We start from the raw sequence: 144179 nt of genomic DNA on the forward strand, positions 1-144179 counted from the left end.
TACGCCATTCTCCTGCCTCAGCCTCCGAGTAGCTGGAACTACAGGCGCCCGCCACCACGCCCGGCTAGTTTTTTGTATTTTTAGTAGAGACGGGGTTTCACCATGTTAGCCAGGATGGTCTGATCTCCTGACTTCGTGATCCACCCGCCTCGGCCTCCCAAAGTACTGGGATTACAGGCTTGAGCCACCGCGCCCGGCCTATGATTTTTTTTTAAAACAACCTTTCTTTGTGTTTACTTACTAATGAAGTTTTAGTTACACTTAAGAAATTAGGAGAAGAAAATACAACTTTATTATTTATAAGTTTACAGAACGTCTATATTGTGTAGTGAACTATTCGTTTCTTTCAATAAGTAATTTTTATTGAATACATAATACAGAAATAGTAATTAATTTCTAGTAATCATTTTGTATTTGATTTTAACAAATGGGTGTGAATTCATACTAAGGGCCACACACCGTGAGACAAAATAAAACTATAACATTCTGATTAGTCAGGATTTATATTATTATCCAAATTTTTCAGAAAGAAGTGAGGCTTTTCAGAATGAAATGATCTGCCAGAGGTTGCACTGCTAGAAAGTAGCATGAATAATAGAAAAACCCAGAATGTCATCAGTGATTACAGTGTGCATTGTATTATGCAGTACATTATCATCAAAATATAAGAAATTCCACAAAAAATGTAGGAAGAGAAACATGATAGGCAGCCTCTAAATGGTCATCTAAAAATCCTTGCCTCTTGGTATTCACGTCTTGTGTGATCTCTTCCTCTTAAATGTGAGATGGACATATTGCTTCTCTTATAATGACTAGAATGTGGAAGAAGTAATGGGATGTGATTTCAGATATTAGGTTATGAAAAAACTGTGGCTTCAATCTTGGGTGCTCATTCCCAAATCCCTTTCTGGCTTGTTCACTCTTAGGAAAGTCAGTTGCTATGTTGTGAGCTATTCTGAGCAAATGCTAACATGACAAGCTGCTGAGGGAGGCTCTAACCAAAGTCAGAGAGGAACTGAGGTTCTCAGTTTTCCAGGCTGTGGGACACTAAAACCTTCCAACAACTATGAGTGAGCTTGGAAGCAGATCTTCCTTTAGGTAAGCTACAAAATGTACCAATTGACAGCTTGACTAAACCTAATGAGAGACCCTAAGACAGAAGCACTCTGCTAAGGCGAACCCACATTCCTGAACCACTGAAATAGGGAGATAATGTTTGTTCCATAATGCCAATAAGTTTGGTAATAATTAATTATGTAACAATAGAAAACTAAAATTAACTTGATTCCATGTAAACTCCTTAAACTATATGTATAAGTATGTATACCTTAAAATATTAATTGCTCTACTAGTAATCAGAAAAATATGTCTTTGTATATTTTTAAAGGTTATCAAAAAGGAGACATTATTATTATATTTACAGGTAAGTCAAAATATTGCCAGTTATGTATATGTATGTGTGTGTGTGTTTGTGTGTGTGTGTCTGTGTGTGTGTGTGTGTTTGGATCTTCTTGAAAATAGTCTTATAAAGCAAATATAAGGAAGCTTAAGTCTTTCAGAATTCAAAAAACATTAACATTTTTTTCTTGCTAATAAGGACTCAATTTCATGGCCTAATATAAATGCATTCTTAACCTAACAAGGCATCCAATTTGTCTTTCTCTCACATACCAAGATTGAGAAAAAGAAAGAAAGCAAGGCTTAAGGGGAAATAAATTCTCATATTCCCGTAAACAACATAATGCTCATGAGACTTGGTTCCCAAATATGTGGTAGACAAGAGGAACAGAGAAACCCACCCATTAAAGAAATCTTGAATGGCTGAGCTAGATAAAATGTCATAGAATTTTTGAAAGCTAGATTCCTAAGAAGTAAGCAAATCTTGAAGCTTGCTGTAGCCCTAGGAACAAGAGCCCATTCTCAGGGGTCTAATAGCTAACATAAGATGGGGTCTTAATTGTAAATGTTTCACTAAAATGATGACCTCTGAAGACATTCCAGTGAAGATAAACATCTATGCAGTTTGCTGTGATTCAGGCATTCAAAACACATGGATAGGAACAATACCTACGAAGGCAGGGGAATTGCCTAGTTTAGTTAAGTACTATTGATAGCCCACAGGGGAATGATAAGAAACCAAGATGTGAAGGACAATGTGAAAACAGAGAAATGTGAGGGACAGAGGGCCTTTTGGTGACAACTCACAAGGTGGCAGTTGTCTCCTGCAGAAAGAGTGCTGTTGCAGCTCAGTTGCAGATCCAATATCTGGCGATTATAGTTGCAGATCTTCAAGTTTCAGCCTAGGGAGTCTATTAGGCTAACATGAGTGCCCTGGTGGAAAACACCTAAAATTGTAAAATCTACAATGGATATATTACAGAAGTTAAGCAAATCTATCAGATGATTATGTTCCCAAGGTGGTCCCAGAGGGCACATCATCCTCCAAGACCATCACTCATTGGCTATGAGAGGCACACCAGCATCATAAGTTCAATAGTCACTCACTCTTCAGTGGGCTGGGGATGAGGGTTGTAGACATGGTCACAGATCTGCTCATATTAATATCCAAGGAGGTATGGACCTCTAAAATCATAGAGGTCAAGCTTTGATACATTACCTCTAGAAGTCAGAGAACACAATTACTCTAACAAGCAAGGTTGGAGTGGCAGCCAAACAGCTCTAAGCTGTAAGAAATTGCAGAGATGGTTAGTAAAGCATGAGGCCCGAGAGTGCAGTTTACAAACGTGCTGCTGAACATCTAGAGGCAGAAAAAGGTAAGAATAAGGAATAAGAACACCAGGTGGTTTGCTGCCCCAAAATCATAATCTCTTGCTTGGCTCGGAAACTTAATTAAATGACATCCAGCTTTTGCCCAGCTGTATTTCAGAACTGTTCTCATGTTTCCCATTTCTGAACAGGAATAGCTATGGCTGTCTTCCTATGCCTGTTCTACTATGGTATCTGGAGAGTAGAGAGAAAACAACTTGTCTCTTTAGCTTCACAGATTTACATATCAAGAGAAACTACCCAAGGAGAGTCATCCACACTTGGATAAGATTTAGACAATGAGATTCTGGACCGTGAGCAGATGAGATAAGACTTTTGAGGATGTCGGGAGGAGATGAATGTATTTTGTGCATGGAAAGGATGTGAACAGCTAGAGGTCAGAATGTGGACTACCATGAAAGGCTCTAACATGACCCCAAATTTTACTTCTTTCTGATGGTCACAACTTGTGTAATATTCTCCACTGGAGTGTGCAAAGAACTCATAATGGTTAGCTTGTTTCTAACTAATATAATAAATACTTCAGTGATTACTTATATAAGATTATAAAGTGTCTTGCAGGCAGCCTCTTTCTTTTTTGCAGAATTTGATGAAGGCAGCTACTGTGTTTTGACCTGTCCTAGGGAGACACCAACACGGGAAGAGAATGAAGGAGGCCTCCCTTCAACAGACATCAAGAAAGAGAGATACTCAGGAATTTAAACCACAAAGAAAGAAGTTTACCAACTATCACATGTGCTTGGAGGTGGAGCCTTGCTCAACTGAGCTTTGAGATAAGACAACAGCCCAGGCTAACAACTTGTTTGCAGCTTTTTGAGACCTGAAATAAAGTACTGGTGCAGAGGACCCAGCTAAGCTATGCCCCCACCCCGACCCACAGAAAGCATGAAATTACATGTATTTTCCAAACCACTAAGTTGGTGGTAATAATGTATACAGCAATAGGAAAATAAGGCAATAGGTGTTCATATTATTTTTTTCTAATATTTACTCTTAAAATATTATACATTAAATAAAACTTTTAATATGAATGCTAGATTTTTAAGTTTTTAAGGTTTTTTAAAAATATACAAGACATTTTATCTAAGTAAAATCAGAGGATAAGTGGAAGGATATTTCTCTGTTGATCATTACCAAGAGGTTGGCATCTTGGTAAATACTTTAAATATTTGAAGTAAAAATATACAAATTGTCTTTTAGGAGAATTTGTGGTTTTGCTTGGGGTATTTTTGTTTGTTTGATTTTTTTTTTTTTTTTAAATCAGTACTCTCCAAAACAAATTCTTGTGCTTCTTAGGAAAAACTTAAATAAGTCTGACCAATTCCCCGAAAACAGTGATTTGTTCTTTGTACACCTTTAGGTGGAAAAGTCTGGAATGCCGATGTTATAAAAATGAAATTGAGATGTGCTAAAAGGATTGCATGAAACTTCCTTAAGTAAAAATGATGCAAGAAACAGCCATACTTATATTTATATTTTGGGTAGTTGTATTTGCTTACAACATTTCCTTAGTGATCCTGTTTGTATTTTAGACACACTCATCTCCATCTACCTGTGAGTCCCATCACCAGAAGCAGATATCCAGAGCCCCAGAAAAGATGGGCTTATTTCCTGCTCTGTCCCAAGGGCAATGCTTCCAAGGAGAAGAAGAGCAGCTCGTTGTGATGAAGTAGATGCTGCGCTTGATTGTTGCTAGGCAAAAATACTGTTTCAGTATTGTCCTGTTATCTAATAAACTTCTCGTGGAAAAGGAGACTGAGGTGCCAACTTTATATTTCAAAAATGTTGTAAGAAAAGCCCTGCATGGCTCTGAAGGAGTTGTGATACTCAAGACACAAGAGCTGGAATTCAATTCCACAGATTACATAAAATAAGTATTATTATTTTTTTTTTCTGTATCATCAGTACCTAAAATAACACTTGACAGAGAGAAGACACTGAATATATATTTACTGGATACAGGAGTAAACTGAAGGGACCAGAACAAATATCTAACCTCTCAGCACACACATTTACAACAGCCACACCAAGGATATTGTTCGGATGAAAATTTAGTGCCTTCAAGTCTCTACTAGGTCTCTTTTCAAAACACTCTATATAAACAAACAATCCTATCAAAAATAAATGCAGTCGGGTACACTGGCTCATGCCTGTTATCCCAGCACTTTGGGATACCAAAACAGTATGATCACCTGAGGCCAGGAGTTCAAGACCAGCCTGGGCAACATGGCAAAACCCTGTCTCTACTGAAAATACAAAATTAGCCAGGTGTGGTGGCCTGCACCTGTAGCCTCAGCTACTTGGGAGACTGAGGCATGAGAATCACTTGAACCCAGAAGGCAGAGGATGCAGTGAGCTGAGATGCTGCCACTGCACTCCAGCCTGGGCAACAGAGTGAGACTCTGTCTCAAAAAATAATAATGAAATAAATAAAAATAAATAAATAAATGCATTTACAAGACAAATCTTGTCATGTCTTCTTCCAACCAACTCCCTAAACACCTCTCATACAGAAAGACCTAACCAGCCACTCTGTCACTTTGTGGCCTTTAAGCCATGATAAGGAAGCTGATGAAACTTATTCAGAATAAGGTACTTGTGAATTAATATATTATTCCTTCCAGTACAAGAAACAATTTTACGAGAGGGTTAACCAGAGAAGTCAATGCTTAAAATATAAATAAAATTGTTGAAAGTAAAATTTCAAATATCAATAAAAGACTGAGGGAAGGGGATTTTGATACGTATCTACCCAGTCACACAATTGCATAATGTTTTGTAGAAGGAAAAGAATTGTGAAAATATAACAAAGAATATATAGTTGAAACTTCTTGAGAATTTACATTTTGAGGAAGACGTGAAATAGGTAAATAAAATCAATGGAAACATCTTTACATGACATACAAGCATATCTTGCTGTATTGTGTTTCATTTCACTGTGCTTCCCAGATATTGTGCTTTTTACAAATTGCAGGCTTGTGGCAATGCTTCATCAAGCAAGTCTGTTGGCATCATTTTTCCAATGGCATATGCATACTTCCTGCCTCTGTGTCAAATTTTCATAAATTCTTGAGATTTTTCAAGCTTTATTATATCTGTAGTAGTGATTTGTAACTAATGATCTTTAAGTTAGTATTTATAATTGCTTTAGGGGTACCATGAACTATGCCCATATAATCAATAAATGTGTGTTCTGACTCCTCCACTGACTGTTTCCCCACCTCTCTCCTTCTCATTCCCCTCTATTCCCTGAGACATAATAATATTGAACTTAGACCCACAACAGCCTCTAAGTATTTAAGTGAAAGAAAGAGTAGTATGTGTCTCATTTTAAATCAAAAGCTAAAAATGACTAAACTCATTGAGGAAGTCATATCAAAAGCCAAGACAGTAAAAGCTAGACAGCTTGCACCAAACAGCAGAGTTGTGAATGTAAATAAAAATGTATTGAAAGGAATTAAAAATGCTACTCCAGTGAACACAAGAGTGATAAGAAAGCTAAACAGCCCTATTTTTAGTATGGAGAAAGTTTTAGTGGTCTGGATAAACAATGAAACCAGCCACAACATGCCCTTAAATCATAGCATAATCCAGATCAAGATCCAAAATCTTTTCTTCTATGAAAGCTAAGAGAAGTGAGGAAGCTGCAGAAGAAAAGTTGAAAGCTAGCAGAGGTTGTTTCATGAAATTTAAGGGAAAAAAAGCCATCTTCAAAACATAAAAGTATAAAGTGAAGTGGGAAGTATTGATGTGGACACTGCCACAAGTTATCCAAAAGATATAGCTAAAATCATTGAGGAAGGTGGCAAAACACACACAAAAAAAGATTTGCAATGTAGACGAAACAGTTTTTCACTGGAAGAAGACACTATCTAGGATTTTCATAACTAGAGAGGAAAAGTCAATGACTGGCTTCAAAGCGTCAAAGGACAAGCTGACTTTTGTTAGGGACTAAAGCAGCTGATGACTTTAAGTTGAAACCACTGTTCTTACCATTCTGAAAATCCTAGGGCACATAAAAAGTATGCTACATGTACTCTGTTTGTGTTCTATAAATGAAACAAAAGTCTAGATGACAGCATATCTGTTTACGGCATGGTTTATAGCATAATTTAAGCCCACTGTTGAGTCCAACTGCTCAGAAAAAAAATATTTCTATATATTACCACTCATTGGCAATGCATCTAGTCACCCCAAGAACTCTGATGGAGATGTACAAGGAGATTAATGTTGTTTTCATGCCTGCTAACACAACATCCATTCTGAAGCTCACTGATCAAGGAGTTGTTTTGACTTTCAAATCTTATTATTTAAGAAATACATTTTGTAAGGCTAAGGCTTCAATGGATAGTGATTCCTTTGATGGATCTGGGTAACATAAATTCAAAACCTTCTGGAAAGCACTTATCATGTTAGATGTCATTAAGACCATTTGTGTTTCATTGGAGAAGGTAGAAATATCAATATTAACAAGGGTTTGGAAGAGCTTCTTTCCAACTTTCAGAGATGACTTCGAGGAATTCAAGATTTCAGTGGAGAAAGTAAATGGAGATGTGTTAGAAATAGCAAGAAAGCCAGAATCAGAAGTGAAGCCTGAAGCTGTGGCTGAATTGCAACAATCTCATGATAAAACTTGAATGAGGAGTTGCTTCTTATGCATGAGCAAAGAAAGTTATTTGAGATAAAATTCACCCTTGGTAAAGGTGCTATGAACATTTTTGAAATGACAACAAAGGATTTTGAATATTCCATAAACTTAGTTAACAAAGCAGTGGCAAGTTTTGAGAGGGTTGACTCCAATTTTGAAAGAATTCCTACTATGGGTAAAATGCTATCAAACAACATTGTGTGCTGGAAGAACTCTTTCATGAAAAAAAAAAAAAAAGTAAGTTGATGAAGCAAGTTTCATTGTTGTCTTACTTTGAGACATTTCCACAGCCACTCCAGCCTTCAGTAATCACCACCTAATCAGTCAGCAGCCACATCATCAAGGCAAGACCCTTTATGAGCAAAACAATTATGACTCTCAAGAGGTTGGATAATTATTTGTATTTTCTGCAATAAACTATTTTTTAATTAACAAATGTACATTGTTTTGTTAGATACAATGTTATTTCACATTAAATAAACTAGAGTATAGTGTAAACACAAGTTTTACATGTACTGAGAGACCAAAAAATGTGTGACTTGTTTTATTGTGATATTTGCTGTAATGTGGTACTCTGGTACTGAACTTACAGTATCTCCGGGGTATGCCTGTGGTAGCAAGAAAAAAAATTGAGATAAAAGATGGGAGATGGGTGGATGCAATGTAAAGGCAAGTTGGTGTATTATATGAAGTAGAGAGGGTAGTGGTTTTTCAGACATCAAGATATCAGATGAAAGTTCACTTGATGTTGATCTGAGCTGGAATAGTCACTGATTCAGGTTAGCAGGGAGAAAAGAGCCATAGATAATGAAGAATCACTGCTGGAAAATTGTGATAGTAATAGCTTTAAAAAAAATGTACTTTATCTAGAAAGTGAAGATGAGTAGCTAGAAATCTCATTAGATATCATTATTTCATTAAAAACTGTCATCTCCTTCGCTGATATTTTATTCTACCAATATTAAATTATGAATTATTTAATGATTTCCCTTTAATATATCTTAACACAAAAAATTTGTCTAGTTTGTGCTTTCTCCCGTTTTCATGAATATGAAGCTCAGAATTGTTTTAGCAAATAATGCTACAGCAAAAATAAATATTGCAATAATGCATAAACCATGATGTTATAAAATATTTTTATTCATGCCCATGGTTTTTATTTAAAAAAAGTAGTTACTCATATTGCCATTTTATGCACTTGCCCCCTTTTTATCTTATTCATTTGAGGTTACAGGGAACTGGCTTGGCCACTTTATATTGTTGATGAGGTCACTAACCTTCTCCCCATTGGCCAATTTGACATTACATGAAAGATTACATAAGGTCAAAAGGTAAACCTATAACCAGTAAGCAACAGGGAAGGCTCTTGAACACTGTGGTTACAAATCATATGCTACATAACATGCTTAAGATGTGTTATGCCCTGTAGAAAGGGCTTTCAGTTGGTCCTGAAAGGCAAGAAAAGAGAAGACAGAAATTTGAATGTAAGGAATATCACAAAGGATGAAAGACTAATATTATTTTTAAAATATCACTCACACTCCAGACGTGTGATATTTCAGGGAGTTTGGGATCAATTTAAATAACAAAAATTTGATTTATTAATAAAGAATCCTCAGTGACTTGTTTTTCCTCCCCTTAATATTGCCTATTTTATGTCCTGTATTTCACGTGTACTACACTGACAATAATATGATTCATAGGCTGAAATGGAGAGAATATTAGTTAATGCCTAGCGAATTCAAATGCATATGTAAACAAGAATCTTTTTTGTCATTGAAACATTAACTTTTCCACTGGAAAGGCAAGAATTAAAGAATTTGTGGAGCAAAAATATCTTACAGATGCTGTGGCTTGAGATCTTTATTTTACAAAGAAAAACATTAGAGTCCAGAGAATTTAAAGGATTTGTATTGAATAGAGGACATTGATAAACTAGATCTCAGTTCAGTGGTATTGTTTAGCAGTAATATTCTAATCAAAAGCGGATAAGCATGCTGTTAAAGGTACCAATCTTGCAAGTGTGGAAGTTGCAGAATTCTTGCTATAAATTGCCAAACGCTATTGCAGTGACAAGAATGGTCCTGTTTCCCTAGAAGAACTTCTATGTTGTGATTGGGTATTGTTGCTAGTTTTCTGCCTCTGAGGCCCTATCAGGTTTCCATAAAATATTCAATGTCATTTACCAAATCTCTGCTTTTTTTTTTTTTGTGACTAAGATCAATGAACCATATAATTATTTTTTTTTTAACTTGTACTATGAAATAACTATGCCTCACGCTGTGAAGAATAAAAGATGTAGATAATTAATGACTCTTGGGCACATAAACTCTACTAAAATATACGATACATAAATTACTAAAATTAAGAATATCATGTTAAGGGTTGTAAAAAATGACGAAAGCAAAAAATGATGCTTTAAGAATTTAAAGAAAAGAGAGTATGTTAACATGAGTAGTAGTTCTTAAAACTTAATGTGGCATTGCATTTTTCTGAAATGTTCATGGATAGTGCAGATTTCTGTGCTCCATTTACAACCAGAGATCATAATACTTTTATGTGTATTGGGTGGGACTCAGGAATTTACATTTCTATTAAGACTGCAGGTGTTTCTGATGAAGCTGGTACCTTAACTCCACCTATTAAAAACAATAAGGAGTCAGAAAAATTTTAGGAAGAATATAATTATTAGAAATCATGCTTTTCAGTTTTTTCAAAGTTTTCTTTGATGACCTTAATGTCCCATTTGCTTTTGCCTTTTCTATATGTTGTATGATTTATGTTTCCAGGTATGATATGGTATCATCGTAAATAAAACAATAAAATGATACTAGATATCTCATGGAAACCTAGCAGGGCCTTAGAGCCAAGTGTTACAAAATTAAAGGATAGCTAGAATCCCAAAGAATAGAATTATATCAACCTAGGCAATATCATATTCATATAATAACAGTCTCATTATCTATCTTTACATTTCTTTTTGCGTAAATCAATGCTAGTCCAACTCCTACTTACCGTTCGCATTAGGCCATGCTTGCATTGCTATAAAGAAATACCTGAGATTGCAAAATTTATAAAGAAAAGAAGTTTAATTTACTCACAGTTCTGCATGCTTTACAGAAAGCATGATTCCTCAGGAAGTTTCCAATCATGATGGAAGATGAAGGGGAGGAAGGCATTTCACATGGTGAAAGCAGGTGCAAGAGAGAGTGGGAGGAAGTGCCACACACTTGTAAACAACCACATCAAATGTGAAGTTACTCATCACCAGGGGATGGCACTAAGCCATTCATGAGAGATACACCTTCTTGATCCAGATCCTGGTTATGACCTTGAACCAGGCCCCACTTGAACTCTGGGGATTACATTTCAATATGGGATTTTGTGGGAACATAGTTCTAAAACATATCACCCCCCCACACACTTTATTTTGGTCTGTCAATATAGGTCAGATTATAAAGCAATGAAATCAAACACCCAAGTCTCAATGGTTTAATTCTGTAGAAGATTGATTCCTTACTCATGCTACATATCAAGTGTAAATCAAAGGAGGGTTCTGATGAATTGATGCTGATGGGGCAGCCACTTCATGAAATGGCAATGGTCTGATTCTAAATATTCTGCCCAAATGTTCCCCGCCCCCCAAAACAAGACACCTGCTACTCTGGCTTTAAATGGGCAGAAATATGGAATGTTATCACATTCTCAGAAAAAATAGAGGCAGCATATTTGTGAACAACCTGTCTAAAAGATGATTGCAAATTCTCTTAACTAATCTTTCTGACTCTAAGTTTCTCCTTTAAAATCCATTCTATAACCTATGGACACATTAATCCACTTAAAACAACACTGACTACTTTGTTCTTTCCCAGAAAACTTCAAAGCACCTCACTATCTATTTAATATGACACAATATTATTAGAATGATAGTTGAAGCCCTCTATATCATTGCTTCTTACATGACTCTAACTCATTGTCTAGCACTTACCTTACACGAAATCTGTAATTCAAGAAATTTGCACTGTTAACTATTCTTCAACAAAATTTTTGTGTGAGGAGTTGTCAACAGTACAAATATCATTTATTGTCAAACAATAAACATGGTTATTACTAACTCCACTTCTTCACTTACATTTCCTGGGAATCTGGATTTAGACTTAACTAACACTGATTAAGTAGAGAATATATTAGATAAATTTCTCCTATAGTAATTATTTTGTCCTCATACCTACTCATCAATCTACTAGCAATTCTTTAGTCTCCATTTTCTTGCTTTAAAAAGCCTTCCCAGAGGTTCAAAATTAGTTGTGATCCTAATTTTGTCATAATCTTTAAGGTCTTGGCATAAAGTTGTATTTTAATAACATGTACGCTTCCTTTTGATATAAATATTTGGCTATATATCTAATCTTCAGATGAAAAATGCAAACTTTTGTGGGTTTAGATGGAATTGCTTTTAAGTTATCTTTCATGTAGCACTGTGCAAATAATGGCACTTACTAAAAAAGTGTTTAATTGAATTGTCAAAATAATTTATATAACAGCATCTGAGCACCAACTAATGACCAATTTCACCTTGGAAATTAGTTTGTGCTTTTGAAATAATTATTTTATGATTTGGGAATTCATTAAAGCATTGTTACAGGGTGATCATTAACATTTTCCCATATAATCAAATATGTAAGCTAGTAAATACAATTCTGAGTAGAAACACACACACACACAGATGGAGATCTAATGATGTATAATTTTCATTTTTATTTAGATTTCTGAGTTTGTTAGGGAGTGATATAGAACGGAGGGTACATTTAGCATAGTTCTCTTAGGTTTGATAAGTAGGACTCTCATTTGCAGCCTATCTGAAAAATTCTTCATTTGGGTTTCAAAATAGTTATTTGCTGAGCTGCCAACAAAAGGAAAAGACAGTGCGGTCAGCCACCAGATGGTAAATTATTTCAACTCAGCGTCACATTTATTCATAACATTCAGGTTATCACATGAAGCAAAAATGGCCACAGTGGATTTTATTTTACTGCTTATAAGGAGCTCCTCTATTTTTTGAGGATTATATTTTTCCCTTGGTGTATTTTAAGCACACATTATCCCTTAAAAGGCTTTCTGCAGCTCATTCAAAGCACTTGCCATTCCCCCCTTTTCAGGCACCTATTATTGAGGTTATCACTGGTAATAGCAGTCAGATTAATGTATAATTCTCACACGTATAATAGAACAAATAAGATAGACTCAGAATTTGAGGGTCATGCTGTTCTTGAGTTTATGGTACGATTTCTTTTTTTCTCCCTAAAGCGTGATATCTATCTTTACAGAAGGAACACTACTCAGTTTTTATAGAATGGAGGAGTTTTTCTGTCAAGGAAATTTAGACATCTCAGAATTCATATGAAATTTTACATTCTCTTAAGAAATTGTATAGTAATTTTATTGTATTACCTTAAAAGAAAGTGAGTTAATAATGGCTGATTTTATGTCATATAGATGTTAATTTATATACAGAAACTGTGTACTAGTGATGAATTCCTGTTAAACCAATTATGTTATCTACAGCAGCATTCAATATAGGTGAGCAATATTCATTACCAGGCCAAGAGCAGATGTGATAGAACCATCTAGAGTTATGTTTACAGATGAGACAAAACAGAGACAAAGATACCATAAGAGATATGAAAGATGTTGACAGACCCCTCATTTTTTTTTCTCCTGCAGAAGTCTTTCTTCATCCACATTGAAGCTTTCTCTTCCTTATGCCCTGTTAGGCTGCAGTAGCCACCAATCCCAAGCAGGCCTTTCTAATTTGTTTAAACTGGAAGGAAGAAAAATATATGCAGATTTTCTCTGGGGTTGAATATTTGATAGTTCCCTGATGTTCCATCAAGTTGAATAAGCAAGTAAGCTGTGACAGAGAATAAAACTCACAAAATGAAGTAAAGATGAGAGACAAAGTGCTGGCAGCATCTTAGTTGCTGAATCCCATTTTTCCTAAGATTCAGCTGTATTCTTTCCTTCATATGGTTTGATTGCAAACTATTCTGTGGATCACATGAGCCAATTAATTTTCCTTTTGTTCAAACTACTTACAGTATTTAGAGACCAATGACTCACAATAAAGAGCTTTTGAACAAGATATAACTTAATGGGACTGGAAGAAGCTGGATGGAACTAAAAACTGAAGCAATATCACTTGATATGAGCACCAGTGCTTAAGAATTAACTAAATATCATGTTTTCATCAACCTAATCAAATAAACTGTAATGAGCAAAATAATAAAGAGAAAGGAGACTGTGATGGGTTGGATTATTTGTTAGTGATACTCCACCTCTTTTGGAGGATGAACTATATAGATCCCTACCCTACTGCTTTGGCCAATGGAATGTTCATGGCTATGTTGTGATCAGAGATTTTGACCTGTTGTCTTTTGTTCCTTAGAACCATCAAGAGAAGGTTATGTTCTCTATATCTTACTTGTCCATGAACAATGTAATAACAATTGGAACTGATTTGAAATTAACTCAAAAGCAGAAGCTGAGCTACTTCAACAAACACGCAGACCATTAGAGATAAAAATAAATATTGATTGTTGTAAGCTACCGAGTTTTGAGGTGGTTGGTTATACAATCCTTATTTTGGCAATAACTGACTAACACATGGTTAATACAATAAAGAAATTAAAAGCAAAGCAGGCACTAGTATGAGTGACAGACAACAGAAAAATGAACCAAAAGAGAGGATGAAAAACATGGGAAACCAAAAAGAATTGCAAATAAAAAGCAAATGAGGCAAGATGAAATATAATGAGCAGTAGAAAAAAAAGAAAAGATAAAATTTCAGTAAGTAAATTCAGCGGGCTGATAGTTATAGGAATAGAAGAAGCAGACTGATTATAATGTACAGAAAATAAAAAACTGTGAAATATTTGATAGAGACAGCAGGATTTTGTACCTTGAGTGAAACGTAAGAGCCCGATAAGTTAATATTTAGAGCAAAAGCTCATGGGGTGAGCTAAAAATACTTTAGAAATATTATACATTAGGTGCACAATTGAAGAAAAGTGAGAAGCACATGATATGCTGGGAAAATATGTTTTGGTTAGTATCAAATAGTTTAATTACCATTACCTAATATTCTTTCATTTCTTGGAATTCTGATCCTTCAAATTATCTTGAACTCACACCTACAATAAATACTCAAATTTTAGAGAACATCCTATTCAAACAAAATAGGTTAAACAATAATAGAATGTGTAGACTTTATTGAGAACACTCAAAACATTTGCATTGATGATGTAATGATGATGTAACTTTGAAAGTTCTAATTTCAAAATTTCATCTTGCAAATTAAATTTTCTCTATTTGAAAGAAAAGTAATTCCCTAGTATAAAAAAAGGGGGGGGGAAAGGAAGGAAGGAAGGAAGGAAGGAAGGAAGGAAGGAAGGAAGGAAGGAAGGAAGGAAGGAAGGAAGGAACTAGATCCATACTGGTCAACGGTCAGAGAGTCTATGCTGATTTATGAACTTTATGAATCCAAAGTCACTTTTGCTTTGGTCTGTAAGTCCAGACTTGATTAAAGTCTTGATTTATTAGATTTGTCTCCATAAATAGAATAGAAAAGTAAAGCTAATGGTATTTAGGTGCTCTTTTTTCTGCCCAGGTTTTAAAGGAAATAGTCTACAAAGATATGAAGTGCCCAGTTTTTGTGAAATAGATTTTAGGAGAAGAACTAGTAAGAAGCTCCTTCTGTTTTGATGAACAGGAGTGGGAATGCGTACATGGAGCTGTGGTACGGTAGTGTTTTTTAGCTCAGCTCACAATGTTGGACTACTGGGGCACATATTACAGTCACATGCATGCGGTTCTAACCAAAGGTTAATTAGTTTGGCTTTTATAGGTTAAAAAAGAGGGAATATACATAGTTAAACCAGAGTGTAGAAACAGCTAATAGCATTGCACTGACTATCTCAAGAGGAAGATCCTTCCACAGTAAGTCCAGAAGAGCCTTCCACAGTAACTCCAAGGAAGTAATTTTCATATATACCTCTTTCTTTGTTATCCATCCATCCAATACATAGGCTAGTCTTCTTAGTGCCAATTGTTTAAAGGTCTTTGTCAAGAGAACCAAGAAGATAGTCCAAAAGAATTGATTCTTTGAGAAAATAATTGCACATTTCAAACATATGGCTATTTTGTATCAAGTAGCTTAATATATAGGCATTATAAGGATATTTTTTTCTGTACTGAATTTGATAATTGTTGCATTAAATTTTTCCTCAGAAAAGAAAAAATAACCTCAAGAATAAAACTCAAAGGAGATTTAGACTGAAAATTTTAGAAAATCTATTTAGTATCAGATATTTTTTCTCTTACAGATAGTATGAATTAGAACTTTGTTGTTTTCTTAAAGAAAGTGTCATAGCCATCACTATTTCTGACATTTTAATTGAATATTTTATGAATGTATGGCATATGGTAGTCGGTTCTGCACATAGAGAGCTGCCAGTAATTATTAAACTTTATTGTAAATAATTCAAGTATCGTTCACCATATTAATATTTAAATTTGTAAAGAAAATGAGTTAAAAGAAGCTCAAAATGGGTTTAATGTAATGGCTAACACATAGTAGGCACACAATTACTTTATCTGGAGCAAAAATTGTGCCACCAACTCCTCCTCTTATTCTTTCTCAGCAAGCTCAATGTAAAGACAATGAAGATGATGATGTTTATGATGATCCATTTCCACTTATAATCTTCCTAATAACATTTTTAGCTTACTTTAAGAATACAGTATATACTATATATAACATACAAAATATATGTTGACTGTTTATGTTATTAGTAAGGCTTCTAGTCAACAGTAGGCTGCTAGTAGTTAAGTTTTAGAGGAGCCTAAAGCTATATGCAATTTTTAACTGTGCCCCTAACATCTGTATTATCCAAGAGTTGACTGTATTTCTAAGCTAGCAAACTAGTCTGCTGTGGTTTCAAGTATGCTAGCAGAAGACACACTACTCATTGATCACAAAAGGGTAAAGGACATTATTACTCACTCGCTGCACAGCAAGCAGATAGCAGCATGATCGTCATATGCATGCGGTTTCTCCCTGTTTCTTGTACCCTATAGGAGCGATATGGGTGTGCCTAAGTGGCTGCTGTGCAGGCAATAGGTTTGCATTAGTTGAAGAACTCTAAGTTTAGAGAATCCTGGCATTATGAACTGAATCGTGTCTTCCAAAATTTATATGTTGAAGCCCTAACCCCGAATGTGACTGTATTTAGAAATAAGGCCTTTGGGGTGCTAATTAAAATTAAATGCGGCCACAAGGGTGGGACTCTAATCTGATAGGCTTAATGTCCTTATGAGTAGAGAAAGAAACATCAGAAATCTTGGTCTCTGTGTAAGCACAGAGGAAATGCCATGTTGGGACAAAAGAGTGTAGCTGTCTACAAACTAGGAAGCGAGTCCTCACCAGAAGCTGAGTTTGCTGGCACCTTGCTCATGGGTTTCTAGCTTTCAAACCATGAGAAAATGAATGTCTGTTGTTTAAACCACCTAGCCTGTGCTATTTTGTTATGGTAGCCTGAGTCAACTAATAAACTCAGCCTTTAAAACTTAACTAAATTTTAATTCAATTAAAGTAATGAGCTCCAAACGATTCTGCCCCACTGTTGTCCTATAACGATAAATTATACTAGTCAATAAACAAACTTGTCCTCTGCTCTAGAGGGAGACACATCGTATTTTCTATGGGTGTTTAGTATGCAACACCTCTGCAAACACAGTCCAGAGTAAAAGTCGTCAGTGGTCATAAGAGTTGTAGAAAGAGAAGAGACCCATAAAGAGTTGCTTCCCCAGGAGATGCAGGTGCTGCATTCGGGATTTTAGTCAAGAGAGAGAGAAGAGAGGTTATATGTAAATTTAGTTCTAGAACTTTTAGGACTTGAACAAATGAGGGTCTTCTACATATGTTTATATCCCATCATTGCACTAATCTACCAAGAAAGCTATATTTTGTTGATCCCTTATTGAACACATAAACCATTCATTCTCTCACTCATCAATTCTTATATTCATTCAATAATATTTACTGAGCACCTACTCAATAGTGAATATTTCTTTCATTAGTGAAAAATAAAAAGAGAAATATGACATGGTCTCCGTTTATATAACACTATATAAACAATATGGAAGACTAGATAAAGGTAACAACTCAGAAAAAAAATTAAGATGCTAAATGTGTTATTAGAAGTCTTTTGGGCAAGTTTAAGAAAAAAAAAAAAAAAGCGGGTATTATTGGCTCATTAATTGCCTCAAGCCAGAGGGTGTATGGCCTGAAATATAAATCAATTCAGAGGCCATGGATGATGTGAGGATTCTGTATCTTTACATTTCTTTGCCTTATAATTTTTCAGAGATTGTTTTTATTCTGCAGATAGTTAAATTCATTTGAACAAGAGAAAGGGACACTAGCCGCTTCAGGCTTACCTGATTTGTGAGCCAAATAACTATATTTATTAATAGCCAAAGAAAGACATCTGTGAAAGTGAAAATGGAAAATGGGTGCTATTAATAACTATTCCAAGAAAAGATGTATAAAACAGAACATTCCTAGGAAATCTGGAGTGTATGTTTACCCTATACAGAGCCCACTACCCTAAAGGAAGAGAAACTCTTTCTGTCCCATCAACCTCTTATTAACCTTTTCGGAAGCTGGTAATGGACTAATGTGCTATCCTGGAAACAATGACTGTAACAGAGAGAATGGAGTCCCGTGATTACATCATCTGTTTCTTTCCCCCCACTTTTTTTTTTTTTTTTTTCTGAGACGCAGTCTCACTCTGTCGCCCAGGCTGGAGTGCAGTGGCGCAATCTTGGCTCACTGGGCTCACTGCAACCTCCGCCTCCCAGGTTCCAGCAATTCTCCTGCCTCAGCCTCTGGAGTAGCTGGAACTACAGGTGCCCACCACCACGCTCGGCTAATTTTTGTATTTTTAGTAGAGACGGGGATTCACTACGTTGGCAAGGATGGTTTCTATCTCTTCACCTCGTGATCCACCAGCCTTGGCCTCCCAAAGTGCTGGGATTACAGGCGTGGGTCACCACGCCCGGCCCGCTCTCTCTTTTTCTAACTATATGCTTCCTCAGAGCCTCCAACCTCTTTTCAGTTTAGAGGAATATTTTAACCTTTACTTTCTTGTTTGATAAAACCTGTTTCTGGCTCCATCTTAGAAGGACTATGGTAGATTCTTATACTTACAGTATAGCATTTATGATATATACTGCCACATGGAATAACATAGTAAGTCATTATGATGAAAAACCTCCTCCTTACCGGTGAAAATGAGACAGAATGAAAGGAATAAAGGTATCAGACCATTCCATTCTATCACACATGCACATTCATACCTGCACAAACACACACATGTGCGCACACACATTTGTATTTTGGTCTATTGATCTTAAACCGTAGTTTCAAATTATTTTATCAGGCTGATAGATAGAACCAGAACTAAGCATTGATTCTTAAATGATTTATTTTCTGGAAGCCAAAATAATGGATCTAAAATTGAGCTTGGAGATATTACCATTTTGTTAAAGATAAATGAGAGCTGTGATGATAATAATTTATCAGTTGCTATAATCATCCAAATGTGTCACTGCAAACACATTTTCATACAATTTACTTATATTCACACAATTTCCTACTCTTATCTTTATTATTAACAAGAAGTCCTCTTGTTCAAAATGTCAACTAATCACCTTCTCCCCAGTCTAAGAAGGAAAAGCGCATGCCAGTGAAACTGGAGATCAAGCCTGCCTATGACATTCTGTTCATCTTGGAAGTCTGTTATTACTAGAGAATATACATTGACACTGTGACAAATTTACTTTCAAGGTATTTGGAAAGGTGTCTGTTGGTGGAAATAGATTTCTTATAAACCTAAATCTAAACAAAATAAATATAAAGGGCTATAGAAAACTGAATTTTGAAACCCCTTCAAAAAACAAAAAACAAAACAAAAAAAAATAGCCTGCTGGGCTCAGTGGCCCACCCCTGTAATCCTAGCACTTTGGGAGGCCGAGGCAGGCAGATAACAAAGTGAGGAGATCGAGACCATCCTGACCAACATGGTGAAATCCGTCCCTACTAAAAATACAAAAATTAGCTGGGTAGGTTGGTGGGTGCCTGTAGTCCCAGCTACTTGGGAGGCTAAGGCAAGAGAATTGCTTGAACCCAGGAGGCAGAGGCTGCAGCGAGCCAAGACTGTGCCACTGCACTCCACCCTGGTGACAGACTGAGACTCCTTCTCAAAAAAAAAAAAAAAAAAAAAAAAGGCCAGGTGTGGTGAACCCCTGTAGTCCCGGCTGCTCAGGAGACTGAGGTCGGAGGATTGTTTGAGCCCAGGAGGTGGAGTTTGCAGTGAGCTGCGAGCTGAGAGCCCAGATCATGCCACTGCACTCCAGCCTGGATGACAAAGCAAGTCCATCTCTCAAAAAAAAATTTAAAAAATGAAAAAGAAAAAGAAAAGAAAAACTGAATTTTGCATTAAAAGTAGCAAAAAAAACAAAAAAATTTTGAAGCATAATGACAATACAGATATGCATTTAAAAATGTTTTATCTTCAAAAGAGGAGCAAGATGGCCGAATAGGAGCAGCTCCAGTCTCCAACTCCCAGCGCCAGCGACACAGAAGACCGGTGATTTCTGCATTTTCAACTGAGGTACTGGGTTCATCTCACTGGGGAGTGCCGGACGATCGGAGCTGGTCAGCTGCTGCAGCCCGACCAGCGAGAGCTGAAGCAGGGCGAGGCATTGCCTCACCTGGGAAGCGCAAGGGGGAAGGGAGTCCCTTTTCCTAGCCAGGGGAACTGAGACACACAACACCTGGAAAATCGGGTAACTCCCACCCCAATACTGCGCTTTAGGAAACAGGCACACCAGGAGATCATATCCCACACCTGGCCGGGAGGGTCCCACACCCACGGAGCCTCCCTCGTTGCTAGCGCAGCAGTCTGTGATCTACCGGCAAGGCAGCAGCGAGGCTGGGGGAGGGGCGCCCGCCATTGCTGAGGCTTAAGTAGGTAAACAAAGCTGCTGGGAAGCTCGAACTGGGTGGAGCTCACAGCAGCTCAAGGAAACCTGCCTGTCTCTGTAGACTCCACCTCTGGGGACAGGGCACAGTAAACTAAGACACACAGACACCTCTGCACAGACGCAAACGACTCTGTCTGACAGCTTTGAAGAGAGCAGTGGATCTCCCAACACGGAGGTTGAGATCTGAGAAGGGACAGACTCCCTGCTCAAGCGGGTCCCTGACCCCTGAGTAGCCTAACTGGGAGACATCCCCCACTAGGGGCAGTCTGACACCCCACACCTCACAGGGAGGAGTACACCCCTGAGAGGAAGCTTCCAAAGCAAGAATCAGACAGGTACACTCGCTGTTCAGAAATATTCTATCTTCTGCAGCCTCTGCTGCTGATACCCAGGCAAACAGGGTCTGGAGTGGACCTCAAGCAATCTCCAACAGACCTACAGCTGAGGGTCCTGACTGTTAGAAGGAAAACTATCAAACAGGAAGGACACCTACACCAAAACCCCATCAGTACATCACCATCATCAAAGACCAGAGGCAGATAAAACCACAAAGATGGGGAAAAAGCAGGGCAGAAAAGCTGGAAATTCAAAAAATAAGAGCGCATCTCCCCCGGCAAAGGAGCGCAGCTCATCGCCAGCAACGGATCAAAGCTGGACGGAGAATGACTTTGACGAGATGAGAGAAGAAGGCTTCAGTCCATCAAATTTCTCAGAGCTAAAGGAGGAGTTACGTACCCAGCGCAAAGAAACTAAAAATCTTGAAAAAAAAGTGGAAGAATTGATGGCTAGAGTAATTAATGCAGAGAAGGTCCTAAACGAAATGAAAGAGATGAAAACCATGACACGAGAAATACGTGACAAATGCACAAGCTTCAGTAACCGACTCGATCAACTGGAAGAAAGAGTATCAGCGATTGAGGATCAAATGAATGAAATGAAGCGAGAAGAGAAACCAAAAGAAAAAAGAAGAAAAAGAAATGAACAAAGCCTGCAAGAAGTATGGGATTATGTAAAAAGACCAAATCTACGTCTGATTGGGGTGCCTGAAAGTGAGGGGGAAAATGGAACCAAGTTGGAAAACACTCTTCAGGATATCATCCAGGAGAACTTCCCCAACCTAGTAGGGCAGGCCAACATTCAAATCCAGGAAATACAGAGAACGCCACAAAGATACTCCTCGAGAAGAGCAACTCCAAGACACATAATTGCCAGATTCACCAAAGTTGAAATGAAGGAAAAAATCTTAAGGGCAGCCAGAGAGAAAGGTCGGGTTACCCACAAAGGGAAGCCCATCAGACTAACAGCAGATCTCTCAGCAGAAACTCTACAAGCCAGAAGAGAGTGGGGGCCAATATTCAACATTCTTAAAGAAAAGAATTTTAAACCCAGAATTTCATATCCAGCCAAACTAAGTTTCATAAGTGAAGGAGAAATAAAATCCTTTACAGATAAGCAAATGCTTAGAGATTTTGTCACCACTAGGCCTGCCTTACAAGAGATCCTGAAGGAAGCACTAAACATGGAAAGGAACAACCGGTACCAGCCATTGCAAAAACATGCCAAAATGTAAAGACCATTGAGGCTAGGAAGAAACTGCATCAACTAATGAGCAAAATAACCAGTTAATATCATAATGGCAGGATCAAGTTCACACATAACAATATTAACCTTAAATGTAAATGGACTAAATGCTCCAATTAAAAGACACAGACTGGCAAACTGGATAAAGAGTCAAGACCCATCAGTCTGCTGTATTCAGGAGACCCATCTCACACGCAGAGACATACATAGGCTCAAAATAAAGGGATGGAGGAAGATTTACCAAGCAAATGGAGAACAAAAAAAAGCAGGGGTTGCAATACTAGTCTCTGATAAAACAGACTTTAAACCATCAAAGATCAAAAGAGACAAAGAAGGCCATTACATAATGGTAAAGGGATCAATTCAACAGGAAGAGCTAACTATCCTAAATATATATGCACCCAATACAGGAGCACCCAGATTCATAAAGCAAGTCCTTAGAGACTTACAAAGAGACTTAGACTCCCATACAATAATAATGGGAGACTTCAACACTCCACTGTCAACATTAGACAGATCAACGAGACAGAAAGTTAACAAGGATATCCAGGAATTGAACTCATCTCTGCAGCAAGCAGACCTAATAGACATCTATAGAACTCTCCACCCCAAATCAACAGAATATACATTCTTCTCAGCACCACATCATACTTACTCCAAAATTGACCACGTAATTGGAAGTAAAGCACTCCTCAGCAAATGTACAAGAACAGAAATTATAACAAACTGTCTCTCAGACCACAGTGCAATCAAACTAGAACTCAGGACTAAGAAACTCAATCAAAACCGCTCAACTACATGGAAACTGAACAACCTGCTCCTGAATGACTACTGGGTACATAACGAAATGAAGGCAGAAATAAAGATGTTCTTTGAAACCAATGAGAACAAAGATACAACATACCAGAATCTCTGGGACACATTTAAAGCAGTGTGTAGAGGGAAATTTATAGCACTAAATGCCCACAAGAGAAAGCAGGAAAGATGTAAAATTGACACTCTAACATCGCAATTAAAAGAACTAGAGAAGCAAGAGCAAACACATTCGAAAGCTAGCAGAAGGCAAGAAATAACTAAGATCAGAGCAGAACTGAAGGAGATAGAAACACAAAAAACCCTCCAAAAAATCAATGAATCCAGGAGTTGGTTTTTTGAAAAGATCAACAAAATTGACAGACCACTAGCCAGACTAATAAAGAAGAAAAGAGAGAAGAATCAAATCGACGCAATTAAAAATGATCAAGGGGATATCACCACCGACCCCACAGAAATACAAACTACCATCAGAGAATACTATAAACACCTCTACGCAAATAAACTGGAAAATCTAGAAGAAATGGATAATTTCCTGGACACTTACACTCTTCCAAGACTAAACCAGGAAGAAGTTGAATCCCTGAATAGACCAATAGCAGGCTCTGAAATTGAGGCAACAATTAATAGCCTACCAACCAAAAAAAGTCCAGGACCAGATGGATTCACAGCTGAATTCTACCAGAGGTACAAAGAGGAGTTGGTACCATTCCTTCTGAAACTATTCCAATCAATAGAAAAAGAGGGAATCCTCCCTAACTCATTTTATGAGGCCAATATCATCCTGATACCAAAGCCTGGCAAGGACACAACAAAAAAAGAGAATTTTAGACCAATATCCCTGATGAACATCGATGCAAAAATCCTCAATAAAATACTGGCAAACCGGATTCAGCAACACATCAAAAAGCTTATCCACCATGATCAAGTGGGCTTCATCCCTGGGATGCAAGGCTGGTTCAACATTCGCAAATCAATAAACATAATCCAGCATATAAACAGAACTAAAGACAAGAACCACATGATTATCTCAATTGATGCAGAAAAGGCTTTTGACAAAATTCAACAGCCCTTCATGCTAAAAACGCTCAATAAATTCGGTATTGATGGAACGTACCTCAAAATAATAAGAGCTATTTATGACAAACCCACAGCCAATATCATACTGAACGGGCAAAAACTGGAAAAATTCCCTTTGAAAACTGGCACAAGACAGGGATGCCCTCTCTCACCACTCCTATTCAACATAGTGTTGGAAGTTCTGGCTAGGGCAATCAGGCAAGAGAAAGAAATCAAGGGTATTCAGTTAGGAAAAGAAGAAGTCAAATTGTCCCTGTTTGCAGATGACATGATTGTATATTTAGAAAACCCCATTGTCTCAGCCCAAAATCTCCTTAAGCTGATAAGCAACTTCAGCAAAGTCTCAGGATACAAAATTAATGTGCAAAAATCACAAGCATTCTTATACACCAGTAACAGACAAACAGAGAGCCAAATCAGGAATGAACTTCCATTCACAATTGCTTCAAAGAGAATCAAATACCTAGGAATCCAACTTACAAGGGATGTAAAGGACCTCTTCAAGGAGAACTACAAACCACTGCTCAGTGAAATCAAAGAGGACACAAACAAATGGAAGAACATACCATGCTCATGGATAGGAAGAATCAATATTGTGAAAATGGCCATACTGCCCAAGATAATTTATAGATTCAATGCCATCCCCATCAAGCTACCAATGAGTTTCTTCACAGAATTGGAAAAAACTGCTTTAAAGTTCATATGGAACCAAAAAAGAGCCCGCATCTCCAAGACAATCCTAAGCCAAAAGAACAAAGCTGGAGGCATCACGCTACCTGACTTCAAACTATACTACAAGGCTACAGTAACCAAAACAGCATGGTACTGGTACCAAAACAGAGATATAGACCAATGGAACAGAACAGAGTCCTCAGAAATAATACCACACATCTACAGCCATTTGATCTTTGACAAACCTGAGAGAAACAAGAAATGGGGAAAGGATTCCCTATTTAATAAATGGTGCTGGGAAAATTGGCTAGCCATAAGTAGAAAGCTGAAACTGGATCCTTTCCTTACTCCTTATACAAAAATTAATTCAAGATGGATTAGAGACTTAAATGTTAGACCTAATACCATAAAAATCCTAGAGGAAAACCTAGGTAGTACCATTCAGGACATAGGCATGGGCAAAGATTTCATGTCTAAAACACCAAAAGCAACAGCAGCAAAAGCCAAAATTGACAAATGGGATCTCATTAAACTAAAGAGCTTCTGCACAGCAAAAGACACTACCATCAGAGTGAACAGACAACCTACAGAATGGGAGAAAATTTTTGCAATCTACTCATCTGACAAAGGGCTAATATCCAGAACCTACAAAGAACTCAAACAAATTTACAAGAAAAAAACAAACAACCCCATCAAAAAGTGGGCAAAGGACATGAACAGACATTTCTCAAAAGAAGACATTCATACAGCCAACAGACACATGAAAAAATGCTCATCATCACTGGCCATCAGAGAAATGCAAATCAAAACCACCATGAGATACCATCTCACACCAGTTAGAATGGCAATCATTAAAAAGTCAGGAAACAACAGGTGCTGGAGAGGATGTGGAGAAATAGGAACACTTTTACACTGTTGGTGGGATTGTAAACTAGTTCAACCATTATGGAAAACAGTATGGCGATTCCTCAAGGATCTAGAACTAGATGTACCATATGACCCAGCCATCCCATTACTGGGTATATACCCAAAGGATTACAAATTATGCTGCTATAAAGACACATGCACACGTATGTTTATTGCAGCACTATTCACAATAGCAAAGACTTGGAATCAACCCAAATGTCCATCAGTGACAGATTGGATTAAGAAAATGTGGCACATATACACCATGGAATACTATGCAGCCATAAAAAAGGATGAGTTTGAGTCCTTTGTAGGGACTTGGATGCAGCTGGAATCCATCATTCTTAGCAAACTATCACAAGAACAGAAAACCAAACACCGCATGTTCTCACTCATAGGTGGGAACTGAACAATGAGATCACTCGGACTCAGGAAGGGGAACATCACACACCGGGGCCTATCATGGGGAGGGGGGAGGGGGGAGGGGGGAGGGGGGAGGGGGGAGGGATTGCATTGGGAGTTATACCTGATGTAAATGACGAGTTGATGGGTGCAGCACAGCAACATGGCACAAGTATACATATGTAACAAACCTGCACGTTATGCACATGTACCCTACAACTTAAAGTATAATAATAATAAATAAATTAAAAAAAAAAAAAAAAAAAAGGAAAAAAAAAAAAAAATGCTCATCATCACTGGCCATCAGAGAAATGCAAATTAAAACCACAATGAGATATCATCTCACACCATTTAGAATGGCAATCATTAAAATGTCAGGAAACAACAAAAAAAAAAAAAAAAAAATGTTTTATCTTAAAGAAAATGATCATAATCCAGCAAATACACATATATAAGAGAAAATATCTCAAAATAAAGTATACCTCCATTGGGTACAAGGTTAGGGGAGGATGTGACTATGGTGATTGTACTTTATCTGAAATGTTCTGCTCCTGACTCTCCACTAACATAAATCCCCCATAAGAACTTCAGTTTACTAATCCATAAAACTACCATGGTCATCTAAATGATCTCCAGGATCACTCTTGCAAAACTTTATCCTAACAGTGCTAACTAATGCTACATTTTTGTCATGGTTACTCATTGAGAACCCTTACATATTCCAGACCTGAGCAGAACTGGGGCAAGGGTGAGACATCATAAGTACTTACCTCAGGCACAAAACTTAAGGCCCTGCCAAAAAGCACAATGATATGGTTTGGCTGTGTCCCCACTCAAATCTCATCTTGAATTGTAGTTTCCATAATTCCTATGTGTTGCGCGAGGGACGCAGTGAGAGATAATTGAATCATGGAGGCATTTTCCCCATGGAGTGCAATGGCATGATCTCATCTCACTGCAACCGCCGCCTCCCAGGTTCAAGCATTTCTCCTGCCTCAGCCTCCTGAGCAGCTGGTATTACAGGTGCTGCCACCACACCTGTCTGTCTAATTTTTTTTTTTGTAATTTTAGTAGAGACGGGGTTTCACCATGTTGGTCAGGCTGGTCTCGAACTTCTGAATCTGGTGCTTTTATAAGGGATTTTTCCCTTGCTTTGCTATGCCCTTCTCATTGCTGCTGCCCTGTGAAGAAGGGCGTGTTTGCTTTCCTTTCTTCCATATTGTAAGTTTCCTGAGGCCTCCTCAGCCCTGCAAACTGTGACCCAATTAAACCTCCTTCCTTTATATGTTAACCAGTTTTGGGTATGTCTTTATTAACAGCCTGAAAACAAACTAATACACCCAATAATCAAAATAAATATTATTTTCATGTAATGTTTTAAAAATTGAAGTTGATGCAATAAACCACCCCACAATGAACAAAATATGAAACTTTTAAAGACTGGAACTTACCCTGTTGTTGTACAGCCCTGTCTCACAAGCCTCACCCTGGCCCTGAGTCCTTGTCTATGTGACATTGAACAAGTCATTTAATTTCTTCAAGCTTCAGTTGCCTCACTGTAAAATGAAGATTAATAATAGTATTTTTTAAAAACTTTACGGTATGGTTGAAGGAAATAAATGTGATGATACTTTCAAAGTCCTTGTCATAACACCCAGGACATAGGGAGTGCTAGATAAATGTTAGTTATTACAATTATTAACTCAAGCATAACATTTATTATATATTTTAGTATTCAACAATGTTTTAAATAAAATATCTTTGATGAAGCAGTCACATAATTGGACACTGGAGCTACAGTTTCTGCCCTCACCGAATTAATAGTCAAATATCATTTAAATATTTATGAATATTAATTTAAGAAGCTGTGATTCCTCTGTAAATCTGCAAAACGTGATGCTTAGTTATTTGCTAACATTGAAGAAAATATATTTTAATAATTATTTGTGATACATAAGAGTTGGTTATTTATTGCATTTCACTTGAGCTCTGTGTTAAAACATTTTAAAAAGTAAGACATTTTGGCATGTGCTAATTTTATCAATATGACTTAATTACTCCACATAATTCAAAATACTCAATTATTTATAATATTTTATTATAAATTAATGACTCAAGATGTCCTCTACTTACATGTTTGGTTTATAGACCAAAGTGATATGTTTTTTCATCAGGTCAACCCTCTATTTCCAAATCTAGCTAGCTCTATTTTTCTATATTTGTTCTTGTTCTTTTCTAGGTTGTTCTCTATCCTGAATACCTATAGTTCTTGTTTCAGATCTCCAATGAACTACTCTCTGGCTAAAAACAAAATTTTTCCTGCTTAAAATCTTTTAAAGAATACCTAGTATCAAAAATGAATTCCTTGGCCGGGCGTGGTGGCTCACGCCTGTAATCCCAGCACTTTGGGAGGCCGAGGTGGGCGGATCACAAGGTCAGGAGATCGAGACCATGGTGAAACCCCGTCTCTACTAAAAATAGAAAAAAGAATTAGCCGGGCGCAGGGGCGGGCGCCTGTAGTTCCAGCTACTCGGGAGGCTGAGGCAGGAGAATGGCGTGAACCCAGGAGGCGGAGCTTGCAGTGAGCCGAGATTGCGCCACTGCACTCCAGCCTGGGCGACAGAGCGAGACTCCGTCTCAAAAAAAATAAATAAATAAATAAATAAATAAATAAATAAATTCCAACTCCTTAATCTTATCCAAAATTTTCTTTTTTAATTTGACAAACTCCCGTTTTTCAATCTTATCTCTCTTTCTTCTTCTATTTTTAACTGAGATGTAATTCATACTCGTAAAATTCACAACTTTAAAATGTACAATTTAGGGAGTTTTAATAAATTCACAGAGTTGTGCAACCATCATTATTATCTAATTCAAGAACGTTATCATCCTCAAAAACAAAAGAAATTCAAAAGTCATTAACAGACACTCTCCACTCCCCCAGCTCTCTCCCAGCCCCTGGCAACTATAGGTGGTCCCTGGCTTTCAATGGCTCCATTTACAATTTTTTGACTTTTTAATAATGTGAAGGCAATATGCATTCAGTGGAAACAAAACTTCAAGTACCCATACAACCATTTTCTTTTTCACTTTCAGTACAGTATTCAATAGATTACATTAGATATTCAACACATTATTATAAAAATAGTATTTTTGTTACATGCTTCTGCCCAGTTAGTACCTAATGTAAGGATTCTGAGCATGTTTAAGGTAGGTTTGGTTAAGGTATGAGTTCATTAGATAAGGCATATTAAATGCATTTTTGACTGAAGATATTTTCAACTTACAGTGCGTTTATCATGACATAAGCCCATTATAAGTCAAGGAGCATCTGTGTTATTCTGCTTTATGTCTCTATATACATACACTATCTCCACATTTCACATGAAAATAATAATATGGTGTGTGACTTCTTATGCCTGGTTTCTTTCCTGTAGAATATTGTTTTCAAGGTTGGTCCACACGGTGTCATGTACCAATACTTAACAACTTTATACGGCTGAATAATATCTCATTGTATCAATGTATCACATATTGTTTGGCCATTTATCAGCTAAGGAACGTTTGGATTGTATTTACTTTTTGGCTATTATGAATAACACTGCTTGTATATCAGCATTCATATACAAGTTTTTGTGTAAGCATGTGGTTTCAATTCTCTTCAGGATATGCCCAGAGTTGCAACTGCTGTTCAACTTTTTGTGGAACAGGCAAACTTTTTCACAGTAGCTGCACAATTTAATATTCTCATCAGCAGTGTAGGAGGTTTCCAATTTCTCCACATCTTTGCCAACTCTTTTCTACTTGTATGTTTTGTAATTATAGTGGTTTTATCAGGTAGAAAGTGATACTTAATGTACTTTTGTATAAAGTGATACCTTAATGATGCTGAGCACCTTTTCATGTACTTATTGTTTATTTGTATAACTGTTTTGCAGAAATGTTTGTTCTAATACTTGGTCCGTTTCCTACTTTTTTTTTTAATTTTTGAGTTTTAGGAGTTCTTTATATATTACGGTTACTATACTCTTCCCAGATATCACATTTATAATATTTCTCCCATTCTATGGAGATCGTCTTTTCACATTTTTGATAGCACCTTTGACAAATAAAATGTTTTTAATTTTAATACATTTTAATTTATCTATTTATTCTTTTGTTGCTTATCCTTGTTAAATCAGCAGGATGCCCTTAGCCTGTGGCTGTCTCTGTACCTTGAGTTTCCATGTTAAAAAACCCTGCAACCTAATTTAATACATAAACAGACTGAAATCTAATCTAGGAGGAGATATACATATATATAATGTAGATAATATGTATATACATAATACATATTATATATAATATATACATACAGTAAGATATATAACTATATTGTTATATATTATATGTTTACACTTATTATATATAGTGAATACTATACTATACTTACTTACTATAATATACATACTAATATTTTTAAAATAACCAGGTTTCAGCCAATCACAAAGAGCCAGGCTTTAACCAATTATAATCAGCCAACTAACTACACCATGCCCAAATAGTATAGATGCCTAGAAGTAGCCAATTAGGTCATTTTTCTACTATGCATCTGTGCTCAACCCATAAAATATTAGTGCTCTCACTGCTGGTCAGAGTTTCTGAAAATCTTCTGGCTCTGTATGATGCCCAAATTCGTGAATTGTTATTTGCCCAAATAAATTATTTTAATTTTAATTTGTCTAAAGTTATATTTTACAGTTTAATATCATAAAAGAGATCCAAAGTAGGCCTCCAGCAACCCCTGGGAGCACAATCCAAACGAAAGCACCCACTGGATCCATTGTGCTCATTGCTCTCTCATAGCAACTGCAGGTCATGGGTAATTCCTCTCACATTCAAACTTTGCAAACTGAGGTATTTGAATTTTTTGACTTTATTTGAGCATTTTCTTTTTGGAATGGGTTCAGAATCATAACACAAATTGAACTGGGTCCAGTGGAATGTCTTAGGTAAGTATGGTTTCACAAAGACAGGAAATCATGGGCTTATATGGATCTAAGGAGTCTAGAACTCCTCCGTCGGAAACTTCAACCAATTTCACATATAAGACTTATGAACTCAGAACTTGTGCTTTTCTGGAGAAAGGGGTAAACCTTACCAAAAATAACTTATGATTACAATGACAATAGTGGATAAACTGCTCGGAGAAAGCAAACAGTTCCATGTCTTTATAGCTAGAACAGCTACAGACCTTCTTAAATATATTTTAAGTAAAGACTGAGGAGTCCAAAACTAAAGAACCCTGTGCACTGACATGTCTACCTTTACTTTAAACTGCCAGGTTATTAGAAAATAAATTATTCACTTTTATACCAGCCTTCTGATGAACCTACTCCCTTTGGCCTGGACTATTTCTGCAACAGAGGAAACCTTCAAGGGCTTCATTTCGGCAATAATAATCAACCAATCTCTTTGAGAATAAAGAATATTTCTGCGGTGGGAATTTCAAATCCAGTATAAAAGTCCGTGTCCAAACCTGTCTCATAGACTTGGAAGAATTTCAGAAAATAAATAAATATATAAATAAAACAATTATGAGGATTAGTCCTGTCTTCTTCCTCCATTTGATTTTGCTTCTCTCATGGAACCTCTAGGTTAACTGAAACTCCTCTTTTCAAACTCTCAGAGGCATGTGAACCAGAGCAACTCCATCTTGAATAGGAGCTAGGTAAAACGAGGCTGGGACTTGCTGGGATTCATTCCCAGATGGTTAAGACATTCTAAGTCTCAGGATGCAATAGGAGGTCTGCACAAGATACAGGTCATAAACTCCTTGCTGAAAAAACAGGTTGCAATAGAGAAGCTGGCTAAAACCCACCCAAACCAAGATGGCCATGAGAGTTAACTCCGGTCGTCCTCACTGCTACCCTCCCACGAGCACCATGACAGTTTACAAATCCTATAGCAATATCAGGAAGTTGCTCTATATGGTCTAGTGAGGGGAGATATGAATAACCCATCCCTTGTTTATCATATAGTCAAGAAACAACCATAAAAATAGGCCACCAGAAATCCTCGGTGCTGCTCTGTGGGGTGACTATTCTTTTATTTCTCTATTTTCTTAATAAACTTGCTTTACTTTGCCCTGTGGACTCATCCTGAATTATTTCTTGCTTGGGATCCAAGAACCCTATCTTAGGGTCTGGATGAGGACGTATTTCCAGTAATAAAATCTTTGTCAACTACATTATCTGCCAATTCTTAAAGAAAAAAAAAAAAAAAAGAGAAGAAAAAGACTGGTTATTCAAGCCTGGAAAAAAAAAGTGGCAGGAGGGAAAGATGAACCACTTATCTGACTATAAGGCGAGATTAGAAATATCCATGCAAATGCTTTTTCTGGGTCTATTGAGATAATTGTGTTGTTTCTTGACTTGTTATTCTATTAATATGCTATATTAAATAGAATGAGTTTTACATTTTAAACCAGGTTTGCTTTCCTGGAATAAATTTCACTTGGTTCCGTTGTATAATCTTTTTGAAGCAAGCTTTGGAAAATTATGACAGTAAGAGAAATCTGACACACCTGACTCCCTCTTGCTTTTAGCTGACCCTCTAGCTGACCTCGAAGCTGTCCTTGTTCGTTCCTAAGTATAGGCCAAGCTGACTTTGAGAGAAATTTAGTTTATAATTTAACCTTACAGTAAGGATGATAATAGCCTTTCCCAAAACTATCTCCTTCAGAGACCAAAGCCACCTTTGTAAAACTAATGAAAGTCTTCAAGGTTAGGATTATGAGAGGGGCCTTAATTCTGCCAAGACATAGATGTAGTTAATGATAACTACCATTATTCTGGGGGTCACAAGATGTATAAGTTCCCTAATTATTACTATCGAGAACGTCATTATTGTAGAAACTAAAATTGCTCTTTTGAGGTGTTTTTCGGACTTTTGCATTTCTGGGAACTGACTGTCTCTAACCCGGACCTGTGATTCTTGACCCAACTGGTCCTGTGGCCCCACCCAGAAGCTCACTCAGTGCACAAGGACCACTTTCCACACCTTTGCTATTTTTATCCTCAACCAATTAGCAGCACCTATTCCCTAAACTCCTGCCCACCAAATTAAACTTTAAAAAAAAAAAAAGTCTCCAAATTTTGAGGGGCGACTAATTTGAGTAATAAACTCCAGTCTTCTGCTTAGCTGACTCTATATATATTAAACTCTTTCTCTACTGCAATATTGCTGTCTCAGTAAATCAGTTCTATCTGTGCAGTGGGCAACAATAATATTATAGATAAGTTACTTCTCTCTTGCTCCATTCAAGGTTATCTTCTTGTGGCCAGCCGTGGTGACTCATGCCTATAATCCCACCTCTTTGGGAGGCTGAGGCGGGCAGATCCCTTGAGGTCAAGAGTTCAAGACCTCTCTGCTAAAAGTAAAAAGATTAGACCAGCATGGTGGTGGGCAGCTCTACTGAAAATACAAAAATTAGCCAGGCCTGGTGGAGGATGCTTATAATCTCATCTATTCAGGAGGCTGAGGCAGGAAGATCACTTGAACCTGGGAGGCTGAGGTTGCAGTGAGCTGAGATGGTGCCATTGCACTCCAGCCTGGGCGACAGAGCAAGACTGCCTCAAAAAATAAAAATAATAAAATAAAATAGCCGATATAAAGTCTTTGTTTAGTAAGTCCAATATCTGGGCTTCCTCAAAGATATTTTCTGTCATTGCTTCTTTTTCAAAGTGTATGGGCCAAACTTCCTTGCTTTTTCACATATCATTAATTTTTATTGAAATATAGACATTTAAAAAATATGACAGCTCAAAAAATCAAATCCTCCTCTTCTCACTGAAGCAGGATTTGTTGTTGTTGCTCCTTGTCGTAGTCATTAATTTTTCAGTAGCTTTTCTGAAATAATTCTGTTAAGTCTGTTTTTAATTATATATCATTATTATTATTATCATTTGTGGCTACTGAAGTCACTATACAATTGGTTTAGCTGCCAGGTTGGACAGAAAATTTCATAAAGACTTTCTTGCATAAATCTCAGTCTTTGCTGAAGAGACCCTGTGTGTTTGTGTTGGAACATGCTTCCAATACTCAGATAGGCAGTTTCTAACTCTTCCTTAGCCCTTACTTTATGTTTGCACAGAGTCTGCAGTTCAAAGATGAGCGCTTAGAGCCTTCACAGATATTTCTTGAGCATGCACACAACTGACAAATGTACATACCTTCTATATTGCAGAGAGCATGTCTGAGAATTTCAAAGTCCCTGTGGACATCTCTTTCCCCATCTTTTTATTTTTATTTATTTATTTTTTTAGCTTTTTGGTTAGTCTGTTTTTGACCTTAATTGTTATCCATTTCTTCAGGCAGCTGTGGCATTAAAATATTTGCCTCTAAATGTTTGCGACAAATGTTCCCTAGGAAGAGGCTTTTAGCCTTGAATGCAGTTCAAATAAAGATAAGTCTTTTCAGTGGAGTCTCCCTGGGAGCCATCAAGCAGGTCAAATAAGGACAATTAGGGGGAATGAGGTCACGTTCCTTCTTTTTTTTTTTTTTTTTCTTGACAAGGAGGGAATCTCACTCTATCACCCAGGCTGGAGTGCAGTGTAATGATCGCGGCTCATTGCAACCTCCACCTCCTAGGTTCAAGCAATTCTCCTGCCTCAGTCTCCTAAGTAGATGAGATTACAGACTTGCACCACCAGGCCTGGCTAACGTTTTGTATTTTTAGTAGAGAGGGCGTTTCACTATGTTGCCCAGACTGGTCTCGAACTCCTGACCTCAGAAGATCAGCCCTCCTTGGCCTGCCAAAGTGCTGGGATTGTAATTTTAAGCCACCGCATTTAAGAATGAGGTTCCATTCTCCTCCCTACAACACTAGGAAGATTAGCTGCTATTTGTCAAGGTTCTCTGGGGAGTAGGAGATGGGCCTAAGTCAAGTTAAAATGCCACAACAATCACAGTTGTTACCAACCAAGACTGAGGCATTTTTCTTGAATAAATGCTTCTACATGGATGTTTATTTTCAGGGTCAGAAATAATTGATTCTGATCATTTCTTCTCATTTTGTTTTCTTGCCTATTTTTAATTAATATATAATAATTGGACATAGTTATGGGAGACATAGTGATGTTTTGATGCATATAATGTATAGTAAGCAGATCTGGGTAGTGAACATATTTATTATATCAAACATTTATCATTTCTTTCTGTTGAGGAAATTTAGTATCCTCCTTCTAGCTATTTGAACTTATACGATGAATTACTGTTAACTATAATCATTTTACAGTGGCATAGAACACATAATTTATTCCTACTATCTAGCTGTAATTTTGTATTGTAACAAAGCTCTCCTATCCCCCCTTCATCCTACCTTCCCCAGCCTCTAGTACTCTCTGTTCAACTTTTAACTTCCATGAGATCAACATTCTTAGCTTCCACATGAGTAAGAACATACAACGTTTATCTTCCCGTCTTATTTCATCTAACATAATGTCCTCAAGTTTCATGTATGTTGCTGCAGGTGACAGGATTTCATTCTATTTTTAATGGTTGAATAGTATTCCATTGTGTATATAAGCGATATTTTCTTTATTCATTCATCTGATGTTGGACACTTAGGTTGATTTTATAGCTTGTCTTTTGTGAATATTGCTGCAATAAATACAGGTCACAGATGTTTCTTCAATATACTGATTTCCTTTCCTCTATATAAATATCCAATAAGATTGCTGAGAAATTGATTTATTTAGTTTCAGCCAACTCATTTTTGACAGACACCAAGAAAACTCACTAGGGAAGGAGAGTCTCTTCAGCAAATGGTACTTAGAAAATTGAATATCCAGATGCAGAAGAATAAAACTAGGCATCTACCTCTCACTGTATATAAAAATCAACTCAAATTGGACCAAAAACTAAATGTAAGATCCAAAACTACTAAAAAAAAAAATAAGAAAATGCTTCAGGACATTGGTTGAATGTGCACATTTTATAATAAAATGCATTTCTTTTACAAACAAAAGGAAGAATATAATAAACCTAAAACAATTTCATTTTTTTAATTTAGAAAATTAAGAGTAATATAATTTTATAAACAAAGAAACTAGTTGATAGAATATTGTTAACAAATGATAGGAAAAACAAAACACTTACATCACATGTGCATTTTATTTTCTAAAAAATTTACAATTTAAAACAAAGAAAGTAAAATTCCTAAATAAAAACTAGCATACCCAGATACATTGAATTAGCCATAAGGCCAAGGATGTTTATTTCCACTTATATATAAAACTTAAGCTCTTTCTATTAGATCACATTAATATATAAAACATTCTTACTACATTATAATTTTTATTATAGACATTGGAGACATGCTAGTGTATCCTATCAATGAAGTGTTTCATTTACATGATCTAGTAAGGAAGATAACACAGGGATTTAAAAATATGTATTCAAGAAATATGGTGTCTAAAATGAGACAAAGTTTGGGCTTAAAGAAAATTTTTGCCAGAAAAAGAGATCATACATAAATGAATTTTAAGGCAAAAACATTATGGTAGAAAGAACATTTGCTTTTGAACCTGAAGATCCTAGGTTTCATAGATGTAGTTGATAGGTTTCAGAAAATGCTACCCCAAAACATGGCTCATTGGCATTTGAGTAAAGAGCAGATGTAGAAAAGTCTCTCTGATCCTCTGCACTTTTTCCCTAAAGCAAGCCATACAATATTTATCTGACCTACTTCTAAAGTTGATTATAAGACTGTCATGTCACAGATACCATTCCTATACTCAAAAGAGAAAAAATGCCCTTATCTCTGAAGACTCAGGGACACAGAGTAAATTTTGTACAAACAGGTAAACTTCCTCTAGTTTATTAGATTATATCACATCCTTTTTGTTTAATCATATTTCCTCACAATTATACAATTCTTTATGAAATAGCATAAAAATACACAGATTTTGTTGTTTATTTGAGTCTGTGAAGGTTTCCAAGTCACATAAAACTTATATTAAACAAAAATGCATGTTACCCTCTTATTAATTTTTCTTTTGTTATAAGAACATCAGTCATGAATCAGCCAAAGGGTGAGAAAAAAAAAATCACTTTTTATCCCTTACATAGTGGTATTATATTATTTTAAAGTAAATTCACCTAAATAATTACTGCCTACCTTCTATTGTTTGTGTTAAGAAGTCAGCTGTCAGTCTTTGAAGTCAGTATACCTTTTTGACTAAATGCTTTTAAAGTTTTCTCTTTGCCTTTGGTTTTTAGACTTATAAGTATATTATTTTAATTTTATTTTTAATTTTTTCTGACTTTTTGTTTTGTATTTGTTCTACTTGAAGATCAAAGTGTCTCTTGAATCTGTGGCTAGATATTAGCAGTTTTAAAAATATCTCAATCATTATCATTTTAAATATTTGTTCTTCTCTACTTATTCTTATTCTCCTTGGGCACCAATTAATCACCCGTTTTTCCTTTTCAGCCTATTGATATATCTTATTCTTCTAATTTTCTATTATTTTATATATTTGCTTCAGTCAGGCAATTTTCTTCAAACCCATATTACAGGTTAGCAATTACTCCTTCAGCTTCCTCTTATCCACTATTAAACCCTTTATTTCCATTTAATTTTTTTTTTTGCTTATGTGCCATTTTTTATCTTATTAATCACACCTTTTTAAAAGTCAAGTGTGTGATTACTATTTGATCTCTTATATACCTGTCTTCATTGTTTCTTTTATTTTTTCCATTAATATTTCATCAGTCCTTGCTTTTTTGTATGTTTCATTACTTTTTAACATTGCATTATAGACATTGAGATAGAAACACCATAACGAAAATTTCATTCTCGGATGGTGTTAACTTCCCCCAAAAGTATGTATCTTTTTGTCCCGTAAGACAGATAGACTTGGTTTGGATCACATTAATTCAGTCATGAATTGACAAGATTCAAAGTGACTTCTTTACTCTTAGGACTTCTTTACTCTTCTTTACTCTGTGTTGCCTTTCAGGTACCTATGCAAATATATGACATTATTAACATGGCTTCTTCTCCTGGTCAAACTCTAAATTCCAAGCTTCTCCACTCAGTCAAGTGAAATTGTCAAAGTGTTTCTTAACTTCTCAGCCATTTAGCACCACAATCAAAATGCAAATTCCACAAGTGAAAAATTGTGTCAGATATCAGGCTCAGTTCCTTTGTTTTTCTTCTCTCCTAGTCTTAACCCCAAAGGTTCTTGTTTTGTTAGTTGTTTGACAATGGTTTTAAACAAATTTTGAAAAACATTTTTTATGATTTCCTGTTTGTTCTCAGTGGAAGATTTCATTAAAAGAAGTTATTGGTCGAGTCTGGTGGCTCACGCCTATAATCCCAGAATGTTGGGAGACCAAGCCAGGTGGATCACAAGGTCAGGAGTTCTAGACCAACGTGGCCAACATAGTGAAACCCCGTGTCTACTAAAAATACAAAAATTAGCTGGGCATGGTAGAGTGTGCCTGTAATCCCAGCCGCTCAGGAGGCCAAAGCAGGAGAATCACTTGAACCCAGGAGGTGGAGGTTGCAGTGAACCGACATCTCACCACTGCATATCAGCCTAAGTGACAGAGCAAGACTCCGTCTCAACAACAAAAACAACAACAACAAAAAGAAGTTATTGCACCATTACTGAAAGTAACGTTATTGTTGTATTTAAATATACAGAAGAGCTATACATTCTTCATTCACTAACTTACACATTGGGGCTTCACATAAGTAGGTAAACTTCCTAAAGGCATTTGAGTTTATTATCCTTGAAACAGCAAAATCATTAAATTAAATATGTTGGACACTTAGACAGGGCTCTGTGAAATAGCTATACAAGAGCTAATCTTGGGGTAAGAAGAAACTAGAATAATTATTGAGGAAGCAGAACACTGCAATGGCTAAGTTATGATTTAAAGTTTTCTTAATAATGTACAATGTCTAATGGATTAAAAAATAAGACACTTTCATCAAGGTAAGAACAGGGCAGTAATACACTTTCTAGGATACAGTAAAGCCAGGGGCAGCTCACCAGTGTACATGGGGGACAGAATGCTTCAAGTTATGGTGAATAAACTCAGGTATGATTCTGAAAAGTTTAATCATGAATGTATTTGTGAAAGTTGTCAGGATCAAAACCAGAGTCACTTTTGTTAAAAACAAACAAACAAAGAACCCTTCAATAGAGCTGGGGAAGTCCATAAAGAGAAGAGTTCTCATTTATAAATAACTGATAACAAAAAGCACCACAAAAGACTGCAAAAAGCACTACTTTGTATAAAGGCCATTTCAACTTTACACAAAAATACTACTGTAAGAACATCTGCCCGGCAACTGCTTGTGCAACTTTAGACTGACTTTACTTTTGTTATTAACCTTTGTAGCCAAAGATAATAATCTCAGACAATTATGTAATCTTCTTCATTTTTTTCTTTAAAAAATTATTTGTCTTCTTTTATTCTCCTGAATATGCATATTATTTTCTATGGAACATTTATTCACACTGCAATGTCCTATTCCTAAATATTATTTTCTTTTAGAGATACTCTTTCTGGTTATTTAGGTTGACACATTTGATGAGCAAGAAGAGATGTGAGATATTCTAGGCAATAATTCAATTTAAAATCAAGTTAGCTGCAACAGAAAGATAAATTCTTCCATGACAGAGGGGAGTAACAAGCACAGAAATCAGGTCAAGTGCTGGAAATTTATTTACAATAGAGAGCTAGAGAACATCACTAGTTCTAACAAAGAGAATTTGAATAATGGGAGAGAGAGAAAGAGTGATAGCATTAAACCTCAACACTGATAACCAATATTTTTTAAAAAGGTAAAGACAATAAAACAATAAAAGCTATACTAAGATGATAGTTTCTCTTGGACTGAAGCAGAGTCAAGTGGAAAAATATGCAGCACTGACTAAGCAGTAGGTAAATGTGTTGATATGAAGTAGTCACTGTTTAACAGAGAAGCTGCTGGAAACAGAGACAGAGACTAAAAACCTGAGATCCACGTTTTAGTATGACAGGAACTGAGCTCTTTGTTATGGTTATAATAGTTTTTAGTTTTTACTCTGTGTTTTGACTGTTCTTTAACGTTTTAAACTCTATATCTGCATCATGTTCATATCAATCTCACATTAAAATGGCTTTAGTAAACTGTATTGTTTATAAGTAAAACCAGCCTCCGAATCGGGACAATGTTCTGGGCTAGCTCACTTCTGCTTTCCTATTTCTTCTACAACCTGCTGTTTATGGACATAGTACTGATTACATTCCTAACAGAAGGCAGTGACTCTGTCATCTTCATTTCTGCATACCCATATCCCCTTTCACAGCACTGGATGTGGAGGCAGTGTTCAAGAGTTGTTTATTGATACAAAATTCAGTAACCATCTGTCAATTCAATGTGGGCAGGCTTAAGCAGATTTTTATCTCATGATAGAAAGAGCATTAGTACATACCATCACCCCAAACAGAAAATAATTAAATGTAGCAATTAATTATGAGCTTCTAATAAAAGAAGCAGTGTTATAGTATACTCCTGTCCCAAGAATGATCCTCTTCTATTGATGAAAATTCTTCTTTATCCCCATCTAGTAACCCAGACCACGCAAATGAATACTGGCAAATAATGGGCAACAGATGTTGCAGCCAGATGGTCCCTAACTTGAAAGTAGTTAACTTGTACTCAGGTGGTTATATTTCTTTAAAAGTGTTATGTAGTCTGTCCCTTTTTCTTATACTCAGTAATTAGTGGGCAGTTAAATATTTTATGCTATTAATTTAATTAAAGTTGTTTTAATGAAAAGTAAAAAGATAAATGATTGGATTTCTGATGCCCTGGTGTAATTCAAACAATTTGATCCACGCCTTCACACATTAAGTTCTACGATTGACTTTGCAAAGCCAAATTTATAAAGAGCAAATATTAATTACCAAATATCTTCAAAAGATATTTGATACATTCTCTGATCCAGAAAATAGAGAAGAAAACTTAATTTTTCAAATGGACAGGTAAACTTGGAAGTGAAAGTTTTATGGTTATTACATAAAAAGAGAAATTGAAGTGATAGGAAGAATGAATGCTACAACATAAACCCTCTAAGTTTACTTTTCCCCTAAGACACATGGAAGAAATACTGCGAGAGCACCCTCAATCACTATTTTAACAAGTGTAACATTATCATTAGAAAGAAACAATAGCAGGGCAGAAAGATATTACAATTGAATATGGTCTCTGATTTTGAAGAAAACAGCAGGTTGAATACAAGGCTAAGAGGTAAGATAGCCCTGCTGGCTATAGCCACTGACTCTTCGAAATAACTGTCACTCACACATTAGTGAGATCTTCATAAACATGTGAAGTAATGTCTCAAACAATGTAACCTGGCAGGGCATGGTGACTCACATTTATAATTCCAGCACTTTGGGAGGCTGGCGTGTGAGGATCACTTAAGGCAAGAAGTTTGAGATCAACTGGGGCAACAGAGTGAGACTCCATCTTTATGAAAAAAAATAAGAAGAAGAAAAAGTCAGTCATTTTTTTTTTTTAAGAGCCAGATGTAGTGGCACGTACCTGTAGTCCCAGCTACTTGGGAGGTGGAGGTGAGAGAATCACTTGAGAATAGGAGTTTGAGGCTGCAGTGAGCCATAATTGTGCCACTGCACTTCAGCCTGCATGACAGAGCAAGACCCTGTCTATAAACAAAAATAAATTTCAAAAAAAGAAATACTAACACCTTTGAATACAAAAACAACATTTCACTGGTTTATTAATCTATAAAGTAATCTAAATGATGGTTTATAACATTTTGCTGTTCAAATACATTATTTTATTATCACTTCCAAGAAATATAAATTTAAGTAAATGTTTTCCAAAGGATAGCAGGCACATTTTAATTTTTAATTCCTTTATTTGGCACAGGGTTTCACCTTTTCTCTTGTAAAATATAAATAATAGCACAATAGTTTGGTGGAAGAGTAGTGGTCTTCAAATTAAGTTTCCAGACAAGAGTCTACAACTGCCAACCAGGTAACTTTATGCCCATTTTATTAATAAAGAAAAGTATTTCACTGTCCTTTCCTGAAAAAAAGAAAGGAAGGAAGGAAGAAAGGAAGGAAAGAAAGAAAAAGAGAGGAAGGAAGGAAGAAAGAAAGAAAGAAAGAAAGAAAGAAAGAAAGAAAGAAAGAAAGAAAGAAAGAAAGAAGGAAGGAAGGAAGGAAGGAAGGAAGGAAGGAAGGAAGGAAGGAAGGAAGGAGAGAGAGAGAAAGAAAGAAAGAAAGGAGGAAAGAAAGGAAAGAAAGAAAGGAAGGAAGGAAGGAAGGAAGGAAGGAAGGAAGGAAGAAAGAAAGAAAGAAAGAAAGAAAGAAAGAAAGAAAGAAAGAAAGAAAGAAAGAAAGAAAGAAAGAAAGAAAGAAAGAAAGGAAGGAAGGAAGGAAGGAAGAAAAGAAAGAAAGAAAAAGAAAAGAAAGAAAGAAAGGGAGAGAGAAAGAAAAAGGAAGGAAGGAAGGAAGGAAGGAAGGAAGGAAGGAAGGGAGGAAGTGGGAATAAGAGTGAGTTGGAACAAGATGGTTCTTCAATTTCTCAGTATTTCAAATTGTCTTACATCAATCAGTGGTGTATTGATATCCCATTGCATAACAACAGATACTCTGCATACTCTACCATTTTCACTTACCAATCCTAATCAACTATACTTGCCAAGATCACAAACAAGCTTTTTACTACTAAATCAAACTGATTCATTTTGTCCTTACCTTTCATGATCTCCTGGTGTTTTATTCACATCTATCCCTTACTAATTTTTTTTTAATGATATCTTACTAATGGTTTTCTGGAATCTCACACTCAGATTTTTTTTTTTTCCTTTTCCCCTAACTGCTTTTTCTCAGGTGAGTTGCTGTATGGTTGTCAAGATAGGCTTCATTGATAAGATAAAAATTGAGCAAAGTCATTAACAAGGTGAGGATGCTAGTTAAGCAGGTCTGAAAGGAAGATAATTCTAGGAAGAGGAAGTAATTTTTTCACAGCAATGCCCCTAAGATGGGAGTGTGTTCATATTTTCAATGGACAGCAAATATGCAAGTGTTGCTGGGGCTGAGTTAAGGAGGGGAAGAATTTTTGATGAAGACAGGAACGTACTAAAATTACCAAAATTTGTAGAACTTTACTTGCTATGTAAGGTCTTTCACTTTATTCTGAGTTAAATAAGGAGCTATTGAAGAGTTTTGATCAGAGGAGTTAGGATTGAATTTTGTTGTTAAGGTTTACTTTTGCTTCTATGTAAGAACAAATTTTACAGGAGCAAAATGAAAACAGGAATTCCAGTTGGGATATCATTACAATAACACAGATGAAAAATGATGATCTTTCTACCACATATGCAGCAATAGACGGAGTGAAAAAAATAAAATTCTAGAAATACCATGAGTGTAGAAAGGATTATCTGATGACTTGGATATGAGGTGTGAGAGCCAAAAGGATTCAAGAATGGCTTTATACCTTTTCAGTATGGAAAACTGAAAAGTTTAATTAATTTCAACTGAAATGGGATGGGCTATAATTGAAGTAGATTGCAGTCGTAGTGGATGTTGAGGGGAGGGAACCGATCGGAAGTTACATTTTGGATATGTTGAATTCACAATGGCTATTAGAAATCCATGTGAAGATGTGGAAGAAGCAGTTGACTATATGTCTGAAATTCAGAAAAGAAGTTTGGATTGAAAATTTTAATTAGAAGTAAGTATCATGTGAATGATACTTAAAACCATGAGCCTGGATGAAGTAATTAGGAATGTGAATATAAACTGAGAAGAGAAAAGGCTCAAAAACAGAGCCTTTAGCAACACCAATATTACAAGGTTGAAGAAAATAATAAAAGAAATGAGAATGAATAATCAACGATATAAGAAAAAACGAGAGAACATGGATTTCTGGAAGCCAAATGAAAAAATGGTAATAATCAACTATGTCAAATGCTGCTGATTGGCCAAGTAAAATAAATAGTGAAATTTAGTCAATCAATTTAGTAACTTGGAAGTCATCAGTTACGTTGATGAGAGTAGTTTCAGTGGAGTTGTATCATGATTGTTCGATGGGAGGAAAGAAAATTGGAGACAGAAAGCACAGACCATTCTTTTCAGAAGTTTCCATGCAAGGGTGGGGAAGAAAAAAGTGGTATCTAGTTGATGAACTGCTGGACAAGTTTTGTGTTTGCAATGTGAGAGAGATTAACATCCATACAACAATGTTGTCATATCACAGATTGACTCCACCCTGTTATGTTGTACTTGCCTACCTCCTCACCACTTTACAGATCCTATCAATTACTAAGCCCTCGTGCTTCTACTTCCTTAATATCATGCAAATCAAATAACTTCTCTCAAGCCCTCTAGTCCACTATGGTTTGCTTGTTGCCATTTCTCTAACAGGCCAGAAATGTAATTCCTCCCTACATTGTCCACTATTGCCTTCCCCTGATTTAATCTCTAAACTACCTTGGGGTAAATTATTTTGCAATAAATATGTGATTATGTTAACCTCTTATTCAAAATACCTAAATGACTGTTCATCACCTTCCACCTAGTTATAAAATTAGATTTTTTAAAGGAAAATTTATATTACTTCTTGTGAAAAAGCCTGCAATGATTATTCATCATCTGCTACATAAAATCTAATCTCTTTAAGTAAACACGATAGGTCTTTTTAAATCTGGCCTCTGTTCATCACTCAGATCACCTTCTACTTCATCTTTTTTTTTGTAAGCAATTTGAGGGCAGGGACTTTACTATTTTGTTCAGAACTGTACCTTGAGAATTTTAAATAGTATCTGGTTTGAATTAATGAGTTAAAAATAAATACAAGAGTGTTTGGATGAATGAACACATGCGTTTTGCAATATCTAATGGAAAGTGAGTGTACAATTGTGACTAACTTTAATGAAATGGAAAGGACTTCTTCTTATATGTCCAAGAGTTCTTCAGTGTTCTATGAAATAATTGCACTAGTTTTTGTCTCTACATCTTATCTTATCCAACACCCACACACACAAATCTGAGCGATTGTCTTTATGTTCACTTTTATTAGATGTATCACCTCTATTGGATTATAGAATATTCTTTAAGCAAGAGATGGAAATGAGTTGTAGTGATTCTGCCTTCTATACCACTAGCTGTAAGTATAAATATGCACTGCTTGTATATTTTTTGACATTGAAGATAAAGTCAAGTTTATTGGCCTTAAACTTTTGAAATCGCATGAGTTAAAAAATCTGTACAATATAAATCAGGACTGAGATCAACCTCAGTTTCATAGCTGTATTAGTTTGTTCTCATGTTGCTAATACAGACACATCAAAGACGGGGTAATGTATAAAGAAAAAGAGGTTTAATGGACTCACAGTTCCACGTGGCTGGGGAGGCCTCATAATCATGGTGGAAGGTGAAAGACACATCTTACATGGTGGCAGACAAGAGATAATGAAAGCCAGCAACAGGGGAAACTCCTTATAGAACCATCAGTTCTCATAAGACTTATTCATTACCATGAGAACAGTATGGGGGAAACTGGCCCCATGATTCAATTATTTCCCACTGGGTCCCTCTCACAACATGTGAGAATTATAGGAGCTACTACTCAAAATGAGATTTGGGTTGAGACACAGCCAAACCATATCCATAGTCTAGTAAACAATTTGTAGTAGCACAAAACTGCATCATCACCAGGTACTTTATCAACTTTAGTTTTACAGAGTGAATTTTTCTTTTCTTTTCTTTTCTTTTTTTTTTTTTTAAGATGGAGTTTTACTCTTATTGCCCAAGCTGTAGTGCAATGGCTGGATCTCAGCTCACTGCAACCTCCGCCTCCTAGGTTCAAGTGACTCCCCTGCCTCAACCTCCTGAGTAGCTGGGATTATAGGCATGTGCCACCACGCTCAGCTAATGTTTTGTATTTTTAGTAGAAACAGGGTTTCATCGTGATAGCCAGGCTAGTCTTGAACTCCTGACCTCAGTTGATCCGCCAGCCTCAGCCTCCCAAAGTGCTGGCATTGCAGGCATGAACCACTGCACCCAGCTCCTGGGTGAAAATTTCATATGGTATTATATTGCAAATGAATTTTATTATTATATTATTTTAAGAATACGGAAATTATAAAGAAAGAAGCAAGTGCTACTGTCACAATGCCTCAGGAGTTACAGGTCTGCAGATAAGGAAGAGGATGTGGGGCTTAAACACTGAGGATGCCTGACAATAGCTATCTATTTCCATAAAAGATTAAGTCAGCTGAAGAATACACACTACTTTGACTAACATATGAGGTAAACACTGGTGGATGTAAAAGCAAGAGGACATTTTTTATATAGTAAATACATTCAATCTTTTTCCAAAGCACATTTTCATAGTCATATGGCAACCTGAAAATCACTGGCTTTTTCCCTCTCAAATAATGCACCCTTTGTTAAGGGATAATTGCAAAGATTTCTCAATACTTTTCAAATTTCAGGTCCCTGAGGACAGAAGTATACATTTACCACTGGATTATATTAAGAAAGGTTGTCAATGGCATTTTATAATGATATTCTCAATAGCCAATTGTGAAAATCAATCCCAAAAAATATATAAAACCTCTCTTGTATAACTTAAGAATTAATCACTTGTGGTTTAGCTGACATAGAGTTATAACTTTCAACTAGAGCAAATGGCTCTATTACACTTTCAGCACAGTGGTGGTTCAGCTTGCTACTAAGGCAGAATCGCAGCAGGCAATTAATTGAGATTTCATGGAATTGAAAAGATTTGCTTTATCAGATTTAAAAACCAGTAACATAAATAAAGTTTTAGGACTACAAAGTATTTTATTGAATAAAACTTGTTTATAAAAAGGAAAGCCTATAGGGGCATATATGTGCAACATTGTTTTTTATATTTAATGGAAATGAGATTTCTGTGGCTAAAAGCAGCAAAAACAAAACTACTTACAATTTTTTAGTAACCTAGATAGTTGATATAGCTGTAATCATTTGAATTTTGTTTTTATTGCATTGAGTATAATATTTTCAGACTTTTTAAAAGAAATAAATAAGATTGTGTTTTGCAAATAATACTGAGTAAGTGAATGTAAGCAAATAAAGTAGTATTCTTACATGTCAAAGTTTTACAATAATTCAGACTTATGACAGAAAATGCCCATTCGTTAAGGCTGAAACTTTTGGTGTAAAGCCATCAAAAACAGAAATGTATGGTACATATTATGTTCTTGTAGAATTATTTTTATTTTTAAATGAGGTAGTGCTTTATCTTCTTAGTATCTCTGTCAAAACTTAATAAATATTAGGTGGATGGATAAATGAATGAAAAGATGGATAAAAGACAAACTGTCTTGTAGAATTTAGATATTTTGAGAACAATATTCTATTTGCATCTGAAATATTCAGGTCCCAATATTATCATCTTTTATAGTGGCCATTAGTTCGTACTTTTTACTAAAATGTTAATTTGTCTTTTGAAATGACACTGAATCTCGCTTTAGAAAGTTATTATACTATTTCCCAGTCCTTCTTTAAAGTTCTTCAATGTATCCTAACATCAGTTTCTATAAAATTGTTCCCTTTGTATTTTCATATGCATTTTATCAGCATATCTCCACAGATTACAGGCATATTAAAATGTATTTAGGTTATTTTATTATATTACTGACAAACTACCATTTTTAATGAGCGATATCCAGAAATATCTAATATAAAGTATGCCTCCGGTATGTAATTTTTGAATAAATAAATAAATGAATAAAGGCAAAGTATTTTTATTCCAGTTAAAATATGGACACTGCAATAATTTTCTCAAGTAAAATCCTTTAAATAGAATCCAGACCACAAATGATACAACCCAAACCAAACTAAAATTATGACTTACTTATTTTGGAGCAGAAAGAGTTCTTAAGTAGCATTTAAATCAACCTCTTTATTTATAACTGATGAAACTGAGCCCCACATTTACTAAATTATCAGTTCTGAGTCACATGACCTGACACAGTAAGGATTATAATTGATTTCCTCTCACTCGCACTTTTGTGCTTCTTCCATCCAGTCATGCGAACTCTTACTCAGATTACAAACTCAAATCTGATTGTTGGCTGCCCTGCCTCCTTATCCCTCTCTAGAAATTAAGATTGCAATTAACATGTTTATACATCTAGGAAATAAACACAAAGAATCCCACTGAATAAGCAGACATTAAGCAGATTTCTAGTACAAGTCATCAGCATTTTTGGTAAGGAAGTTGTTTTCTGAGTGACAATAGATGAAGAGATACATTTTAGGATAAATGGGAAATTTGGTAGGCTGGAGACATAACTGATCTAAGGCAAAACATACGAAGCAAGCTAGACTGTACATCTATTGGATACAGCAAACAGAATAATATTTTAAACAACTGAGAAATTGAAAAAAGAATACAAGATAAGTGTCTTACTTTTGGTTTCAGACCTTTGTGTAAAAGTAAAGTTGAAAAGAGGAATCATGAGACAAAAACTCAAGGTCTTGTTCACTTGGTTAAAAGCTGCTAATTGAGGATTTGACTTATTAGGCTTAGGGGAAAGATGGTAAGCGAAAGAAAGACATTAGAATCCAACTTATAAAGCAGAGACTTGAGCTAATTTAATTCATTGTTCATAATATGCTTAGTAATGGCACTAAATTGAGACAACAAAGTACAGCATGAGCCAAATCTCACCCATGTCCTGTTTTTGCAATTTAAAAGTTTGATGAAAAAAAGTAGACACACCAGTTCATCCACTATGTCTACAGCTGCTTCATATACATTGCAATACAGATTATATGACTCTCAAAGCCGAAAATATTTGCTAACTGCATGTTTACAGAAAAGTTTTCCAATCTCTGAACAAAATAATGCTTTGTATTCTTTTACTAATTTAATTTTTTCAAGTTCTTAAAATGATAAAATATTCACTGTTATATTCTCCATTTATAGAGGAATATCTGGCACTTAATAAATATTCAAAAAACAATAGACATATGAGGGAATGAATCGAGTTGCTGCTATTATTATCAACATTTTCAGGTGGACTATTGGGGGGAATGGCCTCATGGCAGAAAATTTTGGCTTCATTTTTCATTTCATTGATTCTCAGGTATTTATGCCTTTGATTACTCAATGTGGTATTCTTCACTTTTCTCTAATTATCCATATCTTTCCCCTATTTGTGCTTTTTCTATTATCATTCTTCCCTAAAAGACAATAATACATGTTGGATAAATAAGTCATTTTGGTTCAAATAATTTTTATGTTTTTAATATTTATGTTAAAAATATAAATCAAGCCTATTTTTTTATGTTTTCCAAAACCTAAACACATATTTACTGATATATAGCACTTACATATTTTTCTCTTTTTATTAAGGAACATTGATCGTAAAAGAAGAAAACATGCCTGATTTATAATATTCTATGGAAATTCTGATATTTTATTCTTTTAACTCTCTGCCATTGACAACAACCCTGGAGGCTTACATTCTCTAACATTATTTATCTCAAAACAGATCAAAATGCAGATGTTTATTGTACTGCTAGATGCTGTTTTGTATCTTGAGATTTCACCTATGATGAGAAAAGTGAGTGTTAAGTGTATCTTAAAACAAATAATAATTGTCATATACTCGGTAGTATTATGAAAAATTCCCTATAGATTATTACAAAGCAACTTTTAAAAAATACGGCATTAATAGTTTTTTCCAAAGACAGAACAAATTGAGTTATATTACGAGGTTTCAAGTAATACTCATAAGTAAGTTTACACATGTTTGTGTATACATAAATACAAAGAGAGCAACATCCGTTTTTATTTGCAAAAATACATCTCAGAAATAATAATAACAATACCATAAACTGTCAAGGCTAAATTAATGTTGATTTTCAATGGATTTTCCCAGGTAAAGGTTAAGAAACTTTATTGCTTTGTTTGGCTATTTTACCACAACATATTGTTTTCTGTATTTGTGCTATATTATAGTGGCTCATAACAACATACAACACATACGTATCATTTACTAAAAAAAATTCCGAGAGCAGATTCTAGTAGTTTAGCAGAAAGCAAAATGGAACTGTTAATAATCATGAACTTAGACTGTTGAAGGCATCTGAACTTAGAGTAAAACGTGAAGTGCTTGTCTTTGCCAGCAGCTCTCTGAATGTCATGTTCTCAAGGCAACTTGTCTCTTCTAGCTTATATATGGTAGCCACTCCAAAATCCTAGAACAACTTACACATTTCCCAAGATGAAGCTTCAAGAATTATTTTTCTGTCTTATTTCCATTCCATTTAGCCAATGAATGAAGAGTAAATCATACATGAATTTTCTTAGTAAAGAATGAAAATGTGAGAACTAATGGGAAATAATAGTAAAACACACAGAGAATCAGTTTTCTGTAAGTATACACTATACTTACTGAAATCATAAAAATGTATTGGTATTTATCTACTAAATTACTTATTATTATACCATTCAGTATTTAATTTTATAGTGAATTTTTCTCCATTTATAATCATGTCCTTTCAATTTGAGCACAAGTTCCTGAAAAATAAGATTTAAATTGTATACCTCCTTTGTGTTTTCTATTGGCGCCAAACACACTAATAGAGTGGCCAGTTTATTATCTCTGATTGCCTCTTATGCACAAAGCCTTATGAGGTTATTAACATATAAATTCTAAGAATGTATAATAAAATTATAGAGTCAGCTAATCATACAAAAGACTATTAATGTAAAAAAAAAGCATAAACTATAAGGTCTCATGAAAGGTGCAGATAAAACATTCCTAAAGGGATACAGTTGATATGAAAAAGTACATAAAGACACTTAAAAAATAAGAGTACATTATGGTAATAATCCAAAGGTGATCTGGTTCACGGTTTTCATTTCATAGGTGAGGAAAATAAATTAAATATGGTGTAATATTAGCACAATTTGCACAGCCAAAAATGGTAAGCTGGGGCTACAATTCAATTTGGCAAATTGTATTCACTGCATTCATTAACAATATCTATTGGGCTTCCCTGAAACATCACTGTAATAATGTTCCAGTTATCTATCAATGTGTAATAACCACCCACAACCCAAATTGGTGACACGAAACAGCAATCATTGTATTATGATCTTGGATTCTGTGAGTCAGACTCCAAGAAGGTACAGTGGGTATGAATTATTTCCATTCTACATCTGAAAACATTGTTGGAAAAACTTGAATGCTGGAGTGACTTAAAGAGCTGGATGGTGGAATCATCTAAAGGTTTCTTTATACACGTGAGACACAAGGGTAAAGATATGATTGCTGATTTCCATCTGGCTTGTGCATCTTCACAGCATGGCAAACTTGAGGTAACTGGAATTCTTACAAGTAACTCAGGGCTCCAAGAGTGCATGTGCCATTGCATAAAGCAGTATGATATTTGGTGACCTTGCTTTGGAAGTCACGTAGCATCACTTCTACCATACTCTATGGTCGAAACAGTTACAAGCTACCCAGATTCAAGGGAAATAATTCTTTACAGGGGAAGTTCCAAAATCCATGTTTTAAATTCTATATTTTAAAGATAGCATACTTTATTTTTCCTTTCCTGGATAGACCTTTATAGAAAATAATTTTCTTCATTATTTGAATGTGAGTGTTCTGATAGTGGCAGCCAGTCTCTGTAGAACTGTTGTTACTTGCATGCTATAGTTAAAAGAATTATTTAAAAAATTGTCACATAGAATTTTTTCTACAGAATTCAACTTAAAAATGGCTCTATACCTGATAGAAGTATGGATACCATAGCGTGGTTGTCCTAAAAAACAACATTAAATGTCTCACCTTCCTTCATTTTCACTTATTCCAATACTTTAAGTAAATAAATAGAACTCGAGAGTAGCTCAGGAAGATTATACATTTAATTAGTGTGCAACGGGATGTTATCTACGTTGAAGATGTATGATATGGCACTATATCATTTATCATTTCAGTGGATAGAAAGGTGGCTTCATTAAGAAAGAACATACGTAAGTGTAGGATCACTGTATTAGATAGGAAAAAAGAAAAACAACCTGTTTGGGTTCTTTCATACCAACACAGAACACTTCTGACCCCGGATAGTTTAGAGGGTTTTCCCCATACACAAAACAATTCTTCAGTGGACACAAACTGAATGTCTTACAATTTAACTCAATTCTGACACTCTTTACCAGGAGATAGCGTCAGATCCCATAGGCTAAGGACTTAATCCTATAAGACCAGCCCCAAATTCAAGTGTCAGTTGCAAGCCCTAGGTTGCTCATCTTCCTAACCCTACCTAACCAGCTATAAAACAGCATTCCGATGACCTTTTCCTCGGGTTTGATGAATCTGCTAGAGCAACTCACAGATCTCAGGAAAATACCTGGATTTACCAGTTTATTATATTAATAAAGGACATGACAAGGGATACAGATGAACATCCACATGAAGAAATGCATAGGCTGACGTAAATGGGAATGGGCATGGATTTTCCATGACCTCTCCAGGTGTGCCATTCTTCTAGCACCTCCACCTGTTTGACAACCAAGAAACTCTCTGAAGCCTGTAGTTCAGGCATTTTTTTCTTTATGGAGGCTTCATCAGATAGTCATGATTAATTACTAACTCCATCTCCAACCCCACCCCCCTTCCCACAGGTTGAGGAGTGAGGATGAATGAAAGTTCTAAGCCTGTAATTATAGCTTGGTCTTTCTGGTGACCAGTCCCATCCTGGAACCCAACAAAAGTCATTAGAACAAAAGACACGCCTATCACCCAGGAAATTTCAAGAGATTCACAGTCTGTGCCAGAACCTGGAGTCAAAGACCAAATATTTGAACAAAAGATGCCTCTAACACCATGATAACCAAGAAATTACAAGCATTTTACCAGGGACAGAGACAAAATATGATCTTCTTATTATATTACAATATAACAGTCATGTTATTCAATTGATGGTGCAATTGCTTGAAATACTAAAGAATCTTGAGATAAAACCTTCAAAAACTGAAAGTAAAACTTACATGAATAGTCTCAGACTTTTATTGCCTAAGGCAGAAGAGCTTTCCATTTTCATCTTCATTTTAAACTTTCCTCAGAAAAAATCCTTAGGAACTTTTCACATAATGTTTTCTCAATATGGAATACACCTCCACTTCTTTGTAATTTAATCTAACTTTTCTTTCAGTAAAATCAATCAGAATGTCCCTGCTTCATTCTTCCTAACTTTCCATTTCAAAATAGGCCCCCAACAAATCAAGGGCTGTTTTTTTTGTTTCTTTGTTTTTTTCTCACTACTGGTATACAATATCTAACATAATGTCAGATATTTTTCTATTAATTAAATATTTATTATGTAAGGAATATGTGGATGATTACTCCATTTGGTGATATACCAAAATCAGAACATGTAGTTATCTGACTCTCAATTTCAGATACTAATAATTGAAATCCACAATACGATCCTAATGCATTAAATATAACTTTTGTTTGTTGTCTCACTCATGATTCATTTAGTGGAAAAAAGTAATTTTTGTAGAGATTTTATTTTGGTGCCAATAAATCAAAATTTTCAGCATTCTTTCTTTCTTTTTTTTTTTTTTTTTTCTTTTTTCTCTGAGATGGAGTCTTGAGCTATTGCCCAGGCTGGAATGCAGTGGTGTGATCTCAGCTCACTGCAACCTCTGTCTCCCAGGTTCAAGCAATTCTCCTGCCTCAGCCTCCTGAGTAGCTGGGATTACAGGCGTGTGCCACAATGACTGGCTAATTTTTGTATTTTCAATAGAGATGGGTTTTCACCATGTTGCTCTGGCTGATCTCAAACTCCTGACCTCATGATCTGCCTGCCTCGCCTCCCAAAGTGTTAGGATTACAGGTGTGAGCATTATTTCTTAAAATTTAACTCAAAAACAAGTAAACCAAGCATAAAACATGAGAAACAGAATTCAAATCTTGTGTTTGCCTTAAATTATGAATAACTTTTAGTGTAATATAAGGGCACATTTGATTTAGAATTTTCATTTCAACAGGATAAAAGAAGAAATACTTATGTTTTGACAAAGAAACATTTTAAAATACCGGATATTAGACAAAGGAATTCTTGAATTCTTCAGGGAAACATTTTTATCCAGATAACATACTTTTTTATTGTATCTTGAAACTGTAATATGAACAGGTGGCTCTGGAGACGATGTTCACATCAGAAAATAAGACTTTTCAAAGAATAATGACCTCTTCATAGCTGCCACAAAGAGCCACAGATGAGATATCAATGAATAGAGAAGTCAAAAATGTCATAGACATCTCAATTGCCAGACTCTCCTATGCCCAGCACGCCTGACTCTCTTTGAAACATGGGGCTTGTCAATCAAATTTAAGAGTTGAAAATAGCTACATTAGGTCAAAAAGAAAAAGACTTTTTTTTAATGTAGGAAATTTACACCACAGTTAAAGAATCACTTTTATTGTATTCTTCTTCTATTTTGATAACATTCAGCAATTTTTTTAAAAAGTAAAAATTTTTTACTTGTTTGAGGTTTTCTCCCAGTGTCAAGGAACTAGAATTGTTTTATTGTGGGGGAAAGAAAGATAAGTAAAAAGACATAGAACACTGCTTGACCATGTATAAGTGATCAACATAAGTCTCAATTCCTATTTTATTTTACCTTTGCATTTCTTTTTCTCCAAATATAAATTTTGAGATGTTTAGTGGCAATTAATCAAATGTAATTTTACAGGAATTACACGCATTAGTCCCTCTCACACTGCTATAAAGAACTGCCCAAGACTGGGTAATTTATAAAGAAACAAAGTTTAATTGACTCAAGTTTCTACAGGGCTGGGGAGGCCTCAGGAAACTTATAATCATGGCAAGAGAGAAAGCAAACATTTCCTTCTTCACATAGTAGCAGGAAGGAGAAGTGCTGAGTGAAGCAAGGAGAAAGCCCCTTATAAAACCATCAGATCTCATGAGAACTCATTCACTATCATGCAAACAGCATGAGGGTAACCACCCACATGATTCAATTACCTCCCACAGGGCCCTTCCCAGGACATGTGGGGATTGTGGAAACGACAATTCAAGATAAGATTTGGGTGGGGACACAGCCAAACCATATCATTATCTAAATTTGAAAATAATAAAATAAGTTATGTTTGTTAAATGTAAGTGTTGTAAGCTGCAGTCATTCTGAGTAATATTGTTAAGCACAGAAACCAAGACATAGTACAGTGAAATTAATGGAAATACTTTATAAGGGCTTTAAAGTTAGATACCTCAAACATTCATTAATGTTTTCCTTAAGTTATTTTATTTTTTTCTCTGTGAATAAAAACAAGTAATTTATTTGTTCTACCTACAAAAAAATTGAATCATTTTAATACTCGTACTCTATATCCCAGTATCTGATATCTCCTTATTTTACATTCTTTGGTTCTCGGAGAAGTGGAAATGGTTATGAAAGTATCTATTTTATCCTTTGCATGGCCCTAAAAATTGTGACCACCAAAAATCTGAGACAGGTCTCAGTCAATTCAGAATGTTTGTTTTGCCAAAGTTTAGGATGCATGACAGTGACACAGCCTCAGGAGGTCCCAATGACGTGTGCCCAAGGTGGTCAGAGCACACCTTGGTTTTATACGTTTTAGGGAGACATGAGACATTAATTAATACATGTAAGATGAACATTGGTTCGGTCTGGAGAGGCAAGACAACTCAAAATGGGCAGAGAACTTCAAGGCCATAGGTAGAAAAGAGACAATGGTTGTATTCTTTTGAGTTTCTGATTAGCCTTTTCAAAGGAGACAATCAAATATGCGTTTATCTCAGTGAGCAGAGGGATGACTTTGAATAGAATGTTAAGCAGGTTTGCCCAAGCAGTTCCCAGCTTGACTTTTCCCTTTAACTGATTTGGGGGCCCCAATATTTATTTTCCTTTCACAAATCTTAAAATGTGATCAAAATTTAAAACGTAGATTTCCTGTAGTCTACCACTGTACACTACAACTGGGGAAACTGGAATTTCTAGGGTACAATAGTGGAGGGCAGAACAGTGCAAACAGCAGGTTGTCACCATTGCTGAGACCGTAGGCATTTACAAAGCACAGTGAAAGTAGGCATCCGCCTTTCCTGTTCTGGTTTCCTATGTTTCATAACAGTCAGTGAGATCAGAAACAGGACCAGATAGGCAAATCTGGTGTAGGTTGTAGTTTTCTACACTTATGTGGCAGAATGAACAAATCTGCGGTACTCAGAGCTCTGACACAGGAGTTATTATTTCTCTCAATAATCTTTTGTTTGTCTTTCCATATGTCTTTATAGATTTTCCTTGATGATAGTCAGAATATGACAAAGTAACCCAAGTGAGGTCCCCACTGTATTTTGTTTCCCTGTGGTTTTCTCATGATAATATAATTAACTTGAAGAAGAAATGTATTTCCCATAGTATACATAGTTTGCTTCACCCTTTATACAGTCTCACTTCATCCATTGTTCTAAGCATCCTCAATGGGGGCAATGAGAATGAGAATTTCTGCAGCATTTCCCTTTGCATGTTGGCTGTAGCTCCATGATGATTTTTTGACCTGTGGAGACACACCTCTGAATCATTGACTTTATGACATTTATCTCTTCCAAGTAACCTAGATAAATTTTGACCTTGTAATAAAAATTATTATTTTTCTGATCAACATTGCTGAGTAAAGGTATTTAATCATAAGATTATATAAGTTCATATCTATCTTAATTTGCTGAATATGTCATATTTTACATAAAATTATGTTATGTAATACTCTAAGTATATGTATATATATTATCTAATTATATAACACATATAATTTTATTCTATGTGTAATTATATGTGTAGATCTATGTATTATCTAATTATATTACACATATAATTGTATTCTATTTTTTTCTATAAAGCTAGACATTTGTGCAGATATTTATGGCTTAGAAAGCTTTCAGCATATATGAGAGTACTTTATTTTTACAACATTTTGAAGAATTGAGATCAAGCCCCTAAAGAACTGAATTTAAGATGGGCTTTATAAGTTTCTGATTTCTCAAAATTATTTAAGCAGTAGATTCACAGCTTTCACTACTGTTTCCTGTGATTTGTTGTTGTTGCTGTTGTTGCTGCTGTTGTTGTTGAGATGAAGACTAGTTCTGTCACCCAGGCTGAAGTGCAGTGGCTAGATCTCGACTCACTGCAGCCTCCGCCTCCTGGGTTCAAGCGATTCTCCTGCTTCAGTCTCCTGAGTAGCTGAGACTACAGGTGCACACTAAAATGCCCAGCTAATTTTTGTACTTTTAGTAGAGATGGGGTTTCACTGTGTTTGTCAGGCTGGTCTCGAACTCCTGACCTCGTGATCTGCCCCCCTTGGCCTCCCAAAGTTCTGAGATTACAAGCGTGAGCCACTGTGCCCAGCTGGTATACTTCATTGTTTTCTACTGTACCATATTAGAGCATTTTTGATGATTGAAGAGCAATGGGAAGTGAGGATCATACATTATTGTTAACTTTGCTTACCTCATGTGTGACAGTGTGATACCTAGATTTTACATAAAATTTTATTATAAATTGAAGAAGAATTATGATATTTTTTCCTACAGCAATATTTTAATACTCTTAAATATATTAGGTCTAGTAGACTAATTAGAAATTCAGTCTCCTTTATAGTTAATTGCAATATTAAATTAAAAGCATGTCTTCTGTTCTCATTAAATATGTTAAATTGAACTATTATTATTGTCATAATTTCTTTTTATTAATATTATTACAATGACAAACCATAAATTATATACATTTGTGGGGTACAAGGTAATATTTTGATCTATATATGAAATGTGGACTAAGTCTAACTGATTAACATAGCCATCATTTTGCTTACCTATTATTTTCATGTTGAGATATTAAAATATGCTCTTTTAGTTATTTTGGAATGTACAATACATTATTGTTGACTATAGTCACTCTGCTGTGCAACATATCTCAACACTTATGCCTCCTGTCTATCAGAAATTCTGTACTCTTTGATCAACAGTCCTCCATTCCCTCCCTTCCCATTACACTCCCAGCCTCTGGCATACATACAGTGACACTGATAAATGGAAAATGATAGAAAGCCCGGATATAAGCCTACACCTTGCAATCAATTGATTGTCAACAAAGGTGCCAAAAACACAATGGGAAAAAGATACTTTCTTCAATAAACAGTGTTGGAAAAGTTGACTACTCACATACAGAAGAATGAAATTTGATCTTTATGTCACAATATACATGCAACTCAACTCAAAATGGATTAAAAAGTTAAATATAAAACCTGAAACTACACAACTATTCTAAAAAGACATAGAAGAAAATCTCTGCAACATTGGTTTGGGCAATGATTTTTTGGATATGACTCTAAAAGCACAGACAACAAAAGTCAAAATAGACAAATGAGATGATATTAAGCTAAAAAGCCTCTGCACAGCAAGAGAAACACAGAATGGATGAAAATATTTGCAAACCATACATGTGATAAGGGGTTCATATCAAAAATATATAAAGAATTCAAATGATTCAATTTTGAAACATCTGCAATTAATATTAACTGGCAAAAAATAATGAATATAGACAGCTCTACGTTTAATTGGAATCATAGAAAAATACAAAGTACAGATTCTCATTTTAATGTATTTTTTCTATTCTAATCTTTCTTAAAATGGTAGAATAACAATAATAAGAACTATAATTTCATGAATGGCTACTGTATCAGGCAGAGTTAAAGTCAGTCAGAGAGACTGACTCAGTCTAATTTCAACAGCAAAACAAAAAACGTGGTAAAGGACACCAAGATTCACATAATTAGATTTCTTTAATAAATCATCAGTCACTAATATGTTACATATATGTTTATTTCTGTATCATATTTATTGCCCACTAGAAAATAGTGTCTCAGGCAAGAATTTTCATGTGTTAGTGCTTTACCCTCTGTTTCCACAACTGTGTCTAAGGCATAATAGGAACCCAATAAGTATTTATTGAACAAATAAATGAATGAACAAATCTAACTGATGGCTGGAGAATCACACCTGGCAAGGGATCATAATAAAGTGGCTTTGGAAGCTGGGTAGATGGAACAGTCAAATCATGACGTCACCAGTAGGAAGAATGTTTTTCCAAATGTTAATAGAGTCCTTGTCCCTCTGTTCAATATTCAAATTTCAAGAAGAAAAAATTCAGCCTGGAATGGCTGTGTGAAGAATTTGGTAAACCCACTGTTCATCAAACAAACATGTAACTACTGAAATTTGTAAAACAAAACCATTTGAATTCTCTGGAAATTGACGTAAGTTCACAAAGCAAATCAAGAAGCACTTACTCAATAATATATTCTGAATATTCACAAGAACAATGGAAGTCTAAGACATTTGAGTAAGAACCTGATATTACCACCCACCACCCTCCAGTTACATGTTTCAGAAACTTTACTCCAAAAGTTTGCATCCAAGAAGATGGAGGCTGTCTTTCCTTTCAGTTCACAGTTGTGGGATTATACCACCTACGACGGGCAGACTGCTGGATTTTCTCATTTTCACCCCCGTAACAGCCGTGTGTTCTGGGTTGGTGTGTTTAAGGAAGCTAGTGCTCTTCTCCCACCTTGCTCCCATTCACAGGGAAGAATCTTTATCCAGGCAGGGTGGTTGAGAGAGAACACTGCGATCTCAATTGCCCGTACTCCCCAGCTCTTGTTGGGCAGTGGTTCTCTTACAGAAAAGGGGTCCTGATCCAGACCCCAAGAGAGGGTTCTTGGATCTCGTACGAAAAGGAATTCAGGGCTAGTCCGCAGTGCAAAGTGAAAGCAAGTTTATTAAGAAAGTAAAGAAATAAAAGAATGGCTACTCCATAGACAGAGCAGCCCCAAGGACTGTTGGTTGCCCATTTTTGTGGTTATTTCTTGATGATATGCTAAACAAGAGGTGGACTATCTATGCCTCTTCTTTTTAGATCATATAGAGTAACTTCCTGATGTTGCTATGCATTTGTAAACTGTCATGGTTCTGGTGGGAGTGTAGCAGTGAGGACGACCAGAGGTCACTCTCGTGGCCATTTTGGTTTTGGTGGGTTTTAGCCAGCTTCTTCACTGCAACCAGTTTTGCCAGCAAGGTTTCTATGACCTGTATTTTGTGCCAACTTCCTATCTCATTGTGTGACTTAGAATGCCCTAACTGTCTGGGAATGCAGCCCAGTAGGTTTTTACGCAGCTCCTAGTCAAGATAGAGTTGTTCTGGTTCACATGTCTCTGACAGTTCTATGGCGAGAGAGGTGAAAATTCAGGGCTTTTCCTCCTCATTTCTCCTTAGCTTCTGCTTATAGGACAGAGATGTAATTCCAGAGAAACAGGCTGCCGCCCCTTCCTCCAGTGGGGTACAACAGAGGTTCTGCCTAGGTGAGAGGCAACACAGAAAGACAGGCAGCCGTGTTCCTCTGTTGAAGGGGGTGACTTTATTTGGAAAAGAGGATGGAAATCATATGCCTTAAGATTTTCTCAACAAATATAGTTCTAGTAGTAAGCAATTAATAATAGAAGAATAGAGGATTAAGAGTAGAAGGCTAAGAGTTCCATGAATATAGCTGTAACAAGAAATAACACATAATAACTTTTGACTAGCCACTAGATGAACAGTAAAATATGTTGACCCAGGAGTGACTACTAGACAAGCAAGCTTATAATTTAAAACTGAGGGGGGAAAAAGCATCATCCGAGACTTCACATTACAAGGGAAATAGATTTCATGAATTAATTTAGCCAAGTCATTAAGCAAATAACACTAAACACCAAAATCAACCCCTCGTGGGTAGTGGGGGAATGGTTGCTAACTTATACTCTCTAAAATGTCCCATTTTTGACAAAAAAATTATGAAAGTCAAAGAAATAAGGTAATGTGTACCTTACTCAAGGAGGATTTTTAAAAGCAAGGAATATAAACTGTTTTTGAGGGTACCCAGATATTAGAATTAGCAGACTTCAACAGAGCTATTATAAATATGTTCAACAAACTAAAGAAAATTGATGAGAATGACAAGCAGATTATAAATAAAGAGGTAGATATTAAAAAATAACACATATTCTGGAGTTGAAAATTACCATAATTAAAAATAAAAATTATCTAAAGGGATTTAGCAGTAGTTTTGAACTGGCAGAGGAAGAATCAGCAAACTTCAAAACAGGTTATTAGAGAGTATGGAATCTGAAGAACAGGAGAAAAAATGCTGGAAAATGAACAAAGCCTCAGAGATCTGTAGGATACTATTAAGGGCACAAACATATGCCCAGTGGAATGTAAAGGAAAAAAGAGAAAAGGGCATACAATATACAAAGATATGATGCCTGAAAACTTCCCAGACTTAATGAAAAACATTAACCTACATGTACATGAAGTTCAACAAATTCCTAGTAAACTTTAACAATCTATATCTAGATATAGTCAAAATGTTGAAAGCTAATGAAAAAGAACAAATTTTTAAAGCGGCAAGAGAAAAATAACTTACCATATACCAGCAAACACAAATAAGATAAACAGCTGATTTCTCCTTAGAAACTATAATAGAGTCCAGAAAGCAGTGAGGTGACTTATTCAAGGTGCTTAAAGAAAAGAGCTATCAACCAAGAATCCTATATGCAACACAGCTATATAAAATGAAGGCATAATAAAACATTGAAAACCAAGATTGAAATAATGTGTTGCTAGCAGATGTACTTTGTCAGAAATACTAAAGAAATTTATCCAGGCTAAAATAAAGTAACACCAGACAGTATTTCTAACTGACATAAAAAATGCCAGTTAAGATAACAAACTAGTAACTACAAAAGACACTATTATTACATATTTATTTTCTTTTCTTAGTTGATTTAAAATAATACTATAAATAATATCTACAAAATTGAAATGTTGGTACTATACCATATAAACATATAATATATTTGACAAAAACAGCCCAAAGCAGTGAGGGAAAGAAGATTACAGTGGAGTAAGAAAGTGACATTCAGTTATTAACTCCACGCCACAGGAAGACTATCAGGAGTGATAAATAAGTTTAATTAAAAACACTATAAACATATTTTTATCCTTTCTTCAATGACCTAACTTTATACAAAGCAATGATTATAACACTGCATTGTTGTGTTTGTAAGATATACAGATATATTTGACAATAATAGCACAAAGAAGGGGGTAGTTAAGGAAACTACAATAGTATTCCCTTTTCTGCATGGGATATATTCCAAGACCCCCAATGAGTGCCTGAAACCAGAGCATAGTAACAATACCTACATACACTATGGTTTTCCTATGCATACATACTTATAATAAAGTTTGGGATGTGACAACAAAAGTAGTATAAATTTCCTTTTCCTTCTTCACAACTTCAAGGATGAAAGATGTGCTCTTACCCTAGATCTTAGCAGCCAAACTATATGATTTTTTTTCTTTTCTTATTAAGTTTTGACCTTTTGCCTTTTAGTGTAAAGAAAATATTTTATGACTTCATTTTGGCATGTCCAGATTGTCATCTCCAATACTATTGTGTTTGGGCCATTATTAAGTAAAATAAGGGTTACTTTTGCACAAGTACTGTAATGCCATGACAGACAATCTGATAAATGAGATGGCTGCTAAGTGACAAAAGGGCAGGTAGCATATACAGTATGGATGTGCTGAACCAACAGATGATTCATGTCTAGGGCAGTATGCAGTAGAATGGCATGAGGTTTCATCACACTACTCAGAATGACACAATTTAAAATTTATAAATTGTTTGTTTCTGGTAGTTTCATTTCATGCTTTCAGGTTGTGGTTGACCACAGGTAACTGAAACCATGAAAAATAAAACAGTGTGATATAATTTGGCTGTGTCTCCACCCAAATCTCATCTTGGATTGTAACTTCCCACAATTCCCTTGTGTTGTGGGAGGAACCCAGTGGGAGATAATTGAATTATGGGGGCGTTTTCTCCCATACTGTTCTCATGGTAGTCAATATGTCTCACGAGATCTGATAGTTTTATAAGGGGAAACCCCTTTCTCTTGACTCTCATTCTCTTCTCTTGTCTGCCACCATGTGAGACATGTCTTTCACCTTCTGCCATGATCCTGAGGCCTCCCCAGCCACATGGAACATGTGAGTCCATTAAACCTATTTCTTTTGTAAATTCCCCATTCTTGGGTATGTCTTTATCAGCAGCATGAAAACGGAATAATACACAATGAATAACGATGACCATACAGTGAATCAAATTGTATACGTATCACTGCAATTAAGTTGGTATAAATTTGAGACAGATTTGGCTAATTTGAGATGCATGCTGTAATCCCAAGATTAACTACTAAGAAAATAAATCCAAAAAAAACCATAAAATTAAAAAGAAAATAGTATTCACTTGATCAACACTGGGTCTCGTGCTGATATCTGATCTAATAGATGCTCAATGTCTTTAGCTAGCATAACTAATTATTGTGAATCTTTATTTTTCATTTCCATAGTATATAAAATTTTAGGTAAGAAATAACTATCTGAGACCTCTATTCCTCAGCGGCCCTTTGCTCTCAGGTGTGACAATATGACAAGTAACGGTCAATAGACTACATTCAGAAAGCTCATCTCTCTGGAAGTAGATATAATTCCTCCATGTTCTATTAATCCTTCAGCTTGCTAAATATAGATATTCAACAAGCCCTAGAGGTTGATACAGTCAGAAAATAAGAAAAAAGTGTGAATTTCCAAATCACTATGGAAGCAAAATTCCCATCATCTTGCATTATCTACCCTTGATTTATGTGTAATTAATAGATGCACTTTTAGTGAATTGGAGCTATTGATATTTTAGTGGTTTTCATACAAGTTTAGAAAGTCTTAACTGATATAACTCTGAACTGTAGTCAACCATAATCTCAACAGATTGTATGAGGTAAAATGATTCATCCTCCAAAAGAAAATTTGGATTTAATTTTATAAGAAAACTGAATGCTGGCTGTGTTCACGTTCTGGATCTTAAGTATTGTGATAAGTTATATGTATGTATATATATGTGTGTACGAATATATGTGTATGTCTTACACATAGTTATAAGCAACCTTACTGAAATTATTTTCATAGTCATCATATACCAAATCCTATAAGGTGATGATTATTATTCCATTTGTTGAGAAGAAAGAAACTAAGAGTAGCTAAGTATATTAAATAGTTGAGTTTTAACCAAAATCTTTCTACCTCCAAAAAAAAAGTTTTTAACCAATACTTTACCCACTATGGGCCTAAAATTTCTTTGATAATCTGAAAGATTCTTGTTTTAGTATTAATTGACTTTAAAGGTTACCAATTATTATTTGATATTCTGTTTCACTCATTTGATAGAATACTTTTTATTATATTAAAATTACCTCCTTAACATTTTATTCTCGTGGCAAGCAATTCACTTTTTCCAATACATTTAATGCCTCCCTTAATACCTATCCATGTAATGAAAAGCTAAGTATCAAGATTAATATTGAAAAAAATGATCCTTTTCTCTTAAATTCATGTGGCAGAATTTCATTCAATATGAGCTATCTATACTTTGTTCTAAGTATGTCTAAAGACATTGGTCTCCCTAAGCTTTTCATTGTAGGTTTATTAATAGTCTATGACACCAGAAATGCAATGCTGCAACATAGGCCAAACTGAATTATGAAAACTGTGATGACTTCTTACCTAAGTTAATACAGATACATCTGTCTTCTATGTTATACTTTTATTCAATAAGGAAAAGGGTATATGACTTGGGTAGATTGTTTTATCAAAACTGAGTTTCTCATTCCACCCCCTCTCATCAAAGAAAGAAAGAAACTGTTCCTCCTGTGGATTTCCCCATGTTTATAGCAGCTCATTCTTTCTGTCACTCATGGGGGAAAATAAAATCGTGGGTCATCTGTGTCGCCTCACTTTCTCTCATACCAGATATACAACCCATCAGGAAATCTTACTGGTTCTTCTTTCAGAATGAAATCTGAGGCTGACCCCTTGCCCACCACCCACTCTGTTGGCACTGTCTTGGGAACCACGGCCTTCTCTCCCTCTCATCACTGCAACAGCCTTCTCGCTGTTCTCCCCACTTCCATCCTTGTCTTGTTTACGCTCAACATGGTAGCCAGAGTGTTCCTTTCAAAATATGAACCAAAACAAGTCAGTTTACCTCACAAATTCCACCCATGGCTCTTGCTAATCCAGAGTGTAATTAAAATTTTTAAAAATAGCCTTATTTGCCTTACACAATCACCCTCCTTCCCCCATGTCCTACCATTCTCTCCTTGCTTACTTTGCTTGCAGGAAACTGTGCTCCTTAACCACTTGATGGACACTCCTATTCTCAGGCTTCCACACTGCCACTGCCTTGACTTCAAAAGTTTTCCCTGCTTATGCACAGCACTCACTCTCTCACTTCCAAGTCTTGGTTCATGTGTTACAGGTTCACCGATGCATTCCCTCCCAATTTATGTGAAATTAAACCCACATGCAAGGGATACCCTCCACTGCTGATCCACCTAACCCTGCTCTGCACTTTCTTTTTTTCTGTAGTACTTCCCACTATTATATACTTATTCATTCTTTTTTTTTTTTTTTAAATTTCCTGTCTCTCAACTCTGAACATGAGCTTCATGAGCACAAGAGTGTTTCATTTATTCTTGATGGAAATAGTGCCTAGTACATAGTTGATTCTCAGTACCAATTTGATAAAGAATGAATGCGGTGATTTAATTAAATTCATGCCTATATATGGCACTGTAAGAATTTATGGATTTTTTTGTAATACTTTTTGACTTGTTTGGAGAAGACTCTACAATAACATTCTAATATAATAGCATCTAATTCCCATACAACCCACAATTTCCTCGTGGATTGTATGTGGGATACGAGAGGAAGTAAGGAGTTATACATGTTATTCCCCGTATGTTTGTTACTTTGGGATAGTTAATAAAAATATCTTAATTTAAACATTCATTGTTTTGATAATTTTCAGTTTTTCATGGAGATTAGAAGGAAGAAAATTCAATCAGATGCTTTAACTCTAAATGAATACTAAGCACTTATACATACATCATGTTATTTCCTTCTTGTAAAAACTTGCGTTGTGGATTTATTAATTCCTTTTTTGAATACATTTACCCCAGGACACATAGCTGACACCTTCATGAAGCTTCTGTGATTCACAATTCTATATTCTTTTCAAAACTCCTTTTTATAAGAAAATAAAATAAAATTTCCATGTAAAGTAAGTTCATCAGACTTCTATTGCATAAAATAACTATAAACCAAAATTTTGAAATAGGATAGTAATAAAAAAGCACTAAATGTTGTAAATATATCAAAAAGATGAATAGTCACAAAATAAGAAGGCTCACATATTATTTTAGAAATCAGGTTAGTTAAAATGTTCAGGTAGTATTCTCATTTCTTTTTGCAATATCTAGCCTCACCAGGATATCCTCTAGAAGAGAGGAAGCTTTGAAGTTCACAAAATTTGATTCAACATTGGCATATCAACTTGACTTCAAAGGGATTTACACTGCTGAAGAATTTCACTGAGTTCAAGAAAGAAAGGAGAATCTAAACTTCCTGTGAAATCTAACTTCAGAGTACCTGGTAACTTCAACAAAATCAGATACATTTGGGTATAAAAAACTGTTCAATTCACACAAAACATTTCTTTTTAATTGTCTGTTTAATATTTATTGCAATGTGACAATAGAAAAACAAAAAGTTAGGAGTTTAGTGTTTGCGGGATAAAGCTTTCCTGAACATGTATTTAATTTTAGGTAAGAAGTAATATTGATATAAATGTTTTCCTTCTTGCCCATTCATATGTGCAGCACTGGCTTATCAATGTCATTTTTACTTTCCCTACAAAACTTTCCCTAAAATTCCACTTACTTTTTATGAGCAGGCTTGATTTCATTTAGCATTTATTGCATTTAACGTTTATTTCATTTCTTTAACTTAAGTTTAAGACTTACATTTGCAGACTCAAAATTACTTTCAGATGTTTCCACCAGTGTGTCCTGCACTTTTATTCTACTGTTTTTTGTGGTCATGGCATTCTCTTCCCATTCCTACTTCCTTCCTCCAACCCAACCCATCATAGTATTTTCAAAATTTATAGCGATGAAAGTGCTACTTATTCTATAAGGCCTATTTGAATATTTCGTCTGTTTTCAGTGTCTCTTGCTATGTCCAAGACTACATGTTTTATCACTTTCACATTTATCTGTGTGAATGAATGACTCTAATTCATTTCAACCTCTCGTCACTTCTTCTCTCTGGTTTAATTGAAGAAAAAAATTATTTAATTATTTTGAGTAAAACTATTAAATTGAATAATTGCAACCCAGCGCCCCCCCCCATTATATGTAACATATACCCAGGATGAGTAGAAATTGATGAGACTAAATTTATAATTACTAAGTCAAGCCTCTTAAAGGGTTAACAATATACAATTAATAACAGTGCATATACTTTATAAACTCTCATGACAATTCTATTGATTTTCAGATTTGAATAAATGAGGTATTTGAAAAGATATTACTCTGTGGGAAGTTTAAGAGATTGATAGCCAGTAACAGATATTTTAATGATAACTACATTTTATTCAGCTATTTTTATAGGTGAAGATGTGTGCTAACCTATAAAGAATGGTATTATTATCCCCATCTTGTTAATGAGTACATGAAGCTTTGGAGAGATTAAATCACTCACCCATGATCACATAGAGTCTAGGTCTTCTTTCTCCAGAGCAAAAGCCAATCTAATACAATTATTAGAATTTAGAACCAAAAGGTAACTTAGAAATCATTTCCTCCTTACCTCTCATCTTACAAATGAAAAAACAGAGACAAAAATAGTTTCCAGCCCGAAGTTACCAAGCTCTTGGACAAAACTCACTCTACCCTTGCCACCTCAACCTGCAGTAACTGCAATGAGCAAGTGGAGCTAAGAATTTCTGTTAAGTATAAAAACCAGAATGCACAGATCGATTTATTTCACTTCCCTAGTAGAGAACAATACTAAACTGGAAAAAGATATGCAACATATCACCCCTGGCACCCTTTTTTACCATCAGGAGAGATCCAGAGTGTATACCTCCTTTTAACCCTTTAAGGTTCACAGCCTGCTGGCTGCTTATTTCTGGCAGCTGATATATCCACCTTCACTGAGAGTGGAACTCCAGATTCCTTTTTGACCCTAACTTAACCAGGGAAAAGGCAAGATCTTAGAAACTGTGGGCTGGATTATTCTTGATTTGGAGAGGAACAAACATGCTGCCTGTGTTGATTCTTCACCTTTGTTGATGAAGTTTAAAAGTTTTAGTGAAGCCATTTGTGACTCCTGAGAGTCAAGACTGCCTCACATAAAGGGCAGTGTATAAGACCTAGAGGAAATATTATATTAATTCTGGTCCTGGGTTTGACTTTGTCTGAAAAAGAACAAGTTGCTTACAAGTGCACTCACACCTCTTTCTGTCTTCCATGGCTGTTTCTGACACTTCCTAACATCATACTGTTCTTTACTCTCTCTCTCTCTCTCTGTATATATATATAGATACATTTATATCATAAACAATTTTGAACCTCCTTAATAAAAGGCAGAAATTAGAAAATTAAAACATTTACTTCATTGTAGATGGTCATTTTTTAATAGGTTAAATGGTTTTATTATGTGCTTTTGATGGTAAGAAAGCAAAAGATAAAAAAGATACAGTCCCTGCCCATGATGGCTTAAATTTCAATGGGAGAGATAAATAAATGTACAAAGTATTTCTATATAATGTGGTAACTTGCACAAAAATCTCTTTACTTTGGAACATAAATAAAAATTAATACACAGTGCTACATTTTAAAATAAAATCTAGACATCTAAATAAAAGCGTTAAAGGAAAAAGGATAAAAATCAATTAAATAAATAAGGTCATAACTTAGATATGCTTTTGGGAAAACACGCACACACAATAGGGCTAATTAAGCTGCTTATCTCAGAAATTTTACACTCTAAAATGTTTACATAAAACTAGCAGTAGCAGAGATGGTTAACTGATTACCAAACATGTTTCTTTTCTATTGGGAGCAGAGCTCAACTAATTTTTTTTTCCTTCCTTTCTGTTAGGCTTGACAGTGATTGAGTTTCATCCAGTAGAATGTGAGTGGAAATAATAAATACCTCTTTTGCATATAACCATCAAAACCTCCAATGTATACATTTTACATGTGCTTTCCCCTCTCAGCTTGGTGCAGATGAGCATAGTGACTGGGGGAACAGGGGAGCCATTGCTGGGAAGGCTTGTGTCCCTAAGTCAGTAAGTACAGGATAATCCCTCAATGACCAGGGACACATTTTCATGCTGTTAAGTGAGCAAAAATAACCTTCAATATTGGTTGGGTCATTATAATTTGGGGGTTCAGGTGACATTCTTCTAATATGCCAGCCCTTCAGAAGAACTGAAATACAAACACTACTCTCACCTTTTTTCAATCACACAGGGGTTAATTGAGCATGATTTATGAAGTCACAGAATTTTAGAGCACAGATTGTAGAGAATAATAGCCATAGAATATTAGGCATAATTTAGTCAAACAGCCTCATTTTAATGATGAGGAAATTGATTTAAATTACCAAGAGTAATTTGAATCCCTTCTCTTTGTTCCCGCATCTCTATGATTGATAACTGCTCCTATGGTAGCTACTTTTCCTTTCTCTTCTTACATTTCAGTTGTCTCATTATCAATTTTGTCCCTAGTTAATAATTGTTCATATTAAAATTTCATTGTTCAAATAACTGGTATGGGTTCTTTCTTCTTATTGAACGCTGGTGTGGACATAGGAGGTTTATATCCTTTGCTGGTGAATTAAATAAGCAAAAATATGAAGCAAATTATTACTTATCCCGATAGTTTCCCCTAAAATTGGCTGACCAGGAGGGGACACATGTTGCAGCGATCTTAAGTGTTGCCTTCAACACCAGATCATGGATCAGACATAAATGCATAAGGGAAATCCCAGGATGGCTTTGACTTTCTCAATTAACTTTGTTTTATGTTGGGACATACATGGGTGCTTTAGTGAAAATGAGAATGACCAACTCATGCTATTGTCATTTTATGATTAACTTCATTAAACACAAAAATCTCATAGAAACTGCAGATTAAAACCAAAATTATTGTGCTCTATCTTCAATTTCTTTTGCCTATGAATTTTTGAAAAATTTTAGCTAGATAAACTTGAAGAATATCTCTACTTACTAAATCTTAATTTTTTATTTTATATTGTTAAGATATTCTAGATCTCTTTTTTCAGCTTAATAATTTTTAAATACTTCCAGTTAGATGAACTTGAAGAATATATTTATTAAATCTTATTTTTTTATTTTATATTGTCAAGATATTTTGGATCTCTTTTCTTCAGCTTAATATTATTCTGTACTAGGAAAGTGGAAAAAAGCATATCTGTGCATTCTGGTTTTCATATTTAACTGAAAATTCTTAGTCCCACTTAACTGCTTGTTCAAAGTAGAGTCAGACTATTTGTTACTTTTATTTTCAGAGAAATTCACTCACTCTACATCCACTATAACATGTATTGCCTATTTCTTTTTATCCAGAATTGGCTTTTCTCCATGTGATTGATTCTCAAGAATCCTTTCCTATGTCCCTCATACAGAGCCTCTGATTTTTCTTCCCACAGTAGTAATAACAAAGATCTTACTCTGCTTACTTTTTGATTAGAAGAATGCCACAAACTGGTTCAGAAATTCAAACTCTTCCCACATTGCAGAAAACAGATAATATTACACTTCTTAAAATAAAAAAAATAAATAAACATATGTCCTTGCTCAGGAGTTTTACTCCCTAATTGTTCCAATCTCAGTAGCTGCCTTCACTCCCCTGTAGACTTCTCCATTTTGCCCACACACTCTGAAGGATCTTATGTGAGGGTTAAGGCCAACATAGCTGCCTCTCACAGTTCTCCCTCCTATGCAGCCCTGTTTAGCTGTCCCAGAACTATGAGACAATTTTCTGATGCTCTGCCTATTTACATCTGGCATACAGCCTGGCAAATTCCCAAGGATTTATAAAAACCACCTTGCATTTCACGCTGGATGTAAATGTCCAGAAGCTAAGATGTAATTCTACAGGTCCAGAAGACTGAGTCACTCTTTGCAGCCCAGGAGATGTTCTCTGGGGCCCACGCTATCAAAAGCAGACATTTGTTAATAGCCTCAGCCAATGTGAGGTGCCTGTTAATAAAAATGTACAGTTAGTGGCACTAAATGGAAGTGAAATTTGAATCCCCTTAATAGAAGAGTTTCTCAGTCTGGTGGCAGAAGAAGTCAGAGAGAATCAAAGCATGAGAAAGACTCAATGAGCCACTGCTACTTTGAAGATTGAAGAAGCCATGTGAGATGAAAGGGAGGTGCCTTTCAGAGGTATGGTGGAGCCTGGCTGACAGCTAACCATGGAATGAGTCCTCAGTTCTATACCACAATAAAATGACTTCTGCCAATGACCCGTATAAGCTTAGAAGTATATAAGCTTCGAACTGAGGTCTCCAGATAATGCCCCACTCTAGTGGACACTTTGATTTCAGTCTTACAGCACTTAGAAAAGAGAACCCAGGTAAGCCCACTTGTACTTCTGACCAACAAAAAAGTGTGATAATAACTGGGTATTCTTTTAAACTGCTAAGTTTTAGTGATTTGTTATATAACATTAGAAAAATAGTATTATTTTAAGTTCTATTGGTATGAAAAACACAATAAATGAGATCCTATCTTTGTGTTTACATTGACTCATGCTAATTTTTGGGAAGATTCATTAATTTTTAAGAACACTACTTATAAATTATAGTTCCATCTTATAACTTTTAGTTTGAAAATTAATCTTTTATAATTGACATTTCTTTCCATTTTATATTTTTGATGATTTTCTTCCTCAATACAACTTGCCATAATGACAACAAACTCAGCAAAGCTGACATAACCCAAACCTTCTGATTGTGTTTTATTTTATTTTTTATTTAACCAGAGAATTTTACCTTTTAGAATTTTCTTGGGTACATAGTAGGTATATATATATACGTGTAGGGTATATGAGATGTTTGATACAGTCATGCAATGTGAAATAATTGCATCATGGATAATGGGGTATTCATCACCTCAAGCATTTATCTTCTATGTTCAAAATAATCCAATTAAACACTTTTAGTTATTTAAAAATGTATAATTAAGTTATTATTGACTATAGTCACCCTGTTATGTAATCAAATACTAGATATTATTCATTTTTTTCTAATTGTTAGCACCCACTAGCTATTCCCTCTTCCCCCAACAGTCTCCCACTATCATTCGCAACCTCTGGTAATTATCCTTTGACACTCTATGTCCATTATTTCAATTGTTTTGATTTTTAGATCTCACAAATAAGTGAGAACATGTGATGTTTGTCTTGCTGTGCCTGGCTTATTTCACTTAACATGATGATCTCTAGTTCCATCCATGTTGTTGCAAATGACTGGTTCTCATTCTTTTATATGGTTGAATTATACTTCATACCACATTTTTTTATCCATTCATCTGTTGATAGACACTTAGGCTGCTTCCAAATCTTGACTAATATTAATAGTGCTGCAACAAACATGGGAGTGCAGAAATCTCTTCAATTTTCTGATTTCCTTCCTTTTGGGTATGTACCCAACAGTAGGATTGCTGAATTGTATGATAGCTCTATTTCTAGATTTTTGAGGAAGCTCCAAACTGTTCTTCATAGCAATTGTACTAATTTGCATTTCCACCAACAGCATACGAGAGTTCCCTTTTCTTGTCAGCATTTGTTACTGCCTGTCTTTTGGATAAAGCTATTTTAAGTGGGATAAGATGATATCTCATTGAACTTTTGATATGCACTTCTCTGATAATCAATGATGTTGAGCACCTTTTCATATGCCTGTTTGCCATTTGTATGTCTTCTTTATAGAAACGTCTATTCAAATCTTTTGCCCATTATTTGGATTGGATTATTAGATTTTTTCCTTTCAAGTTGTTTGAGTTCCTTGTATATTCTGGTTATTAATCCCTTGTCAGATGGGTTGTATGCAAATATTTTCTCCCATTCTGCTTGTTGTTTCTTCACTTTGTTAATTGCTTCCTTTGCTGCACAGAAGTTTTTAAGTTGATGTGATCCCATTTGTCCATTTTTGCTTTGATTGCCTGTGCTTCTGGGATATTACTCAATAAATTTTTCTCCACACCAACGGAGATTTTCCCCAATGATTTCTTGTAATAGTTTCATAATTTGAGGTGTGGAGACATTAGATTTTTCCAAATATAAGATCATATCATCTGCAAACAAGGGAAATGTTACTTCTTTTATTCCAGTTTGGATGCCCTTTATTTATTTATCTTGTCTGTTTACTCTAGCTAGGACTTCCAGTAATATGTTGAATAACAGTGGTACAAGTGGGCATGCTTGTTGTGTTTCAGATCTCAGAGGAAAGGCTTTCATTTTGTCCTCATTCAGTCTGATACTAACTGAGGGTCTGTCATATATAGCTTTTATTATGTTGAAGTATGTCCTTCTATCTCAAGTTTTTATGATTTTTATCATAAAGTGATGTTGAATTTGATCAAATGCTTGTTCAGCATCAATTGAAATAATCACATGGTTTTTATCCTTCATTCTATTTATATGATGTATCACTTTGAATGATTTGCATTTGGTGAAGCATCCTTGCATCACAGGGATAAGTCCATTTGGCCATGATGAATCATCTTTCTAATATACTGTTGAATTCAGTTTGTTGAGAATTTTTGTATCAATAGTCATCAGAGATACTGGCCTGTAGTTTTCTTTTTTCTTTTCTTTTCTTTTTTTTTTTTTTTTTGATGTCTTTCTCTGGTTTTGGTTTCAGGGTAATACTAGCTATATAGAATGAATTTGGAAGTATTCTCTCTCTCTCTCTCGGAATAGTTTAAATAGAATTGTTATTCTTTTGTAAATGTTTGGTAGAATTCAGCAGTGAAGCCATCAGGTCCAGAAATATATATATATATATATATATATATATATATATATATATATATATATATATATAAATTTTTTTTTTTTTTTTTTTCTGGGAGACATTTTATTATGGCTTCAATCTCATTACTTGTTATTGGTCTGTTCAGGGTTTGGATTTCTTCCTGCTTTAATATTAGTAGATTGCATGTGTCTAGGAACTTGTCAGTTTCTTCTAGGTTTTCCAATTTATTGGCATATAGTTGCCCATAGTAGCCACTAATAATTCTTTGAATTTCTGCAGTCATTGGATGACATGTTCTATAAATATCTACTAGATCCATTTGGTCTATAATGTAGATTAAGACAAACATTTCTTTGTTGATTTTCTGTCTGGAAAAAATAGCCTCCAACTATTATTGTATTGGGGCCTCTGTCTCTCCTTAGCTCTAATAATATTTCCTTTATATATCCTGGTGCTCCAGTATTGTTATATCTTCTTGTTGAATTAAACCCTTTTTCACTGGGATAGATAGAAGGATATACTTCACATAATAAAAGCTATATATCACAGACCCTCAACTAGTGTCAGACTAAATGAGGACAAACTGAAAGTCTTTACTCTGATTTCTGAAATGCAACAAGGATGCCCACTTGTACCACTGTTATTCAACATATGACTGGAAGTCCTAGCTAGAGTGATCAGACAAGATAAATAAATAAAGGGCATTCAAACTGGAAAAAAAGAAGTAAAATTTCCCTTGTTTGCAGATGATATGATCTTATATGGGGGGGGGGGTGGAAATAAAGCAAACCTATAGTGACCTTTTTGGTTTCTTTTTATAGTTTTTTTCTTGTAATCTATTTGTCTGATATAAGTCTAGATAGGCCTATTTTTTTTTTCTTTCCATTGGCATGGAATATCTCTTTCCATCTCTTTATTTTCAGTCTATGTGTGTATCTTTGCAGGTGAGGTGTGTTTCTTATAGCATATCAATGGGTCTTTATTTTATTAATCCATTTAGCTACTCTGTCTTTTGATTGGAGAGTTTAATCCATTGATAATCAATATTATTATTAACAAATAAGGATGTACTCCTACTATTTTGTTATTTGTTTTCTGGAAGTTTTTTGGTTCTTTCTTTTCTTTCTTCTTTCTCTCTCTCTCTCTCTCTTTCTTTCTCTCTCTCTTTCTTTCTTTCTTTCTTTCCTTTGTCTTCTTTTAGTTCAGGTAATTTTCTCTGGTAATATAATTTAGTTTCCTGTTTTTCCAATTTTTTGTGTATCTGTTGTGTTTTTTGGTTTGAAGTTATCATGAGGTTTTCAAATACTATCTTACAACTCATTATTTTAACCTGATAGCAACTTAACACTGTGTAAACAACAACAACAACAAATCAAAAATGAAACTAATAAAATAATATGCCTTAACTTTGTACCTCTTCTTTTTAACTTATTTATATCTTATTATTCTTATCTTATTGTACTCTCTCTGTCTTGAAAAGTTGTTGTAGTTATTATTTTGGATTGGCTCATCACTTAGTCTTTCTACTTAGGATAAAAGTAGTTTACACACCTAATTATAGTATTACAACATCCTGTGTTTCTCTCCTTATTTAATGTTACCAGTGAGTTTTGTACTTTTAAGTGACTACTTATTGCTCATCAATATCCTTTTCTTTCTGCTTGAAGTATTTACTTCAGCATTTCTTGTATGACAAGTCTGGTGTTGATGAAATTCCTCAGCTTTTGTTTGTCTGGGAAAGTTTTTATTTCTTCTTCACCTTTGAAGGATATTTTTGCTGGATATACTATTCTAGGTTATTTTTCTTTCTTTCTTTCAACAATTGAAATATGTCATGCCACTCTCTCCAGGCCTGTAAGGTTTCTACTGAAAAGTCAGCTGTCAGGCATATTAGAGTTCTGTTGTATGTTATTTCTTTCTTTTATCTTGCTGCTTTTAGGATCTTTTCTTTATCTTTGACCATTCGGAGTTGGATTATTAAATACCTAGAGATAATTTTCTTGGGGTTAAATCTTTTTGGTGTTCTATAGTCTTCTTGTTTTATTGATATCTTTTTCTAGCTTTGGGAAGTTCTCTGTACATCCATTTGGATAAACTTTTTTCCCTATCTCTTTATCTATCTCCTCTTTAAGGTCAATGACTCTTATATTTGCCCTTATGAGGTTACTTTCTAGATCCTGTAGGTCTTTTTTTTTAATTTTGTCTACTCTGACTGTATTTTCAAATAGCCTGTCTTCAAGCTTACTAATTCTTATTTCTGCTTGATCAATTCTGCTATTAAAGGACTCTGATACATTCTTTAGTATGCCAATTGTATTGTTCAGTTGCAGAATTTCTGCTTAATTCTTATTATTTCTATCTCTTTGTTAAATTTATCTGATAGAATTCTGAATTCCTTCTCTGTGTTATCTTGAATTTCTTTGAATTTCCTCAAGACAACTATTTTGAATTATCTGTCTGAATGGTCACATATGTCTATTTCTCCAGGACTGGTCCCTGGGACCTTATTTATTTCATTTAGTGAGGTCATATTTTCCTGCATAGCACTGATAGTAACACATGTTCTTCAGTTTCTGGGCATTGAAGAGTTATCTACTTATTGTAGCCTTCACTGTCGGGGCTTATTGGTAGCCTTCCTTCTTAGGAAGTAATGCTGTGATCCTTGCAGACTTGTAGGTAGCAGACTTAAACTTCCCTTGCAGACTTAAATGTCTTGGGGAAGATTCAGGAGAATTCTCTGGATTACTGTATTGAGACTCTTTTGATCACCTGCCATTCAAGACTGTCTTTTCTACACGTTCAGTGCCTCTTTTGATGATATGTAGTTAAAACCAAGTACTATGATTGTTAATCTGATTTTGGTTCTTATAAAGGTGTTTTTCTTCTTGTATAGATAGTTGTTAAATTAGTGTCCTTGTTGTGGGAACAATTAGTGAATCCTTATATTCTGCCATCTTGCTCCACCTCTGTCTTTGATTCTGTTTTAAACACAAAGCTTATATCTATACTACAGAAGAATGCAATATGAAAGTCCTTAAATAGAGCAATACATTGATTTAATATACTGAGTCTCACAAAATGTTAAAAATACATTAACATATTGAAAGAAAAACTACCACAAAAATACTTATAAGAATATGAAGAACCAATTTATGACATCCCGAGCTAATAAAAAATCATATGTTGATGAGTACAAGCATAAATCCACTAATAATATTCCCATTGTTTAGTAAGTAAGTAATAGAGACACATGTATAATTTAGAAAGTAGAGAAAATGGGAAGCCAGAACAACTTTCATATATGACACTTAGATAAATGAGCTAATGGTGAAACCATTCACAAAACAAGGATTATTGGAAAATAAGCAGGATGATAAAAGGGAAGATTATTTGGGTCATGTTGACTTTGAGGATTCTATAAGTGGAGGAATATTGTAAGCAGTAGACTTATATGAGATTACCGCTCAGAAAAGTGTAAACTACTGGTGACACTTGAATTACAAGCACTGGAAACGCAGAGTGTGGAAAAAAATTAATCAGATGAGTGCAGAGTGAGATCTAAAAAGAATAAAAAAGACAAGAACAGAATCTTAGGAAATAATAATAGTTTCAGAATATGAAGAGGAGGAGAAGAATGCTGAGAGGAAATCACCAAAGACATTGAAGGGAATTTGTTAAAAGTAATGTAATGAAAATCAGGGAGAGTGATAGAAATTGTCAAACACAAGAAAGATCAAGCAAGATTCATGGAATTGAAAATGATCTTTATAATAATTAATTGAAGACTGGGTGCGGTGGCTCACACCTGCATTCTCAGCACTTTGGAAGGCTGAAACGGGCAGATCATGAGGTCAGGAGATCAAGACCATCCTGGCTAACACGGTGAAACACCATCTCTACTAAAAATACAAAAAATTAGCTGGGTGTGGTGGCGGGCACCTCTAATCCCAGCTACTTGAGAGGCTGAGGCAGGAGAATCACTTGAACCTGGGAGGCAGAGGTTGCAGTGAGCTGAGATTGAGCCACTGCTCTCCAGCCTGGGCGACAGAGCGAGATTTCATCTCAAAAAACAATAATAATAATAATAATAATAATAATAAATTGATAATTATTGACTTCAGCTAAACCAGTTATTGCTTAAGATCAGAATTTGAGATGGGAATAGCAGTGGTAGGAAAGCAGCTGATTGTTATCAGTTGATAATAGAGTAAACGTATAGAAGTGGTAACAGTTAATGGAAACTGAGAATATTTCCTGTGAACAGAAGGAGAGGCATGCAGGATCTAAGAAGGTAAATTTTAAACATGGAAATGACTGAAACACTTATACACAGATTGTGGGAAAATAGCTATTAAAGAAAAAGAAGGGACAACTATAAGAGACAGAGAGGCAAAATTACCAATAGAGTATGTCTGTGTCCCTAAATACATAAAAGTGAATATAATCACATTTATATGTTTACTATGCTTACATTTCTGGATATGAAGTTATAAAGATATACCGCTGACTTTAATTTACTTTTCCAATGTCCTATTACTCATATAAGACTTCAGATGTGAAATGTAATTCAAAATAATTACACAATTGATGGAATTAATGGACTATTGACTATAGTGAAGCATAATTTATTTAGCTCGACACTTTTAAACCTCATCATCAATGTGACAGCATATACTTGTTCTTTTCAAATAATATTTGATTAAGGCATTTTACAATCCCAGTCATCATCACTGTGCGACATCGAATGGCCAGGAGTGTGTTATATTGTATTAATTCACACATGGATGCACTGATAGTACTCAGCTCCCAATGTGAATGAATATTGCGCGTTTCATGCTTTGTCATGTCTCATTGCATTAATAGCCATGTGTGTGATGAGGTCTGCAATCTATAGCTATTTTACAACATTTTCAAATGCACTTGTCATGAGTGGAGTAGCCAAGTACTTCATTAAGTAATCTAGTTTTCATGAAGCATGTGTCTCCAAGAGCAGGTTGGCATTTAAGGTAATGTAAGTTGCTTTCATCTACATCAGACAAAAAAGGAGGGCATGTATAACTCTTAATTCACGGCTGGGCGCGGTGGCTCAAGCCTGTAATCCCAGCACTTTGGGAGGTCGAGACGGGCGAATCACGAGGTCAGGAGATCGAGACCATCCTGGCTAACACGGTGAAACCCCATCTCTACTAAAAAATACAAAAAACTAGCCGGGCAAGGTGGCGGGTGCCTGTAGTCCCACCTACTCGGGAGGCTGAGGCAGGAGAATGGCATAAACCCGGGAGGCGGAGCTTGCAGTGAGCTGAGATCTGGCCACTGCACTCCAGCCTGGATGACAGAGCCAGACTCCGTCTCAAAAAAAAAAAAAAAAATTTACATCAGATCTATCTCATAATTCAAACAATGTGCTGATAAGACTTCTCATTTACCATTGTCACATGTCTTCTTTTGGGTATATATATTTAACTTTACACCAACTACTAAGGAGTTCTTCTGAAACCTTTTATTACAATACTTACTAGAATATATTGTGAGGGAGAGTGCAACCTATAGTAAGAGCCCTGACCATGAATACTTTGCATCCATCTTATTTTTTTAATATTATTAATTAAAAAATTGACTGGCAAAGATTGTATATATTCAAGATCTACAACAAGATGATATATGTATACATTGCATAATGATTACCACCTTCGTATTAATGAACATATCCATAGTTAAATGTTTTTGTGTATTTATTCCTATGATGAGAACTTTTTCTTTCTTTTCCTTTTTTTTTTTTTTTTCTTTGAGATGGAGTCTCACTCTGTTGCCCAGGCTGGAGTGCAGTGGCACCATCTTGGGTCACTGAAACCTCCACCTCCCAGGTTCAAGTGATTCTCCTGTCTCAGCCTCCTGAGTAGCTGGGACTGAAGGCGTGCACTTCCAGGCCCGGCTAACTTTTTGTATTTTTAGTAGAGATAGGGTTTCACCATGTTGGCCAGGCTGGTCTCGAACTCCTGACCTCAGGTGATCTGCCTGCCTCAGCCTCCCAAAGTGCTGGGATTACAGGCTAGAGTGACTGCACATGGCCAGTGAGGACTCTTAAAATATGCTCTATTATCAAATTTCAATTAAAAAATACAGTAGAACTTACTCATCTTATAACTGAGAGTTTGTACCTTCTGACCAATATTGCCCCATTCCACTATGACCCACCATTCTCTCTGCTTTGATGAGTTTGAATTTTTAGATTCTACATACAAAAAGTTCAATGCAATATTTGTCATTCTGTGTTTGACTTATTTCACTTGGCATAATATTCTCCAGATTCATTAATGTTGCTTGCAAATGGCAGCAAGATTTCCTTTTTTATTTTTATTTATTTATTTACTTATTTATTTATTTATTTATTTTTTTTTTGACAAGGTTTCTATCTCTCTGTTTCCCAGTCTGGAGGGCAGTGACATAATCTCAGCTCACTGCAGCCTCGATCTCCTGTGCTTAAGCAATCTTCCCACTTGAGTCCCAATCTCCGATCCTCAGTAGCTGGGACTACAGGTCCATACCATCATGCCTGGCTAATTTTTGTACTGTTTTGTAGAGACAGAGTTTCACCACATTGCCCAGGCTGATCTTGGACTCCTGGGCTCACGGGATCTACCAACGTTAGCCTCCCAAAGTGCTGAGATTTCAAGTGTGAGCCACTGTGCCTGGCTAAGATTTCCCATTATTTTTTTTAAGGCTGAATAAGAATCTACTGTGTATATATACCACATTTTCTTTATCCATTCACTCATTAACAGACCCTTTTTCCCATATCAATATATCATTTATTAGTGGCTTTAAAATTTCTTTTCTAAGGATATGAAACTATACGTTCATTAAAATCACATGTGGAAAATCACTTTATCAATAGAATCCAGTTAATACAAATTATTCTGATTATACATGCATTGAGGCAAAAATACTAAAGCTTTAAATTGTTAGTTTTGAAGACATAGGGGACTAACTTCTGGATATTTTAGGTAGACATTTTTCAAATGAGGCCAGGAACTCTATTGGGGTTTCAACAAACAGTGAAAGAAAGAAGTGGCACTGAACTTTCTTCCCTGGAGACTGGCCAAGTATTGAGAACACAGAGAGCAGTGTCAACACCAAGGAAGAAGGGATACGACATATTTGAATTGTGGAAAATCTTGGCAGAGATTAGGGGATTCACCAAGAAAAGGTTGATTTCAGCTTCCACATAAGTGGGCTTGCTATCATTGTCCCCCAAAATGTCAACAGGAAGCTGAATAAGTGGCCACAGCTTTCCTGCTCTGGAGGCTTGGTAAGTTCAGGGGGTTGAAGAATTTGAAGGTTTTCCCCAAGTGCTTTATCATGACTGACAGCCTCTTTATATTATACAACACAAATCCATTTACGGGATTGTTTTGTTTGTTTGCTTGTTTTAACCTCCAACAACTAGACTTGAGACAAATAAAGTGAAAGCAGTAACAAACGTAATAGCTCTTCTAAGGGACTCAGCAGCCAAATCAAAAAAGAGTTGGCAGGACAATAATACAACATATCCAGAGAAGCAGAAGTGCTAAAGAATGTGGCTACCAGAAGAGAAGAGTTTAAAGATATTCAAGTACATCACATATACACACGTACATATAAGATATTTGGTGATTGAGAAACCTATGATTTTTTTTTTTTTTCCACATAAAGTCAGGAAATACATTTAAGGAGAGGATAGTCACTGGTGAAAGAGACTAGTGACCCAGAAGATCCAGTGTAAGAAATATCGACCGGGCGCGGTGACTAAAGCCTTTGTAATCCCAGCACTTCGGGAGACTGAGGTGGGTTGATTACCTGAGGTCAGGAGTTCGAGACCAGGCTGGCCAACATGGTGAAACCTCGTCTCTATTAAAAATACAAAATTAGCTCGGCCTGGTGGTGTGTGCCAGTAATCCCAGCTACTCGGAAATTGCTGAGAAAGGAGAATTGCTTGAACCCGGGAGGCAGAAGTCACTGCACTGCAGCCTGGGTGACAGAGCGAGAGACTGTCTCAAAAAAGAAATATACTGGCAGCCCATTTGGAGGGCCCAGAGATCTGTGTCTTGCTTCAACATTGTTTAGACGGAACAGATCCAGGGACTCTTTCTTCCAGCCTCCGACCACCCTGGGATCTCCTCTCCACTTGCAACCTCTGGGACCATCTTCTTGCTCATCTGCTGCTTCTGGGGCCAGCCAACACCGTTTTTGTGGTTAGCTCCTTCTTGCCAACCAACCATGAGCTCCCAGATTCGTCAAAATTATTCCACAGAGGTTGAGGCAACCATCAACAGCCTGGTTAATTTGTACCTGCGGGCCTCCTACATCTACCTCTGTCTGGGCTTCTATTCCCACCACGATAATGTGGCTCTGGAAGGCGTATTGTCTCTGGAAGGCATATTCACTTTGGCGAATTGGCCGAGGAGAAGCCCGAGGGCACAGAACATCTCCTGAAAATGCAAAGCCAACATGGCGGCCGCGCTCTCTTCCATGACATCCAGATACCGGCTCAACATGAGTGGGATAAAACCCTGGATGCGAAGGAAGCCACCATAGCCTGGAGAAAAAACGGAATCAGGCCCTTTCAGATCTTCATACCCTCGGTTCTACGCACACAGAATCCCATCTCTCTTGCTTCCTGGAGAGTCACTTCCTACATAAGGAAGCAAAACTCCTCAAGAAGATGAGTGACCACCCTACCCATCTCCATAGGCTGGCCAGCCCAGAGGCTGGGCTGGGTGACCATCTCTTTGAAAGGCTGACTCTCAAGCACGACTAGGGGCCTACTGTGCCCAGCGACTTCTGAAGTGCCCCTCATAAAGCAACAGGACTTCTGCCTAAGCGTCCTAGGAGCCACTAGGCAGCTTTTTGAACTACCCTGGAGCACTCTCTCAATCCTTGGAACAAGTGGAAATAAAGCTTTATGAAGCAGAAAAAAAAAAAAAAAAAAAAAAGAAAGAAAAGAAAAAAAAGAAAAGAAAAGAAAGAAAGAAAAGAAAAACATAGTGCAAAAATAGAAAAATCATAATACAAAAATCAAGAGACTTGGACTGGAGTATAGATTCAGGAGCCCTAAAACATGAACTATAAAAGTTTCAGAAGCAGCACAAATGAAAAAAATATATATATACTAATAAAAATGGCGAGACAATAGTTAAACAAATAGTAGAAATAAAAATTGATCGATGATGCATCAGTTTGTAAATCAAAAATCTCCCTAAGTTCTAGGCTAGATACACAATAATGAAAATCATAAAAACATGTGTTAGATTGAAAGGAAATATCATAAGCTTCTAGAGAGAGAGAAAAAAAAAAAGAAACTTACCTAGGAAATATATATAGATTCAGACTGGCAAAGTGCATCTCCTTTTGCAGCACTGGAAGCTAGAGAACAGCTGAGCAGTATTGATATATTACTGGCAGAGAAAGATTTCAACCCAAATATATTATTTATCTGCCAGAGAAAAAGAAAAATATTTGAAGGCATGAAAGAATTTCTGGAGTATATATTGCCATCATACTCCAAACTTGAGACAAACATCTGAATAAAGATTCTAAGCAAATATCAAATGAAAAATAATGAGGATTTTAAGATGAGGAAATAATTAGAGGAAAGAAGTGAGCCATAAACCTTGTGAGATATGCTGATGGGCAAGTGTAGACTGCATAGAAATGAGAAGTAGAAAAGCTGAATAAATGCATAGAAATGAGAAGTAGAAAAGCTAAAGAAGAACGTTTAAAATAGAAAGGAGCTATCGTTAAGAGAAATTAGTGCTAGACTATCTTCACAAAAGCAAAACAATGAGAATAAGAAAGTGAAGAAAGGAAGGGAAAAATAAATTACTACAATGTTATCTACAAAATGAAGAAAGAGTGGGGGATGAGAGTACTGGAAATTAGAATACTGGAAAGATCCATCTTATTTGTGTTTGGGGGAATTTGAACATCTGTCATGGGAAAACATTTGGGGCATAGTTCTTGATTATAAGATCAGGGAAAGTGACTATATCTGTTAATAAATGGAAATGTGCAGTATTTCCATTTACCAAGGAAAAGAAAGAGTAATGAAGAAGACTTTGAACACAGAAGCAAGCATGAATGAAGTGAAAAAAAGAAAACTATAAAATAAGTAATAAATATTAAGTAAAATAAAAATCTAGTATATCATTAATTACATATAATGTTAACAGATTAAAACCTTCCATTAAAACACAGAAATCAGTTTAGGGTTAAAACACATCCTAAATGATCTTTACCATAAACACACCCTAAGCATGGTAATAATTAAAGGTTAAAATTAAGAGATGAACAAATAGATAACAAGTGTATGCAAACAAAATGCAAGCAAGTAGAGTGATATTAATATAAGACAAGGTGTAATTTAAGGTTAAAAGCAATTAACAGGATAAAGGACATTGGAAAATAAGTAGGCATTCTTATTAAGGAAATATGAGTTATAAATGTATGTAACAAAATTAAAAAATAGAAAACCAACATCTTAACTACAAGTAAAAGAACTTGATAAAATACAGTTATATTTGGAAACATCACTGTAACTCCTTCAAACTGGGTATGTGCAATAAAACTCAAGGGGAATCCTCCTTGAGGGGATAGTCATTGGTTATAATCATTGATGGTTATATATCAATTCTAGAACTTGAATGTTCCCTATTTTAAAGAGAAGGTAAAATATAACATAAGAGGGTACAGCACAATTAGCTGAAGGAAACATGTGATTTGCTTTTGTTTATATCCTTGCATTATGTTACTCCAGAAAGGCTGATATTTGTCTCCTTTGAAACATGCAATAATTAAATTTAGAAATTATTTATTTCAAAATCCAGATTATTTCTCGCTTATATTTAAGCAAGCCATAAACCAAAAGAAGCAAGCAAATATAAGAATGTGCCTATTGCAATTACATACTTACAACATTCATGTCATTGATTTAGTGTGAATAATGAAGGGTACTATAAGAAGAGCATAGTGTGGTCATATTTTTTAATGAAGGAAAGAAACCAGGAGAAGAAAGTTAGAAAGTTGTTTACTGCTCTTTTGACTTTGCCTTTAGTTTGTAGGGGATACATTTCCCCTGTTGAGAGAAAACTTGCAAAAGCTCCAGTGTTTTGATGTATGGTATCTGAACTCCAAAGAGAATGTAATCTTTGTGGTAAGCTATCCAAAAGAAGTCCTCATGGAATTTGAGCAACCTCTGAAAAAGATAACCACAGCAGCAGGATGCTTCTCTAGAAATGAAACACTTCTAAGAACAAACAGTAAAGCATGCAGTTCTAGTGTATTCAGTTTTTATGTGTGGTATCTACTTATAATTTCTATGTTTCTAACCATCTCAGGATCATCAGAGTGATTTTCTCGAAGAATATGTAAAAACACAATTAGACAAACTCCAACTCCTGGAATCAAATTGTAATCTTTACATATTTAAATGTATCAGATCTGATATCCAAGGGATTCTTTATTATTTCTATAAGAAAAGGAAAAACATTCATAATAGAAAAATATATGCTTAGTATAAACACATGGACATACTTTTAATAACTAGCAATAAAATTACAATAATAATGCTGACATCACTGTTAAATAAATATATTCAAATATAATGTTCTACAGCAAATTTTTTCTAATGATATTTATCGAAAGGAATGAGTATTAATAGACTAGGTATTTATTATAACACATGTTTAGATTAATGTGAAATATTCCGTATATTGAAAACTACACTTAATTACGTATTTGGTTACTAGAAATTAAATGCTTGAATAATTAAAAGAATAATTAGTTTTATATGGCTGAATATGGTCCAATTAAAAGAAAATGAAATAAAAAACAATGACAGGAAATACTGAGTCATTTTTCTTCTCACAAATCAATTCTTAATTCAATTCAAATATAAAATAGTAAATATCAAAGATAATTAAATTACCTTGATAATCCTTCACACATCATCCAGGAATTCATATACATTTTATTAATTTTGAAACAATTTATATTTTCACAATAGATTCCCTTGTTTTAAGTTGCATTCCCTCAGAAGCTGATGTTGAGACATGGACTTGAATACACATAGTATTTCTGGGAGAGGATCTGATCCCAGGGAGCACCGATGGAGCAGAGGAAAAGTGCAACAAAGAAAGATAAAATAATGGAATGCTAATTAGTGTTTACAAATAATTTATTACTGTTTTTATCTAGGGCTCAATCACCCCGGAGAGATTTTAAAGAGCACCCTTCCCTGTTTTCACACCTGAAGCGCAAGAACTCCAGTAGTTGAAGGATGCTCCCAAAGAAGTTAATTCCTTGGAATTTTGAATTGTGTAAGGACCTTTGAGACATAGAGAAAGTTCCCAGGCAATGAATGAATCAGTGGAGCTTGCAGTAGAAAGGCTTTGGGATGGCATCCATGAAATAGCATATGGCAGGGACATGTAGATAGTTCTACACATTTTTAGGGCATAATGGAGTTCACAATATCTATTTTCTCCCAGAGACAATTTAAGAAATAGTAAATTAAAACCCCAAGATTATGTGAGCTGATTAAAGTTTTAAAGACATTTATTATAATCAGTGTGAATGTACTATAGTAAAAAGAACACACTTTTTATTTATAACAAATTTGTTATAATCCAGTTCTACACATAAATTCTTATAGCTGTGTGACTTTCAGAAAAGTTCTTAATCTTTCTTTTTTATTCAACTTTTATGTTAGATTCAGGGAGTACATGTCCTGGATTGTTACCTAGGTACATATTCCCCGATGCAGAGGTTTTGGGTCTGAATGCTCCCATCACCCAGGTATTAAGCATCATACTCAGGAGTTTTTTCACCCCTTTACCCCCTTCCCACCTCCCCCCTCTAGTAGTCCCTAGTGTCGATTGCTGCCATCTTTATGTCCATTAGTACGTAGTGTTTAGCTCCCAATTATAAGTGAGAACATGTGGTATTTGGTTTTCTGTTCCTCCATTAATGTACTAAAGATAATGGCCTCTAGCTATATCTATGTTGCTGCGAAGGACATTATTTCTTTCTTTTGTATGACTGTGCACTATCCTTTTGTGTATATGTACCACATTTTCTTTATTTACTCTACCATAGATGGGCATCTTGGTTGATTTTGTCTTTGGTATTGTGAATAGCACTAAGATGAACATGCAAGTAAATGTGTCTTTTTGGTAGAACAATTTGTTTTCTTTTGGAGATATACCCAGCAATGGGATTTCTGGGTTGAATGGTAGTTCTAAGTTCTTTGATAAATCTCCAAACTGCTTTCCACAGTAGCTGAACTAATTTACATTCCCAAAAGTATGTAAGCATTCTATTTTCTCAGCAGCCTTTCCAGCTTCAGCATCTGTTGTTTTATGACTTTTTAATAATGGCCATTTGGACTGGTATGAGATAATATCTCATTGTAGTTTTAACTGGCATTTGTCTGATGGTTAGTGATGATGAGCATTTTCTCATGTTTGTTTCTTGCTTGTATGTCTTCTACTGAGAAGTGTCTGTTCAGGTCTCTTGCCCATTTTTTAAATGGGTTATTTGTGGGAATATTTAATGGGGTTATTTGTTTTTTGCTTGTTTGATTAATTTCCTTATAGATTCTGAATATTAGACCTGTGCCAGATGCATAGCTTGCTAATATTTTATCTCATTCCATAGGTCCATAGGTTGTCTATTACTATGTTGATAGATTTTTTTTTTGCTATTCGAAAGCTCTTGTTTAATTTGGTCCCACTTGTCACTTTTTTTTGTTGTTATTATTGTGGGACTCTCTCTGTTCTATGCCCAGGCAAATCTCCAGGCTACTTGCCTGGTGCAACAGCCCGGGTCACCCAACCTGTCCTGTGTGGAGATCTTTGTGCAAGGGAACCTTCTTTGCCCCACACCCCGGCAGATTTCAAGGCATCTGGAGAACCCGCTCTCCCAGATTAGGAGCTTAGACTGCCCTCCATCCCTGAGCAGATAATTTAGAACTGAGGAAGCACTAGGTATTTGGTACTTGCCACAGAGGACCTTCAGTTGGACCTGCCCTTCCTGGCTCCCCTGTCCTCCAACACCACAACTAAGCAGGGAGCCCAGAGCACAGTGCATTCCATGAATCAGCCCATTGTCCGAGGTAACAGAGAGCTTCTGCTAGTAAACAAGGATCAGGTAAATAATTTGGACTGGTATGAGATAGTATTGGCCACAACCGGCTCTTACTTATATATGCTATCTAAGGGCTTGTACAATGAATGACACAGTCCAATATAAAAACTGGCAAAAGAAGTGCGTAGTGTTATAGAAGCAAAGCCAAAAGACCCTATCCAGAATTCTCTACAATCCTTACCTTTCTGAACCTCAGTTTTGTTGGTAAGAGACAAAGAACTGCATTCGGGTAAATCATGTTACTATTAAAATAGATTAAATAACTTAAAACATTTATGAAACCTAATGTAGCCCAGATATACTTCAGGTACTCAAATAATTAATTTCCTTTTTAGTAAGATCTAAAATTCTGACTGCTATTAAATCATTCTCTTACTATTTGTTATTTTAAGCTCTGGATGATTCCCTCACATTTAGTTAGATTATATTTCTTTGTGTATTTCTTTGGTACCAGGTTTTATTCTATTTATCCATCTATTAGGAAACTGATTTGTCATTATTGACTATTAACCAATTAGGTACTTTTTTTTATTTTACGTACAAAAAAACTTAGGTATTGAGTAGCTGAGTAAGTGATGAGAAAGGGTGTTAAATCAGAAAGCATAAATAATTTTTAAAAGGTTAAAACCTGAGACAATATTTACTTTCAAAGATGAATAAGATGGAAAATAAAAGAAACTGAGAGCCATAAGGAAAGGGAAGGATAAACTGAAAGTAGAATTATTAAAAGGATCTGGATCAAATAAAATTAAAATATGTTGAACAAAGCAAAATTATTAGGAAAACAAAATTTGCTTGTTAATAAATTAGTGAGATATATAAGACAGTAAGGGACAAGATTTTTGATATAGAAAGTAGAAACACTTACAAAAAAGATGACAGAAAATTTCCTAGAAGACAGCGTAAGAGTACAATAATGAAAATTATAAGAAAAACATTAAAAAAATCAAAAACAAGTTTTTACATTTTAACATAATTAATCTCAAAGGAGAGCTTTAAAAGTGGATAAAGAAAGCATAATTCAATTTCACATATTGCACTTCATCTTCACAATAATCATATAAATAGAAAACACATACTTGATTTTGATTTCAAATGATACTAAACTGAGGACAACAATATGATGTCAAAAAATGCTAAATCTTACATAACCACACAAAGACTTGCACATGAGTGTTCTTAGCAGCATTTTTTCATAAGCCAAAAATTGAAAACAACTTAATTGTCCAACTGGTGAACTGATAGACATATCAATGGAATACCATTACAATGAATTATTATTCAATGGTAAAAAGAATGAACTATTGATACACGCTAAGTACAAAAAAAAAAACAGATAAAAGACACTACATATTTCATGATTCTAATTTATAGAAAATATTCTGAAAAGACAAATCTATAGACACAGATAGATTAATGGTTTTCTATGGTGGGGAGATGGGGACAGATGGCAAGGTGAAGATTAACAGTTAGTGGACATTAATGATCTTAATGGGTTGCTGAAAATGTTCTAAAACTGACTTCTAGTATTTTGCACAAGTTGATAAATCCACTAAGAAACCATTGACTATTCACATAATTCACATTGAGTATTCACATGTAAAATCTACTCCAAATTATAAAAGTGTTACATTTTGTACAAACAGAAAAATACTAAAGCTCCACAAAATAAAAGTGATCTAATGGCACACAATTCAATAAAGAGATGAATCTGAAAGAATGTATAACTTTTAACTACATTAATTATGACAAATGCAAATAAAAATTGCTTGCAGAAGATTCTCTATCTTCCAGAGACCTTGTTAGGAAAGGGAAAGATGGCTAGTCAAGGAGGAGAAAAAAGACTTTGGTTTTCATACTCCTGACAAATACATATTTGAGAAGGAGCTGGGCTGTCCTCTCTTGACCAGAGGAGGAATAGCAGTTCCTCCTGTGTATTGTAAAGTCTACTTGTCAAAATACCAGAGATATCCTTGGGCTTCCCCTTCTCAGAATGCCAACTGAGTAAGAATGTGATTTAATGGGAGCAGTCAAACAAACACAGGCCATGTAACCTGCCATATCAAGACTGAGCAGTGCTTTCATAATTGATCTGCTGAAACATTTAAAAGATGAAAAGACATTTTAAAACAAATAACTGTAACTAAATCCTTATTGCATATTTACATTTGACACATGCTACATATACATACTTTCAGAATCAAGTTTATAGGCAAGTGTCAGGAGCAGCTTTATATCCAAGGCATAGAGGCTTAAATCATTGTACAGGAGTTTCTGATGACAAAAGGAAAACATCGTCACACAAAGTCATTTGTGTATTAAAGTGTCTTAGCCTCAGGACTGATATTGTCTCAGGGACTTCTTAATCAGCAGAAAAGCATCTTGAACATATCCTTATCATAGCACTTAAAAGCTTATAATGAAATGTGCTGCTTGTGTATCAGTTTTCAACACTAAAGTCACTAAAAGATAAGATCAATTCTTTAGGGCAACTGTGCCTTTTATTCAATTTTGTGGTTTAGCAACTAGCCCAGTGACATAGTAGGCACTCAATAAACATTTGATAAAATAAATTAATCCTTAACTTACAAGTGTGGTTATAAAACACACAATTTTCCTGTGAATGTGCATATTGGGATTGGAATAAACAGCCTGAACTCCTTTTTGTGTTTCCTTCTCTCACAGAGTTATCTATCCTTTGCCAGCTACCCAATTACCAATTACAATAAAGCATGGTTACACAGCTTGCTCCCAGGCAACTATTTGTATGCTAAATCAGTTAACCAGACCATATTTAGCCTTTGCCAGCATGTGATAAATCTTTTAAACAAGGGAGATATAAATGTGATTAGGCATTCTCACCAAATATTTATAAATTTAAGTGCTTTAAAGCGCATCCAAATAATGTAATTTCCATCAATTTATAAAGGTAAGATGATTTGTGTTGGCACTCAAATTTTTATATATGTATATATTTATATATATATTTATATATATTTATATATATTTTTATATATATTTTTATATATTTTTATATATATTTATATATATTTTTATACACAGACACACACACACAGAGAGAGCATCTTTTTAAATATTTTTCTCGAACCATTCCATGATTGACTTTTTTCTCAAAGCTTTTCAAGACACACAAGAAGTTTTCCTTATTATAAACAGAAGTTACCTATTTATTCATCTATATTTTAGTCTAAAAATAATTTTTATTGCTATCAAAACTGAAAGCCTGGTTCTGTGGCTTACGTCTGTCATCCTAACACTTTGAGAGGCCAAGGCAAGAGAATTATTTCACACTAGGAGTTCAAGACCAGCCTGGGCAACACAAAAAGACCCCATCTCTATAAAAAAATTTAAAAATTAGCTGGGCATGATGGCACACCCCTGCAGTCCCGGCCACTCAGAAGGTTGAGACAGGAGGATCACTTGGGCCCAGGAGGTCAGGCTGCAGTGAGCCATGTTTGCACTACTGCATGCACTCCAGCCTGGGTAACAGAGCAAGGCTCTGTCTCTAAATACATATATATATATATATATATACACACACACACACATAAATATATATGTGTACAAGTTAAAGTTAAAAATCTATTGTAACATAATATCCTAAATGCTAGGTAGTTTGGAAATAAGTATTACTGGGATCTTACTAATATTATATGATATATGATATAAAGTAATTGTAATGTTCCATTTATAATATTATTTAAATTTTGAAAAATATTATTAAGCACAGATATACATTAATTTATTTGAAAGTTCTGATATGTTAATTTTGTTATACTGTTAAGAATATTTTTTCTTTGATTTTATTGGGTTGTTCTATCAATAGGCCTGAATTTCTTAGAATTTTAGGAGCTGTAGTAATTCTTTCAGTGAATCTTTCCGCATTTTATACATTGTTCAAAAATAATGTGATAAAACTAAGTTTTGCAACTTAAAAACTGAAACAGGAGGCTGTATTTAACTTGTGAAGTCACGGTTAAAATTAAAGAGATCCTTTTTACTAGAATAATGAGACTCAAAACAAGATGATAGTGATTGGTTGAGAATGGGACGAGAAAGAACACAGACTTTTAAAAAATGTCTAAAAGTGAAAGGAAGGAAAATGATGAACGTGTGACATGAGGAAAATTAGGCAGTGTTTAGGCAGATAGTTTAGGTTAGAAAGCGGGAACCAGTGTAAAGAAAGAAAAAAAATATAGATAAACAATGAATAATTAATCACATAATATCCTACAGGTTGAAAAGAAAAAGGAAAGGAGGGAAGGGACAATATAACCAAAATGAAGACTAACATTTGAAGGTGCAGGAGAACAACTGGCACTGAGAGTTATACTGGAGCAGAACGAGAAGGCACCGTCACAGGTTGTGGGCCTGGCGTGGGTTGGGCGTCCAGCACAAGTGCTGCGAAGAGGCTGTTCATGCAGATGGGCAACCTGATGTGGGCTATCAGAATCTGAGTGGAGTAAGTATGACACCAACATGAGGGTAGCGCCTGGGGTGAGCTATATACATACAGGTATAAAAACACACATGTACACACACATATGTATACATATATGTGTGCATATATACATACATATGTGTGTGTGTATATATGGATGTATGTGTTATATGTCTATTTGCTAAGAGAATCTGGGCACAATAAAACCCCAATAGTAATGAGCGCACCTAGTATTCACATGCTGAATTGTAAATATCATTATCCACTAAAAGAAACCAAGACTCCTTGGAGAAATGGCTGAATCTGGAGGTGGAGCAGGGCAATTAGAAGATGAGCCTGGAACATTTATTGTGACAGATAGCAAGGAAGTGCTTAAAGAAGAATGGGGACATGTCCAGAGGACATAGAAGCCAGCTTGAAGGCACATTCTCTCTGATTGGCCAACTCTAAGAAAAGATCAATATCAAAATAAAAATTAACAATAAGTTGTTATCCATTAAATGATAATACATGCATCCACACTGAAATAATACATAAATATACTAATATATTGAAAATTGAATATTATACTGAGTTATTCCAAAGTACTGCACCTCTACACAAATTATTTAATAATTATAAAGGGCAAAAGAATCCCTTCATAGGGGAGAAAGCTGTTAATACATGACTTTGGTGAAAGAATCAAAGTAAACAACACAGTAATAAGAAAGGTAACCTGAACCTGTACACAACTGGCAGAAAGCAATGAGGAGAATACATATTACTTGTCTAATACTCTTGCCAATGAAACATAATCTAAATCTAGTTATGAGAAAATATCAGTCAAAAAACAATTGAGGGCATTCTGCAAAATAATGGATCTGTTATCTTTAAATTTCAGTCATAGAAGTGAAAATAAAACTGCAGAAATGTTCTGACTGGAAGAGATTTATAAAGACCAGTGAAGTAAATATAATGCATTATTTTGAACAATATTATTTTGCCATAAGGTACATTACTGAAAAATAAAGAAAAATTTGAGTGAGGTCTGAAGATTATATGTAGTAATGTATGACTGTCAATTTCTTTATTTTGATAGTCGTAATTGTGGTTATATAAGGAGACAGGTTTGTTTTTAAGAATCATCCAAATTATATTCAGGGTGATGGAGCATCGATTTGACAACTTATTTTCAAATGGTTTAGGAAAAATGTCATTTGTGCTACAATTTTTCTATAACTTTAAAATGGTTTCTAAAATTATAGAAACAAGAAAATGAACACAAAGAAACTTGATATGGTAATGGAGCTGTTATATACCTTTATTATATCCCTTGATTGTGCATACATTGGTCAACACCCAATGAAGCATGCCTTTAAAATGAGTACATTTCATTGTACACAAACTACAGTTGTACACAAGTGCACTTCAGTCCTGTTGGTTAAAAATATGTATGCATATTTGAAAATAAGAAAGAAATATCTTGATTAAAAATAAAAATTAATCTCATGATGGTGAGAAGGTACTGAATTTTGTGATTTGATGTGAGACAAATGGCATGCGAGTTTGAAGGCCACCTGAGAAAAGAAGACAAGTATCTCGCATTTGGCAGAAAATTACAATCAGGATCCACTCATTAAGTCTAAAGCTGGAACTGTGTTATCCATTTATTTTTTAAAAAATTAAAAGCTCATTTATTAGAAAAAGAGCTTCAGTGGGCTTCCCAAGTTGCTGCTGTGAACACATGGGATCAGAACCTAAAGGTTCAGCACCTATAGTCACAAGGAAGACTTTGAACTAAAGACCAATCCATTCTGAGGGACCAGGATTTAAGCAAACAGGAAGTTACCATAAAGGGAGGAACTTGGTCAGGAGATTAGCTCTTAAACGTAAAATACCAAATTTAAAAGAGCATATACTTCCAAGAAAGACAATCAACACACTGAACAAAATGCCAAAAGAAAAGGAAAAGATATTAGAGTAATCCAAAATAACTATAAAGCAACTATATTTATAGATATTATATAAAGTGATGAAATAATATATGTAAAAATAATAATTTCTTAAATAAGAAAGGACAGTTATGAAGCTAAACACAAAGCAAATTTCTACAGGAACTCTGGGGATTAAAAAATCAGTAAAAATGTCAACATAAATAGTTACAACTAAAAGCGAATTTAGCAATTGGATATAGCTGAAGAAAAATTAATTGATTACAATAATGCAGAAAATCTTTAAGAATGTAGCACAGAAAGGTTAAATAATCAATGATACTAAAGAAAAACTAAGAAACACAGAAAATGGAGCAAGAAGTTTCAACATATCTAATAAAGAAGGAGCAACAAGTGATATTTGAGAGATAAAGACACTGTGTGTGTGTGTGTGTGTGTGTGTGTGTGTGTGTGTGTGTGTGTGTGTATGTGTGTGTGTGTGTAAAGAGAGAGATATTCCCAGAATCTACCAGAAAAATCTAACAGAAAAAATTTCTGTTACTGGCCTTGAATCCATATGGGTCTGCAGCAACCTCAATTCCTGCCTCCTCGGAAGAAGGAATTTGACTAAGGGGCATAAGCCAGAAGGAGATACTGAGGTAAGTAACTCCACAGGTGCTCAGAGAAAGGAAAATTCAAGAGGGGAAGTCAGAAGTTGATTCTGGAGGGGCAGAGAATCCATAAATGCTAAAGGTCTCAGGTAAATGTGAAAGGACTCATTCCCTACACCAGGAATTGAGCCCTGGCCACCATTATAAAATGGTGAAGACTTAGCTGCTGAGCTACAGAATTGGGCAGTTTTCATTACTCTTTCCAGAAGGTTCCTGGAGGCAGCCAATTTTGAGCTGTCAGTGGCTTTTAATTCACTCAAAATAATTTTTAGTGTGGCCAGGCATGGTGACTCATGTAATTCCAACACTTTGGGAGGCTGAGGCGGGCAGATCACCTGAAGTTGAAAGTTCGAGACCAGCCTGGCCAACAGGATGAAACCCTGTCTCTACAAAAAGAAAAAGAAAAAAAAAAGGAAAGAAGTACAAAAATTTGCTGGGCGTGGTGGCCTGTGCCTGTAATCCCAGCTACTCAGGGGGATGAGGCAGGAGAATGGCTTGAACCTGGGAGTTAGAGATTGTGGTAAGCTGGGATAGAGCCACTGCACTCCAGCCTGGGAGACCAGAGTGAAACTCCATTTCAAAAAAAAAAAAAAAACAGTGCTAACTATAACATAAACTCAAAAATTCCTGTCCTCCAGACAGCAGAGAACAAAAGAAAGTATTGCCACATGGTTACAAGATCAAGCTCCCAAGGAGGTAAAACAAGACAAGAGGGAAACTTCATCTAGCTTTTTGGTTGGTTGGTTTCGAGGACCTGCAGTAAAGTTTGTAACTGAAGTTTTCCAGGCTGCCTTGACCAGTGGGCTATGAGATCCTAAGCCCATGTTCTGTCCTGAGGTATCACTCTCCAATATAGCACAACACAGAAAGACAAATGTATAGCACAAAGTACACCAGATTCGCTACAATCTGAAACTAGCTTCACAAATCCTTTTTCTTACTAATGCAAATGTTGCAGAGGAGACAGTGATTTTTACCATTGCTACAGTAGATTTGCATAGAGAAAGAGGCTGTAATTCTGACTGATAAGAATTTACCCTTTTGTCAGCATGCCAGGTTTCTGGGTTCCCTTTTCCTGAGCAGCCCTAGCAACCTTGCTCTCTGTATTGTAGCCCTGGGGGCCAAGCTGCAAAACAAAGAAAAATTACTATTATCTTTTTATTTCATGAAACCACAGACCAAAAATCCTCTTAATATTGTAAGATGCTGCCCAAGTGGTTTCATGGAGTAGCCAAATTAATATTTTCCACTTTGGCCAGAGCAAACTATGCCTGACAAAACATAGACATTAGTCACTTCTCTTAGCAACCAATACAGAACTGGAAAGTTTCAAACTTGCCCCCTGATAAAACGTGTCTACTTTGTCTCTACCAGAAAATGAAAGGAATTGAAATTAACAGAAGGGAGAGATTGAAGGGTGGTGCCAAGATCGAAAGGAGAAAGGTAGAGAGATAGTGAAAGAGGTTGGAGAAGAGAGTAAAAAGGGGCCGCTTACCCGATTTAAAATTGGGGGGATGTTCCTTGGGCTAGTTGGTCTGAGGACTAGAGGTCATAGGTGGATCTTTCTCACGGAGCAAAGAGCAGGAGGACAGGGGATTGATCTCCCAAGGGAGGTGCCCTGATCCGAGTCATGGCATCAAAATGTCATTCATGTCGATGTGAAGAGACCACCAAACAGGCTTTGTGTGAGCAACATGGCTGTTTATTTCACCTGGGTGCAGGCAGGCTGAGTCCAAAAAGAGAGTCAGCAAAGGGAGATAAGGGTGGGGCCGTTTTATAGGATTTGAGTAGGTAAAGGAAAATTACAGTTGAAGGTGGGTTATTCTCTGGTGGGCAGGAGTGGGGGTCACAAGGTGCTCAGTGGGGGAGCTTTTTGAGCCAGGATGAGCCAGGAAAAGGAATTTCACAAGATAATATCATCGCTTAAGGCAAGGACCGGCCATTTTCACTTCTTTTGTGGTGGAATGTCATTGGTTAAGGCAGGCCGGGCATTTGCACTTCTTTTGTGATTCTTCAGTTACTTCAGGCCATCTGGGCGTATACCTGCAAGTCGCAGGGGATGCGATGGCTTCGCTTGGGCTCAGAGGCCTGACACCCCCAGTTGTCCATTTTAGAATACACACAGAGAAAACAGGAGAATAGGAATGCATGTTCTAACACAAAAGATAGGAAAGGGAAAGGAGAGAAAGAGGGAGAGAAAAGCATTGACTGCAGTGGGTTGGGGAAAGCAAGGAGCTCAGTGAAGTCAGAGAAAGACCCACCCATTGCAGCAACAGTGAATCAGAATTTCAGGCAAACACTTGTTAGTAGCAAAGGGATCTTTTCTAGCTGTCCCATCTGATCTTAAGTTTTTCTCTGTGGGGAGGAAAAAGCTCCCTATGTTCTATGATCCTACACATGCCACCCATAACTGTAATTAGACAAAAGTCATTTTCCTTCTGTTAGGAAGTTATGGTTTGTACTGCATGTTACTGTGCACATCCTGTGAGTGGAGAGCAGATAAAGAAGTTATCTGCATACTGTAGAAGTTATCCCCCCTCAAGAGATTGCTCAGTTAGATTTTTTCTAGGGCTTGTCTGAATAAGTGTGGGCTATTTCTAAACCCCAGAGGTAGGACTGTTCAGGTTGAAGTTATTGGTTAACAATTTAATTAGCTTGTCTGGGAGAAATAGGGATATTAGAGAGAAAAATGAATTCAGAGGTTGAGTAAATATTAAGTGAGCACAAATTGTGGAAAGCGTATTTTTGCCCTACAGAAGTCTAGGGTATTTCAACTTTACCAGGGACTGGTGGGAGAATAGTAATTGATCCCTTAAGTATTATAAAGGAGTATGAATCTTTCCTTTTGAAGAAAGGGGATATCATTCGCCCTGATTGTGCAACATTATTTGGAGGAGAGTTGCTTAGAGAAAGAGATTAGCACAGAGTAGGCAGCTTTTGAATGCAAAAGGAGCATTTATAATTTTACTTGCCACCTCCAGAGTTGCCCTTGGCTTTGTTCTGTTGATTTCTGAGCTGTTAGCTGCTGTAGCAGAGAGCCCCTTCCACTAAAGGCCATTAAGAGTTGGAATTCTGTCCTGGCCCCTTCCACTAAAGGCCATTAAGAGTTGGAATTCTGTCCTGGGGGCCCTTGTGGTAGAGAAGGCAAGCCACACAGGGCTTTTCCCTATGTTTATGCCATTGGGGCAGTTTGCCTTCCAGTGGCCTGGCTTCCTGCACCAATGGCAGTTCCTGGAAGTCTATCCTTAGGGCAACTTGGAGGGTGCTGGAGCGCTTGTAAAGCAGCCCCTAGTTGAGTCTGCCTCCTGTCTCTGCATTCTTCCTTTTTCTGAGCCCAGTCCTCTTTATTCTACTCTCAGTTATACAAGACTGAGAAGGTGAATTTGAGGATGTCCTGCACGGGGTCATTGGGTTCCAAGGCTGACTTTTGTAATTGCCACCCAGTTTTTTGTTTGTTTGTTTGTTTGTTTAGATGGAGTCTCGCTCTGTCACCCAGGCTGGAGTACAGTGACACGATCTCAGCTCACTGCAACCTCCATCTCCCGGGTTAAAGCAATTCTCGTGCCTCAGCCTCCAGAGTAGCTGGGATTACAGGTGCTTGCCACCACACACAGCTAATTTTTGTATTTTTAGTAGAGACGGGGTTTCATCATGTTGGCCAGGCTAGTTTTGAACTCCTGACCTCAGGTGATCTGCCCTCTTCGGCCTCCCAAAGTGTTGGGGTTACAGGCATGAGTCACAGCACCTGCCCCTCCCAGTTCATTTTTAAGCCAAAAAGTAATACAAAGAAAAACTAGTTGTTTGTTTTAAGGTTTGAGAGAATCAAACTTTTCCTAGTTTGCGGGGATGCATCTGAGGGACATTTCCTGTGGGATGAAGATGCAGTTACCCACCTGTGAAGAGAAAACAGAGGTGAAAAAAAGGAAAAGGAAAAAGGAAGGTGCCCCCTCTACTTTTCTATGATCCTGAGTGGGGTGTCCCACGTTGTTATTTGGGTTCCAGAATGAACTAGTCTTGCCATGTACCATTGGTACCATTTTGCCACAATGATGTACTTGAGAACAAGGATACTGGAGTGAACAGTGAACCCCTTATTTATCCTTGGGATTCTGGAATAACTAGTCTTACTTTATACCCCTAACCTTTCATCTGTGTTCTAATAGCAACCTGTTAGCCTGGGACTAACCTTCATCTCTGCTCTATGTGCCTCTTGTGCCTGTGGCCTTGGGCCAGCCTATATCCTTGACTCCAGGATCTTATAGTGACTCTTGCTCAGAGCATTCCAGAAAAAAAGAAAATAAATAAATAAATAAAAGATTATCTTTTCCTCAGACTCCCATTTCCTACATTATTTAAGTAGACAAGAAGCCTGTTTTGCAGGGGCTGCACTTCCTTGCTTCCCCCCTTGGAATATGGCCTTGGAGGTCTTGATGCATGTTGAGAAGGATGTGGATGTAATTAGAGAAATGGGGGCTACGGGAGGAAGTGAGAGGATGCATGAGGAATACTTATGTAAGGGCCTTTATATGCTCACAAAAACGGCAGCCTTTGGATTTGAAAGGGCAATGTTTATTTGCCCTCTTGACATAAAGTGGTAAACTCCAGAGGACTTGGAGTTCTTGGGGTAAGAACTCACAGATGGCAAAGGAGGAATTTCCCCTTCTTTCAAAGGGGTGCTAGCTCATAAAAGCCAATAGGTGGGATTCTTAAAGGGCCACAAAGTGAGGTCCTATGTAGGTAGACAGTCTGCTTCAAAAGCCACCAGAAAACTTGGCCCTGGAGCATAACAGGAACAAAAACCATGTGATAAGTCATAAGGAGCTGACAGAGCCAAAGTTCCAATTAGTGTCATTCCCAGACCTTTTGACTTGGGGATTTCTATGTTGGCTTACTTCTGGGGTCTTGCATCTCTTCTGCCCTGATTCTTCCCATCGGGTGGTCTATCCACATGTACAGTGGCCTAATGTGCTTGGGAAGGGAGCATGTACAGTGTGTTTACTGGAGTTGAATGCATACTCACTTGAGGCATTCTTCCCTTCAGCCAAATGCCCCTGGAAGGTCACATAACAGTTATACTCAGCCATTTTGCCTCTTAATGTGCACGCATGAGCATACTTGCCCAACTCCTAAGATCTTATTAGGAAGTTGCTGATCACCAGTTTTAGTTTTTTTCTATCTATAGGGAGACTGCTTTTCCCTGGCACTGGCTGTGACCAACTATTATTTTGGAGAGGTAATTAACAACTCCCTGACCATCGCTAATGGTTGCCTGACATTCCTGGTTGCAGGGGGAGCCCTCTCCTGCCCTGCTGATGTCTGCCTGATGGCCTACTGTAACAATTCCACAGGTTGAAAAATTTCATAGGGTGAACAATCATAGATTGTAGAATAAACTTTTTTTGAACTAATATCTCATCACCTCATAGAGATACTGCTCAACATGAAGAATGAAGAAAAGAAAATATCCCAAATTACCAACAAACAAAGGTAGATGCTAAGAGAAAAGTGTTGAGAGGATAGAACTGTAAATATAAAAAGTTTATGCACTGCAAAATTTTCAGTGAGTGCAATCAAAACTTAAGACATTAAGAACCACAAATCATTATTTCTACAAAAGGAAAAATGAAGCCAAAGGAAGTAGGGTTCAAGAGCAACAGTGAAAAGGATGTATTACAACATGATGAGGAACAAAATGATAACGTAAAATCACACATTAAGGGGAGAAGAAAAACATAGTTTTTGAAAGGACAAAATTGGCAAACTACTTACTAGACTAAAATTTAAGACAGAGAGAATGCTTAATGAAAGAATATTAGTAATGAAAAAAGATGTAACTACAGATAGAAATTTAAAATGAGTTGTATAGATTTAAATATTTAAAGATATAGATTAATGAAAGATTCTTCTTCAAAAAATAATATTGCAATATCCACAAGGAGAAATAGTAAATCTGGATAGGTTAAAAGCCATTAAAGAAACTGTAACACTATTGAAACATACTACCAAATAGGGCATAGGAATAAAACAATGGTATTTAATTTTTTACTTATTATTAATTATATTGTACTTTCTTTTACCCTTTGGTGAATGTGAGAAAAGAGATCAGGGAAATGTGTTTTTGGTTTATAAAATGAGAAAAATAAAATCTAAATCTTTTTTACCTTTTGAATCTTTAAATGTAATCCAATTATTAGAAATTTGAAATGCCACTAAGCTGAAGCAGAAGTAAAAATATCTTTGAATTACACAATTAAATTCATAAGGGAAAATTATTAGTGCCTATCTCAAATTGTTTCAAAATTAAGCTGCATTCTAGAGTGTTATAAATAATTTGTCTTTTATAATTCATGAATAAATAACTGTTATCCTTGGGGAATTATTCATTTCATCAATTAATATCTAGATTTCATCTAATATTTTTCTAGATAAAAATAGAAAATGTGTCACTGTTAGTAATCATTTAGTTGCACTTAAAAATAAAAGAAAATATAACTCAAAAGCAATGACTTATGGTTTTTTTTTTTTAAACTATATATATTTAATTTTACAGAGACAGGATTTCACTATGATGCCTAGGCTGGTTTCAAATTCCTGTGTTCAGGCAATCCTCCTCCCTTGGACTCCCAGTGTACTGGGATTATAGGCATGAGCCACTGTTAGCCTAAAAATATATATTTATAATTTAAAAGCTTTTTAAACTTTAGAGAATGTTTTCTATATAAAACCATATACCTGTAAGATTAAATGTTTAGTAGGGTTAATCTGACTTATAATTTTTAAAGTATTGATATTCTAAGATTTCAATTATTAAGCACATTTTATAAAATGGTATTCTAAACACCTGGGGAAAAAATGAGCAGATCAGACATGATGTTTGGTTTTGTTCTGTTTTTATGTTTCTCACATTTCTATTTAAACATGTTTCTACCAGAGGTACAATGTTAGCTGGTTTATTTTTGATAGTGGATGTCAGCATAAATCTCTTTTGTCTAAGAGAGGGCATCTAATCCAGTTGGTCCTTTGAATGAATTGACCGTATGCTTATCCCAAATTTTTCTCTAATCCAGTGCTTTAAGGAATTGAGTACTTTCCAATTCCCTTTTTTTTTCTCTCTCTCTCTCTTAAAATAAGCAGCCTTTTTCAGACCACAGGTTCCAACTATCTTCTGTGGACTGTGGTTCCATTGTCACTTCAGCCTTCAAAGTCTTTGCTGGGCTGTTTGATTGCCTCCCATGGGAACTCTACTCATTGACCAGCAGATGGCCTGTTAGTCCACTTCTCAAAGTCTTTGGCATTCTGATGAGAATCATATCTACGCATGTGCAGCTCAGCAGAGAGGCGAAGAGCACATAAGCTAATTCATAGGTTGTTGTGCTTTTCTCTAGCAATCCTCTCTGGACAATATTCTCCCACACTTTCTGATTTTCTAATGTCCTCCCCTTTATTCTTCTAATTAGAAAGGTGTGGCTTTACTTACTGCACTTTGCCCTGCATTTCTATGATTGCATTGGGGGCCAAGTAGTAGAAGAAAAACACCAGCAGAGAAGAAAATCACCAACCCTATCCTTTAAGAAAGTGCAGTTCAACTGATCAGAGAGGAAGTTTCTCCCTCTCGGAATTTTGGCTCCTCAAGACTCCTGTTGAAAGGTCTGGAGCTGCCACAACGGCATGGCTTGGAACCTGTGATAGAAGAAATTGGAAAAAAAGAGAGAATAGAAAATGGAATTTCCCATGCTCCTTGAGCTAGTGCTAGAGTGCTTCTTTGGCTCTCTTCCTCTCTATGTCCCAGGGGCCCCTTCTGTTCTTCAAATTACAATGATTTGAGGTAAGGGGATAAAAGCATGAAAATAAAACAAAGGCAAACTCCCCGTAGGTTCTAAATTCTGGTCTTCTTCCCCAAACTACCTGCTACTATTCACTTTACAGAATATCAGGTAGTTGCTTTATACATTCTGTCCAGCTTTCATAGTTGCATTCAATAGTATAGACAGGTAAACTGGACTTATTTCAACTCATCTAGAACATGAACCACTGGGGAAACTAAGAAAATAAGTTGTAAAAACTACAGCCCCTACCACGGTAGCCTACTCTTAAGACCACAGATAACATTCTTTCTCTTCCTCTCATAATACCCATTCTAGATATCCGTCACCCTCAGCTAGCACCAGTTCTAGTCTCAGTTGTTTTCCTGGTAGTTTGCGGTAGAGAATCTAAGCACAAAATCTCTGCTTTTTTTCAGAGCGTAATTCCTAAACTTGTCTATTTCCCATTAAATTGGGCAAGGGGAAGCCAAGAAATGCTCACTTGGATCATGTGGGTATCAAACAAATTCCTCCCAAAGCGTGATAGTATTCCTACCTCTTCCCCATATGAAGATCAGTTATACCTTTCTTACGATGATGTTACTAATTTTTTTTGAGGATAGTATTTTGAGAGATTCTTTGTCAACAATTCAGAATGAAAGGGCAATAATTGCAATAGTGAGGTGAATGACTTGAAAATCAGAAAGGCCAGTGTTTGAATGTAGTTTACTAATTTGTCACTTTCAGAAAGTTTTTAACCTATTTAACCTTGATTTTACCATCTGTAAACTGGGCAGTAAGAATTGAACCTAACTGTGTGGGGTGGTATCTCGATTATGTGAAATGATCTATGAAAAAGACTTTCCACAGTGCCTGATACATATATGCCCTTGTGAATTTTTTTTTTATTACTATTCTCCATGACACATCATTGTGGTTGCCATAGTTCCCAGTTTTCCTCAGGACACCCACTTCACATGTGCTTACCCAGTGCAGTGAAAATAGTGGCCTTTTTCACTTTGAAAGTTATCCATTTACACACTAATATTTTATGCTCACCATGCCCCTTGCTATCCTGTTGGACACTTGTGTTGATTTCCTCATATTTCTAAAATCCATCAACTTCTCTACTCTCCTTTCTTTGCTTCTGTGAAATGCTCAGAATGTTCTGCCTGGATTACTTCTACAGCCTTTTAGCTAGTCTCATTGCCTTCAGTATTGCTCCTTTGATCCTATTTCAACACTGACAGCAGAATAACCTTTCTAAGTTCAAATAAATTCGTATCACTGAGATCAGTCAAAGACTTTCCAGAGATGTCTTTATACAAATTATTTATCATGGTAGATATGATTCACCATGATCCAGAGCCTGCTTCCATCTTCTCTCAACAGGTCACTGTCTTGGAATCTGTCTTCGGGGCATGATGAAGCAAAGGCATTGCCTTTTCCAGGTAACATCAGTAATCCATTCCCCAAAATTAGACACTGCATGAGAACATCAACTAGGACTTCATTTCCCAGTGAATAAAATTACCAAGGGCTACTTATCAAGCTAAAGCCCTCCAGTAATGTCTGAACAATGGAGCTACAACATTTGAAATAAAAAATTAGATTCATTACAATTGATAGGGTCAGAGTGCATGATGTGTAAACATACCTTCATCTCATTACTAAACGATCAATATTTTTGTTAATAAGCCATTGATTTTTATTCAATAATGTGTAGTGTTTGCATCCCAGGCCATAAATGTTGACATTCACAATATAGCAAGGCAAAAAATCCACAAATAAATACATTTTTGTTAGAACAAAGAAAATAAAAAATGTTTAATTAAAAAAAGCAAGGTGATTTCATTAAAAATTTTTTTTACTCTCAAGTGAGAAGAAGAATAAAAACTTTAAAAGGTGGAAGACAGAGAAGGGAGTAGGTTTGAAGCAGGCACAGTATGTCACTGGTTATGAAATATTATGGTGCTGAATAGATGGGTGTTGAAGAGTAAATTTCAGATAATTACCAGACTCAGAGGAACTGACAGTTTCCACTATTTTGGTGCATCAAAGGACTCTATGATAAGAAGGCTCAGTAACTCTGCAGGGCATGTGGTCAATGCTCTAATATGCACGAATTGCAAAATGCATCTTTGCTCATATTCTTGCTAGTCATTTTCTTTGCATATACTTACAGTGCTTCAAATGTAATCACTCTCATCAAACCCCTTGTTACCTTTTGTGTGAGTTTTCTTTCCTTATTTTTGTTTGTTTTAATTTTTGTTGCTCATTACATGACTGTAGGCAAGAACAAAAGCTAAAAATGAAAAAAAAAAAGTCAGGATGATGACAAAGTATACAGAGAGAGGAACAAATAGGGTATGAGAATGTGAATCTTCTAACAGCACCAGTAGCAATGGAGATGCATGTCCCTATTGCTGATAGTCAATGTGAGTTTTCAAACATCTACACATGAATCTGACATTTTACCAATTGTTTTGGAAAATAATGAGATTTCCAATATATTATTTTGCATTTGAGGGCATAAGTATAAATTTTGACCCAAATTCTTTCACTAACAGATAAATTTGTTCTATGAAGTATAGACATAAAAGTATTTCACTAGGAAATCATTATTAGGAAGAAGCTCTGAAGGAGAAGCCTCTATGGGTACTGCCCCAATTCTATCCTAATTTTCTTTGTGCCTATTCCTGAGATTTATCTTCCCTCTCTCCATGCCATATCTTTTATACCTGGAAATTTATTTCCATTTTTAAGATATATTTTGCCTTTCATACATATCCAGAATTAAATTTGTGAAAATTATAAACATCTGCCTTAATGTGGCTTATATTCATGTCCTATATTCTCCTCTTCTTACCTCTGTCTAGACTATGACATGGTAACATTTAGTTTTCTGTTGTCTTTATTCCATATACTGTGTTTCTCAAAGTCCCTGAAAGCAGCAACTATATGTAGCTCATTTCTGAATCCTCATGTCTAGCACAGTGTCTAGCACATGGTAGCACTTAAAAAACATTCAATGAGTGAAAGGAGAAAAGAAGGAATCCAAACTGGCAATTATATATAACAGGAGAAGGCTCAGGAGACAAGCTAGAGCTGCTGGTACATATTTATAAATCTTCTGTGTAAAGTAGGTAGTTGAAGTTTTATGAGTGGATGAGATCACTCTAGGAGAATGTAAATAGTAGTGGTTCTCAAATCTGTCTTCAGTTTGAAGCTACCTAGGATGCTTTTTTAAAAAAAATAAAAAATAAAATGCACAGGAATCACCCCACAAACAACATTTCTGTGGCTGGGGCCGGCTGTTGCTGTGTTAGAAAAGGTCACCTCGTGATTGCTATGTGAAGTTACAATTAAAAAACACTAATAAATATTTTAAAAATCAGCAAATGCAAAAGCTTTAGAATAAAAGCATAGAAGGATCAGGATAAGAAAGAGTAGCCAAAAATGAATGAATGAAAGAAAGAATGAATGAATGAATGAGTGAATGAATTAATGAATAAATAAATAAGAAAGACAGATAGGAAGGAAAGGAGGGAGAAAGGAAGGTAGGGATGGAAGATGACTCAGAAAAGTAGGAAAACCTGAAGCTGCAGTGTCGCAAAAGCCAGGTAAGGAGAGAGTCTTGAGAAGGATGAGTTGTGTAGTAAAGTGTAAAATGCCAGACAGATTTTCTGAACAGTAAAAACTAAAATAAAATCAGAGAAAAAAAGAGACTCTTGAGATAATTGGCAACTTTATTAAAAGCTATTTAGGTAGTGGGATGCCAAGAAATAAATTGAAATTATAATGAGTTAAACAATAAATTAAGTGCAGAAACAACTAATTTTCCTGTAAACTATAAGAAATACTTGTTATAAGGTATTGCCAAGAAAATAAGTCAATGTTTACATTATTTCTTTATGACATAGTCGTTTCTTTATTATTCCATATACCTACAGTATATGTTTTTACAATAAAATGTAATAATTTGTAATCCTGAAAACGTAATATCCCAAATGACATGAATAACCTTCAGTGTAATCAGAAAGTAATCTGATTTTCATCATGAATAGGTAAACAAATATAAGACTGCAGAAAACAGAGAAGGGAATTAATCTATTTCTTATTTTTCTACTGGTTAAGACAAAAGCTGATTTGCATATATTTTTATCAAATAAGGAATGTTTGTCACCTTATTTCACCACTACCTCAATAGTAAATATCAGGATTTTTCTGATCAAAATATCTTGTTGCTATTATTCACCATAAAAGTAAGATAATGCAGGTCAGAAGGTATGGTAAATTGTCCACCTCTCTAAACTGTTGAAAAAGTAATTCCTCTGTAAGTCAAGATAAGGTATGAACTAATTTGTCTCCTGCAGAAAGTAGATATGATTGGATCCCAATAAAACTCCATTCAAATATCAATGACAACACAGTTAAGACACAAAATGTACATTCTAATTGTTGGTTAATACATTTGTATTTGTGTGCATTGCTTTGTACAAAATTGAAACCCAAAGAGTATGGTTGAATCAGTTTACAAATTAATCAGTCACCTGGAATTGGAAAAATGTGCATTTTTGATGGCTCTGATTTGTGTTTCCAGTCTTCCCATTTTGGAGGATATTTTTGTATTTGTACCTATGACATACATTAAAATACTATACATTCATTAACTGGTCTGCAGACAATGGAATGCTATATTTGATTTTGCGAACCTCTTACCAAAACACTCCGGTCTGGTAGCTCACAGATTGGGAAATTGTACTAGAAGTTCATAGAGTTTGTTTCTTCCTCTAATTATTGGTCTCTGAAAGAACAGTCTTATTTGACAAATACAGAAATGAAACTTTGAAACATTAAGACTTGTATTTTAATTGAAAAGAAAACCCAACCAATTGCCACAAAGTTCTGAGCTTTCTGAGTATAGCTGCAGATTTCTTGTATCAATAATTTCAATCTTCATCTTACTTATCTCTATCTCAGCTTCTTAAAATAAAAATTCACACATGTGAAAACTATCCTTCAATGAAAAGCAAGAAAGTGTAAAGTAAGTAGTAAAGTAGGAGTCACAACTCCACACACTAATGTACTGGGCACTTCTACATGGCCTTTGGGTTTAAAGATTCTTCCTTTTGGAAAAAAAGATATATGCCTCTTTTGACCCTACATCCCTCTACAGACACCACTGTGTTCACTATCATTGATTAACTCATTTTATTTTCTGTTCATCTCTTCCCATTCTGTTTGATCTCAGGTCAATAGGATTTCAGTCTCTGTACTTTTCTGAAAGAAAGCTTGTCAAGCTCATGAATGACACCAATGTGACTGAATCCAATGGTTGCTGTTCAGTTCTCATGGGACTCAGCCCATCAGCGCCATCCGATCATTGGTGGTTTTGACTCACTTTCTACAACTGGCTTCTAAAACACCACCTGTCTGAATTCTTCTACTTGACATAATACTTGTTCTCAGTCTCCTTTGTAATTCTTCATCCTTTCCTAAACCTCAAAACTTCAGAAAGCTCAGGTTTGGTATATCAAATTGCCTAATCAACATCTCCATCTATGTTTAGTTTACCATCAAAACTTAACCAGGTCCAGAGCCAATTTCTTGGTTCTCCCTACCACTGGTAAAAGAAAAACAATCCTCCTAAAATCTTACTCAATTTCAGGAGCTTAGGCCAAACTACTAATCTCATCCACACATTATATTTCTCTCATACCTCACATACAATTTGGAAGCAAATTATGCTGACTCTATCATCAAAATATATCCCATATCTAACTCCTCCTCACCAACTTCAAAATTTTATTACAGTTTAAGTAGCCATCACTTCTTGCCTTGATTATTGCATTGACCTCTTATTCTGCATCTCTGCATATAACCCTTATCCCCTAAAACAATTTTAAAAATCTACATTTACTCAAATCCCTCTCAGATAAAAGTAAAATTCAACCTTGCCTATAAACCCTACATAATCTTACCTGACATCCCTGTTGGCTGTTTTATCCTGCAACACTTTCTTGTCCACTCTGCTTCAATCTCATACTCTTTTCTCTACTTGAATTTCCCCAATATACACATATTCCTTGAGGGATAGGTAAACTGTCAGGCTCACCACCTGGTCCTAAACATACATCATGTTTTTAATATTCAGCATATTTATATATTTTCCTGCCTTTAGGCATTGGCATCTTAGTAATAGGCTTAGCCTGCTATCCAGATAACTGAACAGCATCAACTTCTCATCCTCATTCTTACCATGAATTTGCTTGATACTACTTTCGGAATATGATCATATAGAATTACCAACAATGCTGATATTACTCAGTTTTAAGATATGAAACAAGCTAGCCTCTTCCCAAAGTAGACTGAAAGCCAGGAATTAATAGTGATGTTAATTAAACAATCTCAGAGTATTATTTGGTACTATTGGGTTAATAAAATAAACCCCTATTGAATATTCTATGATTAAAATTGAGTAGCCAAAATTGAAACATAAGTAATGAAATAGACTCTACTCTTCTTTATATCATTGTTGCTTTATGTGATCAATAAATATGACAGAAGTGATGACATGTTTATGAGGCTAAGTTATAACAAAAATTGTGGCTTCTGCTTGTCTTCCTCCCTCTTACATTACTCATGCTGGAGAAGCTAGCTGCTACATCAGCACAAACGTAGTCCTACAAAGAGGCCCATGTGGCAGGAAACTGGTGCCTCCTGCCAATGGCCATGTGAGTGGGTCACCGTGTAAGCGTATTCCCCAGCTGCTGTCAAGACAACAGATGTCTGCAGCCCCTACAAAGTCCTTCATGAAAGACCTGGAGCTAGAACCACTCAGTTAAGCTCTCAATACATTCCTGACAGAGAAACTGCAAGATGCTAAATATTTTTTGTTTTAGCCATTCGCATTTGTGATTAACTTATCGTAATGTAATAGGTAACTAATATACATGTTAGTTTACTGTACATTTGAATGATCTTGTACGATGACTCTCCAGCATAAGTCTAGCTGATTGCCTTCCAGTATAAAAGCCAAAAAGGACAGACGGTCATTTTCTAGCACCTTCCAACACTCAATACTGCAGACTACAGCAACTTGAAGTACTCCGGTATGCTAATGTCAGTAGAAACAGAAGCAGTTCCAGGGTCCAATGCCAGTGGAAATCAAATTTGCAATTTCCAGTGTTCAGCTGTGAAAATAGACGTGTCTTCACTCCACTTGTTTACTGGTGTGATTTGGCTGTCATTTCGACTTTTACTTTTCCATGGTTACTGCCAGTTTTCCAGTTTGATCAGGATTCCAGTAAACCTGTGAATTTATCAGTTAAGGTAACTATGGCAGTTGTTGTAATAAATCAGCACAATTTCAGTAGCTTAAAGCATGAAAGTTCCTTTCTTACCAATTCAACAACCTTAGAGGGTGTTTTGGTAGTGGATGACTCAGGCTGTTTTCATTCTAAACCTCTGGGACTTCTTCAACATTTATGGTTAGAGCAAGAGAAAGGAGGGCATAGAAAGTTACTCTACTAAAAAAAAAAAAAAAAAAAAAAAAAAAAATCCTGTCTCTTGTGCATTCTCTTTGGTGACACCCAGACACCAAACACACATGAACTCACAGGTGAAGGGAAATATAGTTGTAGTCCATAGGTTCCAGCAATTCCTCAGCAACAATCCTATTTGATACAATAAAAGTACAACATCTTTTCAAAAGTTATTCACCTCTGTCACACCATGCCATAAATACGTAAACATAAGTTTGTTTGTTTTACTTAAATCAGCCTGAGTTAGTTTGCTTGCAATTGGGAATTCCAATATAGTTTTATTCTAACTTACTTGATCCAAATTAACATAATTTGACTAGTTAGTACAAATTAAGTTGAAATAATTCTTTTTCTGCATTATTAAATATTTTTGATAAATATAGGCTGCTTATCAATAAGTAGTTTATGAAACCTAAGCTTATGCATAATGGTTACTATGAAAAACTTGGAGGTCTCTGTATCCTTTGTATATATTTAACTACATGGAAGAGCTCATTGCTGTAAAATATTTGCTAATTATAGACACCATTATATCTAATAAAACCTGGAAGCATCTCATTTCTTTCAACTCCATTAACAGCACAAATAGCCAACACTACCACTAAACACATATTTTTCAGAAATTTCAAATTATAGATGATAATTTTCCAGGAATATTTGAGATTTATTTAATATTATGTTGTTTATTAAATTTTATTGGTCATCTAAAATAATTATGATCACACAATGTTTTGCTGCTGTGGAAAATCTCTACTAATTATGAATACAGCTTAACGTTGTTGTATTGTATATCTTCAACTTCATTATCTTGAAAAATAAACATTTGTGAAAAGACTAAAAAGACAAACAACGGACTGGGAGAAAGTATTTGCAACACACACACCTGATAAAGTGCTGGTATTCAACATATACAAAAAAACTTTAAAACTCAACCATAAAACAAAACAAACAACCTGGTTAAAAAATGGGTAGAGTATCTGAAAAGATATCTCACCCAAGAAAACACACAGATGGAAAATAAGCATATGAAGAGATATTCAACATCATATTGCAGCAGGGAAATATAAATTAAAACAATGATGTATCATTATACACCTGTTATAATGGCTAAATTCCAAAACACTGATGACATCAATGCTGACAAGGATGTGGAACAACAGGAACCCTCATTTATTGCTGGTGGTACTTCAAAATGGTACAATCACTTTGGAAGACAGTTTGGCAGTTTCTTACAAAAGCTAGGCATACTGTTACCATATGATCCAGTGATCACACTCCTTGATATTTAGTGAAATGAGTTGAATATGTACGTCCACACACACAAAAAAACCTGTGCCCAAATATTTGTAGCAACTTCATTTATCACTGTCAAAATTTGAAGGCAACCAAGATATCCTTTCAATGAGTAAATGGATGAACAAACTTCAATACATTCATTCAATGTAATGTTACTCAGTCCTAAAGAGAAATGAGCTATCAAGCTATGAAAACACTTGGAGGTAACTTAAATGCGCATTGCTAAGTGAAAGAAGCCAATCTTTGATAATTTGGCTTCTTTCTTTGTTCAAATCTTTGTATTTGAACAATGCAATGTTAAGTTGTATTCATAATTAGAGAAAGCTAATATTGTATTATTCCAACTATATGACATTCTGGAAAAGGCAAAAGTATGTAGAGAGAAAAAAGATTCATGATTGCCAGGGGCTTAGAGAGGGAACAAGAGATGAAGAGGCAGAGCATGGGGGATTTTCAGGGTAGAGAAACTATTATGTCTGATATGGTAATGGTGGGTATATGTCATTATATATGTCAAAACCTATAGAATGTACACCACAAAGAGTGAACCTCAGTGTAAAAAATGTCACTTAATAATAATGTATTGATATTAGTTCATATATTATAATAAATGCAAGCCCCACAGTTTGTCCTATTATTAATATTTTGCCACACAAATGCAAAATATTAATAATAGGACAAACTGTGGGGCTTGGGAAATGAAGGGATATATGGGAACTCTGTACTTTCGGCTTCCTTTATTTGTAAACCTAAAATTTCTTAGAAAAAAGTTTAGTAATTTAGAAAAATAAATCACTATATTTAAGTGACAGAAGACTACAGATTTTAGGAAGGATGTTTGTTACGATTTATTTTTATGAGATTCTTTTATCTAAGAGGAAAAAGAAAAGCTGTTACATTCACTCTAAATGCAACTAGATGGTTCTCAATATTCCTTAAAGATCAGAGGTAATAGGATAAAAAGCCCCTCAAGCAGTTCAAATGGGAGCTATTTCTGTCCATCAACAATTCATGTAAGTTGCTTCCTAACCTCCAACTGGCCTACACTTTCTGTATTTTTACACAACTTCTTGCTTCTTGGTTCACCTATTAGGCTCAATTTCTAGCCTCCCCATATCCTCTCATAGTTTGGCTTTACTAGCATTAACTAACAACCAGAACAACATTGAAGTTGTTCTACAATTCCACTGTCAGGTCTTCCTTAGGATTTTAGTTGCTGCTGCCCAGAAATAAATAAATAAATAAATAAATAAATTCTTAGCTCAATGTGAACTTTGTATTGCCATCTCCCAAAAGTACCATGGCTTATTCATCTGCCTCCCTTGCTTAACTTCAAAGTTTTTTTTCTTTATTTTTTTTTAATATGACACAGGGACTCGCTGTGTCACCCCCCAGACTGGAGTGCAGTGGTGTGATTGTAGCTCATTACAGCCTTAAACTCCTGGGTTCAGGCAATCCTCTCGCCTTAGACTCCTGAGTAGCTGGGATTACAGGCATATGCCACCTTGCCCCTCTAATTTTTTACTTTTTGTGGAAACGAGGTCTAGCTATGTTGCCCAGGCTGGTCTCAAACTCCTAGCCTCAAGGGATCCTCCTACCTCTGCCTCCCAAAGTGCTGAGATTACAGGCATGAGCCACCAGACGTGTCCCAAAGTTTTCAATGACACCGATTCCTTAATTAACTTATGGACAATAAAACAGTATGCATTTCATACAGTAAAATGCATACCAAAAGAATAAGATAACAAATTAATTAATGATAAATGTTTCTTCTAGTTTTATTTTCTGCTGCTGCTTCTAAGACCCTAATACAAAACAGAGCAAGATCTATCTGAAATCTTCCCATACCTGCCTAACCTAATAATTCCTCAGGTGCCAATATTGAGAACCATCTCTGTAATGAATATAACAAAATCTTACCAATTTTTAAGAAGCTGAATATTTAATAACCCTAGATGATCTGGACTTTTATAATAGCATTATATTAAGCCATAAAGTCAGATATATGTTATTATTAGCTTAGAGATCATGAGGGATATTCACTATATGTGCTGAAGATCATTCAGTCAGAATAAAGGGCAAACAATTAATCAAGAAATAGGTTGTAGAAACTTGGCAAGCCTAAAGTAAAGTTCATGTGTGGGAATAATTAAAAAGCAGGTATAATTTCTGATTAATTTTTGAAATTTCTTTTGATTTCTGAAAAATTCATTACCCTTTTGTTTGTTTGTTTTTTCTGAGTAAGGATGACCATTTCGAAAAGAATATTTCAATTTAAAATAAGCTATGCCTACAGACTTCATAACTCATTTATACATTTATTTGGCAAATATTTATTAGCCTTCTAATATGTATGAGGCCCTGTATTAGTCACTAGAAAGTTAATATAAAGCAAAGATAAACATGATGCCTGCCCTTGTAGAATTTGAAGCCTGGTTAAAGGAGTAACAGCTCCTCCTTCCAAATTACACATGAAATTTGTATCCATCATTAGAAATGAATCAAGCTTTAAGTAACATAGAGCCAAGATATAGTGACACAAATATATAGGGCTAATTTTTCTCATATACATATATTCTAGATGGAGACAATTGCTGTTGTTTATTTGGCAGCTCATTGAATGTGGACCTATAACCTTGCTATTGTCTTCCGCTCTCCCTTGAGAATACCTGTCATGATCCTAAGACGCCTGCTGCACAACCCATTATAAATGAGTAATAATGTATTTGTTTCAGTGGAAGATAAAGGAAAGGAAAAAAGACAGCATCTATAGAAAAACAGCAAAAGTCTGCAGGAAGTCCACAGCATACTGCTACTTTCAGTTAATTGGTCTAAACCTGGATTATATTGTCACTTTTGACTGAAAGATAACTAAGAACGACACGGTGAGTCAAATAAAAAAGTTTTGTAATACTAATAAATACTACATAATTACTAAATGTTGTTTTCCAGTGAAACTGACCCCAAATCAGTCTTTAAAAAGCAAATTTAAAAATAATTCTCAGTTCTCGCAAAAAACAGAGCATTAAACAGTATATATATATTATATATTATATATATAAAGAATTCAGCAAGCATTATTTGAAAACATATATATAGTGTGTATATATATGCATATATATGTGTTTGTATATATATACACATACACACACATACACATACACACACATACTGAAAAAATATATTGGTTGTAGCATGGTACGCTCTTACCATGAATATAGGAATAAATCAAGATACTAGGTACTCTAAGTACCTCACAGTATAGTGGAAGAGACAGAGATAAATAATTATAAGACAATGTGATTTCTAAAATGTTCAGTCTTCTAGCATAAGATACCATCGTTAAGATTTTCATGTATCTCCAAATAGTATCAGAATATTGTAATAACTTTGGTTAAGACACCACTGGTAGTGATTCTTAAACTGGAAATCTGAACCAAACTAAAAATAAAAAAAAAAAAAAATCCTGCCAAATACAAAAGGGTTCTATTGTCATCTAGTGGCCAAACACATGTCCTTGAAATGATTTAGTTACTTTGGATATCATCTATCTGAAATAACTTATTTTTAGGGGGGAAGCAATTAACGACAATTTCACAAGTTTTCAGATCCTAATACATGAAGAGAATTAATGCTCTAAAAATTATGATAATATCACATGCCTTTTCAGGGACAATTTTTTTTTACTCTTTCATCACAGATAGAAATGTCTTCAATTTAAAGAACTGTCCCAGCTTAAAGGAAGCTAGACAGGCATGAAAACTAAGTGCAATATGTGATCTTGGATTGGATCCTGGAACAATTAATGATTTTCAAATAGGCCTGAAGATTATCTAATAGTATTGTAGCAGTAATCATTTTATGAGAGATATTAACATTTTGGGAAGCTGGATGTCAGATATATAAGAATCCAATGATAATTTTTGCAACTCTTTTTATAACTCTGAATTTATTTTAGAATAAATATCTAAAATAAACTGAATGATAAAAATTTAATGTAACTTACAAAACTGGTTTAATAATGTATTTTCTGTTCCCCTAAGCTGATAATATATTATATAAATATTATAATTCACTTACTCATATATTTTTTCTAAATTCTATATTTTAAATTTCAGGACCAATGTGAAAGATTAACATCACTGATCAGAATATGAAATATGTCTTCATTAAATTGCTCTTATATGCATTTAGTTATGACATTGCTGTCTCTCTGAATCTTGGCCCAAAACTCTGGCTACTCCAGGTAAACAAAACTAGTATCTGAATAGGTGCATTATTTTTCTTTCACTGCCCATACTAAGTGTATTAAGAAAACTATTTTACTACATCCCATAAGAGACTTGATTTTAAAAACTCAGTGAGATATATAATATTTTATATTTAATACTCTTTCAGCACTTTCAAAAAAGTAATATTTTATAAGATCTAAGTCAATGCTTCAGATGTTTTATTTCATTGGCAATAAATGAACACATTAATCATCATTTATTTATCATTTATCTACTTATTTTAAAAATATGAATTGCCTACTCCTACCTATTAACATTTAGGTGAAATTAACATACTTGCAAACACACAAATTTTTAGGTTGCAAGCACACAACTTCTTAGGTTGTCTGAATCCTGCAAAAAATATATTCATAAAACTATTAGATAACATGTTTCATATAGGTTTATTCTTTAATTCAATACACATTTACTGAATATTTATTTGCCAAAAAATAGTGGTAAATACTGAAGATATAAAGATGAGTAAGTTCTTGTACTCAAGAAGCTTATGGTCTAGTAAAAAAAAAATGCAGTCATTCAAACAAATAGAGACAAAATGATATCAAATGTGCAACAGTACATACAGAGCTTTACACAAAAATAGGTGGTCATTACAAGGAGAGCTGGAAAATGCTTTAAAACAAGGTAATAGGTGATCTGAGTTTTGAAAGCTGAGCATGTCTTTGGCAAGAAAACAAGCATAATAGTTGACTCAAAAGCCAAAATGTGACTATCAGAGTGACTTGGATTGCTGTTATAAGATACGTAGAATTTAAAAATTGTGTGTATGTGTGTCTAAAATATGTCTCTGTGTTGCACGGGGTGTCAGGTTATCCTCCGTATTTTTTTTTTTTTTTTTTTTGAGATGGAGTCTTGCTCTGTCGCCCAGGCGCGATCTCAGCTCACTGCAAGCTCCGCCTCCCGGGTTCAAGCCATTCTCCTGCCTCAGCCTCCCCAGAAGCTGGGACTACAGGCGTCCGCCACCACGCCCGGCTAATTTTTTTTTTTTTTGTATTTTTAGTAGAAACGGGGTTTCACCGTGTTTGCCAGGATGGTCTCGATCTCTTGACCTCGTGATCCGCCTGCCTCGGCCTCCAAAAGTGCTGCGATTACAAGCGTGAGCCACTGCGCCCGGCCTATCTTCCGTATTTTAATACAAACCAGAAGATGCTGATTTTCTTATTTGTGGTTTGTGTTGTCTCTTGCCTCTGTCCTTATCTCTTATTAGAACACCAGTAATATTGAATTAAGGTTGAACCTAATGAACCTGTTTTAACATCCTTACATCTTTAAATACCTATCTCTAAATAGAGTCACATTCTAAGGTAATGTGGGTTAGGATTTTAATATATGAATTTTTTTTGTGGGGGAGAACAATTCAGTCCGTAATCCTCATCTTAGGAAGTGGGTTGAGCATCCAAATGTCCAAATGTTAATCCTAACAATTTGCCTTGCTTTAAAAAGCTCTCCCAGTGGTTCTATTTTCAGTCACGTTGTAGATCAAAATTTAGGAAGATAATAATGCAAAGATTCACCTACTGTGATTGAAAATTGAAGCCAATGTCACTTGATGTCTTTTCTACTCATAATATTTGATGATTTTATGTCACTCTGATTAGTACAACCTTACAGATTCAACATAGATAAAGAAACTAGATTTTTGGTCATGTGCCAACTTTAGTTGGCAAGTGCCTTCTGAAGCACTGTAACGAGGAGAGTTGTGAGACCATGTTCAGGCTTTAGGTTGAAAAGGGTCCTAATACATTATCCATGTTTGCCATAGAAAAGAGAGTAAGAACAGCTCCGCATGTGCTACACATGGGTCTTTCTTGTAATGGACAGTCATCTAAACAGAGACTAAACTAACAGTTGCTGAAGAAAGTGTAGTTTCAAACCATATAAACCTTTGAAGGACTCTATTTGGCTTCAGGTAGAAATATTTGATTTCATCATCCTAGCTAGAATAATGCCTACGTCAAAAATGTGACCATTTTGAATAAATGTGACCACTTATTCTCAGGTCCTTCCCCTACTTTATTTTGTGTAACCTCACTTTAGCAACAATTTCTGTGTTTTTCCCACTCTTCTCCAGACCCAAATCTGTCCCATTGGGTCTTTGAATTCTTCCCGTCCTTATTGTCCTGGCTTTTCTCATAATGTTCACTACACCTTTTTCTTTGGATCAATTCACTCTGCCTTCTTACATCTTCTCTCATTCTCCCTCTCTGATTTTTTTTTTAATACGTGTGTTTAGCTTTATACAACAATACACCATCTATCCACCAGTTTTGTTATCAGATCCTCTATGGAATCAGTTTGTAAATTCATTCCCTTAAGAAAATAAATTACTATATCCTCTCTCCACGGGATCTTGAACTAGAAAATATTTTAACCTTACACTCCCATAAGTAAGCTCTCCATCATCAATGATAGTGTAAAACCTCACTATTATTATTTATAAAACTAAAAATACTTAAGCTAGTATTTTTGTAATGCACCACTAAAACTCACTTTATCCCATGTCTGTTCACTATTTGATTAGCAATAATTTAGAGGTGTAGTGGAACATTAAATATGATTTTTCAGACTGTCTTTTTTTACTGAAATAATCACCCAGATTTTAAAGAGAGTGATTTGGGACATTACAGAAATTAGAAATGATGATTATGTATCTGTGTTTTTTAAATTATTGCATTGTTTATCAAACTATATCAAAACTGTCTACTTTTGGGCAAATATTGTGTTGGAAAATAGCAGAAGCATTTATAAAATTGTGAAGTAAATAGTTGCTGCTTATACATATATCCCACAGTTTAACAATGGATTTGAAAGATGAATAATATGTTTTTCAAGGTATTCTGATTTAATGTGTTCTTGTGCCCCTATGGAATGTGTGTGTGTGTGTGTGTGTGTGTGTGTGTATATGTAATAAGAGGAAATTTGACTAAATATTTTTATTTCAATTCATGAAAAAAGATATCATTTTAAAAAAATTAATGTGCTACATTTTATATTTTGTGGAAGATGTTCAGTGTGAAATGTGAAAAGGAAAATTAAAGTGAGAGTTTGGGTATCATTTACATCACAGATATTAATTAATTAATATAATTAGAAAAGAATACTTCTTAAATTATCCTCAAATCTTATGGTGACTATATTTCCTGCACTTTTTAGAAAAATGTATTTTTCCAGTATTTTGTTGATTTATAAAAATCATTAAAATTCCATAAATTGTAATATTTTATTATCTATAGTCTAATTCATTTTCTGCCTTTTGTAGAGAGAAACATCACAGAACATTTTTTATTGGACCAAATATCTAAGGTTTTGGTTTAGAAAAAATGCTTGCTGTACATAAAATTTATGTTTACATACAAAAGCAACCATTGATCACCACCATTAGGACTTTAGTTTGTTATATTTCACTCCAGAGTTGTAATATAGTGGTGCTGATCATGTATTTTAACCCAAGACCCCTTGTGAGTGTGTATATTTACAAGAGAGTTGGTTAGGGTTATGGATGAAGTCAATAGTGAAGGAATAAAGCAAATCAAACAGTTTCACTTCAAGACCAAATTCCTCATTCAGAATGCTAATCAACTAATCTAATCAACATAGGCAAATGAATTACAGAATTTTGAAATATTTAATCAGATTAATATAGTTATTTATAATTGAATGTTGCACAAATAGTTTAAACCCAATATATCATAAAATAATTTAGTATTTCTCTCCAAAATCCATTTCACCTTCTGTTCTTTTGCTCTCTGTAAATAATTCCAAAGGAAATATTCATGGTATACACACATCACCCAACATTCTGTTTACCACTTATGTTCCCCTACAGTCTCCTCTGATGTTGATGCTCTCTTATATCCACTTGACTTTTAGGTTCCAACTTTATTTGCACAGAATATTTCCTAACACCACACACACACACACACACACACATACACACACACACGTTTCTATGCATAAAATAATGGATTCTTATCTTTTACATTACTGCCTAAGGTTAGACTATGTTTAGTTTTTACACAGAGTTCTCCTTCTCTAAGACCAACATCTGTCTTTTGTGGAACTTTAACCAACTCTAGTGAGGGATGATAATTATAGAATAACGTTTCCTGAACACTGTGGATTTGTCAAAGGGTAGACATGTAGTCCAAGCCATGTGAAGAAGTCCATCTTCATAATTTTGTCGACTTCACTGAATAAAGATGTTCGGGCCCTATTTAATGACTAAGCTATGCTACATAAAGCATGGGGCCTACCAGAAATTACGTTCCCAAAATGAAGGGATTTGAAAACTGCATTCAACAACACAGAAAGAGTCCATGATGTTAGATACAGAAAAAGTTCTGGGAGTATTCATACTCCTAGTTCCATTTGTCCCTGAGGCCCATACCGCCCATGGATACATGAACTTTTAAATAAAAGCCATTCTCCTTTTATTTGCTTAATGAATTTTTTCATTTATTTATCTCACTTGGTTTTTCTCAATTGCTAAAATATCAATAAACAAGAATCTCCTGCCCTGATTCTCTCAGGATGAGAAAAGCTTTATCTAATCTGTGACTCTTTACAACAGTGTATTTGTGTCATACAAACTTCACTTTAGACAAAGTCATCCACATATGCTAATCCAGAAACTAAAAATGTTCACATTTGAAATAATGCAAACATAGAAATAACAAAATAATGTCTTTCACAGCACCTTGGATGAAACTAGAGGATATTATTCCAAGTGAAGTAATTCAGAAATGAAAAACCAAATACTGTATGTCCCCAGTTACAAGTGGGAGCTAAGTCATGGGTACACAAAGTCATAACAGAGTCGTATAAGGGACACCGAAGACTCAAAAGGGGGAAGGGACAAAGGGAGAAGAGGGATAAAAAACTACATATTAAGTACAATATACATCCCACAAGAATGACAGGTGCATTAAAATTGCAAAGTTTATCATTATAGAACTCATCCGTGTAACCAAAAACCACTTGTACCCTAAAGCTATTGAAATAAAAAATAAAAACAATAATAAATAAAATAAATGCAGACAATCACACTTAGTGAATACACATCTTAACGTGTATATAAAATCTGAATCTTCCTTTGTTTTCGTTCTGGTGTACACCTCAGAGAGATTTATCTTCTTTCGCTGAGGATAATTCCTCCCTTTAAAAATATGACACAATTTTAAAATTCAAAATAGTTTTAAAAACACACCTACACCTGAATTTTGGTTTCTAAATATCATTTACCAGTACATTAACTGGGGGCTTTTTGGAGAGGTGATTAATTGCAGGATTGGGGCAGAGAAAATATGAGTATCCTGGTTCCAGAAAGTAAAACAATGCTCAACGAAAAATGGGGGCTCGCCAAACAACACAAGCGCCAACCTGAAGGTGCTCCTGATGGCCAAAGCTGGAACATTTGAGCATCAAAATACAAAATTATTCTATGGGCTGGATTTTAGCCCATAGAATAAAAGAAATATTCATAAGTCCATACTGACATAAATAAGCACTCAACTAAGATTGGTGAAATAGCTCTTCTTTATAATAGAGTCTCAAATAATAAATGAGGAAAGAAAGAGGAAAATAGAAATCATCATTAAGCAAATGCCACAGGAACGATTTTTGAAGACAAGATCCGTTGATGGATGCAAGTGGTAGCTGGTGAAAAACTGAGGAGAAATTAGACTTCATCATCTCAAAGTATCTCTTCCAAAATATCTATTAACTAAAAAGTGGTAGTAATGTTACAACAGAGGAAGCTCACAGAAGACACGTTAACTAAGTGTCAATGATAACAACACTATTAGTAATATATCATCATTATGAACCTTATGATATAATGCTCTAAGATTGACAGAGCATTATACCTGTGGTATTCTGTTCAAAAAAAACCATTATCACAGTTTAATCATGTGAAAACATAAGACAAACCCAAATTGAGAAATTTGAAAAAAAAAAAAAAAAAAAAAACCTATTAGTATTCTTCAAACTATCAAGATACTGAAAGATAAGGAAAGCCAGAGGAGCTATTGTAAACTAGAGGTGACTATAAAGAAAAATACACTTAAGTTAAATATTGGATTGTGGATAGGATTCTAGAAGAGAGAAGTACATTGAAGGTCAAATAATTTAGTTAATGGTATTGTGTCAACGTTAATCTCCTGGCTTTGAGAACTGTACTATGTGTATGTGACATTACTAGAAGACAGGTGAGAAATAAATGACTCAGAGCCCAGATGGGATTGTTGGTTAATTCCATCAAAAATTTAATGAAGAAGAGCTGGGCACAAAGGTTCATGCCTATAATCCCAGCACTTTGGGAGGCCAAGGCAGGCAGATCATCTGAGGTCAGGAGTTCAAGACAAGCCTGGCAAACATGCCAAAACTCTGTCTCTACTAAAAATACAAAAATTATCTGGGAATGGTGGTGGACACCTGTAATCCCAGCTAGTCCAGAGGCTGAGGCAGCAAAATTGCTTGAACCTGGAAGGTAGAAGTAACAAGAGCAAAACTCCATCCACAAAAAAAAAAAAAAAAAAAAAAAAAAACAAAAACGAGAAATTTTATACCAATTCTTTACAATAATTTCCAGAAGATGGAAGCAGAAGGGACACTTCTAATTCACTCTATGAGGTCAGCATAACCAAACACCAAAATCAGACAAAAATGTTACAAAAAGACCGATATTTCTCATGAACATAGGTGTAAGAAAATCCTCAATAAAATATTAACAAATTAAACATAAAAATGCATTCAAAGAATTATATATCACTCCCAAATAGGATATATGCCAAGAATGCAAGGCTGGTTCAACATTTGAGAACTAATTATTGTATTCCCTCACACCAACAGACTTAAAAAAAAAAGTATATGGTTATATCAAAAAATGGAGAAACAGCATTCAATAAAACCCAACACCCATTCTTAATAAAAATTCTCAGAAAACTAGCAATAGAGGGGAACTTTCGTGACTTGATTAAGAACGTTACAAATAAACTATAGTTAATGTTATATTAAATGGTGAGAAACTAAATGCTTTCAACCAACATAAAGAACAGGCCAAGGATGTCCCCTTTCACCATTTCTATTCAACATAATATTGGAAGCCCTAAATAATGCACTAAAAACTAAAGGAAATAAAAGTATACATAACTAGTAGGAATACTATTGTCTTTGTTTGACATGACCTGAATGTCTATGTGGAAAATTCCCTCAAATCAACAAAAAGGCTGCTGGAACTAATAAAGGATTATAGGAAGTATGCATGCAAGATTAATATACAAGTAAGTCATTTACTTAATGTATACCAGCAATGAACGTTTGAAATTTGATATTAAAAATACAATATTATTTACATTCACATCCTCACTCCAACATGAAATACTTAGCTAGAAATCTAACAAAATATTTAAGACATCTACGTCAGGAAAACTACAAATGTCTAATGAAAGCAATCAAAGAATGTCTAAAAAAATGGGGAACTCTTTCATATTCATTGATAGGAAGACTCAATTTTATCCCTGAAAACTGAAAGCTATCAGTTTTCATAAACTTCTCTGCAGATTTAATATAATCTCAAACAAAATCCAAAAGGTATTTTGTCAATATCAACAAATTCATTCTAAAGTTTATATTGAAAAGCAAAACTCAGAATAGCTAAAACAATATTGAAGGAGAAAACAAACTTGAAGAAATACCATCCAACTTCAAAACCTACTATAAAGCTATAATATTCAACAGTGGTCGTATTGGCAAAAGGACAGATGAATAAATTAATGGAACAGCATAGAGAGACCAGAAGTAGACCCACATAAAAGTAGTCAAGTGACCATTGACAATAAATAAATAAATAAATAAATAAATAAATAAATAAAGGCAATAAAATGGAGAAAATATTGTCTTTGCAACAAATATTGCTGGAACATCTCTAGACATCCAATTTAAAAAATAATAATTTTAACAGTTTTTAAACCCTTCTCAGACATTAACTCACAATGAAACAGACTTACATGTAAAAGGTGAAACTACAAAACTAGAAGATAATATAGGAGAAAGTCGATGGCCTTGAGTTTGTCAATAACTATTTAATTGCCACAAAGGTGTCATTCATGAAAGGAATAATTAATAATATGTACTTCGTTAAAATTAAAAATGCATGTTCTGCAAAAGAATATTTCATCAAGATAATGAAAAGACAGTCCACAGGTTAAAGAAAATATTTGCAAAATATACCTTATAAAGTACTGGTAACCAAAATATACAAAGAACTTTTAAAATTCAGCAATAAGAAAACAGACATCCCAGCCAAAAACACAGGGAATATATCTGAACAGATATCTTACCAAAAAAGGTGTAGAGATGGCAAATAAACATATGAAAAGATGCTCACCATCATATGACAGAGAATTGTGAATTAAAACAATGAGGTATCATTACACACCTATTATAATGGCTAAAATCCAAAATACTGACAATGTCAAATGCTAGTGTTGTTTCAACAATGAAATGCAACAGGAATTCTCATTTGTTGCTTATGGAAATACAAAATGATGCAGCTACTTTTGAAGAATGACAGTTTCCTACCAAACTAAACATACTCTTACTATATGATTCAGCTATTACACCCTTTGGTGGTTGCCCAAAGGATCTGAAAATTTACGCCCACATAAAAACCTGTATGTATGTTTATAGCACCTTTATTCATAATTGTCAAAACTTGGAAATAATGGAGGTGTCTGTGTTAGTCCATTCTTACACAGCTATGAAGAAATACCCGAGACTGGGTAATTTACAAAGAAAAGAGATTTAATTGACTCTTAGTTCTGCATTACTGAAGAGGCCTCAGAAAACTTACTGTATTAGTCTGTTTTCACGCTGACATACTCAAGACTGCGCAATTTACAAAAGACAGAGGTTTATTGGGCTTTCAGTTCCCCAACGCTGGGGAGGCCTTACCATCATGGTGGAAGGCAAGTAGGAACAAGTCACAACTTATGTGGATGGTGGCAGGCAAAAAGAGCTTGTGCGGGGGAACTCCTCTTGTTAAAACTATCAGATCCCATGAGACTTATTCACAATCATGAGAACAACACAGGAAAGACCTGCCTCCATGATTAAATTACCTCCCACTGGGTCCCTCCCACAACATGCGGTGATTCAAGATGAGATTTGGGTGAGGACACAGCCAAACTATATTACTTAGAATCATGTGGAAAGGCAAAGGAGAAGCAGGCACCTTCTTCTTCACAGGGTGGCAAGATGGAATGAGAGCAATCAAGAGAAATGCCAGACACTTACAAAACCATCAGATCTTGAGTGAGACTAACTCACTATCACCAGACAGCATTGGGGAAACCACCCCTATGATACAATTACCTCCACCTGGTCCCCTCCTTAACACATGCGGATTATGGCGATTACAATTCAAGATGAGATTTTGGGTGAGAACACAGTCAAACCATATCAGTATCCTTCAGTAAGGGAATGGATAAATAAACTGTGATACATACAGACTGTGGAATGTTACACAGTGATAAAAAGAAATGAGCTATCAAGCCATGACAAGACATGAAGGAAATTTAAATGCATACAACTAAAAAAATGAAGCCTGTCTGAAAGGCTGCATACTGTATGATTCCAACTATATGATATTCCAGAAAAGCCAAAACTATGGAGACAGTAAAAGAAAGCCATAGTTGCCAGGAGTTCAGAGACAGAGAGAGGAATAAATAAGCAGAACACAGAATTATTAGCATGAAAAAAAAACCTCTATATAATAATGTAATGGTGAATTCATGTAATTATCCATTTGATCAAACTCAGAATGGACACCAAGAGTGAACCTTAGTGTAAACTATGAACTCTGAATGATAAAGATGTGTCAATGTGGGTTCATCATTGTAACAAATGTACCACCCTGGTAGGGAATATTGATATTCAGGGAGGCTATGCATGGGTGTGGGCAGGGGTTATTATAAATGGAAAATCTATTATATTCCTCTGAATTTTGCCTGTGTGTGTTCTTTCCAAATTATTAGATCCTCTTCTCCTATAAACTAATCTGAATCAAACACTTACCTCCTTGATTCCAACAAAACTGTTCTTAATGTCAGTCGCTTACACATTGAACGATCTTATTATTATTATTATTTTTACTGAAAGACCATAGGGAATAATCTTAATGTAGCTTCAAAGATGACTTAATTATGAACTAAGAAACAGTTTATGAATTTTAATTTTTCAGGTGCTTGTGTATTTCTTTTAATAATTTTTAATAAGAAAAAAGACAGAGGTAAATGAAAAGATGAATATTAAAAGATATGCTAAATAGTTTTCTCTGTGTGTTTGTGTTTGTGTGTGTGTGTGTGTGTGTGTTTGTGTGTTTTGAGACAAGAGCCTCGCCAGGCTCTGTCACCCAGGCTGGAGGGCAATAGCGTGATCTCAGCTCACTGCAACTTCCGTCTCCCAGATTCAAGTGATTCTCCTACCTCAGTCTCTGGAGTAGCTGGTATTCCAGGTGTGCACCACCATGCCCAACTAATTTGGGCATTTTTAGTAGAGATAGTTTCACCATATTGGCCAGGCTGCTCTCAAACTCCTGACCTTCTGCCCACCTCAGCCTTCCAAAATACTGAGATTACAGGAGTGTGCCACTGCTCCCGGGTCTCTGTGTATTGTTAAAAAATAAAATGACCAAATCAAAAACAAAACAAAGTTTCTATGGAACATCGTAACAATGTTCATAGAATAATATCTATTGATTATACATATTAAAATTTTAACATTAAAATAAGCATTTTTGCTGGCCTACAGTTCAGATTCATTCAGAACTAGAATTACTAGCTATAAGTTAAAGTCATTTTGTTTATTTCAGCTCCTTCAAATCAAATGTTATTTTATGCACAAAAAACCTGAAATTACTTATGGTATGATTGACCTCCCACAGGTTTTATTTATTTATTTATTTTACAATTGGTAGATTCCTAAACTAACTCTAGGTGTTGCAGATGGGAGAAAAAGCAGCAGGATGGGGAAATGCAAAAGACAAAATAATACAACTTATTTATGGATAGTGATTTTCCTCAGTAGCAATAAACTATGTAATAATTTGTTTCAGAGAATATGGAGTTAATTCTGATGTGGATGTAATATTGGATGGAAATTTTCTATTTCTATTAACGTAGAAGTCTAGATATCTTTAAAAATGTTGTATAGTAAAAAACACTCAAAAATATATAGTGTTATATGTGGTGAATATTCTTTGTAATTCATAGATGAACACATAAAAGATAAGGGCAAAGGAAGAACCCATGGGTTTATAAACAAACCGAACTTTAAAAACCAAAGTGGAAAAGTAGTATAGATATTTAACCACAGTGGGTACATTTACCAGTCTTCAAGTAACATAACCGTTTTAGTGAGAGTCTTTTAGTGGAAAACTCCCTTTTAGGGAGTTGAAACTAAAGTACATACCTCCTTCTCTACCACCATTTTAAAAATGAGAAGATTGAATACTCTAACGATAAAATCTTCAGTGAAAGGGTAAAACAGAAAAAAAGAAATCTGCTCAAATCACATAGGAGTGCCATGAATACATTATCAGCTTAGGCTGAATATTATCTCCTAAAAGTTTACAAAGAAATTTACATGAAAAGAGGTTTTGCCATATAGCTCTTACTCGGGTGCCTGACAGAAGCAAATCCAAATATTTTCTGAAGGGATTCATTCTTCAATCCAGGGAGCAACGGAATAAACAACAGCAGCCACAAAATTAGATGCCTCAATATTAAGACAAGGTACTATCAGATATAGACTGTGTCTTAGTCCATTTTATGCTGCTATAACAGAATCCCGCAGAGTAGGTAATTTATAGTGAAAAGAAATTTATTGGCTTACAGTTCTGGAAGCTGGGAAGTGCAATATCAAGGTGCTGGAATCTGACTAGAGCCTTCTTGCTGTGTCATCGCATGACGAGATGCATCACATGGTGAAAAGGCAAAGAGAGAGAGCAAGAGGGGGCTAAATGTGCCATTTTATAATGACACCCATCCCACTCATGAGGGTGGAGCACTCGTGGATAAATTATCTTTTAAAGATGCCATCTCTTAATACTGTTATAACAGCAATTAAATTTTAATATAAATTTGGGAAGAGCCAAACATTCACACCATAGTTGACTGAAAAATAAAATAAATGAAGTGATTAAAGAATTAACAGTTGGAATGAAACACATGGGAAATGAATGTGATACTACAATAAATAAAAGAAAAAAATGAGGAAGAAAACAGTGAGAGAAATTTAAAAAATGAAAACAGAAGTTAAGGTAAAACAGAAGAGAGTTATTACACCAAAATAGAAAACTAAATAATTACTTGGAATTTAGCATAGAGAGAGAAAAATTAAATATAGAAAATAATTGCCTAAAAGCACAAAGTATAGAATGAGTAGATCCAGAAATTAATTAATGGTATTATGGGAAAGGAAACAGAATGTTAAGAAGATTATATTTGAGGAGGAATATCTGAGAATTTTCCAGAACCAATGAAAGATATAAAGCCTCAGAATCAGAAAACCCCATGCAAGATAAAGAAAAGAGATTCATACATAAAAACAACATAGTGAAAGAGCAGAATATCCAAGAAAAAAAAAAAAGTTAAAAGCAGACATGAGGAAAATATATTATCTACAATGCAAAAATTTAAATGCAGTATCACCAAAAATAGAATCTAGATACAAAATTATTTCTCAAGATGATAAGAGAAAATATCACTATACCATAACACAGAATTGATGTAGAGCTGAGTTTTTTCTTCAGAATAATGAAGAAATAAAATAATTGTAAGACAAATGAAACCTGAAAGGATTGAACCACGGTAGACATTTACAGAAGGAACCTCTAAAGGATAAACTTTGAGAATAAAATATTTAACACAGAAAGAAGTAGTGAAGAGCGAAAATGAAAGTGACAGAGGAGAATGATAAGCATATATAAATATCGAGAGAGAGATTGATAAACACATGTAAAATGCAATTCTGATCAAAATCTCAATGTAGACTTTTAGGAAACTTAATAGAATGATTCTAAAAGTTCTTGAAAGCATAAAATGTCAGGAATATTCAGAACACGTATAAGCTGTAGTAATTAAGCAGTGATATATTGAAAGGAATAGACTAATGAAATAAAATACAGCACCCACAAACCAACCTATGCATATATGCAACTTGCAATAAGCCAGAAATGACAGATCAAATCATTGTTAAGTCAGAAAAAATAATTAACTGAAATAGATAAAATTGTATTTGTACTTCATATAAACACAAGAATATCCTTCCATAGCAATACTATCTGCAGCAGTAAAAACCTAGAGTAAATCCAAATAGGAATAGATAACTACATAGACGGGAAGAATAAATTTACTCACATGCACTATATTATAAAGCAACTCACAACTATTATAAAGCAGTCAAAGCAAATGGACAGGAACCACATGACTTTGTGATTCCTGTGAAAGGCACATTATATGAATAAATGTTAACATTAACAGAAGTTTTAAAAAAGTCCAAAAGAATACATGAAGTATATATTTATATAAATTAAAATAATTATAATTCAAAAATATACTCTATAGTTATACAAATATGTGCAATAAAACTGTGGTATAAAGAAAGAAAGGAGTTAACAGATTTAGATTCAGGATGGCGATTACTTCAGATGAACTAGAAATAATCTGCATCTAATTATAGGACACTTTCACCATCCTTTTGCCCTATCTCATTAGTGGATATAGCATGTTTTATTTGACTAGTTTATTTTGAATCCCTTTGCCAATTTGTTACTTAATATTCTGCTGGTTAAGCAAAATGAAAATCTTTTTATCTACCAGGAGTGTTAAGTTCACTTTTTCTTACAGATATAATTGATAAAATTGTCCTCTCTTCTGTGTTAATCATTTTATATAGTCTTTCATTATGTAGTTTGTTTACTTAATCTTTATTTTTATATTTAGGAAGGTTTTTATTTTTATTCAAAAATTTACTTTTCTATACATAATTATATGAAGTCAAAGGTTTTCTCTTTTGTTTCTCATTATCTATTGATACCCTATTATGAACAACAAGGAAATTAGCTATTCACCAATTATTTCCCCTCTTCTTCCTTTCCCATGCCATCTTATTTTGTTAAAAATTTCCTGTTAATTAAAATCATAAGGAATTAAGACATTTATTCTACCTTGCATATGATCCCACCACCCCTTCTTCTTATTTTTGATGGCTATATTCTGTCTACCTTATTAGAGTATATAGCCATGTCATACTTTTCTTTATAACCATTGTTATAACCACTTCTCTCTTTTTTGTAATCATTGTTTAGTGTTGGTTCTGAAAGAAAATGAATTTTTATGTTTATCACCAGTATTTATGTTGATGTCCATTCTGGCATTTGGTCATTTAATCTTATTCTTTAACAGACTTTTAAAGAAAGTGCTTATAAAAATATTTCCCAAGGAAGTGACTGTAGGAATACCCTTGCCTGAGTCCTTGTATATTTATCACAGTGTACACATCTTTATATTTGAAAAGTAAGTTGGCAGTATATAAAATTGTTGGCTTACATTTTTCTCTCCTAGAGTACCGAATGGGCTAGTCCATTGTCTTCTGGCCTAAGATTATTGTTATCAAAAAATCTAATAATAATCTGATTTCCTTCACCTACAAGAGGCTTTTCTTAGAGGACTCCAAAATATTTTTCTCTTCTTATAATCTAGTAGTTTTATCAGAATGTCTGTGTTTATTATTCCATTTAAGTTATCCTAAATATGTAGTATACTGTTTCAAAATTTCATTCAAGACCTATTTTTATAAAAAAAAAATAGTTTAGATTTAAAACTTGAACATTTTTAGGAATTTACTTTAATGTACTTTTATTTTAAATATATTTTTAAATTGAAATTTAAAATTTTAATAATTTTTCTGATATTGATTTTTACTTCTTTGAGGACTCCAAACACAGCTAATTTTTCCATTTCTAATTGTAAATGAGTTTAAATCAATCCAGGAAGTAATATTAAATATTAAATGAATAAAATATTAAGGTATTTTGCCTACCTAATAAACTTCTCTTTCAGCCATCTATAGAAACTTTTGCAAAACTCCCTAAACACTTGCTCATCTTCCCATCTAGTGGCTTCTTTTGTACTATCTTTCTATGTTATTTCATTTCTAATGACTTTGGTTCTGTTGACTACTTGTTTCTCGAGGCTCTGTTTTTATTTAGATTATTCCAGTGTTTTCTCCTGATTCATGTTCTGTATTTCTCGATTGTTCTTTTTACTCTCTCTAGCTCTTAAGTGACTGACTCCTTAGAGTTCAGTCTCATTTACTTTTCTTTTTTGTTACATATATCCCATTGGGATAATATCTTATCTGCTCCTAATTTTTTAGCTATGTTCTGTCTGTTGAAGATTTTCTAATTTATTTCATATTCCAAAATGTACTTTCAACTGCTTATTAAGTATTGCTATTCTAATAACATCCCAAAATAATATATTCTTAATACGTTTGATTACATCCCTCAAATTACAAATATCCTTTGTAAATTTTATTTGCATCAAAGATAATTTTGCATTTATCTAAAAAGTAATGTTTGACTACACTTTCTCACTTTAATTCATATCCAATTTGTCCTTCATTACTTTAAAAATACTTCCTGAACGTATTTATTAAAATCTGCACTTCCGCTACATTTAATTGAGACTTTCCAAATTGCCTACTTCCTAACTGATCTCTCTGCTTCACATGTGTACTTCAAATGACATATTCTTCATGAAATCATAATATAAAAGGTGTAACTCAGCATAGCATTCTCCAGCTTTCAAACACCTGGTGGCTATTCATTGCATATAACAATTATGATCCATTTATTTAAAAATCATTTATAACAATGCCTCTATATAATTTGCTCTATAATGATGTCTCCAGAAAAAGAAAGAGTTTCTCTGGCCTAAGAAGGAATGAGCTTATTAGACTGGGGGAGGGTTCAGAGATGTGCCCACTGAATCTTCCTATGCCCTACCTCCTGGGGTACCACTGATAAATATTAATAATTCAAGATAGAGGATCTGAAAACTCTTGGCCAAAAGCCTCAGGCTTTTTAGCATGTTATTGAAGATGCTATTCAAACTGATTCTCCTTATCTCCTTTTTTTTTTTTTTTTTTTTTTTTTTTTTTTTTTTTTTTTTTAGCATCCCCACATCACTGATTCTAAACATTTGAAATCCCAATCTACTCACATTTTACCAAATACATTGTGTATTTTCCTGACTGTGTTATTATACTTATTCTTCTGCCTTTCTCCCTTTCTATGCTTAATAATGTATATTCATCTTTTAAAGGCCAATTTAAATATCCCCTCTTTTTTGAAGTCTTCCCACAAAACAATTTAAATTTTCCTTCTGTATACTATTCTCTGAGAGCACTTTGCACAAACATTTCCCACGACTGATCATCTTGTATTATCATGTGTACATCTGTTTAGCAGAATATAAAATCAAGTATAGAGTCTATGTCAGACTGAATATTATCTACATTTGCAGTGTGTCACACAGCCTGCAAAATTTAGCTGTTTAATATAAGAACTAACAATGAAGTATAGAATAAAATAAAAATTATTAGTAAGTATTCATGATCTACTTACCTGACATTGTGTTGCTTTTTCACTCTATTTTACACACTCTCATATCTAGCCACAGTGGTCATCTTGTCACATGCCTGGAGGTTTCTTTCATGTTCATTTTGTGGCATACTGTGTTTTCTAATGATGGCTACAATATCTTTCATCTCATAAATTCTTCTAGAACAGAAGTCAACAAACTACAGCCTACAGACTAAATCCACCTAGATTTGAATTGCCTGTTTGCTTTTTTCTTTTTTTTCCTACCCACAAACCAAGATTTTTGTTTTCTATTGAAAAATAATATGTGAAAGGGATTGTATGTGGCCTGCAAAGTCTAAAATATGTACTCTTTGATCTTTTGCAGAGGGTTTGCCAGCTTTTGTTCTAGAAACTTGAGACTCCCTTCAAGGGTGGAGTCTAATTCCTTTGCCTTGAGTCTGGTGACTTTATTACTTCTTTGTAACCATAGAATGTGACTGACACGACACTGCCTAATCCCTAAGACTAAGTAAGAAAAGGCTATGAGATGCTCCCCTTGCTCACTGAAGCACTGCCCTGAGGCTGCCACATTCGGAGGAAAACAAAATATGAGAAAATAGCTACCACAAGGTAGTGCTTTCTTTTGGATTGTGTATTTAACAATGCAGTTAGGCATTAATTATCAATCTGTGCCTTGTTAATTAAAATATTACATATTTGTTGTTTTAAACATTCCTGTTAAAATTTTATAACTATAATGCTGAGTGAAGAAAGTCACATGGAAAACAAAAAAAAATGCTATATGCTTCCATTTCTATAAAGTTCAAGAACAGGCAAAAATAATTTCTCTTGTAGGTAAGATGAGCGATTACCCTGGGAAAAGGTAGTAACTCAAAGGGTGAGTTACAACCCTATGAGAGGAACATCTGGGTGGCTAGTAATGTTCTATTTCTTGATCCCAGTAATGGTTACATGATTGTGAACTTGTGGAAATTCATTGAGCTGTCTATATGTGACCTGTAAACTGTGTGATATTATACTTCAATTTTGAAAGTGTCTATTTTTAAGCATCAATTACCTACTATTATATATTAATGTTAAATGAAATATGCTTCTGTATCAAACTGTAAAGAAATTAAAGCATACAAAAAGATTAGGAAGAAAAAGGATGTAAAAGATCATATAACAAAAACAACCATAATTTTATATAAATGAATATTTTGATATCTCAAGATACTAACCATTATTACAAAGTCATGGAGCAATTTAGGAGTGGACTTAGGTTGTTGTATTATCCATAGTATATATTGCTACCCATAAAAACATGTTGCTTGTTCTCATATATGCTGCTTTATGAAAATAATCTATGAAGATTAATTTCTACTTCTCAGCCACAAACTTTTGGTTCTGAACATACATATAATTAATACTTATGCTTCCAGTTCTTGCAGAAACAGCCTGGGTTTGTGTGTGTGTGTGTGTGTGTGTGTGTGTGTTTAACTTTTATTTTAAGTTCAGTGGTACACACGCAGGTTTGTTACATAAGTAAAGGTGTGTTATGGGAATTTGTTGTACAGACCATCTCATCACCCAGGTATTAAGCCTGGTACCCATTAGTTATTTTTCCTAATCTTCTCCCTCCTCCCACTCTCAAACCTCCAATAGAGCCCAGTATGTGTTGTTCCCCTCTGTGTGTCCATGTGTTCTCATCATTTAGCTCCCACTCGTAAGTGAGAACATGTGGTTTTTGGTTTTCTGTTCTTGTGCTGTTGCTAAGGATAATGGCCTTTTTTTTTTTTTTTTTTTTTTTTTTTTTTTTTTTTTTTTAATTCACTGCTGACCCAGCAAGTTTACAACAGCTTTGACCTCAGAAAACCCTTTTGATTTTACAGGAGACCTTGTAAGTACCAATAGTTAAGAGCTCCTCTAACTCCGCTAAAAAGTCACCGTCTACTGGTTATTTCCCATTAAAGAGGTGTGAAAGCTGAGATATCAGCCTGTTTTCTCTCTGCAGGCATACCTTCATTAGGTATTTTTCCTGGCACATAAGCCAGGACTTCATCAAACTACATCCCACTGGGTGCAAAGAATGTTCTTAAGTTTCCAGAGCGAACTATCTTTTCCAATGACTCCTCTGTCCTTTTTCTCATCTCTGGGTCACTTTCAACATATTCCTTACAATACACGGAGATTAATCAGCCAGCTTCTCTGACAACCATGCACCGTTAGTCAGAATGGCTCCAGCATGCTTCTGCTTTGTAGCTGTCTGCTGTCTGCTCACTACGCCTTTTGACTAGGTACCATTACCTCTCATCAATAAGTCATTTAACATGCTATTTTTTATATTAGAAATTGGCAATTTAAGTTTTCTACCTTACTGATTTTGATTTTTTTGTTTGACTAAAAAAGTAACATTCCCATTGAAAAAAAATTGGAAAAACAGAATAATTTTATAACAATATTGAAATAATCATAATAGCTAGCATTTATCTAGAGATTACTCTGACGTATTTTGCTAATTCATTTACACATATTATTACTGATTCATTTGCACTTATATACTCATATCTTACCTAATCTCACAATGACCCACCAAGGCACAAAGATGCCGTTAAAAATGAAGAATCTGAGGCAGAGAAGTTAAATTGCTCCCCTCAAAATCACATGGCTAGTGAGTGGCTGAACAGCAAATTGAATCTAGATCTTCTGAATACAAAGCCCTAAATCTCTCTTCAGTCTGCCATCCAAAAATAACCATTGTTGATGCTGCACTATTTTTTTCTCATATAATGAACACATACAGCTCTAAAAATTTTCTTCTATATAATCAGGATTATTTTGTACACAACCCTTCCAGCCCTGCTATTATCACCCAACATTATATTACAACCATTTTATTATTTCATTAAAATTAAAAATCCCTGCAATCTGAATTTCCTGGGCTATACATTATTAAAACAATTTTTATAAATCTCAATATTTAAAAATGATTTATTTGTCATATATGTTACATAAGGATTTCAGGTGAATTGTGGCTGTTTTGGGCTTTGCTTTGGTTGACCTAGACTTGGCTTTATATACATTCTCAATCCAGAATCTAGGCTGCAGCAGGTGCTTCTACCCCAGAAAAGTACTCATGAGGGAGTGCTAGAGCAAGAGGACCCCAGTAAAGCCATTTCAGTTACAATTAAACCTTCGGATCAGATTTGACAAAAGTCCCAAGTGTTCACATTGAATTGGCAAATGTATGCCACATGACCAATCCCAAATTCAGTGGTACCAGGAAGCATGACAAGTGTGAAGAGGAAACATATAATTTTAAACTAATAATACAATCTAATATATTTATTTCCATACATCAGGCAAAATATATACTTATTCCATCCCCAAGCCACTTAATGCCTCATCTAAAAGTCTGAAAAGGCTTAAAAACCAATACTTTTGGCTGGGCCCGGTGGCTCATGCCTGTAATCCCAGCACTTTGGGAGGCCAATGCGGGCAGATCACAAGGTCAGGAGATCGAGACCATCCTGGCGAACACGGTGAAACCCCGTCTCTATTGAAAATACAAAAAAAATTAGCTGGGCGTGGTGGCGGACGCCTGTAGTCCCAGCTTCTAGGGAGGCTGAGGCAGGAGAATGGCATTAACTCAGGAGGCAGCAGAGCTTGCAGTGAGCTGAGATGGTGCCACTGCACTCCAGCCTGGGCAATAGAGCGAGACTCTGTCTCAAAAGAAAAAGAAAAAAAAAAAAGACTTTTAATCAAAATTAGATGCTGTTAGGATTTTCCTTGAATCAAAGAACTTCTAATTAAAAACAACAACAACAAAAAAAGCTATCTGATCCCATATATGTCCAAAATACAGTGAGGGAACAGGGACAAGACAATTACAATGAATATTCACATAGAAGCAAGGAAAATGAACATTTACAGTAATCACCAGTTTTTTGAAATTCTGAAATCACATTGGGCAAATATGAGATTGCCCCTAACCTTGTATAGGTTATGCTTCCTGATGAGCCTCCAATTCTGTTCCACAGAATTAACTTTCTATTCTTTGTTCTCCAGAGAACTTGGCTTTTCCTTTGAGGATATTCTCTTTGGTCATAGCTTCAAAAGGCATTGAGGATGTGCCTACCTTATTACTGAATAAATTTCTCAGTCTTTTTCTACACATAGAGGGCTGGGAGACTAAGGGACATTTTATGTCAAAAATATTTAGTCCTTTTCATCAAGTTACACAGCACTTTTGACAATACAATGCTCAAAAATGTTGCTAGCATTTATTTTTATTTTTTTATTCCAGTCGCTTTATGTGCCAATAGCCACATTTGCAATTCTTTCTGAGACAGGGGCTCTCTCACACTCTTTTTAGATTTAATCGTAAATTATTTCTGTTTATCAGATGCTATAGACTAAATTGTGCCCCATTCCCAAACATTTCTATGCTGAAACTCCAATGTGATGGTATTTGGAGGCATGGCTTCTGAAGGTGATTAGGTTTAGATGAGACCGTGAGAGTAGGGCTCTCATGATGAGATCAGTATATTTTTCTTGTTTTTTATTTTTGTTGTTGTTGTTGTTGTTGTTTTGAGACGGAGTCTCGCTCTGTCGCCCAGGCAGAAGTGCAGTGGTGCTATCTTGGCTCACTGCAAGCTCCGCCTCCCGGGTTCACGCCATTCTCCTGCCTCAGCCTCCGGAGTAGCTGGGACTACAGGCGCCCGCCACCACGCCTGGCTAATTTTTTGTATTTTTAGTAGAGATGAGGTTTCACCGTCTTAGCCAGGATGGTCTGAGATCAGTATTTTTAAGAAATCCTCTTCTCTTAGGATCACTCTCTTTGTTATGTGAGGAAACGGTGAGAAGGTGGTCATCTGCAAGCAAGCAAGAACCTTCACCAGAACCTGGCTGTGCTGACACCTAATCTTGGACTTCCAGCTTCCGAAACTGTGAGAAATAATCTGTTTTTAAACCACCCAGTTTGATATTTTGTTATGGCAGCCTGAGCTGACTAATACATCAAGCTTCCACGAAACCACAAAGGTGTACTCCCATCTGTAAGAAATTTTGTCCAATGGAATTTATTTTTCAGGGTTACTTAACACAATCAGACTTAAGAAAAGTTTTGACACTTGTGCTTTTTATTTAGTCTTTGTCTCCAGGTTATGTGTCTGTGGGCACACCTTGATTTGGATTTTATCTTTAGCTTTGACCTTCATTTGAGAATCTTTTACCAACTTGAGATGAAGGATAAATGCATTTATCAGCCCTGAAAAATCTCTATATATGTTCCCTTCTTTCCCTACTTGAAAACCTTTTTTTTTTTTTCCTGAGCTTATTTCTTACTTGATTTACCTTAAGTAGAACAAATAATGGCCAACTCAAACTGCCAACATTTTGCTCCAAAACTTTTCCTCTAAACCTCAAAGTGTATACAGCACATCTTCTCACTTGTAAGTGATCATTTTACCAAGTATTTCACTACAGCATCCTGTGGTCTGTTTTCCCAGCACACTGTTTTAGTGTCCTCACTGCCTTCCTCCAGTTTGCAGCAAATGCCACATACATTGGTGTTTTGTTTTAGCAGCACCCCATAGCTTGGATACCAAATTCTATATTCAGGTTTCTCTAGGTTAAACTGGAAAAGGGGTACTAAAAATATTTGTGGTTCAAAACAACAAATAATTATTTCTTATTAACGTTGAATGAGGGTTAGTGGGAGACTCAAGTTCATCTGGGCTCTGCTGGATGAAGGAGAAAGGGGAACAGTTGCTTCAGGTTGTGCCTGAAATGAGCTACTTTCCTAGATTTTTATCGTGTGAACGAATACATCCTCTCATAGCTTAAGCTAGTTTGGGCTACTTTTTGTGTCACGTGTTCCTAAAAGTACCTATCGGCTTTATTAAGGAATTTGACCTTTATCCTAAGAGTATAGCAGACACTGAAAGCTTTTTCTTTAGAGAGATAACATATAAACTGCACTTTGAAAAAGTCATTCTGTCAGCAGAACAGAGAAAGAATGAGGGAGAGCCGAAGTTGCTAGGCCAATGGCAGAATCCAAATCGTAGAAATTTTAGCTTTGAATAGAGTGGCAGGACTTGGGAAGGAGATATGCTCAGATTTAAGATACTTAGAAGTTAAATGAGACAAGAATTGGTGTAAATTGGATGTATGGGTGAGGAAGAAAGATTCAAAGGAACACAGGACTTGTGTTTTCTTGTAACGGGATTTATGGTAGGATCAGTTGATAAGATAGAAAACATTGAAACAGGAGCTAGTTTTTTGTTAGAAGATAATGAATTAGTTTTTAAACATGTTAAATAGTATGTGCCCTTGAAACATGAAAGTGGAAGTATTGAGTATATATTTGAATACTTGAAACTTTAAAAAAGAAGTTGGAAATATAAATCTGTGAGACTTTACCTAAGTTTGGACATAAATACATTCTCATAGGCACTTAACCTGCTCTGTGAGCATTTTAGAATCTTTCTTTTGATAATAAAAAAATTAGAGTTGGCAGCTATATCATATGTTTAAAACTTCTCTCTCCTCAACAAGTTTGTACACTCCTAGAGGACAGGAAATTTACTTTCAGCATCTAATATCATTCTTGCACTTTGTAAGAATTTAGTAAGATTTATTTCCTGAGTATGTAAACCAAAAATAAAATTCTAAGCCCCTCACCCATCTGAATGGACCCCTCCTCTGGTCCAAGGAAATTCCAAAGTTATTAACCTGGAAAACTAGTTCAAGCCATAATGGGAAGGGGGAGTCAGACATGCCTCATTATACCCACTTTCCTTTTGAAGTTTGGGCACAACTGACCAGCATTAACATCAACATAAAGACCTTCAGGTTGATGGAACAGATTCTTTTTGTCTGATAAGAAGTATTTAGATGATAACTCTTTTAACCAATTGCCAATTAGAAAATCTTTGAAATGCCTGTGACCTGGAAGTCCCTGATTCGAGTTGTCCTGCATTTCCAGATGGAACCAACGTACATCTTACATGTATTGATTGAAACCTTATGCCTCCCTAAAATGTGTAAAGCCAAGCTGTAATCTGGCCACCTTGGGTACATGTTCTTAGGATCTCTTGGGGCTGTGTAGTAGTCCATTGGTTACACATATTTGGCTCAAAATAAATCTCCTCGAATGTTTTACAGAGTTTGACTCTTTTTGTCAACAAGTATATGATTATTAAACAGTATCATCTAACCAGAAGTTCAGCTTATTTATTACTTTCCTGTGATTTTAAATGTGGCTTTTAAAGTTTCTTTATTGCAACTCTCACCGAAGTCTCAATGTATTTTGCTTTGTCTTTTTCTTGTTCATCTAGTCACACATACCTTCCTAGACACCTAATGAAAGACCAAGAGAATGTTTTTAAATAAATCTTTTCCACATAATTTTTGTTCCATGTGATTACTTTGAAGCTGTGAAACAAAAATAAAATTCTAAGTTTACCAACCAACGTGATGGACGCCTCCTTTTGGCCAAGGGCATTCTAAAGTAAACTTGAAACATTAGTGCAGGCCATCATGGGAATAAGTGGTCACACAGGACTCATTATACCTTTCTCCCATTGAAATTCAGACACAGCTGATCAGTATTAATGTTAAAACAGAGACCTTAAACCTGATAGGACAGACTCTTTAAGCCTGATAAGAAACATTTACAACCTATTCTCTCTCAAGCCTGCTACATGAGGGTTTCATCTGCATAACGAGAACCTTAGTCTCTACAACCTTTTATCATAACCCACTCACTTCTACTGATTCCACCTCTTTAAATAAATTCTTTCAACCAATTGCCAGTCAGAAAAATCGTTGACTCCACCTACTCCCACCAACTCCTGGCTTCAAGTTGTCCTGCATTCCCATATCAAACCAAAGTACATCTTACATGTATTGACTGACATCTTATGTCTCCCTCAAATGTATAAAAGCAAACTGTAACTTGACCACCTTGGACACATGTTGTCAGAACTTCCTGAGGATGTTTTGCAGGCACATCCTTAGCCAATTGATTGAGACTTGTCTCAGATACTTTTTTGGTTTACAAAGCAAAGTAATAGTTTAGAAGTGGGACATGGGGAAGAGTCCTCTTGTCTACCTGATTTATAAATAACATTTCTCTTAACTACATATTTTATTCCTCAACTTACAGTTCAGACTTTTGGGGAAAAAACCCCACAAGTATTAGGGTCGGATTACATATTTGCAAAACTTAATCCATTTTATGAGGAGTTACATTTCAATTTTCATAAATACTTGAAATGAACTGGAGGAATGTTAAGATGTGTCATCACTTATCCACTTTACATTTTTTCACAAATAGAGAGTCTGTTCCATTTATACAACAGACGCATCTGCTGGATGACTAACAAAAAAACTGATTAACTCAAAGAGTAGCAACAACTACTTTGCTTGCCATTTATTGCCACAGCTGCAATGTGAACTGATACATCCAGGGAGTTTACCTCACAGACACACAACGAAATCCAAAAGAAGCTAGCCAACCAAATAAGAGTTACCTTAAACTGGCCTCAGCTGCAGGTCCCTTTCTGCATATCTTCCCACAGCAGAATGGCCCTTTACTGCCAAAACCAATGCAATCATTTGTCATGCAAATGTTACATTTCTGGATGCCAAAGAATGAAAGACAATGACACCTGGAACCACAATATACTCACCAAAAGCTCATTATAAAACGAAATCATGTTGGAAAATATGCAGGTGTTCATATCCAACAGCTTTATCCCAGGACATAAAATGATTGGGCATTGAACCATAGGTGCTTATTTTAGCTCTTTCTTCTTTTTTTTTTTTTTTTTTTTTTTTTTTTGAAACTACCTAGTGGCATATCAGATACAGATAGATTGTGTTTTCAGGATTTCATTGCCATATAAATCCTTTTGTTGTGGAACTAGAAATTGCAACAGAAGAGATTTCTGACCATGCTAATATTATAGAAGGATGGCACTTACAAATGACTCATTTATTCACTACGATGCGGTTAAAATAAATCCTCATATGGTCAACTCAGCTGTACTGATCTCCCTACTTCTTCAGGAGATTTGGAAAATTCAATCTAACCTTAAATAAATGAACTTATTCTCTGTTAATAGCATTCCTTCATTTCTCACCCCTTCTGTAGGGTATAAGTCTACTTTAATCAAGGTATGCATATTATGCCAGTTCCTTCAAAAATCTGGTGACTTCAGCCTGCTGCCAAGTCCCCAATAATTCTTCAAGCCATGCTTATACTCAACATTGCACTTACCAAATGAAATGATCTGATGGTCACTGAATACCCAGTCAGGCCCAAAGGAAGCTTCTCTGTTTTTTCCTCTGATGCACAGTTTCCAGGGGCATGGGTGTTCATTCAGTTGGACCTGTCAGTGCAGCTGTTCAACAAGGCCAGTATCTTTCTTTGAGGGGTTTCTCGGACCCTTTGAACTGCCAAAGCTTCCTATAGGTCTATGTCATCCCAGATCAAGGCAAGAAGAGAGAAAAGGATATGGTCAGGGAGAATAGGTCTCTCTTTGGTACTATTCCAATGCATTTTAGAGCTATTAAGACTTTTCTTTCAGTCTCCTTTATCCCTGGGACCCAGATATAGATCCAGGATAGCTAGTATGGACTCTGATAGCAGCCAACACCTCAAGATTCTTGCCTGAGGTTTTTGGTTTTATTATAAGTTTAACATCATCACCCCTGGCTCCTTCTTCCTTAGGACAAGTTCCTTAGTGGGATGCTCCTGAACCCCCTGCTGTAAGTTTTCCAGTTCTATCTAAAATCTGACATCAATTTATAAATTCACTACATATTTATTGAATCCCTATCATTTTCTAGACATTTCCGATAAGTCTTTGTATACTCATAATAATTTATGTATGGATTTTTGTATGATAAAAGAGTATTGTCTTATGTGGCTGTTAGAAACAGAAGCCTGAAGAAGAATTTACTTAATTACCTTTTAGCAAAAAACCTAGACATAAAAATGAAATAAGAAATTAACTCCCAATATTGTGTTTTAGCTCACATGTAATTTGTGTGTGTAGCATGGGATGTTGAAAGTTTCTGAGTGTAGCTCATGCCAAAACTTCCCTGACTTTCCCACTCCAACCAGATTTCCTTTCCCAAAGGAACATAAAAGCACACTGCACACTGACTATTCTTTCTAAACAGATTCTCAACAGCCTCATCAAACCTTCAATATATTCCATGCCATCATCTTTATTGCAAGTGGTGAGTGATGAGTCTCAGCTTGTAAAACTGGCTTCAAAATGTATTTGAATATAATTCATAGGTCATCTGGCATTTCACTGTCGTATATAAGGCTGTTTTGCAATTACTAAATTGACTTTTGGAGCATCTGCTAAAAATCTGAGGCAAAAGTGAAAATTTGTGTTACATGATATCACAATCTTTTTTTTTTTTTTCTTTTGCCATCCTCCACTTTACTAATATAACACAGTTGAGGCAGTTGTCCAGGAGAGCTAACCTAATGTGGGGTAAATTTGGGCCTTATTTTTGTAGTACGAACACTTAGAATTCACTGAAGAAAGAGCAGTGATTGACTTCGCCTCTCACTAGGTTCTTTCTTACCACTTCTCTGTCACTATTTCGCTGAATAATATTGAAGATGCCTTTCCCTCATCAGTCAAATTAAAGATTTCCTCTTCTTGGGTCTTTCTTACCCTTTTTTTTTTTTGTCAATAATGAAAAAGATAGCATAGCCGTGGCATGCAGGGGAGAAAGGAGAATAATAAAAGAACATTCTGCAATTCTTAACATTAAAATATTATGACAAAAAGGAAACTTTGGAACTAATCAAACAGTGACTTACTGTTTGCTATTCATCAGCTTTTTCCTATTTTATTTGCTTTTGAATGATTCTCACATCAAATCTTCTTTTCCAACTCATCACTGTACTGAAAAGATTAATGTAGGTGAAAGCCTGCAAAACTATTTCATCTAGATACAACATGGGCCTTCTGCTCCAGGAGCCTTAGCATTTTTAACTAAAAAAATTGTAAAATATTATCAGTTCTACACCTCTCACATTAATACCTGACCAAAAAATAAAAACACTGTGCAGTACTGAAACTGTGCATTTTATAGAAATTAGCAGACATACAATAGATTATAAATCTATTTCCTTCTTTAAATAAAGTAGTTGAGCTGTGCAGACCTTTAGTAAACTTGACAGAAAGAA

The sequence above is a fragment of the Macaca mulatta genome, chromosome 1 (genome assembly GCF_049350105.2).
Source record: "Macaca mulatta isolate MMU2019108-1 chromosome 1, T2T-MMU8v2.0, whole genome shotgun sequence".
NCBI classification, from domain to species: Eukaryota; Metazoa; Chordata; class Mammalia; order Primates; family Cercopithecidae; genus Macaca; species Macaca mulatta.